Source organism: Panthera tigris, chromosome A3 (genome assembly GCF_018350195.1).
Source record: "Panthera tigris isolate Pti1 chromosome A3, P.tigris_Pti1_mat1.1, whole genome shotgun sequence".
Classification (NCBI taxonomy): domain Eukaryota; kingdom Metazoa; phylum Chordata; class Mammalia; order Carnivora; family Felidae; genus Panthera; species Panthera tigris.
In genome coordinates, this window is record NC_056662.1 from 131729267 (window position 1) to 131869859 (window position 140593).

At 55.4% G+C, this 140593-nt stretch overlaps 2 protein-coding genes and 1 non-coding gene across 8 annotated transcripts; 2 read left to right on the top strand and 1 right to left on the bottom strand.

Moving 5' to 3' along the window:
- The first annotated feature begins 6142 nt into the window (after positions 1-6142).
- Positions 6143-22721, top strand: ODC1 (ornithine decarboxylase 1). 5 transcript variants are annotated; one of them, XM_042982506.1, is made up of 14 exons: positions 6144-6352; positions 8744-8889; positions 8978-9111; positions 9396-9569; positions 9748-9920; positions 10184-10318; positions 10436-10517; positions 10702-10785; positions 11579-11741; positions 11824-11936; positions 12232-12446; positions 12942-13082; positions 22181-22281; positions 22618-22721. In XM_042982506.1, exons 3-13 carry the CDS (start codon positions 9010-9012, stop codon positions 22230-22232), a joined length of 1434 nt encoding a protein of 477 aa, XP_042838440.1. In that variant the 5' UTR covers positions 6144-6352; positions 8744-8889; positions 8978-9009; the 3' UTR covers positions 22233-22281; positions 22618-22721. The 5 variants fall into 5 exon arrangements, with proteins under 5 accessions (XP_042838442.1, XP_042838440.1, XP_042838441.1 ...); XM_042982507.1 differs by having other exon boundaries at positions 8748-8889; positions 22618-22715; XM_042982508.1 differs by lacking the exon at positions 8744-8889 and having other exon boundaries at positions 6143-6352; positions 22618-22715.
- Positions 7666-7800, top strand: LOC122237526. Its single transcript, XR_006216128.1, has one exon. It is a non-coding gene; the product is annotated as a small nucleolar RNA SNORA42/SNORA80 family (small nucleolar RNA).
- A 78-nt stretch (positions 22722-22799) lies between the features above and the next one.
- Positions 22800-120695, bottom strand: HPCAL1 (hippocalcin like 1). Of its 2 annotated transcripts, XM_042982511.1 has the most exons (5): positions 120450-120695; positions 46975-47060; positions 28928-29323; positions 26397-26502; positions 22800-23712 (listed from the first exon to the last, which is right to left on the bottom strand). In XM_042982511.1, exons 3-5 carry the CDS (start codon positions 29303-29305, stop codon positions 23615-23617), a joined length of 582 nt encoding a protein of 193 aa, XP_042838445.1. In that variant the 5' UTR covers positions 29306-29323; positions 46975-47060; positions 120450-120695; the 3' UTR covers positions 22800-23614. The 2 variants fall into 2 exon arrangements, with proteins under 2 accessions (XP_042838445.1, XP_042838446.1); XM_042982512.1 differs by lacking the exons at positions 46975-47060; positions 120450-120695 and adding an exon at positions 39970-40045.
- Between the last annotated feature and the right edge of the window lie 19898 nt (positions 120696-140593).

Sequence of the window (140593 nt, forward strand, 5' to 3'; positions counted from 1 at the left end):
GGTCTTCAGTGCTGTTCGTGAGTTTCTGAGGGAATGAGACTGCAGCCTCCTTTCCTGGAGAATTCTTGGTAAGTGAGACAATTAGTTTTCTCTGTTGCTCAGGCCAATAGGAAACGTAACCCTGTGCTTTACTGGAACTCTTCTTAGGAAACGTCCTCCGGCCCAGCAGGAGGAAGATTTTGACAGGCGTTTGGAGAGGGAGGTGTGCCTGTCATCAGCCTGCTTGATCTCACACCCTCTCACCTGGCAGGGGCCTGGCTCCGTTTTGCAGGTGGATAGGGATGTGGGCTGAGCCCTGAAAAATCACCTGCCAGCTCCAGTTGGGAGGCCCCAGTGAGAGAGTGGAGGGCGGAAGAAGCTGGATCCTTCTCCTCTCATCTCTCTGCTTCGAGCAATGTGTCCAGCACTGGCTGCTTCCCCTCTGGTCATGCCCCTCTGGGGTTCCATTTCCCACTGGACCGCCCCCAGGTGGCCACAGCTCCGCTGGGGGCCCTTCCTCCCTTTGATGCCCAGCCCTACGGGTGCTGCTGTTTCTACAGCTAGTAGATATTCTGTCGTCTCTGTAACTAGCTCCCGTGTTAAATTCACCCCACTGAACTGCCTGTTGGGACCCCGAAAGACACAGGGCCTGGTGTGCCAAAGGGGAAGGCTTAATGCCTGCGCGTGGGCGGCTAGCCTGCCCTCCTGCCCTCCTCCCTCCTAGATCACTGGGTCCTGATGTCAGCAAGGGTTTGGTTGGGCTGAAGGGAACTGCAGATTGAGGCCGGTGCTGAACTATCTGCACAACAAAGGAGTGAGGAGTGGCCCTGGGTGGGGGGAGGTGGTGGGGGTCAGAGGCTGTCCCCAGAGTGAGCCTTATCATAGCCCGTGGTTCTCTCCCCAAGTGAAGCTGGGCACATGGAACATGGACGGCTGCCTCTCTACACGCTCTTACCCAGGGTGCCCTTGGCCCCTCCCCGGCTCAGTCCAGCCCTGGACGAGCCTTTCCGAGCCCAGGCTCCTCTGTCTCTAATACCCAGAGCCAGCTCACTCCTTTGTCCTTGGGTGCCCATGGTGGTGCCTCGTGTGGCTACTAGCCTGGTGACCAGAGATGCACAGCACCAGCCTGGGATGTGACCTTCCCTCTGGACTGCGAACTCCTTGGCTCATCTCCTCCTTGGCAGCAGGAGGGGGCCTGGCCTCGAATGAGGGCTCCCAGGTTGCTTGAAGGGGGAAAACACACAGCCCCTTCAGGTGCTCCTGCGGCCTTTCCTGATGGGCCCAGACACGGGCTGCCTTACGCCCGGGGCCCCCGGGGCTCGGTCCAGCACGATATTGTTGGCCCTTCAGTCTGGGGCCTGACTTGGCAGGGATGTGGAGCTCACACCGCCTCCAGGCAGAGCGCACACTTTCCGGAAGGCCTACCTCGGGCAAGGGCCCCCCACATGCTGTTCCCTGCCACAAGAGGGAGAACTCCTGCGGGCTCTGGGGCGTCGCAGAGGTGGGGCAGTGGCAAAACCCAGCAGACGTGCCGTGACAGGTGGGGTCAGAGGCAGTCAGCAGGAGCCCAGGAGAAAATCAGACAGAAGAGGCGGTGGGTGGAACAGGCTCTTGGTAGTTCCCCACTGGTCCCCAAGACCCCAGTCAGCCCAGAGCTGCAGCCAGAGGCTTCTGCCTCACCCAGTACATCAACTGTATGTGGGAGACACTCGATGTAAACACGCACTGAATGAATGAATGAATGACCAAAGGAAGAATATTCAGAATCTTTTCTCCCTCTGACCTTAGAGAGCACACGGGGAGAATTTCCCATGAGCTTATCAGTCACATGGCCACAAGTCACAGATTTCTCAGGGCACCCCTCCTTCCAACCTAACAATACGGAGTGACTTTTGTGTGCCGGGTACTTGGCTAGAAACCGGACGTATGAAGAGAATTGTGGCCCTGACTTCAAAGGGAGTAGGAAGAGACGGGGGGACAAGACCAAGGTGCCCATACTGTGGGATGCGTGTTGTGATGACAGGCAGGCAGGGTCCGTGGCAGGGTTAGGAGGGCTGGAGTGCAGGAGATGGGACTGGGAAGGTGAGCAGGGCAGACCCCAGAGGGTCCCCGGAGCCAGGCTAAGGCGGTCGGACTTTACCCACTGGGCCAAAGGCCACCAGCAAAGAATTTTAGATAAACGAAGGGAAGCTTTTAGATAAAGCTTCTGTTCTGCTGTCAGTCCCCGTGTTAGGGAGGCGGCACATCTGAACGCTGGCTCAGGGCACAGACACTGGGGCTCTGTCAGGCTGTGGGAAGCAAAGCATTGCTAAAATCACTCGGCCAGTTTCAGTCGGTTAAGTGTCCGACTCTTGATCTCAGGGTCATGAATTCAAGCCCCATGCTGCGCATGGAGCCTACTTAAAAAACTTTTTTAAAATAAACATTTCTAAAATCAATTTGCCAGTCGAGTGAACGCCTGCTCTTAACATCTGGACGGAGGCCACCTTTTCTCTGCGATGTACCGTGTGGTTACCGACTTACCTTCTGGGCTCCAGAAGGCCCTGGCCCAGTTCCTGCCAGATGGCCTCTGTCCTGGCAACTTCCCAAGGGAGCCACACCAGGGCGGGGGCAAGGTGGGGCCGTGATGCAACACTTATAAAACAGACGTCCTGGGACTGCCACATGGGTGTCTTTGGCTCCTGACAGATACCTTTGGAGATGCCCCCCTTCTCTGATGAGAAGCTCTGATGAGCCTGTTGCTCACAGCGAGGAGGGCCATCCGGAAGCTCTCTGCGCCTGAGGCACATCATTTGGATATTGGCAAAGGCAGCGCGCTTTCCACCTCGGAGGGCGGACTGGGATTTTGGAAACACCTAAAATAATTCCAGGGCACGGCCAGAGTGTCGGTGAGTGCCTGAGCTTCAGAAAATTATTTTTGGTCAAACAACCCACATGGGAAGAGTGCCCCATGACCGGTTCCCAGGTGTCCTGAGTTATGGCACCCTAGCAGGACAGGTCCTAACCTCTCAAAGTCCACATGTCCTCATGGATGTCCTGGGCCTCCCTCCATGGTCAAGTCTGACTGTGCTTCTGGGAGAAATTTGGTGCAATGGCATATACCACCTTGGACATGGGGACAGAACACAAACCCATTTTCCAGGAAGTTTTCACTGTCTAATATTCCAGTATCGACCACATGGATACATAAATTTTTGCGGAGTGTTGTCTTTCAATGTCACTTAATTATTTCCAGCGAAGGTTACTGTTTCCATTTGTAATCACTATATGACTGTATAAGCCCTTTCGTGTAAATAATTAAGGAAAAAATACCTCCTCCTTCGGACGCGTCCTCATTTTTGGTTCAAAAAATTGTGTACAGTGTACTTATACATAGGCCTCATCGTAAGAGAAGTCAGAAATTCTTAGAACATCAGGGTGCAAGAGTTTGCATGTCTATTTCAGTCCAGCCACAGAGTGTTTTACAGAAAGAGCCTGAGATCGCTTCTCGGCCTTTTGGCTAAGATCAAGTGTAGAAAGAGCCTGAGACCCGGAGGGAAGGGAAGCCCAGGGCTCCAGAATGAGCTCAGTGGCGAGGGTAGCTACAAAATTGGAATGGATCCTGGAACTCAGGTGGGTGGGATGACTAAAGACACAGATCTTACTGGCGCGTCCAACGTGGTTTTTGCTGTCTGTTTGCTTCCATTACCGCTTTTGCACCAAACACAAAAACCTCACCTTCACGTTAGTGTAACTTTTAGTAGTTGGCCATCACATAGTTTACAAGGATCTTTGGCTTTTTGTCTAAGGAAAGAAATGGCGGGAGGGGGGGCAGGGGGAGAGGACAGTCTACTGAAAATATGCAAAGACATTAATGCCACGCATATGAATAAGGCCAGGTTTAGTCACCATCGATTTATCTTCTCAAATCCAGGTTAGTAGCCGGGTTTCATGACTCAGTCCCTGCTGACTCCCAGACCCAGGGCCAAGGCCCTCTCCAAGAGTTTGCCTGCAGCCAGCTGGGCCAGCCCTCAAGGAAGCAGCACGGCCTCCTTCCCTTGCTTCTGTTTCCCTATCTGGGTCAGATGGATCATCTGGGAAAGACGTGGCCTCCCCAGAGGAAAGTACAGCACGTTGGCAGGAGTTTGCATGTTTGGAGAGGGCTAGCCCACACGATGGGCGACCTGGGTGTGAGTGGCACATATGAACAGCAGAGGGACAGGCTACCCTCTTTCCTCAGTCAAGAACTTGCCTCTATGTTTCAGTGAATACCTCGAAATCTAGCTGAAACGGGACCCTAGATCTGGCCCCAAGCTGGAGAATCAGAAGCTCAGAGCGGCAGGGAAGTGGCAAGACGTGGGCGGAATGTCCTTCCCTCCAGGCTGTTACCAGGATCCCAGGTGTGGAGACATCCCGTGCCCTCAGCCTGGAGGAGGCGAGAGAGCCAGCACAATGTTCGCCTGGCAACGACTGGCTGACTGACGGGCCAAGGAAAGCTGGGAGTGTGGACGCTGTTCCCCTCTTGGCCTTGGCGACTTGTGGAATGTGAGGAGAACTCTGGCATTGGGAGAAAATGTTTCTTCACAGAGGGGGGACAAATGTTCATCATGATTCTAAAGTGTCTGGGCTGGAATGTTCTCTGAAGGGGGAGTAATCTCATCCCTCCATAGGAATTAAGCTTGTCAAGGTGGAGATAAACCCCCTCCTCCCTTCTCTAGTCCAATTTGCCAGGCACCCTCCCAGTGGCTGCTCAAGGACCATACGGAAATAAAGTTGAGCGAGGTGGGTCCCAGGCCTAGGGGACAGGACAAAGGTTTTCAAAATGCCTCAGGGTTTTGCAGCTATAAATATCTTTGGGTCATCTAGTCAAACCTCGTGCCGAGAAAAGAGACGGAATTTACCCAAGATCACACAGCAAGTTGGGGCCAGGAGCAGGCTAGAGCACTGAGCTCCTCCAGGGTCCCTCTGCACCAACTGTGACCTGGGCTATTTTCAATGTTTTTTAAATCCTCACTGGCAACCCTCTGGTACCCCCAATTCCTTCCTCTCCCTGGGGCCAGCGGTGTGGGGTGTCCCACAATCGAGAGGCACAGTCCTCCACCAGAGGCCACGTGCGCTCTAAAGGACAACCAATTTCCTAAGGCTTTTGCCTTTACGTATTCACGGTGTAGACTTTAATGCGAGGCAATCGCAGCCGCCCTCGGAGATGTCTAGTCATTGACGAGTGCCATCCAATACGGTAAAGGGCAGCGGGGGGAGGGGGGGGCTCGGTGACTTCCGGACCCTCTACCTCCTCCCCCTTCCCCTTCGGCCCTTAGACAAGCCTCTAGCTGAACACTGAACAAGGGTCTTGGCGTGGCCATTGCTCCCCGCCACCTAGTCGAACACACCTGGATAGGTCAGGCACGGTTTATTGGCTCAGGAAGGGCCTGAAGCGGCGCCACCAACTTGCCAGGTGACCCTCGGCATGCACCTTGCCCCTGTCTGCGTCTGTGTCCCGTTCTTGGAGCGGAGCCAGGATCGTTACAGGTCCCGTCCCTAGAACTGGAGGGGCCCCGGCAGAAGGGGCCAGAGTCCGCCCGGCGGGGTCCACGTGGCCCGCTCGCGCCCGCGAGCTCCTTTCTCTGCTCTAGGGCGCACGGCATTTATAAAGGGCCAAGTGGAAGAACAGTTCTGCCCGGCGCAGATGCTGAAAGTCGGCGTCGGTCACCAGCAGGTCCTGCAATTGCGCGGGGCAGGCTCCCACCCCCCAGGTTGAGACCCAGGCGGACGGCGGGCGCCAGGAGAGATCCTGGGACCTGCGGCGTGGTGCGCGTGCGCGGTCCCGCCGCAGGGCCGGGGAGGGCGCGAGGCCGCCGGGGGCGCCCCGCGGCGTCGTGCGCGTGCGCGTGCGCGTGCCTCCCTCAGGGCCGGGAGCGGTGCGAGGCCGCTGGAGTCTTCCTGCGGCGTAATGCGCGTGCGCAAGTCCGCCGCAGGGCCGGGAGGGGCGCGAGGCCGGGGGCGGGCCGGGTGGCGCTCGGCGCTGCTGACGTACAACTGCCCGCGCCCCCCGCCCCTCCGTCCGGCCGCGGGTTGGCCGCAGCCACCGCGCTCCGCCCCCTTCCTCGGGGGACGCCCGGACGGAACCGATCGCGGCTGGTTTGAGCTGGTGCGTCTCCATGACGACACGCGCGGCGCTATAAATAGCGGAGCGGCGGCCCGTCGGCTTTGTCAGTCCCCTCAGCCTCCGCCGCCGCCGCCCCTCTGCCAGAGCTCCGGCGCCACCTCGGGCCGGCGGTCCTCCGCGGGAGGGAGCGAGGCGGCGGGCGGGCGGCTGACGGGGGCGGCCGGCGGTCCTGCGCGCTCGGCGGCGGCATCTCCATGGGGCTGGCCCGCGGCGCCGGTGCGCTCTAAGGTGAGAGGGGCGCGTCTGGGCGGTTGGGAGGCAGGAGGGGGGACGGCCACGTGTCCCTGCGCGCCGGGCCGGCGGCCGGGGGACCGACCCTGCGCCTGAATCCGTGAGGGACACGTGGTCGCGGAGCCGGCTGCGGGTCCCTGAGCCTGGTGGTCGCTGCCCTCCGGGGCCTGGTTTCCCCCGTGGAGGGGGGCGCCGACCCCCTGGCCCTGTGCGGCCGCCCTCGCCGCGGCCCGTCCTGCCCGCGATGGCCCCGGCTTAGGGCAGCCCGGGCTGGAGGGGGTTGCGTTTCACCTCTTCCGAACCACGTCAGTGAGTGTTCAGAGCCGGAAGCTGATAGGAAGGCCCGGGGTTCCTTCAACCGCTATTCTTTTTTAAGACGCGCGTGGCAAGCCCGGCAGCAGGTGCAAGAGAGAGATGAGCGAGCCCGTGCAGGTCTCGGGCTCCCATCGCTCCTCTCACTTTTATTAGGATGAGGCACACCGTTTTGCCTCGTTGTCCTGGAATTTTGTGTCCCTTAGTTTTCGCGTGCAGAGGAAATGACCCGGTCTCGAAATTGGCCGGAGTTGCTGGAGCTAAGAGAGCCTGGTAGTAACTGTGGCAATAAAGTCTCCGTTCGCTGTGAGTTGCGATTGTCCGTTTAAGGAGTCTTGGACTTCGCGATTGAAGAAAAGCCTAGAATGTATAAGATCGCAGGTCAGGCGAGCAGACCCGCAGTTGGGAGGCAGCCCTCCGGTTTTCAAAAGAAAGCTGACGGTGGTTGTTTGAGGATCCCAAGTGATTGGGGAACGTATGGAGAGCACAGCCTCTTGAAACGTCTGGGGAGGACAAAGAATGTGTTGACTTCACGTAAACCTGAAACTGGGCATAATTTAGTTGACTTGTGAAACGTTTTCCGTTCCCTTAAATCAGTCTCTTGTAATACTTCCCAGTTGGCAGCAAAGAATTTCGTAGCAGAAAAGTGCGATCTTGTGCTAATTGACTCATCATTTTAAGGAGCTTAGCTCTACAAACACCGGAAGGTGGGATTTCTTTCTGTTGCAAGTTATTAAAGTAAACCTTTAGAAGGTACTTAGTGCAAAGTAATGAAAACTTCCCAGGTGTAAGCTTGAACATTGCCTAAAAGATAGGCCCTAACAATGACCCTGTCTGCCCCTGAGTGGCCTACGCTGTGTGTTATTCACACGGCCGAAAAGGGTTTGCTGTCCCCTTAGTCCCCTGCCTGCCTCTAGGGGTGCTTTGGGCGACGTAGGAGGCTGCTAGTGCCAGAAAGTCACGTTACATTAGGTCAAGTCTTAAAACAAGTCCTACCTGCATGGGTTTGGATTTATGGCAGGCTCGTCCCCCTGGGCCTCTCATAGTGCCCCATGCCAGAGCCAACCGTGGCCCCGAACCATTGCCTGGCCTCCCTGCCGTAGGCTGCAGGCACTGAAGCGGGTCGCACAGTGAAAACAAAGTCCCCTGCCTAGCAGCAATTAAGTAGGTTAAAATCGGTAATTTTAAGATCACTCCTTTACCAGTGTCCCATTTCGTGAAGGCCAAGGACAGTGGCTCAGATTGTGACGAGCTTTACTTCTGCTTGTTCATAATCCACGTACGCTTCTCTATTTTTGTTATTCGTAAAGTTAGCCAAAAATTAACTTCCATGTGATTACTGTCAGTAGCTAAGCAAGTGTTAGGGTGCCTGTGAGGACAGAAGAGGTTGCCAGAGTTGTGCTCACTGGACACGAGCCAACCCTGACTCCAGAATGCTGATTTCTGATCAGATACAGCAGCCATGGTGCATTTTCTTGATAGGAAGATTGTACTTTTTTAAAAAAAAACACATGCCCGGTATGAAAATAAAATAGCATAAAAATTCATAACATTTTTAGGAAACTTAAGAGCACTCAGTAAGTTGAGCCTTAGACACTTCCACGATGCCTTTTAGTCACTAAGTTACTCTGTGCAAGACTTAGTGAAAATAGGAAATACAAGATGTTTCTATGGTGCCTTTCTGTAATTAGCGTAATGCTGTTTTAAGCTTCTAAAAAGCTAAAGCATCTCTGAAATCAAGTAAACTGACCACTCTAAAATTTTGTCCACGTTTGTGAACTAAGTGAAGATTCTGAAACCGGCTTTCTGTAGGTTTTTTAGCAAAAATATTTGCAATGCTTATTTTGGGATGTGCAGGGCTGCATATGGAATTTTAGCGTGGGGCTTGAAAAAGGCTAGTGTTGAATCTGGTGTCCACTTGGATGGTGTAGAGGTTTGTGGGGTCATGTGACTTCCACCTGGAATAATGCGATTCCCGAATCCAGGGAGCGAGCTGTCTGCGGGGGTGCTGGAGTAGCCCGGCTTCCTGTGTGTGTGCAGTCCGTGTCTGATGTTTCAATTTGATGTGTTCCCAAGGGAGACGGCGACTTCTGTGTTCATCAGAACTTTTCCACTGCTGCACCGAGGGCACGCCCTTCCTCAGGGGGGCTTGGGATCCCGGAAAATTGCCTTTGTGAAAAGCTGGCAATAATTTCTTTAAATTCCGTCTCTTAGTTTTCCACGTAAGTATCCGTGGTTGCTACAGGTTATTGTTAAGAATTATTAAGTGTCGCAGTGAATTCTGAGTGAATTTCTCCACCCCTTTTGCAGTTTGTTACGTTTCAGAGGAACATCAAGAAACCATGAACAGCTTTAGTAATGCAGAGTTTGACTGCCATTTCCTCGATGAAGGCTTTACTGCCAAGGACATTCTGGACCAAAAAATCAATGAAGTCTCCTCTTCTGTAAGTATATCAAGTCCATGCTGGCAGTGCAGCTTTGAAAATGCTGGGCAGATGAGTGGGGAACTTGAGTGGGAACCTTAAGGAAATCTAATGGAGCTCAAAGGTCTTGTTAGGGAGTTTGGGATTTATTAGCTGTGGATCACCCAGTGGTAATAGTGATATTCGTGTCAGTGACGGGAGTAAAAAGATGAGGGTTCACTGAGAACGATGGGAGAGAAGAGGGGCCGCATGTGGGATGTATTATTAGGCTGCTGCTGAGTCCCCTGCAAACACTCTTTCTGCAGGATGATAAGGATGCCTTCTATGTCGCGGATCTGGGAGACATTCTAAAGAAACATCTGAGATGGTTAAAAGCTCTTCCTCGGGTCACCCCCTTTTATGCAGTTAAATGCAACGATAGCAGAACCATAGTGAAGACCCTAGCTGCCATTGGGACAGGATTCGACTGTGCCAGCAAGGTAAGCAAAAGCGGCAGGGCTCCAAAGTCCTTCTATAAAATGGCGCTGGTGTTCCCAGCAGGACAGATCAAAGTTGTGCGTTTCTTGGGCAGCAGATCGTAGTGCGCAAGCTGCCCTGTTTTTCTGTTCTTTCGTCGATTAGCCGTGTGTATATAATGCGTGATCTATTCTTTTTCAGACTGAAATCCAACTGGTGCAGAGTCTCGGGGTGCCTCCGGAGAGGATCATCTATGCAAATCCTTGTAAACAAGTGTCTCAGATTAAGTATGCTGCCAATAACGGAGTCCAGATGATGACTTTCGACAGTGAAGTGGAGTTGATGAAAGTTGCCAGAGCTCACCCAAAGGCAAAGTGAGTTACTCCGTTTTGAGGGCAGGGTCAGGTATGGGGTCTGCGGGTTGTCAAACTCAGATTTCCGGTTTTGAGATTTCTGTACCTTAGTAAAGTATAAAAGTGTGCTGCGTCGGGCAGAGTCGAAAATCGGAAAACTTCTTGAGTGAAACCGTGTGAAGCCCAAACCGCAGGATATCCGAGCCACAGAGCCTTGTTGTTTTAACCGTGGCTGTAAGCGGTCTTCCGTCATGGGAAATTTCATACGATCTTCCTGCTTCTAGGTTGGTTTTGCGGATTGCCACCGATGATTCCAAGGCAGTCTGTCGCCTCAGTGTTAAATTTGGTGCCACACTCAAAACCAGCAGGCTTCTTTTGGAACGGGCGAGGGAGCTAAATATTGATGTCATCGGAGTCAGGTGAGCTCTTGGTGGTGGCATAGACGCTAAGATCTTAGTGCACCTTTCATAGGTCTTCTGTAAATGGTTCTTTTCAGAAACAGCAAGAAATCATATATTCTCCTTTCTTTGCCCCAGCTTCCACGTGGGAAGTGGCTGTACCGATCCCGAGACCTTCGTGCAGGCCATCTCCGACGCCCGCTGTGTCTTTGACATGGGGGTGAGTATATGTAAACCCAAATGTGGGGGTGGGAGGAGGGGGCAGGGCTGACAGTGACTAGACTTCATTCTAGAATTAACCTGGGGAGGTACCCCATATTCCAGAGGCTTAAATCCATCTGCATAGAATTTCAAGACTGGGTATCAATCTGACTACTCGATTGACCGAATGTTCTTGACTCCAGGCTGAGGTTGGTTTCAACATGTGTCTGCTCGATATCGGTGGCGGCTTTCCTGGGTCTGAGGATGTAAAGCTTAAATTTGAAGAGGTAATTATAATAAAGCTAATATTCATAGCTATTTTCACAAGTTCCATTTTGGAGTGTTTTGAAACTTCTTTAAGTGTTTTAACTAATATCAAAAGAAATTGTACAAAGATAAAAACAATGTTTTGGTGGTAGTATTTTCAGTAAGTTCTGTGCTATTTAAAATTGTATGTAATATCCTTTGGTTTTGTAAGCCAAAATGAGTCCGTTTCCCCCAAAATCTTGGAAAACAGTTGATTATGTTAGGAAATGTTGCTGTGGAAAGTGAGCACGCAGACTTTGGTACATCATTACCCCAAGTGTGCTTTTTCTCGGTTTTGTATTTCTCTTTAGACATTCTAATTGTTTAGTCACTTAGGAAGTTAAAGTGGACATACTGTTAATTGGACCATTACAGGGTGGTTGAGTTTGTGAAATAGGCTCACCTTGTAAAAATTTTATGAGACAGGCAGGATGGTTTCATCCTATTGGCATGTATTGGACAGATTAAAGTATTCAGGCCCCTTGAAACCTTAGTAAGCAGTAATAAATTTATACTATCACTCGATCGACTCACAACCCATAACATCTTCTAAAGGACAGGGGAGTGTCCGGAGGGGAATCCAGATGAAACCACGGGACACGCAGGCTGGTTTTTAGGGAGATGTCTGTTCTCTTGCCGTTGTTGCTCGATCCTCAACCTCCCTGCTGGTGGCTGCGTTCACCTTTTTTTATTCTGTTACTTCCCAGAGCACTGGGTTTTGCTCTTCCGTGCGAGTTCCCCTTGATGATGACCGTTCTTGTCTCTCTCTCCTAGATCACCAGTGTAATCAACCCCGCCCTGGACAAGTACTTCCCGGCAGACTCGGGGGTGCGAGTCATAGCTGAGCCCGGCAGATACTACGTCGCGTCGGCTTTCACGCTTGCAGTTAATATCATTGCGAAAAAGCTCGTCGTAAAGGAACAGACGGGCTCTGATGGTGCGTATAAAGGATGAATCCTTGCATGCGTAACTGTGCGTTGGTACAAAACATGGTAATTGAGACCAGTCTTCCTTTCCAGATGAAGATGAATCGAGTGAACAAACCTTTATGTATTACGTGAATGACGGAGTGTACGGATCATTCAATTGCATCCTTTATGATCATGCACACGTGAAGCCCCTTTTGCAGAAGGTACCTTTTTTTTTCTAAGTTTCTTTTACTCGTTTTGAGAGAGGGCGTGTGGGGAAGGGGCAGGGAGGGAGGGAGAGAATCCCAAGCGGTCTCTGCGGTGTCTTTGCAGAGCCCAGCGTGGGGCTTGAGCCCACGGACCCGCGAGATCGTGACCTGAGCCAGAATCAAGAGTCGGACGCTTAACCGACTGAGCCACCCAGGCGCCCCTGTACCTTTTGAATATAACACATACACCAGTTAAAGATGTTTGGTCCTAACAGGTGTAACTAGGCATATTTTTCTGTCTTAAACGCAGAGACCCAAACCAGATGAGAAATATTACTCAACCAGCATATGGGGACCAACGTGTGACGGCCTTGATCGCATCGTCGAGCGCTGTGACTTGCCCGAGATGCACGTGGGCGATTGGATGCTCTTTGAAAACATGGGTGCTTACACTGTTGCTGCTGCTTCTACTTTCAACGGGTTCCAGAGGCCAACCATCTACTACGTGATGTCGGGGCCGACATGGTTAGTGACCAGAGTCTCCGTGCACGTATGTGGGTCTCGTAAGAATAGATTTCTTCTTGGGTTTTTACTGGTTCTTGTCTGGTTGAGTAAGACATCGTTCTGTTTAGATTTAAATACAGTGTTTCTAAAAAGTTTATTTTCTGCCTGTATTAAGAATATGTGCTTTCCAGAGTTTGGAAAATACAAACGGAAAGAAAATCCTCCTGATACCGATCTGTATTTCCTTTCAGATTTTTGCAAAGGTGTAACTATTTCAAAAAAGAGCAGTTAGGGTATTTCTGTATGACTAGAATATTTTGACAGGTGTGTACGGCCTGTGGTTTCCCCGTTACCAAAAGAATGGTTGTGAAGAAATGCTTGCCTTAGAAACGCGTTGAATTGCCTCCTGATGACATAGTAACCGAGGAAGTAAACGGGCTCGTAAAGAAGTTATTCTCGTGGCGAGGCTGCCCGGGTCGGTGATCGGGGTTTCTGACTGTGCCACTTCTGTCTCAGGCAACGGATGCAGCAGATCCAGAACCACGACTTCCCGCCCGAAGCGGAGGAGCAGGACGCGAGCGCGCTGCCCGTGTCCTGCGCCCGGGAGAGTGGGATGAAGCGCCCCCCGGCCGCCTGCACCTCGGCCAGCATTAACGTGTAGGTGCCGCTCCTGGAGCCGCTCACTCGGGAGTTTAGCTTGAATTCTGGGATTGGGGGGGACCGTCTAACTTAATTACCGCTAGTTTCGAAATGTCTTTGCAAGTAGGGTTGGCACGGATGCAACAATACGGAAGACTAGGAGTTGGGGTCACTTATCTGTGTTCCTATGGAAACTATTTGAATATTTGTTTTATACGGATTTTTATTCACTTTTCAAACATGCTACTAAAGAGTGCCCCTCAACTGCCGAGCAAGCGTTTGTAGCTTGTGCGTCGGCAGAACGGGCCGAAAGCTTAGTGCTGTGACCGGTTTTAAAAATAAAGTATCTTGAAATAATCGGGCATTGGGGAATTTTTACACCGTGTCCATTCCAAACGGCTCATCCCGAGTGTGTGTTGTGAGGGGGGGACCGATGTTTTGCCCCACTGCCGAGAAGGTTGTCGCCGAGGACTTGGGAACCGAACCCGTGGTTTTCGGTATTTTGAAAAGCCATCAAAATTCCCTTCGTCCTGTTGAGCGTTTTTCTTTCGAGTACGTGAGTTTTGTAGAAAGCTGGCCGCGCATTTGCATAAAGAACAGTGGACCCGGCCCACGTGCAGGCGGAAGGAGAAGCGTGGACGAGACAGGCCGTGCCCTCTGCTGCTGGCCCGGGTCAGACCCCCGAGTGTCCACAGAAGTGGCTGGTGGAGGAGGGCCCAGAGCCCCTGGTTGACTGATTGTCGCGTCAGGGCTTGTGCCCAGGGAAGGAGGGCCCGTGAAACCCCTTGCGTGCTGCCTTTGGGCCCCACCTTTCCTTCCCGCCCGTCTTCTCTCCCAGGACAAGCTGTGTAGCTACGCGATAGGAAAGCGGTACAACGTTTGGCGGTCAACTTACTTTAATAAATTCGACGACGATTATCCCGCGTTGTAGAGTTCTACCTTCTTTGACCTCGTCCGCTGGCTTTTACGTTCTCTTCCTCAACTCCAACCCCTCCTGCCCAAAAAAGGACAGCAGGTGACCCCCAAGACGGGAACGTCGAATCCCTGCAGTAGCTGTACGTGGGGAGGGGAGGCCTGGCTCTGGTAAGCCGCCGGCCCCCACCGGTCCCCGAGCGGCGCCGCGTGTCTGGAGGCGCACAGGAAGTCCAGATGGGAAGGCTGCGGCTCCTCTCGGGGAGAAAAGGAAGCCGAGCCCGCCAGCTCCTGCTGTGTGAGTACATCTGCCGAAGGATTTGCGGGGAATGGCTTCTGTTTCCTAAAAAGCCACCTTCCCCCAAGACCCGAGTTGCACATGGACACTGCGTCGCTGTGATGGCCGTTGCCTCTTCCTCGGCTGCTCGGCCAGACTTGGGCTGGGCTCGTCCCCAGCTCTGATCTCCCTTCTTAGGCCCGCGAACATATTTTAGTTGTCAGATGTGAGTGATACCTCTCAGGAGCTGCGTACGAGATACAGGTCTGGCTGGAGTTGGGGCCGAGGGGAGGGAGAAGCCTCTTCCGCCGACACTTTGTCCCGCTTCTGTGAGCACATCCTCTTGTGATTCTTCAGGGTGTTCGTGGCAGAGGGGTTGGCGTTGAGAAGCGGGACTAGTCACCAAGCGTGGGAGCTCGGGACATCAGGTCTTTCCACTTCAACAGGAAGGAAGGATGACCTTGTAGTGGTAGCGGTGAACTTGGGACGGAAGAGAGAAAGAGGGAGAGCGTACTTCCTCACTCAAAGTGTGCCAGGGACTTGGAAACTGCTCTTAGCAGCGAGGTAAAATGCATTCCAGACAGCTGGCTGGTGGGGACAGAAGCGGGCGCGGGTCACCCGTTCTGCCCACACAGCAGCCTCAGCCCGACTCCTGGCACCCTGCTGAAGCTGCTCGTGACCCCCCGAGTTCCTGGGCTCTGCCAGGGCCGCACTCGGGTCTGGAGGGTGACGGGGCCTGGCCCCGGGCCCAACGGTCTTCACTCCTCCTTACACCCGGGAGGAGGCAAGTGAGTTCAGTCAGGACGGAACTCTCAGGTGCCGGGTGTGTGTGAACACTCCTCCAGAGACCCTCTCGGGTCCCGGTTCGCCGTGCAGGGCTTAAAGGTGGCACTAGCTAGTCATTCACAGAAACTGGATGTTTTCTAGACTTGCAGCGTGAGGTCAGTGAGGACAGTGGCTCTGGGCCTCCACCAGGGCAACAGGTGAATTTTCCCTCCTGAAGGTGCTGGAGACCAGACAGGCCTTCCGTGGGGAGGGACCCAGGGGTTTCCAGCTGTTGGTCTAAAGTCCAAGGTCCAAGGCAATGGTCTCTGGCTCTGCATTCTGTTCATTGAGGGAGCATCTGAGAAATACGGATCGCCGGGCCCGCCGCACACTCCGGAAACGGGGCACCCACCTGAAAAAAGCAAGAGTCTCCCCGACTCAGTCCTTCCACGGCACATCCTAGGTGACCGTCGTAGCGGGTTAGACCGCCAAGCGAGAAGACATTTGAAGTCAAAGAGGTACAGGACCGACGGGAACCACAGGAACGGGGCTACCTTTCTTCGTACCGGAAGAGCTGCGGTAAATAAAGGGACGAGACGACAGGACGTAGGCAAGACACGAACCTGGGTCCACAGAAAAGAAAAGCCTTTGGGCAGGAGGTCCCCAAGCATGAGAGAGGACGTTAATGTGCCAGATGAGCCTGGGTCGCCGGCTTAGGTGCACTGACATGCTAGACGGAAGGGGGATCGTGAGGAGGCAATTTGGCAATGTGAAAAACAAGCCACGCTCTCTCACCCGGCAATTCTAAGAATTTTCCGACAAACCCTCTTACAGGCTTTTCACTGTGCGTCGTAACAGCACATGTGGGACACGACCCGCGTGCCCAGGAGGGCGCCGAAGATCAGTGGAACGGGCCGGTGGCTGCCGGAAGGACGCAGGCCTACAGGGGCCCATCTCCCAGCTAGAGAGGGAGTGGGGTGGGGGGCAGCGGGCAGTGTGCCGCTGTTGAAAGCCATCCCAAAGCACACCCCCACCCAATTCTGTGTGTGGCCACACACGCGCGGATGGGCACAGAGGCTTTCCAGAAGAGCCCACAAACTGGTGGTAGGAGAATCGGGGCCTGAGGAGCGGGGTGGAGACTGCATAGGTGCTTTCACACGTGTCTGCGCTGATCTTAAATCACAAGTCTCCCAGGTGAGGAAAGGGGCTCAGAAATGAGTGGCTCCAGTCCCACGGCTGTGGACAGAGGCAGGACATGTGACTCCCGCATCCGCTTGGGGCGCTTTTCCTAGCCTACACATACGTTGCTGAATTTGAAGCCCAGAGAGGCCAAGTGACTCGTCCAAGGGAAGCCAGCGAGTCCAGAGGATCTAAGAGTAAATAGGTCTCTGCTTCCCTGGCCAGTCTGGCTCCTGGCCACTTATTGAAAAGAGCCATGGCGGGAACGATCCTCTCTCCCTGCAGCGGTGGGGACACCGCTGTCCCTGTCGCCCGCTGCCTCGGTCTCCTTCCCCGCCTAGGGCAGCAGCGCCTCTGGCTCCAGAGCCCTGCTCAGGTGGGCACCCGTTGCTGCACGGACGCGGCCCCACCGTGGCCTGTCCCCGTGAAAGGGAGGCTTTCGGGTCCCTCACGGGCCCTTATTACAAAGCTCAGAATTTAGTGCACGGACGGAAAACCTCTGAGAAATCCTTGCTGCTGTTTCTGGGGGAGGATTTTTTTTTCCACCCTCATTGCTAACCCTAGAATGGGGAGGGTCACGACCAGAGGTGGCCTGTGAGGTGGCCGGGCCCCCAAAGCTTCCGACCTGCCCCCCGGGGACTGTGCACACTCTGCTCCTTGGCTGGACAAGTAGCGTCGCCGGACTCAGCAAATAAACATGGAAGCTGATGCGTGGGGCGTGTATCTGTTTATCTGAAATTCAAATTTAACTGGGCTTCCCGAGTCCTGGGTATCAGGAGCCCGGCCTCAGCCTCTGTACGCTGTGTGGCCCACGCAGAAAGGTGCTCCTCTGAGCCTGTGTCCCCTTATCTGTCCAGTGGAACGGGGACAGAAAGCGGTATAAAGCAGGCCCAAGCGGCTCTGAAACCAGGCTGGGAGGCCTTGGGGATCGGCACGCCCGAGCCTGAGACAGCCCTCCCGGCCGCAGCCACCAGGGGGCAGCAGCGCCTTGTGTTGGAGGTTCCTCGGCCCACTTGGGCACTGAGACCAAGCCGTCAGGTCATTCAGTCACTCAACAAACGCTGGGGAAAGGGGCTCCAGCCAGCCTTGTCCACAGCCACTGCCCCAGTAGGTGAAGCCGTCTCCCGGCCCAGCCACTGCCCCTCCTGTCTCGGTTACGCCAGCCCAGTGAACAGCCCACGGGGCCCTGCAGCCTGTCCTTGCTGCCCCAGCCTGTCCGGGGTGGGTTACACCCCCAGCCACCTACCGAGGTGCCCTGGTGATGCCGCCCCCTGCCCCTCCTGCCCTAGCCCTGCGGGCCATACAGGTGGGTGTGGGAAGAGGTGGGGCAATGTTCTCTGGGGCCCCCACCCACTGAGCTGTCCTCGAAGCCAGGATCCAGGTCCCGTGGGTCTCCATGCATCAGTGTCACCCCCTCCGCGTCTTCGCACGGTCCCAGGTCCGTGTCCTTCCCACGCCAGAACTGCCCCCTTGGGGGTGTCTTGTCCTAACCTCGGCCCTGGCCTCACGGCCCCACATCTGCGGGATCAAGGGGACACTGGCGGCCACTGCTCTGAGCTGGGGAGTCTGAAGAGTAGATAGCTGCCCCCTGCCCCAGGGCCCCTCCTCCTGCCGACGCGCAGGGTCCAGGTCACCCTGTGTTACAGGAGAGGACAGGGAGGACCTTGTCTAGCGTCACATGGCTCATTGGTGGCCACGCTGGGACTTGAACCTCGGCCTCTGTGTCCAGGGCCCTCGTGGTGCAGCTGCAGGGGGTCAGAGGGGCCACGGGCTGATTCCCGTTGGTCTCCTCCTGGGCAGCTAATCCTGTGCTGGGCATCCAGGGGCAAAGGTGACCGGAAGGAAATGAAGTGACAATATAAGGGGAACGGCACTGTGAGGGGAGTATGGGGGGCTGTAGGGACTATCTGGGGAGAGGTGGGGTGGCTTTCCGGAGGAAGGGACATTTGCATGTAGTCAGAGGAAGGGCCTGGTGTGTGGGTGAGTGTGAAATTCCAGGAGGAGGAGGCAGGAAGGCCACTGTCACCCCACCTGGGGACAGGAGCAGCGGCAGAGCTGGGCCAGGCTGAGGGCCACGGACAAGGTGGATCGCCCCTCCCCCACCCCCCGCCGAGTGAGCTGCCGGGGCTTCCACACGGCCTCCCCCACCTCTTCAGGAGCCACCCGCTTGCCAACACAGTCCCAGGCCAGACGGACCGGACTCTGGATGCCACATCTCTGCCCGGGACGTGCCTGGATGTGTGTCCACGACCCCTCCACAGAGGACAGACACTCCAAACTGGACCTCGCCAAATCCCCGTGGGCACTCAGGCACAGGCCATGTCACTGGTCCTTCCCCAGGCACGCACACAGTGCAAGGGGCACCGTCGGGGGTCGGGATCTGGCTAGTTCTGATTCTGCTACTGACGTCCTGGGACCCCACGGGCTGAGGGGCCTGACTGTTGCTGCTAGTAGAGTCTTGGGAGCCCGTGGGGGGTCTGTGGGGCCTGTCCATTCCCTTCCCGGGGTCTCGTCTCGCGGGCAGGTGGCGCAGGAGCGCGAGAGAGGCCCTTGTAAACAGAACGGCGCTGTGAGAGCAGGACAGCGGTGCGGGGACCTGGGCATGCGCGCAGTGTGTGTGTGTGTGTGTGTGTGTGTGTGCGCGCGCGCGCGCGCTCGAGCTGTGAGCTGTGGGGACACCCAGCCCAGAGGCCAGGATGGGCCCTAGTGTGCCCTTTCGTGAACTGCAGGGGTCGGGTGGCCTGGCCATCCTCAGAGTCTGAGCCCAGGGAGCCCCCCAGCCCCCAAGGCAGTCTTAGAAGCTGCTAGAAAGAGCCCAGAGGCGACGGAGGGGGAGAGCCCTACTCTTTACCCTCCAGGGGCGGCGGACTTTCCTTCCCAGGACCCTGCGCTAGTCAGACTGCACTCACCCCGGCCCCGCGCGGCTCCTCTGGCCCCTGGCCCTGGCGGTGTCTTGCCGGGCCGTGTCCCCAGCTCACCCTTGGGCGTGTCTGCTCCTTACACACACCTCCCTCCAGGCCCAGCTCGCAGTGTTCCTGCACCACTGTGTCTCCAACGTCTACTCTGCCCTCACCCCTTCTCCTCTGAGAGGTCTTCTGGGTGTCCCCCAGGCCCAGGAGAGGGCTGCACCAAGGCACCAGGACTCCATGAAGATGCCCCAGCGCATGTGGCCTGAGGGCTCTCCTCTCGGATGCCTGAGTCTCCCCTCTGGCCAGCGGGCTCCTCCGGGCAGACTGGGCTTTGTTCACTGCTGGCCCTCAGCCCAGGGCAGGGGGGCTCTGGGGAAGGTCAGGGACAGGAAGAACTCACACACAAACTCCCCTTCCCCCAGAATACCTTCCGTGGGCCTGCGGTCTCCCTGTCAGAAGGCTGATGGCTTCTGTCCCCTCCTCAGGGAGCTGCGATCAGACCGGAAGCCAGTGTCGGCCGTCCAGCGTGGGCCCGCCAAGTGTGGGGAACGAAGCTGATGGCCCCCGGCGGTGCCCAGTACAGGGCCAGGCCCTGAGAACAGGCCCGCTGGGAGGACACAGGCCGTGGCGGGGATCGGCCACAAATGTGGCCCCCTTAGGGACCCAGGGACTTTTCCCCAGATGCTTGGGGCCCTGAAGGTGGCTGCAGAGGGCTGACAAGGAAGCATGGACCAGTCAGCTACCTGACGGCCATTCTCTAATTGGGAGGAGATACACACAACTTGGGCCCTCGGGAGCTTCACCTGGGTTCTGGTCCCAAATCCGCCACCCCCTTTCTGGACCAAGTCACTTCTCTAAACCCCAGGTGGCCCGTTTGTACCATGTGGGCGGTAATGCTACGTTGCATGTCGATGGGAGGTTGAAATCAATACACTGAGCAGTCTCCGTCCTAGGAAGCCCTCGGCAAACGGGGCTCATGGTTTGGCGACTTATGCCGGTTCCCACAGAGGAGGCCAGCCTACCCAAAGAGATAAAGTCTGAGGCTGCCTTCATAAAAACCCAGGGTTCGGAGTGAGGGGGTGATAGTACCACCCTCATGGGGGTTGATCACGACCTGCCCAGATGAGCAGCCTCGGACACGGCTCCCCCCACCCCGCCCCACCCTCCCCTCCACATCCCAGGGCTTGCTTCCTTAGATTCTAAACATTCTCCTGTATCAGGAGTTGTTCCTATCGCTGTATTTAATCCGTGAGCACAGGACACTGAGCCGGGGTGTCAGAACAACTGGAAAAGTTCCACGGAGATACCACCCTGGGCCGGGGGTGCTCGGTCCACACGAAGGATGGAGGGCTGAGCCACAGCCTTCACGCAGCCTCTGGGGCACATTGGGATCCTGTGTTTTCTGGGCGGGACCACAGGGGTCCCACAGAGTCATGGAAAACGCAGACTAGCCCGGGGCCATTTTCTCGAAGGCCTGCTTTAGACACATAACGTTATTAGCTCTGCAGTCTAGAGTCTAAGGGATACAGAAGAAACTCCCGAGGAGCTTTAACCAACGTGAGGTGCCCATGCAGGAGGGCAGAGGGTCTGGGCTCCCCCGGGGCAAAGAGAAGGCAGGACGAGACCCTTGTAGGAGGGTGGGGTGCAGGGAAGAAGGGGGCAGGCCCAGGCCTATAATTTGCAATGTAGGGAGGGGCAGGAGGAGGAACCTTCTAGCAAGCAGCTCTGGAAGAGCTTGCTCCAAGCCAGAGGATTCCTGCTGGGGAGGTGGCTCGGACCAGACAGCTTTGAATTCAGTTCTGGGTTCTTCCCCCCTCCGATGAGCTGAGCTCCCTGGCATCTGACCATCTCTGGGGCGACTCCCTTGCCCACAGAACTGCCCCCCTGGCTTCTGCGAGCTCCTGCTGGAGCAGGGTCCACTAGGACCCCCAGAACCACATCGTCCACATTTGGACAGAAGCCCTTGGGATGGTTAATTTTCTGTGCCAGTGGGACCGGGTCATGGGTACCCAGATATTTGCTTAAACATTATTCTGGCCGTGTCTACGTGGGCCTTTCTGGATGAGATAAACATTTCAGGTAGGAGACCGAAGAAAGCGGATGGCCCTTCCCAACGTGGGTGGGCCTTGCCCAGTTCGTTGAAGGGCTGACTGACGCAAAAGACTCGGTGAGGGAAATTTCGCTCTGAAAGTCTCGAGCTGGGATGTTGACCTCTGGCCGTCAGGCCCATCAGCTCTCCGGGGTGGGGCTCCAGCTTACGCCTCCCGGGGCTCTTCTGTGAGCCAATTCCTTATCGTAAATCCGTGCGTGTGCGTGTGCGTGTGCGTGCGCAGCTCTCCTGTGGGTTCTACTCCTCTGGACGATCCCGCTACGGCAATCCTTCCCATTATGTCACCTCTCCCCAACAAGCAGTTACCGACTTAACCTTTTTTGTAAAATCCAAGCCCCTCACTGGGAGGGGAGATGCCTCTGGGCCCGGCAGAGTCATCAAGGCACCACCTTGCCCTTGGGCAGCAAGCTGGACCCATCCCAAGTCACCTGGCCTCCCTCCCTCCGCCCCCACCCCTGGAGAGTGCCGCCCACCAAGGTCCAGAGCTGTGGGCACATAGGGAGATTCACCACGAACTGGGATCTGGTAATGCCACCGGCCCAGAATTCACCTTACAGGCAGCTCATGGTTTGTACACGGAGGCACGTACCTTAAAAGATGACTAAAGCCAACAAAACAGCCCCGGTCCCCGACAGCCTGTGAGGCAGGCTCCGAGCTACTACCCCCTTCTCCATTTCGCCCCTTCCACAGGGGGAGACGCTGAGGCTCTGAGAGGCCCCGCAGCCCACGGGCAGGTGTGACGGACACTGTGGGTGCCCATCTTGGAAACAGAACTCCGGTCCTGTTCCTGAAGGACACGGTGGGCCCTCCTCTGAGAGCCAAGGGTATATCCTGCCTGGCCGGTCACGGTCACTTCATGCCCCCTGCCAAGGCACGGACCTGGGTTTCAGCCAATGAGAGGCGGAGCTGGTGAGAAGGGGAGGGGTGGTGGGGAGGATTCTGGAAAGTTCTCCCCCCTCTCCAGGAAGAAGAGAAGACAGGCCTGCTTCTCTTCCTGCCTGTGGGATGCCTTGTGAGCCGTACCGTGGGGACCCCAAAGAGACAAGCGCGAGGACAAACGCGAGTGTGAGACTGGGGGGCGGGGTGGTGGGTAAGGTGGAGGGAACGTGGGGGGCCCAGGCTGCTGAAATTAGACAAGCCTACAGCCTTTGGACTTCTCGACCTGTGAGTCGGGTGGAATCACCTACGGCTTGGTTTTCTCCTGCTGGGACCACATGTGTCCCTCTGGTCATAGGCTGAGAAGGCAGGTCTCCCTCACGGCCGGTGCCGATGCCCCTGGTCCCCTCTCTGCCCTCGCCGGGCCTGTGTTGATGAAATGGGGGTGGGAGACGCTGGGGGGGGGGGGGCGGGGAGGGGAAGGCGGTCAACCCCGCCGGGACCAGTCCTCTTGTATTTCCACGGATATTTCTTGGCATTGGGCAGATATCGAACAGGCTGCACAGGATTTACAGACACAGTGACAGCTACGGGGACACCAGCGGGGCCCAGTTTACCAACGGCAGCTGCACCCGCTGAATCTACCTGGAGCCGAGTGCGGAGCGCCGCGGGCAGCCACGGGGGGCTCTCAGGGGCCAACAGACAACTCCAAGGATTCCGTTTATTTGATCATTTTAATACAGGAAATGCCAGACCAATCAACGGGAGGACAGCCCTTGCACAGACGCCTGTGTTCACTACGTGGACGGGAGGGTCTCCACAGCACGGGGGCACGCATGCATTTCCTCTGACACGGGCGGATGGAGAGCGCATAAATACCACAAGATAACCAGGTTCGGGGCCGGGCGCGGGGGGCGGGAGGGGGGGAGACCACAGGCCACGAGGGAACCACGCTTCACAGGCAACGGAGGCATGAAATACGGGACCTACACGGGACATTGCCCCTCACCACGGGCATAATTTATATATCAAAAGAAAGGAGGCCATAGTATGCGTACGTGCGAGCAGCTCTGATCGGAGGCCACGGACGAGCGAGGTGGAGCCATGCACGGGGGAGGGCTTGCCCGTCTCCTCTCCCTCCGTTCTTGTCCCCGGCTTTCCCACGGTCACCCGCGATCGCGAGATGGATGAGCCCGCCTTGTCTCCATCTTGGGAAGTCCCATCAGTGTCCTCAGCCGCGTGCCCTGGGCTCCCTGGGGCGGGGAGGCACCCCGGAATCGAGAACTATGAGCCCCGCGTGTAAACACCTGCCCGGGCGGCGCCCTGGGGGCCGGGCCGGGGCAGGAGGAGGCCGGGGGGAGGGGGGAGGCGCAGCCGCCAGGCCGGGCAGGTGCCGCGTGTCGCCCGGGGCCCCGGCCGGGGGAGCAGGAGTGGTGGAGGAGAGGCATCCACTTTTGCAAGCAAAGCTGAAACGGCGAGGCAGAGCCTGTGTTTCTCTGCAACCTTCCGGACGCCGGGTCCCTCAGAACTGACTGGCGCTGCTGGGGTCACACTGTAACAAGCGGACGATGGAGGGGTCGCTCTTGGCACCTTTAATGAACTCTTCCAGGGACAGTTTGCCTGTGGGACGGCAGAGAGGAGATACGGGGAGGGGGTGAGCCAGTGCCCAGTGCCCCTCGCGCTTCCAGAGGTCACGGAGACGGCTCCCGGGTCCGGGACGCCCCCTCTGGTCTAAGTCTCGCACCTTCTCGAAGCGGGGCCCAAGGGAGGCTCCGCTCCCTTCGCAGGCGCTCCTGGAAACTCCCGTTTTGCTGTCACCGCTCGCTGCAAAGCACGGGGCAGCTTAAGGGGCATATCCAGTAAGACGGGAGCTGTGGCTTGTGGGGCAATTTAAATCCTTTTAGCAGTCACCCCAGGCTTTACGTAAGCAAGCCGTGAGCTGTGCAGAAAGAACACGGTCTCCGCCTCTCACCCATAACTACTTCAGAGCCGAGGGGAGCGCGGCTGGGTGGGTGGGTGGGTGGAGGGCAGCCGGGCGTCCCCGGGCACTGCCCGGCCTCCGCTTGGCTGGCAGACCGGCTGGTTGCTGCTGTACTGTCACCCTTTGGGCTGGGGGACTCGAGGAGACCCGCCTTGCCGAGCGTCCAGCCGGCCCTCCCCCACCCTCTGTCCCTCCCGCACCGCCGAACCTGCCACTGTTGGGACGAAGAGATAGGAAGGTGGGTTTGACAACCTCAGTGAGTTCTGGAGAAACCGTGACCCACACGGTCACTGCCCCCCTCTCCCAGGACGCACACGGGCAAGGACGTCGGGGGGAAGCTGGCTGTGCTCTGCCGGCTGATGCTTGGGCAGTCTGCGGCTGTGAGGCCGTGATATGTACCCCGCAGGACAGCAGTAAAGGGAGTAAGGAGCTCGTGGCCCGTGCCATGCCACCACGGGCAGGGATCTCCAGCCCCGACCTGACCCAGAGGACACACTCCGCGAGCAGCTTCCAGGAAGCCAAGTGAGGGGTCCGGAGGCGAGGATCCAGCCTCCCAGGCCGAGACCACCTGCCAGCCCCCTGCCGGAGAGGAACGCCCCCTCTTGCGGGTCCCCAGTAGGGGGCAGGCAGACAGGCCCCTTGGGGAGACTAACCAGCCTCTAGGCTCCAGGCTGGGCTGGGAAGCACCCCCTTCAGAGGAGGAGAAACCGTCCAGGACCCTCTGCTTGCACGGAGGACGACTGTGTTTTCTTACTCTCCTGATGGCTGGTGGGGACTTTTACCGGCCACTCCCCCACCATCTGATGGCTCCGGGGTGGGGGTGGGGGGACGGGGAAGCTTCTAAAAGCACAGCCCCTTCCTCCTGGCAGACAGCAGGGCGGGTGAGGGGCTGAGGGGAGCCCTCGGGGGCTCTGGGGGTTCCTGAGCATGATCTGCGTCTCTGGGTCCGTCCGGCAGTGGTCGGGGTGCTCCTGGCACGCGGCCAGTCTCCGTTCACACGTATGGCTGGGCGGGGGGTGTGGACAAGACAGGGTGGTGCTGGAGAAAACCCATGGGCACCACTGACCCCTGGGGTGGCCAGAAAATAAGACAGAGTGCAGGGCCCCCCAGCTCAAGGGCTGGGCACCCCTGCTTTCGCCCTGATCCCTCCAACACCCACTCTTCCTTCCCTCCCCAGGCCCCAGGGACAGACGGACAGGGGCTCACAGAGGTGCCCGGCCCCACGGTGCAGGGACTCAGGTTCACCAACAAGCAGGGAAGGCGCACGGTGCGGGCCCAGCTGGGCCCGGAACGGGTGCGTGGGTCCCGGCAGGGGAGAGGGGCCCAAGGGCGACACTAAGAGCTTCCTGGGCATCGTCCCATTGAATTCTCACCGCCGCCCGAGCCTGAATTTATCAACCCCATTTCCCAGAGGAGAAAACCAAGGCTCGGGCGAGCCAAGACTCCGTGCAGGTCTGTGGGCATCTGGAGCCTGTGCCTTGCTACCCTGGAGGGTGAAAGACGGGTTTTAAGGGAGCCCAAGGGCAATGCCAGACACAAGGCGGTCTTGTTTGACATGTGGACGCGTTTGGGAAACTTCCCTTGCTGTCCGATGTGTCCAGGGTGCTCTCTGCCGCCTGCGTTCACACCGTAAACGTCATGCCTGGGCTGGCTCAGTCCTCGGACTCATGTGCCAAAAGCGCTTGAGAGTTTACCGAGCACTTCTTCACGCATTCACTGAATTCACTTCACGCATTTAACCTCCAGGATGACAGGGCCGGCAAGAGGCACGGACCCGCCCTTGCAGGGCTACCTCCCCCTGCATGGATCCTACCGAGCCTCAGTGCTGAGGCAGAGGACGACACACGGAGCATGTCCTCCGCGTACGGCCACCACCACTGCCCATCTGTCCCCACCAGTCCTGCTGCAGTATGGCCCCAGGGACCCTGCCACGGCTGTTGCAGGCCACGGGGCACCGGGGAGCCTGGCAGCGCAGGATGACAGCAAAGCAAAGGTTTCCCACCATCCGGGCCCCTTGATGCACCTGCCCCCCGGGTGCCTCCCCCTCCCTGGGACACGCCGATGGGGCTGACGGTCTCCCTCATTTTAGAAGTGAGGGCGCTATGGCTCAGGGGCGGGGGATAGGACATGCCTTGAGGACAGAGCCAGGATGCAGGACCGGGTCTCTCTGACTCTGAATCCTGCCTCTTCCCTCAGTACAGCTGCACGAGGCCAGGGGTGGGCTGGGAGAGGCCCGGGAAGCCGCAGAAGGGGCCAACCACATCTTTGCCCTCAGCTGCCCTGCACAGACACATGCGCACACACACACACACCCACTCCTTACCGTCATTGTTGGTGTCCATCTGCCGGAAGATCTTGTCCGTTCGTTTCTCCGGGGTGGACTCGTCCTCGGGCATTTTCATCACAGAGGACACCATCTTGTATATAGCCTGCAAAGAGATACGGGGAAGATGTGCTCGGAGATTCTGGAATGTTTCTGGGCAGATGGGGCCGGCGTGAGCTTCCACGCAGCTCACGGCAAGGCGCGAAGAGGTCGGGATGTAGCAGCTTTCGGGACCCTTCCTCAGCTTTCCAGAGGAACGTTTCTAGAATGTTCCACGGTGACTATCGCAGAAGGCATGCTGAGCAAAGGAAGCCAGACCCATTTATGTGAAGTTCAAGGGCAGGCAAAACAACTCCACAGTGACAGGGGGCTGAGACTGGGGGGCTGTCTAGGGTGGGAGGTGGGACAGTGCCCGGGGAGGCCCTTGAGGGAGCCTTCCGGGGGGCTGGGAACTCACCTCTGTAACTCACCGAGGGTGGTGGGCACACAGACATATATGTACACGATCCACATGCTGCACAGAAAGCTGTGAGCATCCTACTGTGTGTCATACCTCAGTCTAGAACAGGAAAGATTTAGTCCCTGAAACTCATAGGGAGAAAACCAGCCCCAGAAAGGGGCAGCAGTGAGGTGACACGGGTCTCTCCAGAAGGATAGAAGACCTTCTCTTTAGAGCACTGCCATCCGCGGGCTCACCACCACCACGGGCCATCCCTGTGTGTCTCTGTCCCGGGGGCCCAGCCTGGACACGCGTCCCCGTGCCGTGGTGGGCACAGGCGTGCGTGTGGAGGGGCCACGAGGAGGCCAGCGACCATCAGAGTAACATGCAAGGAGGAAGGGGCTTCCGTGCAAGTGGCCTGACTGATACCCCCATTCCTGAAACAACAGACCAAGAACAGCAAAAGTCTGAGACTTATTATAACTTAAAAGCAGGGCATTAAAAACACAAAAACAAAACCCAAAAAAGAATGGTCCTGAGTGAGTTTTCCCATATGTATTATGTTCCCCTGCTCCTTGCTGCCTCTCTGTTTTCAGGGCAGGGGTAGGCCTGGCCTGGTCCCGTCTCCCACCAGCCTCACGGCCCAGGTGAGCTGTGCCACACGGGTGTGCATCTTCCTGAGACGGGACACCCTCCTGGGCCCGGGCCACCCCTCCTGCCCAAGTGCAGAGCCAAAGGCAGTACCAAGCCCCTCCAAGGACTTCTTAGGTAGGCTTCTGAAGGACTTAAAACAACAGTCCATTCTGGGGCAGCTGGGAGGCTCACCCGGTTAAGCATCCGACTTCAGCTCAGGTCAGGATCTCGAAGCTCATGGGTTCCAGCCCCTCGTCGGGCCCTGTTCTGACAGCTCAGAGCCTGGAGCCTGCTTCAGATTCTGCGTCTCCCTCGCTCTCTGCCCCTCCCCTGCTCACACTCTGTCTCCCTCTCTCTCTCTCTCAAAAATAAATAAACATGAAAAAAAATTTTTTTTTCTTAAATTCAAAACACCAGTCCGTTCTGCGAAAGATGGAGGGATGGGTATCCCACCTGGCAAGCTGAGGAGCTATGCGAGGGGACAGGGGAAGGGCAAGCCTGGTTGCAAAAGGGCTGACGGGTAGGGCGGGATGAAGACATTCCGGGGAGACAGATTTCTTACTTCTCCCACCCCTTATAGCTACGGACCGGAAACGACGAATGGACCACAGAGTTCCCCAAACCTGTGTCGATTTATTCTTTGTGAAGACCACCTATTTGAGAAATGGGTGAAGACCACCTATTGAGAAACAGGCCACCCGTGGCCGGTTTGATGCTCTTTGCTCAAGACTTCGTTCCTGAGCTAAGAAGCTGCTTCCTTCCATGTAGAGAACGCCTCTTCTGGGGAATTCTAGAACCGGCTCCCCCAGGCTCCAGGAGAGGGGACACAGGGGGGGCACCAGGAAGGAGCAGCTCTGGGGTCCCTCTGGCGAAGTGAACAAAACTTGGTTTCTTTCTGGAAAACAGCCTCACCTGCCAGAGCTCCTGACAGGCGCGAAGGTGAGGCGAGAAGGTCTCATGAAGAGGTGTTCCTCCTGCGTCTGACTTATTCCGGGGCCACTAACGCTTCCGTTCAGCTTTACAACTGCGCGTTCCCGGGGACATTACAAGCTGCCGGCTGCATTCTCGAATACAGGGATTCGAAAAGGTCTCCTAGCAGGTGCCTTCCGCAAGTATCAAGGGACCCCTCAATTGTAATTTTCAGCTCTGTTCTTTCTTAGGGCATCACCTCTCCGAGCCTCAGATTTTGTGAAATGCAGAGAAGGGCGCTGGCGCACAGGGTCGTGAAGAAACAGATCAGAGCCCTTAGGCCCCGGGCCTGACGCATACAAGCAACTGATCGAGAAACCCGGGCTCTTATCATTCCTATTGCAAGGCCCCGCCGGGTTAGGTGACAGCCGGGCACCTTCAAAAGCGCACGGTACGGGGTGGGGGAGGGGGCGCCCCGGCCGAGAATGACCCGACGCCGCGGCGACCGCCACACGCGTGGGGGCGGGCCCGGCGTGGCGCGGAGCCGTACCTGCACGATCTCCAGCATCTCGCTGCGGCTGATGTAGCCGTTGCCGTCCAGGTCGTACATGCTGAAGGCCCACTTGAGCTTCTGCTCCAGCTTGCCCCGCGAGGTGACGCTCAGCGCGATGATGAACTCCCGGAAGTCGATGGTGCCGTCCCCGTTGGTGTCGAAGGTGCGGAAGACGTGCTCGGCGAACTTGGAGGCGTCGCCGTAGGGGAAGAAGTTGGCGTAGATCTTCTTGAACTCGTCCACGGTCAGGTGGCCGGTGGGGCAGTCCTTGAGGAAGCCCTTGTACCACTCCTGCAGCTCGTGGTCGGTGAACTCCGTGTTCTCACGCAGGTCCTGCAGCACCTCGGGCCGCAGCTTGCTGTTCTGTTTGCCCATGGTGGCCGGCGGCTACACCTGCAAGACAGGGCCATCAGCCGGGGGCACCCGGGGCCCGTCCCCCCCCTCCCCCGCCCCTGCCCGCCGCCTGCAGCCACCGTGGGGCGGCCGAGAAACTCCCCCTGCGTGTCGCGCACGGAGGGCTGGAGAGGCCACCGCCGTGCGAGGGAGGTCTCGGCCCGTCTAGGACACCCTGCAGGAAGGTGGACCCTGAGTCCCGCACCCCTGGCAAAGCCGAGCTGCCCCATGCTTGCAGCGAAAGACACATTCTGACTTCCGGAATGTGGAAATGACTCTGTGTGTGTGTGTGTGTGTGTGTAGGGGGGGATCGCAACTTAAAATCAGCGGAATGAGGTGCCTATCAGGTGTCCACTGGGTCTGTACAAGAGTTGAGGATTCAGTCCTCACCCTCCTGACGAAGGTCCTGCCATGTGGAGCGCACCCCCGGACCCCGGGGTCTGAATAGTTCTTTCTTTCCTCTCTCAGGCACCACCTTCCGGCTTTCCCCTCAGAACAGGTGTCCAGAAACTTTTCAGGAGTCCCCTCTCTGTTTTGCCTCTGAGAAACTCCCGGGGACGGGGGGCGGGCGGCGGGGTGGAACTAGAAGGGGCCCGGGACAGTCCTCGATTCTCAAATGTCACCCGTAAGCGACCAGGCACCCGTGGGAGCACAGAACCTGCTCCCCCCAGCGGTTTCCCACCCAGCCTGCACAGAAGACCGGTCCTGGGGTGGTGTCACTATTAGACACGGACACAGCTGTCACCTCACGGCCTCATTTTATTTGCTGCCTCTGGCAGTAACACACGAACATGGGTTCATCATTTTTCGAGCACGAAGGAAAACACAGTGAGAGGAAGATGTCTCCTGCCCCAGTCCCAGAGGGGACCACTCTGAACGGCTTGTGTGTTTGTAAGCTCTGAACAGTATGCACCGAATCCCCATCAGGAAGGGGAACAGATGTGGTTCATCTCGTCTCCCCGGCATTTCCTCCTTCGTCCCCTCCTGGGCTTTATTGGTTTTATGACACATATCCCTGTTTTTACTTGTTATCTTTATAACTCTAAATTATACACTTCAAGTTCCCTTCCTAATTCCTATGGAGGGCGGTTTGGCAATGTCTTTCAAAATTGCAAACGCCCAGCTATCCCATTTTGAGGAACGTCGCTAAAGACACTTCGACCTGTGCGAACAGCCCGTGCACGCTGCTGCTTCCTGAGCCGCTGTCTGTAATAATAACGCAGGCCTCCGTCATCACGTACCGAGAAGCAGCGATCAAGATGCATTAAAAAACAATTTTTTTTAATGTTTATTTATTTTTGAAACAGAGAGAGACAGGGAGTGAGCGGGGCAAGGGGCAGAGAGAGAGGGAGACACAGAATCCAAAGCAGGCTCCAGGCTCCGAGCTGTCAGCCCAGAGCCCGACGTGGGCTCAAATTCACAAACCATGAGATCGTGACCTGAGCCGAAGTCGGACGCTTAACTGACTGAGCTGCCCAGGAGCCCCTCAAGATGCATTTTTAAGTGAAAGGAGAAAGTTCAGAGCAGCTACGTAGTTTGCTACCATTTGTGAAAAAAGAAAACACTATTTGTGTGCATATTTCTGTGTCTGGGAGGACCTATTTAGGACATAACACTGGCCAGAGAGAGACGGCTGACGGCCAAGAGCCGGACGGGGAGTTTTTACCGTAAATCCTTTTGCAGAAATTTTAAAATGCCAAACTCTGTGTATGTATTTTCTATCCGAAAGCTAAATATACAAAAATAAAAATAACCAAACCTCTATTTCTTGGTCAAGCACCTTGACTCTTGGTTCTCTCTCCATAAGATCAAGCTATCAGTCCCGCCGCTCCTTCCGTCCTTATCAGCTTCTGTCGTGGGCACTGGTATTTTGACAGAGTCAGGGTTTACAGTCTCTTTCTGTTTTCTTACCTATAGGTTGGCCCTAAACAGTGGACACCAGCAAGTGCCTGAGTAAGTTGGCTGTCAGCTTCCTGGTTAGGAGAGGCGATGTCAAGGGCAGGACCAAGGCAGGGGGATCTGCTTCTGCCCCACCCGAGTCCACCATGAGGTCACCTCGCCAACTGCAGTGTGTTCTAGAACGAGGCCACAGGGTCCAGATGGGGGATCTCCCGTGCCTCCACTGGCCAGCTCTCTGACCCACCCCAGGGATTGGGGTGGCGTGGGCCTCCTAGCACGCTCTGGGAGGCCCCCCAAAAGTTCGGGTGCTAACATATAGCTGATTCAACTTCCGGTCCTTTTGGAAATTCAGATGTTTTCCACGACCACTGTGGTTGCTACGTTAAAAAAAAAACAAAAAAGTGAAAATCGAAACATCAGACACCAAAATGTCTGGCAGAAGAAGACAGACAATCAAGACACCCGTTAACATCTCTGTCCTGTTGGAAAAAGCTCTAAGCCAGCTTTGGAGATGTGGGCTCCCTCTGGATTCTGCGTTTTTTACGATCGCTCTCGGGGCCCCAGCCAGACGAGCTCCCGGGTCCTTCCAGGTGTCACCCTGGAGGGCCTGATGACGGCACACCAGGATGGCTCTGTGCCCAGAGAGCCCTGCCGGGCGGGCAGGGCCCCGTGCCCCAGAACTGTGAGCGCAGGATGCCCAGGACGGCTCAGCGTGGCAGGTCTGTCTCCTCAGGCGCCCTCACGTTATGGTTGACTCCCCCAACAAAACAAACAAACCAAAAAAGATGTTGAGGTTTTAAGCCCTAGGACCTGTGACTATAACATTATTTGGAAACGGGGATGTAGGAAGTTAGGATGAGGTTATTGGGGTGTCCTTAGAAAAAGGTGACAGTTGGGTACAGACAGTACAGAAGGAAGCCACGTGGAGAAGACAGAGCCATCCACAAGCCCAGGAACACCGGAGGTTTCCAGAAGCCAGAACAGATGCTTCCCTACAGCCTTCAGAGGCCCCTGCCCACACCTTGACTCCCAGCCTCCAGGGCTGTGAGGGAATACGTTCCTGCTGTTTAAGCTGCCTGGTCTGTGGGACCTTGTTAGGGCAGCCTGAGCTGACAGACACCGGGGGGGGGGTGCGCATGTGCATGGCTCTGCTGGGTCAGGCGCCCCTCAGCCCCACAGATGAAGCCCCTTGCCCACCAGACCCAAGGATGGGAGCTGAGGGCACAGGAGAAGCCGCCTGGGCCTCGGGCCAGGTGCCCATCCTTCTCTGCCCGTCCATCTGTCCATCCACGGGCTCGCCTGGCACTCCAAGGCGGGGACCAGATCCAGGCAGCCCCGGGTGTGACCCCGACACCCGTCCCCTGAGGCTGGCCCCCTCACTGAGGCGCCTCTTGCCCAAGCCAGCCTCCTGGGTGCCGTGTTCTCGCACACGCACGTGCACACACACGGGGGGAACTCGAGTCCGGGAGGCCCCTGGTGCCGCGTGGGGGCCCCCGAGGGTGACTCTGATGAAGCTACACCAGCCACCGAGCGGGCAAACCAGGCAGCAGGCAGGGCCCTCTGGAGCTCAGAGCCGTGGACGCCCTCTGTGCTGTCCCCAGCGAATTCTCCCTGCTCCCGTCAGGATCCCTTTAGTAACCTGCTCACCGCACGCCTGCCTCTGTCCATTCTGTTTGTTTTTTTAATTAAAAAAAATTTTTTTTAACGTTTATTTATTTTTGAGACAGAGAGAGACAGGGCATGAAGGGGGGAGGGTCAGAGAGAGAGAGGGAGACCCAGAATCCGAAGCAGGCTCCGGGCTCCGAGCTGTCAGCACAGAGCCCGACGCGGGGCTCGAACCCACAGACCGCGAGATCGTGACCTGAGCCAAAGTCGGCCGCTTAACCGACTGAGCCGCCCAGGCGCCCCTGTCCATTCTGTTTAAACAGCCTCCCGGCCTCCTCCATATCCTGTCACTCAGGACTTCTGAACGGCAAACTCTGGACTGCAGAACTTTTAGGCCGGTGGCCCGGCAGGTCGCCTGCGACTCCCAGGGTGGGGTGACTCACTGTGTGGCTTCTCCAAGGCAGCCCCACCTCTCTGTGTCTGCAGAGCAAGGAGGTGGGTGACGGGCCTCGGAGCAGCACCCGACCCAGGGCTCCCAGCCGTGACCTATTCCCCACCCCACCCCACCCCCCGCCCCGGCCAAGACTTCACACACTTCCGGCCCGGTGTTACCTGTGCTTGAAAAAGGGCTCATCTTCCATTTCCCTCATCAGTTCAGCTGCTGTTAAACCCCTCATCTTTTTCATGCTCCTCGTAAACTGGGGAGGTCTCCCGGCCAGCGTCCGGAGGGTAGAGAACACGGGCCTCCCCCCCAACGCGCACAGCGGGCGGCACCTCGGGTGGCTTCGTCTGCACCTGCTTCCCTCGCTTCCCCCGCCCCTGACATCCTCACGGGGGACGGCGTAATGCGGTGTGTGGCCAGGGAGGACCAGCGCGAGCAGGACGGGACAGCCGCTGCTCTAGACCCGCGTGACCCGAATTCACCTGGGAATGTGACTGTATTCCGAGACCGGGCCTTTAAGAGATAATTAAGGTAAAATGAGGTCACTGGGGTGCGTCCTAATCCAATCTGCCCGGTGTCCTTAGAAGAGGGGCTTGGGACACAGACGGAGGGAAGGCCGCGTGAGGTCACAGCAAGACAGCCGTCTCCAAGCCAAGGGGAGGCCTCGGAAGGAACCGAACCTGCTGACGCCTTGATCTCAGACCTCTGGCCTCTGGGGCCGTGAGAAAATCAATTCCTGCTCTGGAAGCTGCCGGTCCTTGTTACTTTGTTGCAAAAGCCCTGGGACACTAAGACAGCTGTCCCTGGGCACTGACCTGAGCGACAACAGTGGGGCAGAACCCCGTGCCGGGCACCGTGCGGTTCCCCCAACCTCACTCCTGAGCACCAGCAGCAGGGACAACCAGAAGGTCCATGGACTGTGGGACAATTGGCTTACTGTCAGGCCCTTCGCGTAGATCAGTCCCACCTTACCAGCGGGGAACCAGCCCTAGAGGCCCGGGAGGCGAAGGCAGCACTCGGCCCAGGCCCCACATCTTGCTGAGGGCAGCCCGGGGGAGGTGGGTCCACGTGGCCCCGCAGGGCAACACGGTCACAAACAGCCACCTTGGGTCGTTAATGGCACATCCTTTGCCCTGATTAGCAACCCTGCCCTTTTCACCAGGGAAACAAGCGGGCTTCTGTGAAGTGCTAGGCTCTGAGGGCTCAGGATTGGTCCCTTTAGGACCCACTCACCTCCCTGAACACCAAATCGCCCCTCCGAACAATGCTATCAGTTTGCCTCAGAACGCGTGTGTGATGTATACACTCACAGACCCCACAGAAATGCCAAATTCCTCGCACCTCCTCTGCCCGAGGTAACAGGTGTTTATGGAGAGGAAGGTACCAGATCCGGGAGAGGGACGAGGCCGGTCAACCCAAAGCTAGAAGGTCACAGGCAGAGGGCACGGTAATGTGCCTGGGGAGCAACTTCGTGCTTGGCCAGACCCTTCCCCAGTGTGTCACCTTCGGGTGACACACAAGACTGAGAATCCGGACTCCCAGCCCCTCCCTCTCCATGGGCTTCCTGAGTATCACGACAGTGTGGTGTGAGGGGGCCTCCTTCCCAGGACTAGGGCTCCTTCCCGCTCTGATAGTCTAAGACCCCTGGGTCTAGAGGTCCAGGCCGAAGATTCCTATGCCTGGAGCTGAGGTAGGGAAGGCTCTCCTCCCAAGAGGTGACCCTCTCTGAAGAAAGGCATTGAGTCCGGGAAGGTGGTACAGGATTCCCTGGAAGAATCTGGAAACGTGTGGTCTACAGATCTGTGTGCCTCACCACACCCCACACCGTGTCCTGAGCCATTTAATTGTGGGGATGCTTGCCCACACGTGTCCACCAGCCGGTGCTCTGCTCCCCCAAATCCCAAGCCCAGGAGTGCAGGCCGCCCCGGCTCTCAGCCTGTTCTCGGGGCCTGGTGCCAGGCTGGGTGCACGGGGGGGGGGGGGGGTGTGTGTGCGTGCGGTCTGTTCCAGCCCATCCGGCCCTCTGAATGTGCACCCTGGTTCTCAGCGCTCTGGGCTGCTTATGGCACAGGCACCTATGGATGGGGCACAAGATGTAACGTGACGGGGTGGGGGGATGCTCCAGGGAGGAATCACTCCTTTTCCATGGAGGGGACAAGACAGTTTGCCTAGGAAGACAGCACGTAGAATCAAAACTTAGGCCACCTCGGGGCACCTGCGTGGCTCAGTCAGTTAAGCGGCCGACTCTTGATTTCGGCTCAGGTCATGACCTGACGGTTCGTGAGTTCAAGCCCCGTATCGGGCTCTGCACTCACAGCGAGGAACCCGCTTTGGATCCTCTGTCTCCTTCTCTCTGCCCTTCCCCTGCTTGCATTCTCCTCTCTCTCTCTCTCTCAAAAATAAATAAATGTAAACAAACTCAGGCCACCTCTAGGGAGCACACACCAGACACTAGGGCACTGGGAAGGTGGGGGTCATGCTTGGCCAGGCCGGGAGAAGGCAACGTCATCTCCGGTCTTAGAGACAAAGAAGTGAGGCTTCCACGGGGCACGTGCTTGTCTGTGACCTTCCCCTTTCATTGCCCAGGTCTATGGGCGGTGATGGAGGCCGCCACGGTGCCCCCAGCTGGCATCCACTCCGCCATGAAGTAAGCCCATGAATACGAAATAAATCTCCCCGTGCACTGCCAGTCCCTCACTGGACCGGATCACATGTGCTTACCAAAGACTCGGACGAAACGGTTAATACCAAGAGCCTCGTTTTAGCTCTCTCCTGGAGGCTCTCAGCCCAAAGCAAGCGGCCTCGCAGGGACGAGGGACAGCGGAACCCTGCATGCACGGTGACCTCTCTCTTACTAATTAAGCCAAGGCACCAACCTTATTGACGACTGGCCGGCTGGAAAGACAGATGACAAAAAGCCAGCGTTTCTGCAAAGACAAAGCCATCACCCCCATTTCCCAGCAGCAACGTCCCCTCCCTCCCCCGGCCCCGGTGGCCAGGCAAACAAACACCCAACCCTCATCGGTAGACCAGAAAATCTCACTCTCCTCTCCACTGACGGATGGGGTGAAGAACGGACGTGCCAGGAAGGGTGATCAATTTGGGATCAGAGCCACCTCTCACTTGGCTTGAAAAGCCTCGTGGCCACGCAGGGCTTGGATCAGACAGGCAACGGCCTTTCGAGCATGTCAAAGATGACATTTTAATTCACAGTAATGAAGGAACGGGGAGGGGGTTAATGTAGTGCTTACGCCCATCTCTCTGGCTCTCGGTGACTCTGTTATTGTTTTTAATGTGCTAAATTAAAAAAAAAAAAAAAGCACGCATGTAGCTGGGCAACCCTAGGAAAATATTTAACCCCAAGTAGGTCCTGCCAGCAAATTAAAGCCTTTTTAATGGCAGAGTTCTACCAACCGCCTGGTGAGGCTCTTGGGAACCAAGGGCTCGAATGTGCCATTAATCACAGCTCCACGCTGGCTGGTGGCGTGGGTCACATTTCATCCATTGCTTTAAAATGCTTTCAAGTGAGATCTCCAGAGCTCACTGGGCCACGCAGATTTACAAACACTTGGAGAGAGACAGACGGGGAAAGGCTGGAGGAACCAAGTCCTTACAAAAGGCCAACGCTCCGGGTGAGGCTGGGAGGGCGTCTGCTGTGAATCTGAACTTCAAGGGACCAGAGGGCTTTTGGGGATGACTGCTTCCTCTGTCTGGGGTAGAGCAGGAAAGCAGGGGCTGGAGGGACAAGCAGAAAACAGGCGATTTGTGCCGTTTCCCATGCAGCATAAGACCTGGTTCTTTCTCCTGGTGACCCATTAACAAACGGACTAATGCCGAGAATCCGTCCTTCTTGTCTCCAAGTAAGCGGGTCAGAGGCAAGCCGCATGCAGCCTTGGTTTCTAGCGCAGCTGCTCTGGGGAGGGGCCAGTCCTGTCCCAAGGGGTCTGTGACCGCTGTCAGAACCAAAGCAAGGGAGCGGCGCGCTTTGGGGCGGCTCAGGCTGCAACGCGGCTGGGCGGACGCTAGAGGGCGCAGGCAGGCAGGATCCTCGGACCGAAATGGAGACCCCGCCTTCCCGACCCCGCCCCCCACACCACCAAGCCACCTCCACGTCGCGGAGGGGTCTCAGTCTCTCTGTCTATAAGCTAGACACGTCCAACAAAGTAACCACCAGCCACGTGTGCCTATTGAGCACGTCAGATGTGGCCCGTCTGAATTCGTATATGTGCCCTAAGAGTATCAAATACACACTGGGTTCTGACAATACATAAAAAATAATGTAAACTATCTCAGAGTCATTTTTCTATCCCGATTACATGTGGAATGATAAACGATACCGTCTGAGATATCGTGAGTCAAATGAGTCATGTTGGTAACGTGAATCTCATCTGTTCCTTTTTACCTTTTTAACGTGGCCTACCAGGAAAGTTAACATTACATATGAATGCGGCCGATTCTGTATTTCTAGTGGCTGCCAGCACTCGGTAGCTCCTTGGGACAGTAGATCTGGGGCCACCAAACAAGAACCCTTGAAGCCCGTTAGCACCCTGTTTACAGGCCCGTTGCAAACTGCCACCCAGCTGGGAGGGGTCTGTTTGTTTCACTCCTAGGTGCCCACAAAAGAAAGGGTGCCCACGGCATTCACATCTCATTCACAAGGACACAAGTGAGTCCCACAAGTTTCAAGACCTCTGCTAGAGGCCAGCTGCAATGACGGCCTACCTAGGTCCTTAAGGTGACGGAGCGGCAGAAAGGGGGTGGTCCTCCTCCACTTCTGGGAGAACAGAAGCCCCTGGGCGACATCTGGGGGAAGAGGCGGTCAGTGACAGACACCCTTGGGAGCGGACAGTTAACAGGGCGTGCCCAGATCCAGATTGAGCTCACTGACTTCCAGGAGCTCATTTTCAGAGGGACTTCCTGAAAACCTGCTGCATCCAGTTTTACCGGCTGGATGGGCTCCAGACCCGTGACCTTGATTGAGAACTGAACTTGATTGAGAACCAAAAACCCTCCTGACTTCTGTACCCATCGCCAGCAGCTTAACTCCCCAGGACTTCCTAAAGCTTTAAAATAAAAGGAGGGAAGGAGGGAGCTGGCCAAGGCAGAGAACTCCCCTTCCGGTCCCGAACCTTCCTTTCCACTTAGCCGAGATTGGAATGCCCTAAGTGAGGGCTGGGAGACGGCGCAGGGTGGGGGGGGGGGGGGGGGGGGGGGAGAAATGGGGGAAAGGAGAGAAAAATCCCCAAGAGAATGTTCTGTCCCTCGAAGAAGCTGCTAATGCCAACAAGAAGAGGAACTGTGTGTGTCCCTCCCTATATACCGTGTGCCTCCGAAAACACTGCTTCATGGCCTCGGCTGCCCAGCAAACTCCTACTCAACCAGCAAAGCCCAACTCAGACGCTCCTTATTCAGGGATGTATGTCCTGGGCCCCGAAAATTGCTCTTCCCTCTGACCCCCTTCCCATTTTTTAACCCGTTTCTAATATGACCTCAGCTTGTGTAACACCGTTTCCTTGTGTCCTTCCTTCATTAGATTGTGAGCTTATTGAGGAAAGAGAATAAATACTTCGTTCATGCCAAACCATGTTCTGGCCCCAAGGCCTTTGCCTTTGCTGTTCCCTACACCTGGTCTCAAGGCGCACCCCCTCAACGTCCACGTCTTTGCATCTTCTTGGGGGTGCCTCCTCCAAGGAACCCATCTCAAATACATTGGCCCCCCCCCCACCCCCTGTTCTGTTGCCCAGAACAGGGCCTGGCACACGACTGGTGCTCAATAAATAGATTTGAAATAATGGTTATGTGTCGTTCCAAGGGCCTGGCACGATGCCCGAGTGAATGAGCCGACGAGTGAGTGAATGGGCTTCTTCTAGGACCCTCTTGCTCTAACATTTTGTGACTTCGCCAGCATCCGGGACTCGGGAAGGAACGTATCGTGGAACAGGATGGCAAAGGGCTCTCTCGCGTAGGCCTCAAGCTCCAAGAAGGGGCATTCCATAATTCAGACTTGGTATCTTGGAAAGTTCCATTTACTGGCACAGGCACAGCCACAGCACAGTAGAGGGCCCGCCTTGGCTGTGTCCGGCCAGGGGCTCCCTTCACCAACCCGGTGCCCATCTCCTCCCTCCCCCGTGAACATGCCCCCAGCTCGGTAGGTGGCCCAAGAGAACAATCCTCCCCCTTGTAGAATCTGCTAACAACAGGAAAAGAACTCTAGGCAGGATCCAAAACAAGACTGAAAGCCAAAACTGCCACGTATGACCATCCCTGTGTGAGCTTTGAGGCTTATGGGGACAGACCGCTCACCGCCGGGCTGGCGTGGGCGGTGAAATTTCTGGATTGGTTCCCTCACCCCGGCAAACGTTTCCGTTTCCCCTCTGTGCCAGGTGTCGGAACACCAGGGCGGACAACACCCCCCAGGAGGGAAACGGATCCTAGGGGGCAGTGTCCGCACACCCGGGTCAGCGGCACAGCTCTTGGGAGGCAGAGGGCGCCCTGGGCCAGGCCCAGTCTCCGCGCGCTCCTCTGTCCACGGGACCAGAATGCCCGGTGGGAGGTGGCCGCGCACAAAAGGGCCACGCCGGGCAGCAGGTGCGCAGAAAACAGCCAGCCTGGGCTCCTGCCGGGCTCCCCTGCCTCCCTTACGGCCTCCGCTGTTCCCATAACTTCTCGGGGCCTCAGTTTCCTGAGGAACAGTCCGTACCTGCTGCTGTGGTAGCCGTGAAGATAACGGGAAACTGAAGGGTGTAAAAGGACCGACAACTGGAAAGCATCCGACAAATACCGGGAGGTAACGTCACAGCTTGGAGGAGAAAAGAAACGGGTGACGCACTTAATGAGCTTAATGGCAGTATCGAACAGAACCGGGCTGGAGGCCGAGGCCAAGGCCGGCCGGGGCTCGTGGGCGGCCTGCACTTCTTACGGCCACTTCTCGCCCGCGGGCCCAGCACCGAGCATGAAAACCCGGGATCCCAGCGGCCCAGACACAACCGGTGCGGGTCCGGGTCAGTGAAATTCCACCTCCTGTTCTTCAGAGAAAATGAGAAGAAAAGGACAGAAGAAAAGGACAGGCCTATGATGGCAGGGCAGAGCCCCAGTGGGGGCTGCTCCTTCCCTGCCGGCCGTGGGACACTGTGAGCCCCCCGGGGGGAGGGGGAGCCCCTGAGGGAGAGGCTGGGCTCTTCTCTACGGGCCAGATGTCTCCCGGGGACTCAGTTGTGACTTCTGCCTGGTTCGGGCCCGTGGTGCATGGAGGAGACGGTTTCTGCACAGGACGCGCCCCTCAAGGACGGGGAAGCAGCAGGTGCGGAAGGAGAGTTCTGGAATTCGCCCAGAGCAAGCCCCAGTGTTCCGAGGAGGCTGGGCGGCTCAGATCTGCACAGGACAGGTGTGCACTCACAACACATCCCCACACCGCACCCCTCCACACCCCACGGCGCATACATTATGTATATACCACGCCCCACGCCCATACTGGTGTGCCCCCCCCCCCCCCCCCCCACTGATTGTGCAAAGCCTCAGTCTGTTCGCCGGCTCCCAGTGGAGGAGAACACAGGCCTGGTGGGGCAGGGGTGGGGGGTGCTGACGACGGCCTTTCCAGCACATCAGTGTTTGGGACCACGAGGGCTTCCCTCCTGGGCTCGTTCTTATCTTAGAGAAAAGAGCATGGGCTGCGTTTACCATTCACTCACTCACTCCCTCCACCACGTCTGGACCCTCACCCGGTTTAGACTGCACACCGGGACCTCACTGCACACGGGAACCTGAGGACATCAACAGGGAGCCGCCGTGAGCCTCCCGGGAAGAACATGCCGGAGCCGTGCTCTGCCAGGGCAGGCTGGGGACAGGCCTGTAGAGCCGTGAGGCCCCTTCTTGAGCAGTGACATAATAACCATATAACATATGGCACCAATAACATCACAGTACTGAACAGTGCAGAACAATATGGAACCAATGGATAGATTAACAAAGGTAGGGTGTGGGGAGGTGGGGCAGCTCGGGGGCAGAAGCAAAAAAATGCCATCAAATCCTAGGAATTCAGACTAATGACTCGAAGGGCAGTTCAAATTTGTCAAGTCCGGGTCAAAAAATGTCTGAAAAGGTGCCTCTGAATTCGTTTTCAGGAAAAGGGTAAGGCCCGACCCAGCGCTGTGAGGGAGGCAAGCCGGCATGTGTATGAGCAGAGAAGTTAATTGTTATTAGCACAGCGCTCACTCCCAGCCTCGGAGTGGAGTCAGAGGCCCGGAAGGTCATGTGTCTCACAGCCTTGCTTTCCTGTCTGGGAATCAGGACTTTGGGCTGTGTGGACCCCGAGGCATGTTTGAGCCCCAGTGGACGCGTTTGCAGCAGCTGGGAAGTCCGCTCGCTTCGCTGGGATGTAGGTCCCTCCCCACGGCAGAGCTCCTGGGGACACGGCTGCCACCAAATGCTGGTTTGGTACCACTCGGGGCTCAGCTCACTAAACCAAAAATTTTTTTCTTTTTCTTTCTTCTTTCTTTTTTTTTTTTTTGTTTTTAAACTTGGAAGGAATCTGCCAGTGAATCATCATCTCATATGCTATTTGATCCGTGTTTAATGTCTTTGGGAAGAAATAAAAACAGTAAGTCATTCTCAACATCAATGGCATCAGCCCGGCTCACACACGAGGCTCACAAATGGTGACGGGCCGGCTGCCCCTCGGTGGCCACGGTGGCTGCAGCCTTTGGTTGTCATTGGAGAGCGTGTGTATAATCAGGAGTGCAGACAGCTCACAGAAGCTGCCCTTTGCCATTTTTACTCTTTAAAAGAAAAGTTTTTTTTTTTTAGATTTATTCACTTTTGAGAGAGAGAGAGAGAGGGAGACAGAGCATAAGCAGGGGAGGGGCGGAGAGAGAGAGGGAGACACAGAATCCGAAGCAGGCTCCAGGCTCCGAGCTGTCAGCACCGAGCCTGACGCAGGGCTTGAACTCAGGGACTATGAGATCACGACCTGAGCTGAAGTCAGATGCTCAACCGACAGCCACCCAGGCGCCCCTGCCGGTTTTACTCCTTAAATCACAGCACCAGAAGCCATAGATTCGGCAGGGAGAGTTGAGACCAAGGTACAAACTCACACACAGCCAGTGTCGATCAGCCTGCATTCACAGGGCACGTAGCAGGTGAAAAACACAGCGCTACGTGCTGGGGATACGCAGAAGGAGAAGATGCTTTCGTGCTGCTTATTGTCTGGTTGGGAAGGCAAGGCACGAATGCCTTCCCTCTTTTCTAGGCCGAGTCAGCTCCTACACTAGCCGGACACCGAGCTCCCGTGCCGGCCGGATAAGGGGGCGCAGAAGAAGGCAGCGTTCGGGGAGGAATCGACAGACTTGAGCGTTCGGGCTGCGGCCCGCGTCCTTTCCTGCCCTCGACCCCCGGGGACACAGCGTTGAATTCCATTCACCCAGGGCACGGCTGGGAATAAGCCCACAACCGATTAGCACGGTGCGTAAAACACAGGAAGGACACGGTGCTCGGCACTTGGGGAGAAGAAGCAAGTCAGGGAGGGAGGTCAGAAGGTCCGGCTGACACCGCGCCCCCGCCCCCCCCAGGTCCTCCCCAGGCCCAGCCCTTCCACAGTGATCTGCGGCCCACGGAGCCCATCATCCTGGCATTCCAGGCTTCCAAATTTCCCGTCCGTGACTTTCCGACCCAGATAGTCTCTAACTTCAGAGAAAGAGCCAGTCTCCTGGACACGCTATGAGGCCCCAGGCACAGCCACCAGAGCAAACCTTTGTTAGTATGTTCCCAGGGTGTCCTTCTCAGCTAGAAACCTGCACATACGGCCTGTCAGGTCCAGGAATGTCAAGGGGGCCACAGGACAGAACACGTGCAGTCTGGGCTGATCCGGAAATCCGGGCCTTGGGAAGAGAGGATCGGTGCGGGCCGCCCTGAGATGCCTGTGTCGCAGAGAAGGGAGGCCCTGTGTGGGCTCGGACCGGGCTCAGGGGGCCCCAGCCCAGGTGCCAGCAAGCAGCGAGATCGTGGGGACATGGCTCGATCACCCATCCATTCATTCACTGCGGAGGCTCCCTCTGTGTCCCGCCCTTTGGGCGCTGAGCACAGACTCACTGGCAGGGACGGCCCCCTTCCCACTTGTCTCTGCCTTTCATCTCCACGACACAACGAGAGACCTACCCGCGGCAGAGGCTCAGAGATGCCGACGGGCAGTGAGTTCCTGCCCGGTGCTGGCAGTGCTGATTCGGGCCAGGACAACAGCCGCCCCCATCACACCCCCCGCCCCCGCCGCCCCCATCAGAATGCCAAGCCAAGTCTGCAGGCTCACGGTGTGTGTGTGTGTGTGTGTGTGTGTGTGTGTGCAGGTGCATGCCCACATGCACATTTGCCTGGCATTTGCCCACAACGCTTGTCATGCAGGGTCTGCCTCTGTGGTTGAGGGGTGAAGGGGACGCCCACGGGAAGTGATATTGCAAAGTCATCCCAAATCCCTGCAAAAATAACCCTCAACTGGCAACACAGGAAGGATTTCCCCTTTCCTAGCGTCCTGCCTCCAAACTGCAGCGGCCGCTACCTCAGAAAGGCCTGGAGAACGGCTCTCCGTGGGACCCAGCTGGAACCCGCAGACTAGGCAACACTTTAGGGGGGCGACAAGCCCAACACCCAGAGGGGAGGTTAGCCCGGGATCACGCTCTCCCGTCCTCTTCTGCAAAATCCCAAATCTCCATGCCCCAGGTAACCTAACATCTTCCAGAAGAACTGTGGTGAACCAAATCTCTGTGAGCAGCAACCATGAAATTTTCGCGGGGGCGGGGAGGGGGGGGCCGTATCACTACACTACTTAAAGGACAAACTGCTTCCTTATTATGATATTTGTTACGGTGATCTGTGATCACTGATTACAACTCCCTGAAAGCTTAGAGGATGATTAGCATTTTTTTAGCAATATTTTCTTGTTTTTTTTTTTTGTTTTGTTTTGTTTTGGTTTTTTTTAGAGAGGTAGAGAGAGCATCTCCAGCAGGCTCTGTGCTGATAGCAGAGCTCACGCAGGGCTCAATCTCACGACCCGTGAGATCATGACCTGAGCTGAAATCAAGAGTCGGATACTTAACCGACTGAGTCACCCAGGGGCTCCAGTAATGAAGTATTCTTTTAATTTTTTTGAACGTTTATTTATTTCTGAAAGAGAAAGAGAGCAAATGGCGGAGGGTCAGAGAGAGAGCGAGACACAGAATCCGAAGCAGGCCCCAGGCTCTGAGCTGTCAGCACAGAGCCCGATGCGGGGCTCGAACTCACAGACCTCGAGATCATGACCTGAGCCGAAGTCGGACGCTTCACCGACTGAGCCACCCAGGTGCCCCGGTATTTTTAAATTAAGGTATATACACTGGTGGGTTTTTTTAGACCTGATGCTATTTCACACTCAGTAGACTACAGTATTGTATAAACATAACTTTTATATGCACTGGGAAACCACAACATTCATTGACTCGCTTTATTGGGATATTTGCCTTACTGCGGTGCTCTGGAACCAAATCTGCAGGGTCTCCGAGGCGTGCCTGCACACAGAGCCAGATTTTCCCCCTCCCATCTTGCAGCTCCCATAGAGCTGAGGAAGGAAGGAGGAGAAGCTGGTGAAGGCAGCACCTTCCACACTAATCTATCCCCCGAGGCAGAGGCCCCACCTGGGGCTCCGGTCCCAACCCCGGAAGCACGGTCCCAATCCCTGGGAACACGGTCCCAACCCCCAGGAGCATGGTCCCAACCCTGGGAGCACGTTCACAAGGGGGAACAGGACGGATGAGAGAAGGAAGGGCAGGGTGGTGGGAGAAACACTCCTCCCTCAGGAAGACCAAGGCAGGGGGCACACCCCCAACATCCACACAAGAGAGGCGGAGCACCCCCCACCCGGGGGATGCGGGCTTCCTCGGGGGACAGTCAGCAAGGAGAAGTGCGGGGGTGTCTGGGCCTGGTCTGAAAGCGACAACGTTTGGGGGGTGCTGGGAGTCTGCCGGTCTGACCTGCTAACGCTCACGTCCGCTCAAAGGGAAGCAGCAGCCTGGCACCTGCCTCCCGGCCTTGCTGCCCCCTCGGGCACGCCGGCTCTCGTGCTGGGCACCCAGCAACCTTAAGGGGCTTTATTAGGGTGGAAATACGCACACTTCAATAGGTCTGGGGTCCAAATCTTAGCCTCACGGCTGAGCGTTAAAGGGGATTCCTTCTGGGTGGGAAGGTGAGAATTACATGCTTCTAGGATCTAGAAGGTGGGCTCTCCCGGGCCGGGCCTGGCCCCTCCCCCGTGCTGCCTCCTTCTGTCTTTGGCAACAGACCCCACACCCCTGGCCTCAACTGGTGCTCACAGCACTGGGGTGGGCAGGGCAGGGCAGGGCCGATGACTAATGACAGTCACTGTCATAATTACCAGAAGCCGGGGAGGAGGAAGAGGAAGAAGGGCTGTGAGGCAGCTGAGGCTCCCCGCCAACCCCCACCCCCGCCGGCCTCCACTCTTACAACCACCCCAAGAGGGAGGTGTGAGTAATCCTCTTACAGAGGAGACTTGGACTTGGGGAGGCTGTTAAGTGCACCCAGTAGGATCTGGAGGACACAAACCCAAAGCCAGAGGCCTTTCTCCCACTCACCACCTACTTCCTCACTTGGGAACAGAGCCGAACACGGAGCCCGGCAAGAGCGACAGACGCCACAGCAGAGGCAGCGGGGTCCTGGGCCCTCAGGAGGGCTTGTTCAGTGCCCAGCCAGCACCTCCTGGCAGGGGAGCCAACAGGTGGCACAGGAGCCCTCCAGAGTGCCTCTAGAGGACAGAGGACAGGTAACAGGTGCAGCCCTGGGGTCAGAACGGCATTCGAACATTACAGGCATTTTGCTTCCCCGGGATCCTGCCTAGAACCCAAAGCAGGCGGTGGCCTGAGATGGGGCCAGGAGGGTGGTGGATTCAAAGAGACCAAGAGTTGGCAGGTCATGCTAATTACTGTGGACTTGACCCCTTGACTGAGGGGAGAGCAGCTGGGCTCCGGGTCTGGGGGGCCGGGCCTGGTCAGGGCTTTGCCGTGCTGGCGGACAAGAGGATCACGGGGCTGTGAGCGAGAAAGGGGTTCCCGTGGTCAGTCTTTTGGGGAGGCGGGAAGGGCGGCAGAGTGGAGGGGCTGGGGGAAGTCCACGAGAGGGCAGAGAAAAGCCTGGAAGGACGCAGGTGGGGCCAGAGAAGGGGGCAGCGTTTGCACCAAGCTTTCAGAGGCCCCAGTGAGACCATGGGGAGGGCTGGGGGCGAAGGGAGGTGGGGGTGGGGAGGCTCGGCCCCGGGGCCCTGGGAAGGCAGCTCTTTCCCCTCTGTGGGAGGGGGAGGTGGGCAGGACCTAGGAGGTGGGAGCTTTCGGGAACGCCCTATTCCCATCACTGGATACATTCCCAAATCAAAGCACCCGAGGTCAAAGGACCTACGAGAAAGACGGGCCAGCTTAGGGCGAGAGCCGAGCTGATCACGGGACCTGGGTGGGTTCTTTCCATCTCAGAGCCTCAGGTTCCTGACCACCTCAGGTGTCCTGGGCAGGCTGTCCCCTGCTCCCCGACTTCTGGTCTTCCCTGCCCTTCCCACTGAGCTGGGTGAAATCCCCGTCGGCCAGCCGCAGGCAGGACCCCACAGAGTGGTAGAACCCCCCCCCTCCCCGCCCGCCAGTCCTCACCTGCTTCCAGACCCACGTGGCCTCCCAAAGTGACTTACCCAAGGCCAAGCGGAGGCGGAGACAGCCGGGACCAGAAACTCCGGGGGCTGGTTCCACGTCCTTGTCCGGGCCGCTAGACCATGCCCTGGAAGGGAGGAACAACAGGTCACTTAGGGTGCAGACACCCCTGGCCCAGAGCCCACTGCCTTTCCAGTTGCTTCGGTGCACTTACCGGGGGGAACTATAGCCTTTGCAAGCCCCACACTAAGCACAGGAAAGCCCTGGGTTCCTGGGAGCCACTGAGGCCAGGGGCCATGAGCACTGGGAGGGAGGAAAGTCCCCACGATACTGATGGGACGAGTCTCCCAGTGGGATCCCGGCCACCCCTTGGGTGAGGTCACCGGCTATCACAAGCTGGTGCAAATGTGGGGTGTGGCCCTTGGCCACGGCCTCTGTGGTCTGCACACCCGGGGCTCGGGCTCTGGCTGCATCACTGAGTCACTGCGGCCCGTCACCACGCCGCCTGCGGCCCGACCCGACGCTCTGGCCCACAGGGTCACCGTAAGGGCCCTGAGGGCTGTGCACGGGGTGGGCTCACGGGGGCTCCACCAGCCAAGCTCCCGTCCTGCACGCAAGAAAGGTCAGATGGCATCGCCAACCTCTAGCCAACGGTTCCCGGAGTCACAGGGTCACGACGGGACGACATGCCCACGCACCACGGGCATCCTGGGTGCCCCGACCCATCCCCGCCTTCAACCACCACCACCACCAGTTTCCGGCACATTCCAAACACCCTGCACGCGTGGCTAACTGACGGCCGACCTCCTCCTTCAGCCCTTTCGGCTGCACCCTGTACAGGAAGATGAAGTGTAATTATAACATCCTCACGGCTACAATCTGCCCGCTGCCAGGTGCCGTACGAAAAGCTTTCTGTGCATCCTCTGTTTGCGCTAACCGATTTAATCCTCCCATCAACCTCTGAGGTGGGCATCTTAGTAACCCTGCGGTACAGATGGGGAAACTGTGGCAGAGCGAGAACGGAGCCCAGGCAGTCCTGGGCTCTCACACCCGGGGCCACACGGCCTCCCCCCCCCCCCCGGCTGGCTCCTTCTCGATCTCCAGTGCCCTCTCCCGCCGTCTCCGCACCTGCCAGCCCATTTGTCTTCCCGATCCAAACACACTTCTCGGCTATTTTCTCAGAACACACGGTCATCTCCTACAATGGTCACCGTTTATACGCCCTCACTGGAGTGGTCCCGAGGACCGGAGCCAAGTAGCTCCTTCACCCCCAGAAAACAGGGCCCCCGGGCCGTGCGGGTACCCGGGGGCGTCCCCTCGCTCCTTTGCTCCTGCGAAATAAAGGGCAGGATCTGCTCCCAATGGACCGTGAGCTCCAGGAGGGCGGGAAGGCACTGTCTTCACTTCTGTGCTGCCAGTACGCAACAGGCGCCCAATAAATAATCGGTGTTTGACCAGTGAGTGCCCCCAAACTCATCACGTGGACATTATTGAAAGCAGAGTGCACTTCGCTCCGTTAAAATTCTACCCTGTCGCAGCACTACAGAACGTACGTGCCGATTACATTATTTAAGTTCAGGGCTGGGATTTAAGACATGGAAGAGAAAAGCCATACAGCGTCTTCCCATCAGAAATTCTCACTGGAAGGTCACTGTGCTTTTAGAGAGCACCACACACACACACACACACACACTCACGGTACTTTGTGTATATACTTTATTTCATTATATAATGTAAATTTGTTAAAAGAGACTTTATTTTTATTTTTTTTATTTTTAAAAACATTTTTTAATGTTTTTTATTTATTTTTGAGACAGAGAGAGACAGAGCATGAAGGGGGGGAGGGGCAGAGAGAGGGAGACACAGAATCTGAAACAGGCTCCAGGCTCTGAGCCATCAGCCCAGAGCCCGACGCGGGGCTCGAACTCACGGACCGCGAGATCGTAACCTGAGCTGAAGTCGGACGCTTAACCAACTGAGCCAGCCAGGCACCCCAAAAGAGACTTTATTTTTAGAGCAGTCTCATGTTCACAGCAAATTGGAGCAGAAAGCACAGAGTTCCGGCACCCCTGTGCCCCCCACGCACAGCCTTCCCCGTGATCAACACGCCCCACTACAGACGGGGGCATGTTTATTACAGATGGTGAACGCACACAAACACACGTTATCACTCCCAATCCATAGTTTGCATTAGGGTTCACTCTTGGTGGTGGACGCTCTGGGGGTCTCGACAAGGATATAATGATGTATATCCACCATTACAGCATCATACAGAGATGTTTTACTGCCCTAAAAGTCCTCTGAGCTTGCCTCGCCCCATATTTTTAAATTCTTTATTTATTTTTGAGATTGAGACAGCGTGTGAGCAGGGAAGGGGCAGAGAAAGAGGGAGACAGAATCCGAAGCAGGCTCCAGGCTCTGAGCTGTCAGCACAGAGCCCGCCGCGGGGCTCGAACCCACGAACCGTGAGATCGTGACCGGAGACGAAGTTGGACGCTCAACCGACTGAGCCACCGAGGCGCCCCACGTCCCATAGTTTTAAAAGACACTTTCAAATCGACGATCTTAGCGAAGTTATCTTGCACTCGGTAAGCCGGCTTTGACACTCAAGGAGGTCAAGCCCCAGATAGGGTCAAAGGTCCTCCCCAAGGTCACCTTTGTGAAACGGCTGGCAGCAGGATGTGCTAGAAGCTTTGTGTCCAGTCATCATTTTATGATCCTGCCCTTTTAACGGTCCTAGCAGGGAAAGCCCATTCGAACCCTCAGTTGACAAGAGGAGCAAACACACTCAGGGACCCTTGGCCACGGTTCCACGAGCCGAAGCAGGATGGCTGCCCAAAACGCCAATCCCTAAACCCATGCTCTGTGCTTTCCAGACGCCCTCATGAATTACAGGGGCTTATAGGAGACTGTGGGAATGCAGTGAGCGAGCGCCCGCCGGTCGGGGGGGGCTCTGGAGCCCGAGTAGGCGCTCCCCCAGCCCACACCCCTCTCCGCGGGACCCTGCCCTCCAGGACACACACCACGGCCACACCGCGTGATCAATGCCACCACACCTCGCCTGGGTGCAGGTCAGCTCACTGTGGGCTACAAAGGCCCCGCCATTTCCAGCCTCCCAGGGTCAGTCCTGAACAGCCAACGCGCTCGGTGACCAGCCCCGTGCCCCGAATGCCAGACGAGAACATCTCCAGTCCACACAGACGCCTTCTACCACAGTTCCTCCTGTCTCACTGGGACACGCGCCAGCTCTCCTGGGGAAAGTACTGGGTGGCAGGAGAGCAGGGAAGAAGTCTGGTCCCGGCGGGCCTCTGCCGCTGAGCGGCCCTGTGACTTGGCCACGCCCTGTCATCTCTGCCATTCCGTTTCCCCAAGCCGTGACAAAGCCTGTGGCCTGCATGCCCTCAGAGGCTGGGCCAGCTCCGACAGCAGGCTTCCCAGCAGAAGGAGGGTCCATGAGTCCAGAGGCCTTGAGGGCTCTCTGGCTCCCCAGCTGCTTGGGAACACTCCCCGAACTCAAATGGCAAATTTCCTCCTGGCTCTATCGCTAAGCCACAGGGGCTCCCCGGCCGCCAGCTTTCCCGTGACAGATAAAGATTACAGTCGTCGCCCAAGACTGAATCAAGTAGCAGAAGTCATTATGCAGAAATAATTATGTGGAGTGATGTCTGGTCGCTCCTGATTTCTGCCTAGCGATTGCGCTCTAAGCGGTCTGCCTCTTCCTCTCCGGGAGAGCTAACTGCAGAGGCCTGGGGGATCCAGACGTACTGGGCACGATCCCCCGGCACCAAACTCGTGCCGGGTGGGGCACCAGCATCCTGGGTTAAGGTTCTCTGGGAGGCCCTTCTGCTGAGCACTTGGGAGAGAGGAGACATAGAACTTCCCCAGCCCCTTCCTCACGTCAGACATAAGATACCTCCTTCTCGTAGGTTGGGGTCTCTGGGCGGTGACTTGGGCAATGACCAGGCCTGACCTATTCTTGTCCTCCCGGCTTCTAGCACACAGAAGGGCCTCGGGAGAGCAGGGAGAGGGACAGCATAGACGGCTGTGTGGCCAGACCACCCGGGCTCCAATCCTTTTTTTTTTAATGTTTATTTATTTTTGAGACAGAGAGAGACAGAGCATGAATGGGGGAGGGTCAGAGAGAGAGGGAGACACAGAATCGGAAGCAGGCTCCAGGCTCTGAGCTGTCAGCACAGAGCCCGACGTGCGGCTCGAACCCAAGGACCGCGAGATCATGACCTGAGCCGAAGTCGGACGCTTAACCGACTGAGCCACGCAGGCGCCCCCACCCGGGCTCCAATCCTAGCTCTACTGTTCCCTCTACTGCCTGGCTGTGTGACCCTGACCCACTAGTGAACTTCTCTCTGCCTCAGTTTCTAGGTATGTGGAGTGGAGATGGCAATAACGCTACCTAGTTGATCAACGGTTTATAAAAACTGCATGAGCCAATGCACAGAAAGATGCCTGGCACATAGGGAGAACTCAATGTCAACAAGGACTGAAAGGCCACAAAGAACATGATCATCAGGATCTAAGCCCCTAGAGAGACATACGCTACCAAAACCTACTCCAGAAAAATCTGGAAGATCTGAAAGAAAGAGACAATCCGAAATGCCTATAAGCAGGCAAGAGCTTGAATTCATAATCAAAATATTACTCACGCACAGGAAAGCCCAGACCCAGATGGCTTCACTTCCCACTTCTATAAACATTTCAAGAATCAACACCAATTCTCACAAACTCATCCAAAAAAACAGAAGAAGAGGGAACACTTCCCAACTTGTCCTATAAAGCAGGTACTGGCCCGGACATCAAAAGCAGACAAATTTCACGAGAGAAGAAAGATAGAGATCAGCGGCCCTAATGCAACCCCCACCCCCCTAAAAATCAACAAGATACTAGCATACCGAATCCAGCAACATAAAGAATAAAAAGAATTATACGTCATGACCAAGTGGGATTTATCTCAGGAATGCAAGGTCGGTTTACCATCTGAAAATCAACTCCTGTAGTGCATCATATCAATAAAATAAAAAGCACAAATCACAGGCTTTTCTCAAGTGACACAGAAAAAGTACTTGACAAAATCCAACACGGTTTCATAATAAAAACACTAAATAATCCAGGAGTAGAAGGGAACTAAAGTTATCTGTTAAAAAAAAAAAAAAAAAGAAAAGAAACCTCACAGCTAGGGTGCCTGGGTGGCTCAGTGGTTAGGCACCTGACTTTTGATCTCGGCTCAGGTCATGATCTCATGGTTCATGGGTTCGAGCCCCATGTGGGGCTCTGTACTGACCGTGCAGAGTCTGCTTGGAATTGTGTCTCTCTCCCTGTCCCTCTCTCTGCCCCTTCCCTGCTCTCTCTCTCTCAAAAATAAAACAAAGTAAACATTAAAAAAAAAAAAACCTCACAGCTAACATCATAGTCAATGGTAAAGGACTGGATGCTGTCTCCCTACGATCAGGAGTGAGACAACGATGCCCACCGTGACCATTGCTATTCAGCAGTATATTAGAGGCTCTAAACAGGACAATAAAGCAAGAGAAAGAAGTGTGAGATGAGAAAAGAAGACAGAAAACTATCTCTATTTGCAGATGTCATTACCTTATATATAGAAGATCCTAAAGGTTCCACTAAAAAAAATGAACAGTTCAGCAAGATTGCTGATTTTTGCTTTTCATTTTATTGATATGATGTACTACATTAATAAGATAAGATCAACATACAAAACTCAGCTGTATTTCTATACATTTGCAATGAAAAATCCAAAAATGAAATTAAGAAAACAATTCCACGGGCGCCTGGGTGGCTCAGTCGTTTAAGCGTCCGACTTCGGCATAGGTCATGATCTCACGGTCTGTGAGTTCGAGCCCCGCGTTGGGCTCTGTGCTGACAGCTCAGGGCCTGGAGCCTGGTTTGGATTCTGTGTCTCCCTCTCTCTGCCCCTCCCCTGCTTGCTCTCTCTCTTTATCTCACTCAAAAATAAATAAACATTTAAATTTTTTTAAAAAGGAAAACAATTCCATTAGCAAGAGCATCAAAAAAGAATAGAACAGGAATGAATTTAACAAAAGAAGTACAGAACTTATACTTGGAAAGCTACAAAATATTGTTGAAAAAAAAAGGAAAATCTAAATAATTGGGGAAATATCCCATGTTCATGGGTCAGAAGACTTAACATCATTAAAATGGCAACACTCCCCAAACTTATCTAGAGATTCAGTACATCCCCCCACCAGAATCCCAGCTTACTTCTTTGCAGAAATTGACAAGCTGATTCTAAATTTCACATGGGTGGGGGGGTGCCTGGGTGGCTCTGTTGGTTAAGTGCCCAACTCTTGGGTTTCAGATCAGGTCACGATCTCACGGTTAGTGGGTTTGAGCCCCACATCGGGCTCCACACTGACAGCATGGGGCCTGCTTGGAATTCTCTCTTTCTACCTGCTGGTCCCCATTTGTGCACCTGTCTCTCTCTAAATAAAAATTCAAAAAAAATAAATAAATTTCATATGGAATTGCAAAGGACCCAGGATAGCCAGAACAATCCTGAAGGAGGACAACATAAGGACTCACATCTCAATTTCAAAACTTACTACAAATCAATAATAACCAAGACGGTCTGGTACTGGCCCAAGGACAGACATATAGATCAATGAAACAGAACCAGGAATCCATAAATAAACTCACACATCTTTGGTCAACTGATGTTGAATAATTGTGCCAAGATAGGGAAAGAATATCTTCTCGACAAATGGTGCTGGGACAAAACTGAATAAGCCACACGCAAAAGAATGAAGCTGGGCCCTCACCTCACATCGTATACAAAAATTAACTCAAAATGGGTCAGAGAACTAAATGTAAAAGCTAAATCTATAAAACTCTTCGAAAAAAAAAAACACATAGGGCTAAATCTTCATTAATTTTGGATTTGGCAAAGGATTCTTAGCTAGGACACCAAAAGCCCAAACAACCAGATAAGATAAATTGGACGACTTGTCCTTCGGGGAGACAGACAAGAAAACGAAAAGACAGCCCACAAAATGGGTGAAAATATTTGCAAATAAGTTTACTGATAAAGCATTTGTATCTAGAATATATAAAGAACTCTTCCAATTCAATAGAAAGACGTATAACCCAACTAAAGTATGGGCAAAGGATGCGAATACACATTTATCTGAAGAAGATATATAAAGGACCAATAAAACACACGAAAAGATGCTCAACATCGTTAGTTATTGGCGAAATACAAATGAAAAGCACAATAAGATACCGCTTGGTACCCGCTAAGATTTCTGGAATCAAAGAGTCAGACCGATACAAGTGCTGAGAAGGATTTGGAGAATCGAAACCCACATTGCTGTTGGGAATTCAGTGCTTTGGAAAGCAGTCTGGCCGTTTCTCAAATGATCAAACATACGGTTATCATATGTTTATCACATGGTTTATCATATGTTCCGGTACCCCGGAAACTCAGTTCCTGAGTATATGCACGCCCAAGAGCTATGAAAACATACGGCCACACACAGACTCTTACGCAACGTTCTCAGCAGCACCGTTCGTGATAACCAAAAGGTGGGAACAACACAAATGTCCGTCAACACATGCATGAGAACAAAATGTGGTTATATTGCTACGGTAGAATATTATTCAGCCATGAAAAGAAACAAAGTATTTTAAACGTTTATTCATTTTTGAGGGACAGAGTACGAGGGGGGAGGGGCAGAGAGACAGAGAGACAGAGAGAGAGAGACAGAGAGAGAGAATCTGAAGCAGGCTCCAGGCTCGGAGCTGCCCAGCACAGAGCCCGATGCGGGGCTCGAACCCACAAATGATGAGGCTATGACCGGAGCTGAAGTCGGACGCTTAACTGACTGAGCCACCCAGGGGCCCCTGCATTGCATACTCTAAATGGGTGAATTACATGGCATGCGAGTTACATCTCAATAAAGCTGTTGACATTTAAATTTTTTTTTAAACATTTATTTATTTTTGAGAGACAGAGCGCGAGCGGGGGAGGGGCAGGGAGAGAGGGAGACGCAGAATCCGAAGCGGGCTCCAGGCTCCGAGCCGGCAGCACAGAGCCCCACGCGGGGCTCGAACCCACGAACCAAGAGATCAAGCCCTGAGCCGCAGCCCGACGCTTCACCACCTGAGCCGAGCCGCCCAGGGGCCCCTCCCTAGCTGTTAACATTTTTAAAAAAGGACCCTAAGTCAGTGTCCCGGTACTTCCGTACCCCCGAGAGCAGCAGGGCAAAGAGCAGACCCACGGGAGCCCACTTCCCACTGCTGGTGCCTCAGCTCCCCTCACCCCCCCCACACCAGAACCCTGTGGCCTCAAATCTGGGGACACGGCCCCCAGGAATACGCTGCACAACGGCCTCGGAGGCCCCCACCCCCGACACAGCATGCACTCGACTCGCATGCTGAGTGCCCCACACGAGGGTCAGGTGCAGGGACGACAGTCCCACTTCTGAGGAGCCCACGGCCCCGTGGGGGACGCTCAGGTGTATGCCAGATTGCGGGGGGGGGGGGGGACGCGTGGACACGAGCTCTCTGGATCTCTCTGGAGTCAGGGGGGAGATCCAACCCACTGCAGGGAGCGGGGGGCAGCCCCCCAGGATGTGCACGCAGTCCAGTCTGGAGGAGGCTCCGCTGAACACTCAGTGAGGGACCGGTCACTTGCGGAACAACGGGAAGAGAGCAGGCCACTTCAGGCCCTGACCTCCGCCAGGCTGGCCAACCTCTCGGCACCTCACCTTCCCCACCCGAGCACGTCCGCGGAGGCCCCCGGGGACGTGGATTTTCACAGGATAAGGACCCTGCGTCCCCAGCGCCCAGCCTGCGCGCCCCACGATTCCAGCCACTCAGCAACGAGACTGAACGTCACAAGGGGCGACTCTGTGCCGGGCACTGGGGACACCCGACTGTTGTCAAGCACCCTGCCTTCCAAGGGCTTACTTTCCGGTCACAAAACACAAGTGGCGGGGTGGGGTGGGTGGGGGGGGGGCCGGGAGAATGGATGAAGGGGGTCAGGGTTAAAAAAGGAATTCACACGCACAGATCGAAGTTGCGTGCCACGACTGTCGTGGGTGGGGAGAATTGGAGGCACTGGGACGACCACCTCGGACTATGTGCCACCTCTCAGCCGGCACCAGAAATAAGGAGCATCTTAGGACCAAGCCACAGAGGCCAGGGGTCGTGTGATCATGTGTAGACACAGAGATTCTCAGAGAGCTGGAAGGAGAAGAAGGAGGGCTGGGGTCGCCCTCAGGGTGTTCCCACTCATGCCAACGACCAAGGCCACATTCCAACCTAGGGGGGTTCAGCAGCCAGACATACTCTTTCTTCTAAGAGCCTCTGCCTTCCTGTCTGCCCGCCAACGATGGGTCTCTCTCTGATTTGTCCGGTGCAGTAGGGGAACCCGGCCAACACCCCCCCACTCCTCCTGTCTGCCTCTCTCAGGGTCAGCGTTCAGATCTTGAGCGCATGTTCTAAGAGTTGGTTCCCCACCCCTGACTCCCAGCACCCCCAGCACAAAGGAAAGACCAGGGAAACGCCCTAGAGATCGTTCTGGCATTTTGGTTGTGTGTCCCCGCCCCCCAGCATCCATTCTGTCTTCTAACAGCAACATTCCTCAGTTCCTCTTAAGGGTCCACGCTGCCCCCAATCCCAACTCGCTGGAGCCAAAGCGGGGCCCCCTCATCTTTCCACCACAGAGGGAGCTCTCTCCCTCTCTCCCACGGCCATCTGTCCCGACGACAGGAATGGCTGGAGATTCCCACTGCCATCAGCTGCCCTGCTCCAGGGGATGGGCTTCCAGACAGCACACGGGGCCCCCCGAGAACAGGGGGCAGCATGGGGGTGCAGGTACCTTGGCAGTGTCCTAACCCAGTCCACCCCGGACTCCTCGGTGTTGTGAAATATTAAATTCCCTTCTTTGCTTTTGGGGCGCCTGGGTGGCTCAGTCGGTTAAGCGTCCGACTTCGGCTCAGGTCATGTTCGCACAATTCATGGGTTCGAGCCCCTCGCACAATTCATGGGTTCGAGCCCCACATCGGGCTCTGTGCAGACAGCTCAGAGCTTGGAGCCTGCTTCGGATTCTGTCTCCCTTCTCTCGGCCCCTCCCCCGTTCGCTCTCTCTCTCTCTCTCTCCCTCTCTCTCTAGCTCTCTCTCAAAAATAAACATCAAAAAATTGTAAACTCCCTTCTTTGCTTTAACCCACTTTGCAACAGTTTTTCTAGCCCTTTCGACAGAGTCTCAACTGATGGCAGATGCTTGCTCTTCTTCAGAAAGTAAGTACGACGGAATCTCATCTTCCTCCAGGTTTCACTGTTCTGCTGAAGGACCTTTAAATGTCCTCATCTTCCTTCTTTCATCAGAGACAGTCTTCCCAAAACTGTCTTCCAAGGAAAATTCGTCTGGGGTGCTGTGCCTTACAAAATGTAACAGGTAAGAGATGCCCCGCGGTCATGTAAATGTGCAAATGACTTCCTTTCACAAAGTTAAATTGGTTTCCTGACTGCAGGATTCCTTTAACAGACGACTGATTTATTTAACTGCAATATTTGTGACTAAGATTTCTGTGCTAAATCTTTAAGGGAGGATAACAATATGCCTGACTCCCCCCCCCCCCCCACCGGTGTGTGCAGCTGGGGAAATCTTATTTTCACTGCGTAACCGTGGGGCGAGATTACACGAAATACATTTCAGAAAATGGATCCAGCTGGAATTTCAGACTTTTTCCTATTCCAAACTGCCTAGCATTTAGGGGTCTTTTGATTTTCCTACCTGAGCCTTTTGGTAAAAAAAAAAGAAAAAAGAAAAAGAAAAAGAAAAAAAGAAAGAAAGAAAGAAAGAAAGAAAGAAAGAAAGAAAGAAAGAAAGAAAGAAAGAAAAAAAATTGCATTTCATTTTAAGCACAGTTGTTGCAGAAGAATTTTGAAAACCAGAGAGTGCTACTAAAATCAGGCACGGGGGAAAAGGAGGTGATAAGAACCTTGGACTAAGAGGCAGCAGAGAAGTGAGGTCTCTGAGATTCTCCAGCCCTCGAATGGGCTGCATTGTCTTAAGACCTAAAATTCAGGTTTGTTTGCTCTTGACTCTCCCGGAAAGAAAATAAAATGGCTCATGGCCCATTCACAAAATGCTTGGAACCTCCTGAGTCCTGGCCGCTGCCACCTGCCTCCCCCATGCCCCCCCCCCTCGCCCCCCTCCGATGCCACCGACCCCTGGACCAGAGGCCATAGAAACGCTGCACTGGTATTCCTCTCAGCGTCTGAGGCGCATCCTGTTCCGGACAGAGAAGGAAGCAAAAGCAAGCCTTTGCCAACATCACAACAATGAGGCAGCCACAGGGGAAACACAGGAGAAACACAAGTGGGCCCCAGGGAGGTGGAGAGCAGAAACCCAAACTTGATCCACAGTTTCTATCTGGGGGCACATTGTGCCCACAGACACACCCACTGTCCGCTGTCTCAGCCCGGGAACAAGCCTTGCATTTCTGCAGCAGAGGGGCCCCTAGAAAGCCTGGGCCCCAGCAGCCAGGCCTCCTTCCACCCTGCAGGGCCACCTCGGCTGCCCCGTACATCGACCTCCGCCCACGATTTCACTCGGGAGGGAAAAGGTTCAGCTGCAGAGAAGAATAACAAAGAAAAAGGAGAGGGAAACCCATGCATCTTGTCGATTCTGCCGTTGGGCAAGTAGGGCCTCGCCCAAGAGCAAGGCACCGGGGAGGAGCCAGCCCAACCTCCCGGGGGACTCAGGTTCCAGGTGCTCAGGCTGCGTGTCCCCTTGCTGGTCACCCGTCCCCTGAGCTGGGCCACAGGACTCTCTCCCTTAAATGTTCTGAGTGCTCCGTTAATAATGATGTTGGTAGGGGGCGCCTGGGTGGCTCAGTCAGTTGGATTTCGGCTCTTGATTTCGGCTCAGGTCATGATCTCGCGGTTCACGGGTTCGAGCCCCACGTTGGGTTCTGTGTTGACAGTGCAGAGCCTGCTTGGGATCTTCTCTCTCTCTCTCTCTCTCAAAATAAATATGTAAAACTTAAAAAAAAAAAAAAGAATGATGTTGGAGGAAATAGAAAAGGTTTGGGACAAGCTGTCAATATCGCCCTTGTCCTCGAAAGCCGGTGGGGCAGGAGAGCATAGGAATTCCACAGTGGGTGAACGGCAAACGGCGGCCAAGGGCTCAGGCTTTCCCCACTTCATGCATGAGGACACCGAGACCCAGAGAAGTTGAGGGTCTTGCCTGGAGCCACAGGGCCAGGAAGAGGAGGAGAGCATGGGCTGCCGACCCCAACTCGGGACAGTAACTGTCCCACTTGCTGTCCGACCAGTGCTGCCCACTCGAGGCAGCCGTTCCTTCCAGGAAGGAGCCTGGTCCTCGACTGGAGGGGGGAGCAGCCTCTGTCCAGGCCACCTGCCTCTCTGCCATGCGTCCCTCCGTCCACTCACCCAGTGGCCCCGGAGCCGACGGCCACCCAGGTGCAGAGAGCTCACAGACCCAGAGCCCTGCCCTCGTGCGTGGATCATGCCACGTACTGTAAGTGAGGTAGGGCGAGGGGAAGGGGGCGTGTCATTGTAAGCAGGATCCAAGGAAGGTGTCACCAGGGGACACATGGGCTGTGCCTTGTCGCACAGGTGCACCTTGGCTCAGGTGGGGCGGGGGGCGTGAGGGGCACCCTTATTGCACCTGCCACCCTAAAGTCCCCCCTTCTCTCAACCACTGTGGCCACAGCTGGGCGGCAGAGGACAGGAGACCTCCTCCCTGACAGGGTGTCCCTGGGCCCGCCTGGAGGCCTCCAGGACAGCAGATTCTCAGAGCACCAGGGGCAGTGGAGTGGAGGGGTACTGAGCACCCCTTCACGGGCAAGTGGCCCAAAGCATGTCACATTCGGACTCTGATGTGTCGCTGTGTGGCCCTGGGCACGTCATCTCCTTCTGGGGCTGCTTCCTGCTCTTGAGCCCCCGGAAGTAGCGTCGAGAACCACAGAAAGCAATGAATCACGTGGGCGCTCTTCAAGGCCGTACGCGTGAACTTGGAGTTTAAACGCAGCATGCAAGGCTCTGCCTCAGGACCTCTGGGCACATCCACACCTCGTCCCACTCTTGGGGGACGACAGATGGGGAAACTGAGGCTCAGAAACCAACAGCAGGCCACGTTCCCAAGGTCCCACAGCCAGGCAGCGCGGGCACCCACTGAGGCCACCTGGCCTGCAGGCTCTGCTTCCCCATCCCCCACATGGAGCCCAGAGACCAAACTTTGCCCTCGGGGATCGATAAAGGAGCAAGGAAAGCCGCACAATCAAGTATCTAAGTGCAATTAAGCAATGAAACTGGAAGGCAGTGCAAAGGGCGGGGCCCGAGGTGGGGTCGGTGCCGAGGCAGGAAGGGTGGGTGGACAGAGGGGCTCCGGGCCAGGCTGCCTGCCTGCAGAGGGGTCTCCTCAGGCCGGGCTCCGGATGCCGGCTTCTCCCCCCTCAACTGAAGCCCCCGGTGATCCCACACCCCCCAGACCCTCGTGGTCTGGCATTCGAGGCCTGACAGTCGGGCCCCAGTCCCGCCAGGTGCGGCAGGTTAAAGATGCCAGAAATTCTGAGACTCCCTCCCACAAAGCCTCCCTGCTCCCCACCGCTCCTGGGGCCCCGGAGGTCTGTGTGGCCTGCCTGTAACCCACCTGCTGGGGCTCCTGGCCCCTCTAGACGCAAGGCCCAGCCATGCTCCGTCTCCCAGCAATCTACCTGCACAACGCCAGGAGTGCTGTGGGCTCTCAGTCAACGTTTACTGAAGCATCTGGGGGCTGGCAGCTCAGAGGAGGGAGAGGTGTGAGGTGTGGCTGCAGAGGAATGCCAGAGCCGGGCCACGGAGGGCTTTGAACATGGGGCTTCCCCTTGCTTTGGGCAGTAGGGAGCCATGGTGGGCTCTCTGGCAATGGATTGGAGGAAGAACAGCTTGGACAGGCTGGGCAGGAAGGAAGGCAGTGTGAAGGCTGCGGTCCGGGAGACACCTCCGGGGGCAGCGGGGGTGAACGACCCGGGCCCAGGCACTTGTGACAACCGGACCTTTTCCAGGGGGGTTGTGACCACACACAGCTTGCAGCCGGCCACACCGGGAAACCGGAAACGAAGCCCCACCGAGACAGAACTCCACTGCCCTGTGGGTATTAGTGTCCTAGTTTCCGGTGGACCCTAGACCCCAAGGCCAGGAGAGAGTGTCATTTCCCCACGGACAGAAAAGAAAGTGTCCAGAGAGGGGGAAGGTGTGGCTCTCCTGAAACGCAGTCTGCAACCAACAGCCTGGAAACAGGTGCCCAGGGCCGCGGGGACTAAGGCAAGTTCTCCCGCTAAAGCCGCTCACTCAGGAGCCCACGGAGCATGACGAGCTTGGCTGCCGTATCTGCGGTGAAGGGATGAGTCCTCCGAAAACGCAAATTAATTATTCATTCCCCACAAACGAGCAGCCCCCGGGGTCCTGCAACAGCCACCGCACGGCGAGCACCCCAAAGGCTCAGTGAACCCTATTAGGGACACTGCTCTGCGGACCAGACACCGGATTCTGCCGTCACCCCCTGCAGACAGCTCTCGCCCGAGACCAGCCCACGTTGCTGCTTTCCATTCTGCAGCCACGAGTGACATCAGCCCAGCATCAGATGGAAAATCACAGCCCGGCCCGGCCCGGCCCGGGCGACGCAGGGCTGCTGTGCAGAGCGCGTCTGCGCCCAAGGACTGGCCTTTTACCCACAGCCTCCTGACTGCTCCCCTCCGGGGTCTGAGTCACCGTCCCCGGCAGGGACACAAGCCTAGAGTTGGCCTGCTTGCTAGCATGCAGATTCTCGGGTCCACACGGTCTCCAGGGCTCAGCCTGGGACACTGCATTTCTGAGCCGAGGCCACCGGAAGGAGTCACTGGGATCAATCACAACTCGGTTAGCTTCTAGCTTCTAGCTTCTAGCTTCGCGCGGCTGGGCAGCCCCAGGTCAGGTTCTCGCCTCTGGGGCCCCAGGTGCTCTGCTGGGTTTTTGGGGGATGGCAACAAAGAACATTTGCAAAGCACTTTCACGCACTGGTGCTCGGCAGAGGCCGCTCACAGCTGGGTCTTTGCATACCTCTTGCCTCCAATTTTATACCTTTGATTCCAGTCCGCTCAGCTCGCGTCACATTTGGGAAGGAGAGCCTGTGAGGTTTGTCTGAGTCCCAGGCTGTGGCCCACCGACAGGCGATTTGCTTGCCGTTCTAGAACGCCCCCTGGGTGCCCAGAGAACCCCCCTCCCTTGGCAGGGGGGAACCCCAGCCTGGTCTCTCCCTCAGGGAGGCCCCGAACTCCAGGCGGTGCTGGCTTTTACAGCCCTCCAAGTTGCTGGGATCTGCTGATCTGCGTCTGGGGCCCACAAGGGAAGGGACAGTAGAGGGACTGAGATCTTCCTCCCCACCGCCCCCACCCGGCGACCTGGGGCCCAGCCTGGCCCAGAGCCTCAAGGTCTGCGTGAGGTATGAAAGCTTTCTCTTTGCAGAGTTAGTTGGCCCGTGTGATATGAGCAGGCGGCCTTCGTCCCTCTGTCCCTGTCCTTCCATAACCGGTCTGTACAAGGTTTCCAGCTCTTTGCGGGGAACGAAGTGGGGACCCCCTCCTCTCCTCTCCTCTGCCCTCTGAGAGTAGAGGTCAGTGGTCGCCCATCTGGCTGTTTATGGAAGGGAAATTTGCTTTTAGGTGTGTGGGCAAGTAACAGGAAGCTGATACTGGCCATCGAGCAGGCTTGCTCATCCAGAACAACTCACAACAAGGCATGCACGTGTGTGTGTGTGTGTGCGCGCGTGCACACGTACACACATAATTCAGGGGTTCTCAACTGGCGGGGATTTTGCTCCCCTGGGACATCCAGAAGGGTCGGCGGATTTTTTATTACAGCGGGGGCGCGGGGGGTCGTCCCCTGGCACCCAGGACGTTGCAAACCCTCAAGACTGAGCCCTCCCCACCTCAACAAAGAATTACGCAGCCAGACTGTCAACAGTACCGAGGGCAGAGCCCCTGACACAAATGCATCCCCCTGTTGGTCACATCTTTCTTTGCCTCACAACTGGTGACACAGCCCTGCCCCAAGCGAGCGAGCAAGAAGCTCCCTGAAGGCAGCACCCGCCCTTCCTTCCCAAATAAGGGACCAGAGGTCCGGCAGGGCTCAGAGCCACCCCGCGCGCCCACCGCTCCCGAACGTCTTGCACAGGCCAGCCCACACCCCCCTCGTTTCTCTTCCAACAGGGAGGGGCTCTAGGAAACCCGAGTTTCGGTTGTTCAGGACGAGCCTCGAGTGTCAAGGGGCCTGCTGTGTGGCCGGGGAAGAAGCAGCAAGATGTACAGCCTTCGCGGCTGGCTGGTGGAGACCGCCCTCGGCAGGGACAGCAGGCACCCACAGGCTACACTCAACCCTCGCGGGGCAAGGAATGCCACCCGGGGCCTCTGCTCTAGCTGACCCTTGGCTTGGGGCCCGTTTAGTTCTGGGAACCGCCCCCTCCCCCTTTTTTTTAAGATCCCACAAGATGGGGTCTTATCTGCAGACGAAAGTCACATATGTTCTATCAGAGAGCTCTGCTGACCTTAGGTTTCGTTGGCACAGGGAACCTCGAAGTGTCAGCCCACCCCCCCCACCCCCCCGCCAAGTTCCGCGGAGCAGGGGCAGGCTGACGAATGCAGTCCCTTAGTCCTGCCCGGCAGGATGAGTCTACACCGGGTGCCAAACCATGAGGGGGACGGAACAATCCACTCCCTACAGTGCGCGTTACGGTCTGGAGAGAGTGTCACATCCGCGGTGTCACTTTACCCTCCCTACCCGGAAACCTGGGCCGGGGAAGGTGGGAGGCTGGTGTGAGTGAGAAGGGAGATTCGAGAACCCTGGGGGAGACTTCTCCCGGGGCTCAGCCGACTCAGGCCTGCGTTGCTGTTCAAAGGGCAACATTCAACCTTCAAGGAATCTTTTAAGGAGCCACAAGGGGCCGTTTGCTTGGGTCGGGGGTCTACCTGGTGTTTCATAGTTAGAGGCACCTCCCAGGTAGGGCCTAGCTCAGGGGCCCCACACACCTCAGACAGACGCAGCAGACCCCCCGCCTGGCCTTCCCATTTGGCCCGTTAGCCCCCACGCGGACGGGGGCTGCCTCTGTCTTGCACATACAGTGACGCAGGTGACCTGGGCCAAGCAAGACGCCGAGTGGCTCCCACATTTGACCTGCTTGTCAGGGTGATGGTCTCTGAGCTGGAACCGAAGTGCTACTTGGGCATTCGTTCACTTACTCGGAACACATTTAACTGAACTCTTAGCAGACGGCAGGCACTGTCTTATGTGTTCCGGAACAATTGCTGCCTTCGAGGAGGTCACATAAGTGGCCCAGGAGGTTACAGGGCAATGCGACACACGCCATGAGAAAAGCGAGTGCAGGATGCTGGCAGGCATGCGCGCTGAGAGGCCTACAGCCCTACCTAAGGATCCGGGAAGACTTCTCGGAGGAGGTGACATTTAAACAGAGACAGATGCAAATGAGTTAGACACGCAGAGGGAGACAGAGACAGAGGAAATGCAGAGGGGTGGGCTGTGGGGAGCAGCCTTGCCGGGGACTTTCCGAGAAGCTCCCTCACCCAGGCAGTGGGGGCCTCAGGCCCTAGGCCCCAGGCACTCCCCTGACACAACACAGTCAGTGGGCAGCTGCGGGCAGAGCCCCCAGCTCCCGTGTGAAAGGCGCGCAGGTAGATCACGGTCAGAGAGGCCTCCAGCCAGGTGCCCACGGGCTTGTCCCAGCAGGGCTGGCGCGGTTGGAAAAAGCCTGGGGGCTGGTCGTACCGAGGACGCAAACAGCAAACACCCATCCACCCCCGCCCTGCCCACGGCAGCGCCCCCGCATAGACACTCCGGTGACACCTTCTTCCGGGACTTTGCCCTGGGCAAGGCAGGTGCGGCGCTCACACTGGAATCTGCCGGGGAATTCAGACCACTGCATCCACCCGCAGGATCCCGCCAGGCCACAAACCATCACGGAGAGCCCTGGGCCCAAACAAGTTACCCCCAAAAGAGCCAGTGTCATCCTGGCCCCCAACAGCCCAGCTGACACGAGGCCACAGGCCAGGAAATGACCACCTGGCTCAGCGAAGGCCTTGGGCCCAAAGCGAGGAGGCCTGCTGGGCCTGTGTCTCCTCTCCAGTGGCCCCCTCCTCCCCTGCAAGCTGCTCAGACACTCTCTCCCCTGCACGCTGCCCTCCAGAAGGGACTTGGGATGCTCTCTGCATGATCTGGTTATCTTCCACAACTGGGCTGACAGCTCTCCAGAGCAGAGCTTCCGCAGAATCCCTTTGGTACCTCGGTGCCCAACCCGGCGCTTGGGCTGAATGGGAGAAGGGAGAGAGGTGGGTGTCTGCCCGATACCGTCCAAGCACCACGTCCTGGGAGGCTGGAGGGATGATGCGAGCCGAGCCGGAGGGAAGCTTCCAGCAGGTGGGCTGGGATGTGGGCCAGGAGGACTGCAGAGCTTTCAGAGTGGCACGCGACAGGACCGGAAGGGGACGTGCCCGCCGAGGGGGAGGGGGATCCGGCGTGGCGGGCACTCGGGCGCCAGAATCCTCGGTGTCGGGAAACACACCCCCCTGGGAGCAGGACGGCAGTGACAGTCTCAAGTGCTATCCATACACCTGCCTGGGGGAAGTGCAAAGGCAGCGGGAAAGACAGAATAAATCCCAAGTGCCCAGCACGTCTGGACCCACGGGCACCATGCTTTTAGCTGTGGCTCAGCTCGGCCGCGTCTCGCTGGCCATGCAGGGTGGGTGGGTACAGCCTATGCTGTCCAGCTCACCCCACCTCTCCACAGTGCCTTCTAGAAGGACCCAGCGGTGAACAGCAGGGTGTCAGTTCAATGAGTAGTGCACCATTGGCCAAGAATGAAACAAGGGCCAAAGCCCGCAAAATCGGGCCACAAAGGATGATTTTAATAACGTGGGGGGATGTATTCAGTAAGTTACATTACACAGGTTACGACGGCACATATAAAAAAAATACAGTCTCGTTATAGCAAACCGGAACGAGACAGGCATTTTCTGGCAGTCACGAGACTAGAAACCGTAAGAAGGTGGGATCCGGGGCTGCCTGCCCAGCGAGGAGGGTTTGTTTCCAAAATTGGTCTCCAAGCCCCTCCTCGCGCCTGCCAGGCCCACTCCTATCTTGGGTCTTGCGTTGGCTCTGGCCAGACCACCCTCCCTGACAGCTGTCCCCACACTGGCTCAAATGTCACCTTTTTTTTCCTTTTTGAACATTTATTTATTTTTGAGAGAGAGAGAGAGAGACAGAGAGACAGAGACAGAGATAGAGTGTGAGTGAGGGAGGGGCAGAGAGAGGGAGACCCAGAATCTGAAGCAGGTTCCAGGCTCCGAGCTGTCGGCACAGAGCCCGACGCGGGGCTCGAACTCACAGACGGAGAGATCCTGGCCTGAGCCGAAGCCGCCGCTTAACCGACTGAGCCACCCAGGCGCCCCTCAAATGTCACCTTAATGAGGTCTGCCACCACTGACTTATCTCAGATTGAAAGCCCCTCCCTCCAACACCGCCACTCCCCCATTACCCTGCTCAACTCCTTCCCAACGTGAAGGAATTTGCTTGATTATCATGTTTATTATGTCTCCCACTAAAGGCCTTCTCCTTGAAGGAGGAGGGTCTTTTTTTCCCCCCCTGGGAGCCTAAAACAATGCCTGGCACCGTAGTAGGCATTCATGAGACGCCTGCTGAATTCACATGTATATCTTTTGCAATAAGGAGAAAACTACCAATAGCAAAATATTTAAATATCGGGTTTTTTTTCTTCATCTACATCGGGCACATTTCCCCTTAATGCTAGGCCTGGGTATTTTCATACGCTTTATCAGCATTAAGAATGGGATCTTTTCTTGTAAAGGCAAGTTCTTTAAGGTGCAATTTACATATGCTAAAATTAATCCTTTTTATGTATACAGTTCAGTGCATTTGGACAAAGGTATATCGTTGTGAAACGACCAATGTGACGTTTCCAGCAGAAGAAGGGGACCTTTGAAAATTATATATTACTAAGCAGTCGTGGCTAATATGAATATTTATCTTCTCTCTAACTACTCTCTTGATTATTTTACTAAATGACAGTTTTGCCACGGATTCTTCTGTTTTTCCCCCAGATACAAAAGAAGGGCAGAAAGGAAGCCAACGTTTGCTGACCGTAAGGTGTTACACAGAGATGGTTTCCTGGGTCTCATTTTCTCCTCAAACCCTCCAAGGGAGGTGCTGTGTCCGGGGCACGAGTGAGGAAATTATAGTCTGAAAGTTATCTCACGTGCCCCAGGTCACATAGCTGGGGAGAGGACAATCTGGGGCTTCCGTCCCGGCAGATTCTGACTCCAAATTCATGTTCGTCCCAGCAAACAACGATGGAGTTACTGGGTTGTATTTTTTTTTTTAAGTTTATTTCTTTTGAGATAGAGCACACATGCGCAGAAGAGGCAGACAGAGAGAGAGAGAGAGAGAGAGAGAGAGAGAGAGAGGGAATCCCAAGAGGGTTCCACGCTGTCAGCACAGAGCCCAACATGGGGCTCAAACTCACAAACCATGAGATCATGACTTGAGCCAAAGTCAAGAGTCAGACGCTTAACCGACGGAGCCACCCAGGCGCCCCGATGGAGTTATTCCAGCCGTGAAAGACGAGGGGGTGCTTGTAATCTGTGTTCTTTCTGCATCTTGTGTGACAGCCTTGCCTTGAGTGTCCTGCACGCTATGAAACACGGTGGCTGTCATTGCCATTCCCACTGCCCAGCTTGCTTCTATACTTCCTTCTTCACCCGGACGGCTCTGACACACAGTTTCCGGGCACGAGAGAAGCCCCCGAGACCCCCAGCCCTAGGACGAGCAACAGAACGTCCAGGCAGGAGAAGCTCCTTATTGATTGCATCCAGCCTGGTGAATTCTACAGAGGACAGAGTGCTGCTGCGTGAACAGAACGGGCCCCCGAACAGGAGATCAGGAAGGACCTCACGTGTGAAATGACATCTCTAGGAATATGTACCTGCAGGGCGTCCCATGCCAGGGTTATGGAAAGGAATTCTTCTCTACCCACAGCCTCCACCTCTTCGTTCTGGTCGGATTTTCTTCCCTAAAGACAGCCAACGAGGGAAGAGATCCCTGATTTCCCGCGGGGCCCAGATCTCCCCGAAAGGCCACCCTTGCGCAGTTAGCCCATGAATCTCTTCTGTTACACAGACACCTGCCTGTGCGCACATCCTCCCATTCAACACTTCAAGGCAACTTATTCTGTGTGGGGAACGGACCAACAAAGCCCCCGTCCCACGGAGCTTCCGCTCCCGTGGAGGACACACGGTCAGGACGCCAGCTCTGTGCCATCGGGCAGGAAAGGTCTGCCCGCCTCCTCGCTGCCCAAATCCTCCTGCAACGGACGCTCGGTTCCCAGCCCCTTCCAAGAGGCTGTTCCAAGAAGCCTTCTCAGAACCATCCAGTCAAAAGCGTTCTTTCCCTTTCCGCCCAACACCCACGTGCCTCAACGCTCTGCTCCCGCCTCTACTTGAACTCCTGTCCTACGTTTCGTCTTTGAATTAAACACCCGTGTCCCTCTCCGCGCACGCCCCTTCAGGGCAGGTCTGCTTCACAGCCACACTTCACCCACACCCAGCACAGACCCGCCTGCCGGCCGCACCAGAAGCTGTGCTCAATGCCAAGTGTGCCCGCGGTCTGGGTGGTCAGCCCCCCGAGGGCAGCGCAGGTTTCCACTTCTGCATCCTGCACTCCGTAAAAATGTGAGTGAGCTCCCGGATGTAATCGGAAAGACTGAAAGAACAGTCGGCAGGCACCCCCGAAGCCAGGGGCCACCCTTTGTGACAAAGACCAAAAGACCCGAAGGGAACACGCAGAGGTGAGCGCCTGTAATGGAAGGCCACGATCAGGGTTGTTTTTGTTTGGGTTTTTTTTGTCCTATATCTCGCCAACTTTCTGATAGATTGTTACATAACTTTTCTAATTAAAGTAAGGGTTTTATGCCGTCCAGTGTCCCCTGGGCTCCGGTGTTCTGCCCCACTGACCTCAAAGTCATGGCCCAGTGAGCCAGGGGGGAGATCTAGGACACCCTGAAAGAGGGAAGGACGGGAAGGAAGGAGGGAGGGAAGGTGGGAAGGAAGAGAAGAAGGAAGGGAAAGAAGGGAGGGAGGCCTGGAATCCTGGGGAACAGGCAGGTTTGCTAGGCCAACCTGGCTGCCCCAAGCTCCTGTAATAGCCAGTTAGGAGACTTGGGGACTTGAGGACCCGTCCAAGCTGGATTCTGCTAGAGGCCCGAGGGGAAAACACAGACCTTGAGGCTAAAATGGACACAGAGTCAATTCCGAAAGAGCCCAGGATAGCTGGGTCTGGACTATGAAGTCCCAAGGTTTGACTCAGATAAGCAACTTGGGGACAAAACAGAGCGACCCCGAGTGCAGTTGGCCGGGTCTCCCAGAGTAAGGGCATCCCAGATCTCTGTGGTGGTGCCGACAGGCCAGGCCAGGGCTCCCGGCTTGCCCGAGGACGCAGACACACCGGCCTAGGAGGCCCTTCTGGTTCCAGAAGGCCAAGGGCCAGGCGGGGAGGAGAGCCAGTTTCCCAAGGCGGCCTGAAATGTTCTGAAACATTCAAAACCCACCAGCTCCGGGGGATTTTGTGATGATCCTCATCTACACCGAGATCCGCTCCTACCCACACCCAATCTCCGGTTTCTAGGAACACTCCCGTCACCCGTCACTTTAGATCACTTTAAACTTTAATTTTTCTATTATCAGTCAGATGATGACGACGATGCTTCCAGGCCTCTGCCCACCACAATGTCTTATACATGGAGACGCCGCCCGGTGTTGCTGTGAACAGAGAACTTGCTCGGGGGCCCCGTTCTGCCCCTTCCTGGACAAGCCCCTCCATCCTGGGCCTCAGTTTCCTCATCTGCTTCCCCTTCCAGGCAGGAAATCTTGCTTTCCAGCCCCCCTCCACCCCCAGGGCCTGCTACCCCACTGGCCCACAGGCGATTCTCCTTCCCGGGGCATCCTTGGCCACTCAGGCCTGGCTCGTGGCTGCTGCTCTGGGGTGTCCAATGTCACACCTGTTCAAGACCTTCTTCCTGGAGGGTTAAGCACTCCTGTTCTGGGGGAGCCCCTGTAGCACTGTTTTCTGCTCACTGAGGAGGGCACCGAAGAGTTGTAGGGCAGGGAGGGGGGCACCCAGGGGACCTCCAGAGGCAGGGCAGGGAACCCTGGAGTTGGCCGCCTTCTCCAGGACCGGCCTTGGCTTCTGGGCCAGGGAGGGACGGGGCCCCTGCTGTCCCAGCCACCTGTCTTTCCGCCTCCAAACTGGAGGCTCCCCGGGCATCAGGCCTTACCCGTCACGTATGCCCCACGGTGGACACGGTGCCTGGAACACAACAGGTGCTTAATAGTGGATGAAGGACGTGGAATGGGCTCTCGGCACCCTCAAGTGGCATCCGACTGCACCCCGATGACGTGCCTCTCACGAGCTTCCTCCTCCCCCCTCGGCCAGCAGCACGCACGGCGTCACCCCGCTCTCCTGTGTGGCTCACACGGAGGAGATGTGGTTTCGCTGATCTTTGGTGAATGACCAGAAACAGACATAAAGCAGAAGTAAACTCAGAACCGCTGGTGGCACTAGACTGAGGCCATCCACCGTCCCCCCGACATGTCAGCAGCTTTCGTGTAAGAGAAGAAGACGGCCACGGTGCAGTCCTTCGCCTTGAAAGCTCATCAGGCAGAGGAAACCAAGAAGATGAGGCAGGAAGAGAGAAAGGTCCAAAGCGCCCGCAGACCCAGTCTCGGCCCGAGGAGGGGGCGGCCGGCCCGTGCACCGAGGTCTCCAGGGGGGACCAGGAACAAACCCGGGCACGGGGCCACAGGGGCAGTAAAGCGGCACCGTGGGAAGCCAGGCCCCTGCCCTACAGGGCACGGCGCCCCCTTGGGAGTGAGACGCCCCCTCCAGGCCTGGCGGAGGGGACTTCCCGGGCACCTCACCTGGCCGCCCAGGTGGTCTCTGGATGAATAGAGAGACCCTACAGGGGAGCATGGGGTGGAAGCCTGTCCGGAAACGAAGGCTAATACCCAGCGACCATAGGAAGACAAACGTGGCCTCTCCACGGTTCCCTCTCCCTGCTGAGCCCTGGGCTGGGGCTGAGGGCAGTGGCGTGGGTGGACGGGGGGGGTTCAGCACCCCAGAACTGCCTTCCCCAGCGAGGCCATCCAGCCCGAAACCACCCCCGCCTGCACCAAAACCAGTGAGCTACACGGGGCCTCAAGGCCCAAGGGAAACTGCATTCAGAGGTCACAGAGCCACAAAGTGAACAAGGTGAATGGTTTGCTAAGAAAAGCTTGACCCCGAGGAGAACCTCGGGGTTCGGGGTCAGACGTGGACAACAGCTCTGCCTGTCTGCCCAGCTCCAGGGGCTGATAGGTACTCAAGACTGGTTTTCCTGCCCCACCCGGGAGCCCGCCATACCCACAACTCCCTCGAATGCAAACAGCGGGGCCACACGCGCCTCATGCAATCGCCTAACCCTGCCTTACCAGTTCCAGGCCGCCAGTGGGGCCATCCAGGGCCCCAGGTAACACCCCTTCCCCTGATCCTCTCGTTGGCTCACTACCGGGTCCCTAGAGGTACCAGCTGGAGTCCCCACCGGCAAAGGGGTCAGCCCCATAATGCAGCCTCAGATGGGCCCCTTCGCCTTACGGGTGGGGAAACCGAGGACCACAGGGACGAAGACCGAAGCTAGCGGCAAGGTCAGAACTGGAACCCAATCCTCCCTCGACGTGGCCGCCACCTGTGAGCCCGCCCTTCCAGCCCCCCGGGAGCAGGGTGCCCCCTGACAGAGGAATGCACCCTTGGGATCCTTCGGCAGCCGAGGGGGCATCGGCGGGCCTTTTCGGGTGCCCCTGGATCACATCCCCAGGCAGACCCCTGTGCCCGGCTCAAGGCCAGCGCCAGTGGTCACCTCATGTCCCGACCTCAGCGTCCAGGCATCACAGGCTGCCTGTCGAAGCGCCACTCACAGTCAACCCCTCCGTCCTACGTGTGGGACCCTGCTTGGACCCGCCCCGAGGCCAGCGCCTCCCACGCTCCTTGGAGACCCTACCTGTCAGCATCAGACTAACTTCCTCCCGAGACAGTCCAGCTCTGCCCGCGGGCCTAGAGCTTCCACAGATGGGGAACAATATACAAGACGGGCCAGAAACACGCCAGGCCGAAATCCTAACCCCAAGGACCGCCCCCGCCAAGCATCTGTGGGCACTCGGGACGCACGCATGCTGGCCCTCTATCCTCCACTGGGCTCTACGGAGTCACCTGTGGCGTTGTTTGGAAAGGGAAAGCGGTCACGTCTAAGGGGAAGGAGAAATTCGGGAATGGAAGTGGGAGAGGGTTCCCAGCGATCTCCACCAAGGGCCCAAAGCCCAGTGTTTAGCTCCACGTGGGCAGAATGCCAAAGCCAATGCCTGAGTCCCCACCACCCCCGGGGCCCAATCCAGCAGTTTGCTGAAGACAAGGGGACCGGTCTGTGCCTGCACCTCCAGATAAGGGCTATATATAGCAGGAGAAAGTTGTTTTTTTCCAAAAGGTTAAGAAGCACATTTCAAGGAGCGAAAAGGTTTCAAGGACACGCTGGGGGTGGCCTGATGAGGGCCAGAGGCTTTTCTTCCTTCAAAACCATAAACTGAACTTCTTACGGGAGAAGTCATCCTGGCCTGGTTGAATTCACGTTTCCTTTTAGTTCGCTTTCAACTTTCCCTGGTGGATCCAAACACAGCATATTCATTATTACTTGATTTTAATAAGGAACAGTTTCCAATGACAAAATTCCTCCCACAAGGCCTCAGGGACCTCTCCAAGGGTTCCCGCCACACCAGAGCCCTACTGCCCTGCCCTGTGAGCTCCTCCCGGGGGGCTGGGGGGGGGGGGGGCGCCTGCAGTTCTGGAACCATCTCCAACACCAGGCAGTGCTCGAGAATTTGAATTCAAGTCAAGCGGAGCTGAACTATAAGGCAACCAGAGGCCCAAGGGCACACGCCTCTAGAACTACTTGTCAAAACAACCACACACCGAAGCACCTTTTCAGCAACTATCTGACTTCTGTGTTTGGCCTGATTCCCATTTCCTGGGGAAGAAGGCTGGTTGTCCCCAGGCAGCTCCATGCCCAACACGGAGGCCGGAGCCCTAGCGGGAGATGAAATCCGGAGACCCGGCCATCGGCCTGGGCGGACGGAGCGGGCGGAGAGAGAAGGACCGGCCTAGAGCAGGGGTGGGCGGGGTGGACAGGAAGAGCCGGAGGGGGCTGACAGCTGGCTTCCTGGAGCAGCCGTTCCTTAGGAAAATTCACTTGTTTCTGCAAGCAGCAGGGGAAGGAAGCACACTGGGGTTGGAACCCACTCCCTGCCCCTTGCTGGATGGGGACCCACGGTCCCCACCTCTCTGCAGTCTCCATTCACGCCACAAAGAACCCAAATGGGAGCACAGGGCAAGTGGCCGCCCTCACCCAGCCCCCAGCCTCCTGGCCCTGCAACCACTAAGCACTCGGCCGGCAGGAAGGCAGACGCCCAGCAGGAAGGGCATCCGGAGATTTCTAGAAGATTCTCCCGATACCGTGAGACTGGGAAAGCCAGAGAGAATTTCCGGACGGGTCGAGGGAAGAGTAGCTAGCCACGGCTGCTGACGCCTGGGCAAAGAGTGAGCCCCTCGGAGGAGACACACCCCTCAAAGGCCAGAGGGGGGCATGGAAATGAGGCACGGGCATTACATGACTTTCCCAGGCAGACGAGACGGCTCCCTCCCCCGACCCCACAGGGCTGGAGAAAGCTCTCCCAGCAGCCGCCGCCCGGCAGTGGCATCTTCAGCAGGCCGCGGGGACAGGCAGGACACCCGCGCACCGAGTGGCAGTGCCGCTCTGGGTCCCGCCCGGACGCGGCCTCCAGTGCCAGCCTCCCCCAGCCGGGGGGGGAAAGCGCGGGCCGCCGCCAGCTCGGGAGGGAGACGTGCTTGTGGGAAAATCCAGTTCGTGATGGCATTCCTCTGCCACCGCTCCCCACTCGGGAGAGATGTTGGCTAAGAAAATGAAGCCGGTTGCGGCCATGACTTCCAAGAGACACAATCAAATGATCTATTCCTGGATTCTGCAAGAACCGAAATGTAATTCAATTCCTGAAATGTCATTCGGAGCCGCTGGGGCAGGCGGTGGCGAAGCTCAGTAAACACATCGCCGTTCAAGCCCAGACGCGCAGCCACTGACCCCGAGCCCTGGAGCCGGGCGTTGCGGGGGAGGCCGTGGCCGGCGGGAGGCAGCCCACGGCCACAAGTAACCACCGACAATACCACGGGAGGCGGGCTACGCGAGAAATGCTAACAAACCGCACCGGGCTCGAGGAAGGAGGGCTCGCTGCATCTGGGGGGCGTCAGGAGGCTCCCAAGCGAGGCCGCCAGTGTCGCCGAAGCTCACCGACCCCTTGAGAGGAGGAGGACCAGAGAACCCGCCCCCCACTCGGGTCAACGTGGATGCCCGTCTGTCATCACACCCACGTGCACACGCTGCCACGCATGTGTGCACACACACGCACGCGTGCACACTTACGCGAGCACGCACACAGATATATGCATGCCCCGCACGGGCACTTACACACACACACGCACTGATACGCATGCGTGCACACGCATACACACGCACCTGCACGCACAGACGCCCGCATGCACACACGTGCACATGCCACGCGTGTGCACACACAGTCCCACGGTAGAGAGGGTAAAGGCCATCCGAGGCTTGAGGATCCCACGCAGCACGTGGTCCCGGGTGAGAGGCGGAGGGCTGCTCCAGCTCACGGAAGGCCGTGCAGACACCCCCCACCCAACACAGGGCTCACTGGGACGACAGCGCCACGGTTTTCTGAGGGGGCTTCAGCTGGGGGACTGCGGTATGGGACAGGGGCTTTTCTGGCGCTTTGACTCATTTGCGCCAGGAAGCCTAACTTTTATACCAGAGCTGACGCGTGGGATCATGGGGGATTATTATGGTTGCCTTACTGGTTTCTTTCTAAAGTTTGTGAATTTTCCATAAGGGATACTAAAATTTTAGCTTACACTATTTTTTTTTTTTAACGTTTCTTTATTTTTGAGAGGGAGAGAGCCAGCGCGTGAGTAGGGGAGGGGCAGAGAGAGAGGGAGACACAGAATCCAAAGCAGGTTCCAGCCTCCGAGCTGTCTGTCAGCACAGAGCCCGACGCGGGGCTGGAACTCGTGAATCAGGAGATCACGACCTGAGCCGAAGTCGGACGCTCAACCGACCGAGTCACCCAGGCACCCTCTAAAATTTTAGTTTACATTGTGACACCAAAGCGCCCCCTGAGAATGACACTCCTATCTGCCCGCCCCCCGTGGATTAAATATCTCCTATAACGAATGAGTGCAGCACAGGCAGGGACAAATTCCCCTCAAGGCCCCAGCAGATGACAGGAAAACCAGAGAAACAACTGGAAAGAGCCAGGCAGAATCGTCTCCTTCGGACTCCCCATTGCGACTCGGGGGCCCCAGAGCCAGAAACGCTCTGCGTGGCCCCGGGCACCCCTCGCCTGGCTGAACACCCCATCCTCCCACACTGAGGGACCCGGCGTCTGCCCTGCAGCTGCCTGCCCCCCCCCCGAAAGTCCCAGGCCGATGCATCCCCCTTCAAACAAGGGCACCGTGTGAGATATATACTCGGGGCTCCCGCGGCCTCCAACGTCCTCTGTCTCACAGTCAAACCACGGTGTTCGCACCAAGGCCAAGGATGCTCAGAGGTGCACACGGTGGTATCCACGCCAGGAAGCGAAAACTAGGCCAGCGGCCAGTGAGGGGAGCCCGAGGCAGGCGGGGCGGGCATCGGAGGCTTCCAGAGGCGACCCCTGAGCCCCGAGGTGAGAGAACGCGGCTGCAGATGGGCCGGGGAGGAGGGCACCAGGAGGGGCCCTCTCCGCCAGCCTGGCATGGCCAGTTCTCGTGGTGCCGGACAGTCCCTGCCCGGTCCACGTTCCAGTCTGGCTTGGGCTCCGTGGCCGGGCTGCAGGACACAGAGGGTGGGGACTGGCATCCAGCAGGCGAGCCACTTCTACAGGGAGACTTCTTCCAGAAAGCAGAAGACTCGGGGGGCTGGTCCAGACGGACCGTTCCGTATTCTCCTCCCACTCCACCTTCCGGGGGCTTGTTTGTGAGGCGGGGACAAGAGGCCACTCAGATGAGCGGGAGCCTGATGAGGCTTGGGGGGGTGTGACCCGCACAGCGCGGCAGGGGCAGCAGGGGAGGGAGGTGAAGACTGGGGGGCGGGGTGGGGCACACCGTGAGATGCAGGAGGGGTGAAGAACCATCCAGATCAGGTGGGAAGAGAAGCAGTGGCTCCTGGTTGCAACCCCCAGAAACAGCCGTCCCTGAGGAACCTGCCTGTCCCTCCCCAGGCCCTCATCAGCTCTGCCCCGCCCCCCTGCGTGGACCACAGGCTGTCTGTTCATATGGCAGACACCCCCCACCCCACCCCAGGCATCTTGGCACTGGAGGGTGCATTTATTTCCAAGCACATGCCCAGAGATGGGCTCAGTCGCTCATAAGTACCCCCGCCCACACACACACACACACACACACACACACACACGGTCCCGGAGCAGGTGCACAGGAGGTAGGGTAGCCCACTGAGATAGCCAGGATCCTGCTGTCCTGGAACAGCATCTGAGAGGAGCCAGCGCAGGGCTCGGGGACGTGAGTTCTAGTTCTGAGACCTCGGTTTCCTCGCCTGTAAACCACGTGGATGACCAAGTCCTGGAGGATGGGGGCAGCTCTGTCCATGACTGCCTCTGGGGGCTGGGTCTGTGAGTGTGTGTGTGTGTGTGTGTGTGTGTGTGTGCACGCGCTGTGGGGGAAGGGGGCACAAATCCCTCACATCCAGCTCCCGGGGAGTCGGGGTCATTTTCAGGCCGCTGGTCGGAGGAGAACCAGCATGCACGCGCCCAGTGACAGCCGGGTGGCCTCACATAGAGCGTCTGGCTCAGGATATGGCTGGCTTTCCTGTGTCCAGGCCCCAGCTACAAAGAGACAAGCACTGGGAACACGTGAGGGGGCAGGAAGGGCCCTGCGTCCCTCAAACGGCTCCTCCTTTCAAGGGGGTGCTGCACCTGCTGGGGGGCGGGGCAGACGGCAGCAAGGGGAGGCAGAACCGGCCTGGTAGGAAGAGACCCCTCTGCAAGAAGTCAGGGGAGGGAAAGGAAGTTCCTTAAAAACCAGTCAACAGGAAAGGGGATCAGCGGATGGCCCCGCGGGTGCCTCCCACGGGACTTATCTGAGCCGTCTCCCCAGCGTCCCCCCAGCCCCTGCACACACACACTCCCAGCCTCTGTCTCCCTGGCGACCCCCCCTTCCAGGTCACCGGTCCCTCCTCCCCTGTGCTTAGAGTGCTGGGCCACCGTCACCGCTCGGGAAAACGGCAACAGTCTTCTAGGGGAGCCCGGGCTCAAAGGCAAGCACGTGGGCCTGGGCCCAGCTTGGACACCCGTCCTGGGCACCCTCTGGAGCCTGTGCATCTGGGCCAAAGGCAAAGAAGGCGCCATTTCTAAGTCTCACCACAGGCTCTTCCCCAAACTGCAGCCTTGAGGCCCTAAGCGCAGTCTCCTCCTCACTCCCAGAGGCCCACGCTCCTGCAGGAGGCCCCTGCCAATCCTGGCCGGACACCGGCACCCGCTCGGGGCCCCGAATCACCCCCTGCCCTGCCCGCTGCTTGGCAGACCCAGTAAAGGCCACCACTTGCTGGGCACTAACACTGTCTCCATGTCGGGCGACTGTGACCTAAAACGGCAGGGGTGTCATATCCACCTTTCAGGCCAGAAACCCGAGGCTCAGCGGAGGGGGGAGGAAACAGCTCACTGGAGGTCAGGCCGCCCAGGGAGGCTGGCTCGAGATCTGAACCACATCCTGGCTCTGGGCCGGGGGCGGGGGGTGCAGGGGGTCAGCGCATAATGCGGCTGACCTCAGAGCCTGTTTAAAATGCAGATTCCAGGGCGCCTGGGTGGCTCAGGGGGTTAAGCGTCCAGCTTCGGCTCAGGTCATGATCTCGCAGGCTGTGGGTTCGAGCCCCGCGTCGGGCTCTGGGCTGACGGCTCAGAGCCTGGAGCCTCCTTTGGATCCTGTGTCTCCCTCTCTCTCTGCCCCTCCCCCGCTCATGCTCTGTCTCTCTCTGTCTCAGAAATAAACATTAAAAAAAAATTTTTTTTAATGCAGATTCCCGGTCCCGCCCTGGAGATTCTGATCAGTAGGCCTGGGAGAACCCAGAATGTGCATCACAGCCTGCCAGCTGCTTCGTGGTTCCGATGGCAGGTGGGCCATACCTTCCAGAAACATCAGGACGCCCCTGCACGTGTCACACAACTGGAATGCCCCACGTAGGGGTCATGCATAGGGCTGCACCTCCTCAAAGTCCCTCCCACACTCCCCTGCAAACTTCTAAGCTCCTAAGCACAGCCAAAAAAGTCCCAAGTCTCTCTAGCACCACCCAAATTTGTGGGGCAGCAGGAAAGGGGCTGCTGGGGTGCAAACCTCCAGCCGCCCACACTTGCTTGCTTGCTTCACACTGCAGGTCTCCGGGGTCAGAAATACTCCTCGCCACGGTGTCACAGTGACCTCAGGAGAACAGCCGTAGAAGAAACCTATTCCTCTGCCGCTCCGCTAGCCGCTGCTTTTATAAAAAATAAACACCTTCTCGTCTTCAAGTCTATTTCAGCAAAAACAATTAGGCACAGCACAGGATAGAACGAGCCTGGGGCTGTGTGACTCTGGGAAAACCGCTTGCCCTCTCTGAGCCTGAGATTCCCCGGCCATACTGTCCTTAAAGATTCTTCTCTGCTCAGCAATCGTCTGGCCGTATCTTCTCTAATACAGGCCACGGCTGTGCAAAAGCCACGGCTCAAACCAGTCCCATTATTGGGCACTTCCTTCTGACGCAGGACCAACTTCAGAGTCCAGGCCGGGGAAAGGAACATGCCAGTCCCTCTGCACGCAGCGTGCAGTCTGCGCGGCCTCAGGGCCTGCCCTCCCTCCTCTCCCACGGGGGCAGGAATGGGATCCCGTGTCTGCAGATACGTCCCTCGTCAGGCTGCCAGCTGGCAGAACGTCACGACAGGACATGGTGAAGGCCTCGGCCTCCCTCCATCCCCACGGCTCACCTTTCTTTCCTGCAGGGACGAAGACTCGTCTAGATAAGGAGACAGAGGGACAAGCAGAAACGGTCCTTCCCTGTCCTCTCCACGACTCGGTGCTCCGACCGTCACACTCAGCCCACAATGCAGACCTAAGCCCCCGCGGATGCCATCCTCCCTCCCGCCACCCAAGCACTCCCTGCTCCTGCCTATCCCGCCCCTGCACCTGCTCTCCTCCAGAAGGCCAGCACACAGCAAACACTCCAGAAAGACTCCTTGGTTGAGCAACTCAAATTCGGGGAAAACAGGTCACACCAGCACTAGGACCCCGCTCTACCACTTACTAGCTGTGTGACCTTGAACACATCCCCTAACCTCTCCGAGCCTCGGTTTCCTCATTATAAGAGAGACGTCGTAACCCCAGTTCATAGGACTCTCATGAGAATCGAGTTAGCTAAAGTATACGAAGGCACTCGGCAAGCTTTCGAGAGCTTATCAATGTCAACCAATGTTATTGATAACGTTTCAATTGTTATCAATGTTATTGCAAAAAGGCAACAGTCACCGTCAGAGAAATCCTACCCTTCCAATGCGCCAGAGTGAGCGTTACAGAATGGGAAGGGCTTTAGTCACAGTGTCAGCGCTGTGTATACAGCTTAGGGAATTCGTTTAAAATAATCGGGGAATCGGCCACCCCAGGTCCCCGAACGTGACGGCTTCGCTGCACCAATGAGGACACAAGACAAACCCCCAGACAGCTGGGGCCGGTCAAGGACTTTGGTTAGAGATTCCCTCTTCCGATAAGTTGAAGGCAATTAGTTAGGGTAACTGATTCAAATTTCAGGGAGATGTGACAGGGCCCTGGGGTGGCCAGACCGGGTTTTCCAGGGGGAGTCCCACAGATAGTATTCTAGAAATAGAGTCCCGGTTCGCACATATCCCCAGCACTTAGCAAACGCACAGCACGTTACAGGCTCCCGGACATCTCTACTGTGGGGATGCTGGTGGACAGGGGAATTAATTACATGCTGATGAAAAGTACAATTAAGAAAGTTCAAAGGCAAGGGCGCGTGGGTGGCTCAGCCGGTTAAGCATCCGACAAGTGATTTCAGCTCAGGTCATGATCTCACAGTTTGCACGTTTGAGCCCCGCATTGGACTCCCTGCTGGCCTCTTAGAGCCTGCTTGAGATCCTCTGTCTCCCTCTCTCTCTGCCCCTTTCCCTGCTCTCTCTCTCAAAATAAACATTAAAGAAAAAGAAATCTCAAAGGTAGAAAGAGAGAGAAAAGAAGGGAGGAAGGGGGGAAGAGGAGAGGAGAGGAAAAGGAAGAGAGAGGAGGTGGGGGGAGGAGGGGAAAGGATCCCAAAGAACTCTTCTGGAATGTGCTCGGGCCTCAGCTCTGGTACTAGGAAGACGGCTGGTCTCCTGTCACATAATATTTGTTTTCCAAAGGCAAGTTCAGTGAAAGGATAGTGTTTTATTTTTGGTTTTGCTTTCCATTGTTTAGTCTTCCATAGCTGGCCACTCAGTAGCTTTGTGAAAAAGTCTCTCATGAAACAGGGCAGTCAGGTCAACTCCAAAGCCCTTGGCTCACGGGTCCGGCTCCCCGATCCTGGGTGTGTGGGGAACTCAACCCCCTGGATGAGGCTGCCTAAGCCCGAAGCCCCTTCCGGCCCACACACTCCTCCCTGGTGGCTCCCAGGGTTCCTTCCAGGGACGCCTCCCCAACACTGTCCCCCCGCCCCCCCCAGGTGGGGAATTAGGGCCTCTCCCCTCGCCCCACGCCTCCTCCATCAGTGCACCCACCCTTTAGGGGTCTGACCGCCCTCTGGAGACCGGGAGCCCTTGCTGGTGTCCCACACCCCCCAGCACGAGACCGGGTGGGATGTCAGATAAAGAAGGAACAATGAGTAAGTGAAAGGTGGGGCCACTCAGCCCACAGTGCAAACTCACGGGCAGTGAGGAAGCGGGTAAAAGGCAAATTCAGGGTCTCCCAAGCTGGGTGAAGACGCCAGTCAACCCAGTCTTCTTGGAAGAGAGGAGCATTCCCGTGTGTGTTGATGCATCGATACACATGGAGACAAAATCGCCCACCGCTGCTGGGGGTGCTGGACTCCGGGAAAGGGGGCACCTTACTCAGAGCAGAGAGGAGCCGGCTTGACCACATCAGGCAGTGATGTGAAAGTCACGGGAGGCAGGGAACGAGAGCTGTGGTTTGTCTGGGTTTGGAGGCCGAAGCCCCAGCCAGCCAGCGGGCCTGGAAGATGGGGTCGTGGTTCACGGTCTAGAACCATCCTCCCACGCCCCAGGGCTAGAGGTGAGAGGCTCCACCAGAGAAGAGAGCCAGGGAGACACGGCCCCGCTTGCCAAGGCTCAGTGGCTCCCCGAGAGGCAGAGGACAGGAGAAAAGTCCCCCGTGCCAGCTCTCTGACCTCGCCACTGCCATGCCGGCCATCGGGACGGGGACAGGAGACACTGGGACAATGGTTTCAGCTTCTCAGCCACTGCTCTGCAGTATCTCGCCCGCAGGGGCTACAAAGGAAAACAGACGTGGGAGAAGCCAGGTAAGAAGCAGCCCAGTGACTCTGTGCAGGCAGGAGGCCAGGGGCGCCAGATCGCCTTGGACGCTGGACTCCATGCTGAGGGCCGCCTGGAGCCCCTTGTCAGCCAGTCTGCACCTCTGCCGCTATCTGGCCTCTCTCCGGGTCCCCCGGAATTTCCAAAGACCATAGGAGAAGGCTCTTGCGATGGCTACCGTACTGATTTATTCCTGTTTCTCTCCTCATACTTTCTACTTAAAAAAAAAAAAAAAAAAAAAAATAGGGCTCAACCCAGCGATCCCGACAGCCTGGCATCACATCTGTCCCCCGTTTCCGAAGTGGGACCAGGGTCATCGCTATCGGGGCCACACTGAGCCAGAAACTGGAGCCAAACACGCTTCTATTCTTGCTGCAAATCCCTGTGGCCCCGGAGAGAGGTTCCTTCCACCAGAGCTGCACACAGCAAGCCGCTGACAGGTAGCCTGCGCCTGAAGCGTGAAAGGAGGACAGCTCTGTCGCTTGTCCTGCTGGCGCTGGGCCTGCGCGGAGGAGAAAAACACGGTTGCTTGACTTTCCTCTCAACACCGCAGGTGGGGGAAACAACGGGAGTAAATGCAATTGCTCTGCAGACACCGCGTGGGGAGGGAAGGTCGCGACGCCGAAGAGAGCATCCTGGTTCTGGGGGTGATCTCGTAAAGACGCCAAGAGGCATCTCTGCTCTTCCTAAAACACTCCCCTTGGAGGAAACGCAGCGCGAGCCGAGCGGCGGTGTGAAACCGATCGGGCCAGAACCGTGGGAGGCGCTGAGCCTCCCTCCCCCACCCGTCTGGGGTCATTTATTGGCACAGACGCGGCCTCCCGGCCACAGCAGCATCACAGAAGGGCTGAGACTCGGGCCTCGCGGCACACGGCTCCTGCCGCAGAGGAAGAAAGAAGGAAGAGAAGGAAACGCTGCGACGTCATAAGGAGGATGCCTGTATGTACGAGAAGGAGGCGAGCCGAAGACCGGGCGCGACTGCGGGCTACGCTGGGAGCTGTGAATTTCACCACGTGGCCATCGGCGGCCGAGGCGCTCCCCTCCCCCCTCCCCTCCCCCCTCCCCCCAGCTGCCTGGGCTCGTGTGTTCCCGGCACACCTCCTCCCGTCCCGATCCACCACCCTTGACCTTCGGACGCGGCTCCCGGGATGGATGGCACGGGCACCTCGAGGGAGCACGGGGTGCCCAGCCCACAAGTCAAGAGACCACTGTTTTAAACTGCTTTGCGGATGAGGATGCCCAGCTAGGGTCCGTCGGATGGTAGCCAGCACCGGTGTGAAGCCGTGACCGTGCTCAGGCTGGAGGGGTGTGCAGGGAGAGGCCCACACGAGTGCAGGGCAGGAGCCGCAGCGGGGGGAAGGCGGGGGGTGGGGGGGCCCAGAACCCCGTGGGAGATGCTGAAAGAACAATGGTGAGGGTTTTCCGGTACAGCAGCCACTGCCCGCTTTGTGCCACCGACCCCGGGGTGCCCCCGCCCGCTGGCCAAGCCCCAGGGGGGTGTAGCGTTGAGGGCACGCACGTGCTGTGGAGCCACACAGAGCTGGGTCCCCGTCCTACCTTCACACCTTGGACCGGTTACTTGGCCTTCCCGACGGGCTGCGGGACAAAAGAGACGGTACGCGATGCGGCTTCTGGGTGCCGGGCACAGGGCAGCCCTTCCCGCTGCCCTCCACTGTCCTGGCGTGCCCCTCCCTCCCTCAAGCTTCTCCTCGGCTGTCCTTCCAGGCCCTAATTCAAGCCGTCCCCCCCAGACCCCTCAGGCTAGAAGGGGCATCCCACCATGAACTTAGGAGCTGTGTGTCTCTAGGGAAGTTACCGAACCTTGCTGGGCGTCAATTTACGTACAAAACAAAGACAACAACAATACCTGTCTCACGGGGCTGTTGCTGGAATCAGCAGGGCAAGTGAGTGCATGAATAAACAAAGAAAAGGGCTTGGTGCAGACTGAGCATGTCAAAGGTGTGAGCAACGTCAGGACTGACCCCCCCCCCACCCCCCCCATCCCACCAGCCGGGGGCACGCTGATGCACGCGCACACCGATGTGCGTTTTCTTCCGCAGCACCTGTCACAGGGTTTGGGGCCGGATGAATGCTCGCTAACGCTGGGTGGCGCGGAGGGAGGGCAGGAGGGAGCCCTCCACTCACGCACACGATTTAACCAAGTCCGCCAGGGAGGGGGGAGCGGGCTTCCAAACCCTGCAGGAGCCTCCGTCATCAGAGCTGGAACTCTGGCCGGGGAGCCCCACGCGGGAGAGAGAGGGCTGAGCCCCTGCACCTGCGAGACCCCGTGTCCCTTCACAGATGCGAGGCAGGGGTCCTCGGGATCCCAGGCCAGGGGGCCGGACCCCCAAGGATGCTTCCCAAGGAGAGAAAAAGGCCAGGTACGCACCGGCCCGTCTCCCTCCCTCCCCTGTTCCCTCACCACCTTCTTTCTCTCTGTCTCTCTCTCTCTATGTATCTCCCGCATCCCCCCCCCCCCCAGCCCATAGCCCTCTCCCCAGCTCTCCTCCCCCCCCCATTCGGAGAGCAGGGCAGGACCTCATCTGGGACCACACGGTCACGCTTCGCCCAGAACGTCTTCAGGCTGCTTCTCTGGCCAGTTGTGAACGAGTACGTTTTGCCAAAAGGCCCACAAATCAATATCATCCCACTCTGTGCGATTCCTGCGGTAAATTACTGTTTCGTGACTAATGCTCTGCGGGGAAGAGAACTCTCCAAGTCGGCTCAGCACCTCAGCCAGAGGCTCCTGTCCAAATAAGAGAAAACAGACGCCGATTTCTGAGACCCTGCTAGCAATGGGCTGTGGGCCCCCGACGCAGAGCCAAAAGAAACCTTAATAAGGTCATTATTTATCTACTTAGCAAAAATGTGTACGTCTAACGTGGAATTAAATCTTCCCGTGCCTTTGCAACACTAGCTTCTCGATCTCCTTGAGCCCCGGGCAGGAAGCAGATAACAAAGGGAGTCGAAGAGAGTTATTGATTTTTCGCAGCCAATCCTGCAGTGTTTCTGCACATACTAACAAAGTCACAGTCTCCAGGAAAAGTTGTCATGACTGAACCCCCATTATTGCTCCTTACTTAATTTTTTTTTAAGTTTTTTTTGTTTTTTTTTTTTTTTTGAGAGAGAGAGGAAGAGAGCATGAGCAGGAGAAAGGGAGAGAGAATCCCAAGCAGGCTCCACACTGCCAGCACAGAGCCCGATGCGGGGCTCGAACCCACCATCAACTGTGAGATCATGACCTGAGCCAAAATCAAGAGTCAGATGCTTAACCGACTGAGCCACCCAGGCGCCCCCACTCCTCACTTACTTTTTAGTGATCAGTTCATTGTGTGGCTGCCCTGCGAACTCTTATGCACCCTTCAAAGCCCAATCCAAATGCCCTCTCCCTTTGTCGCCACCACCCAGGCCAGGAAGGTCCCACCGCTTGCTGCCCCGGGCTTCCAGAAGGCTGGGTGCACATGCCCATCTGCCTCCTGACCTTCTACTAGTCTGTGAGCTCCTGGGGCACAAGGTCACTGTCTTCCTCATCATGTTCTCCGGAGCAATTAACACCGTGCCTGGTACATGGGGGAGACTCAGCGGGCTCGTCGGCTGAAGGAGCTACAAGGAGGTGACAAGAGTTCGCAAAACACACACCGCATCACAAGTTCCCATACCAGGGCTGGGCGTGAAGCTGCACATTTAGGATCAGAAGCTCTTGGAAAACCTAGGGCTCCTGGACGCCAAGCCCCCGTCCACATTCTCCAGCCCCTGGAACCATGCAAGAACCCAGAGAGAGGCACAAGGGGGTTCTGGGTAGTGAGAAGCCCGTCCCCGCCTTGACAGTGCGAGGCCACGGAAACAGCCAGAGGCTCGCAGCCAAGACCTGGCGTGGAGCCGCGGTGCCTTGGCCTCCGGCCGCGCAGGGAGCCGGCGAGCCTCAGTTTCCTCCTCCGCACAAGGAGGACAGTGATGCCTCCAGGACACCGTGGCAAGGGAACCCGTAAGGCGGCCCGACCCTGGCCCGGCCTTAACTTGGCAAGCTCGTCCTCAGAATCTCCGAGAAGGTCGGAGAGTGGAGTAGTGGAGTGGTGGCTTCCAGTGAAGGGGAGGACGAAGGCACTGGGAGGTTCGGGGAGGTTCCCAAGAGGGCTTTCACTGCCTGGCAGTGGGAGGCCCACAGAAAACATCTGTGGACCGATGGAGGGAAGCGATGAGAACCAGACTGAGTGCAGGGCTGAAGGGCTAGGAGAAGGAGCAGAAGCCCGCTGAGCCTGAGGGGGTGCACACAAAGATCTGTGAGCTGAAGCCCGGGGACAGAAGGCCGCAGAACAATAAGGAAAAGAACTGCGTGACGTTGGAATGCGCGGCTGCTGGGGGAGGGGGTGAGCACCCCGTCGCTGGAAGAATGCAAGCCGAGAGCAGATGAAAGAAAGATCGCTTCACAAAACCACAGTAAAAGGAATCCAAGCATTGGGTGGGTGCTTAGACTAAAAATTCTCGGGGCGCCTGGGTGGCTCAGTCGGTTGAGCGTCCGACTTCGGCTCAGGTCCTGATCTCGCGGTCCGTGGGTTCGAGCCCCGCGTCAGGCCCTGTGCTGACAGCTCGGAGCCTGGAGCCTGCTTCGGATTCTGTGTCTCCTTCTCGCTCTCTGCCCCTCCCCCACTTGCACTCTCTCTCTCAAAAATAAACATTTAAAAAAATTTTTAAACGTCCCTTCTATCATCAAATAATAATAATGGAGACGAGAAGGTTTTATGTCCTTATTTGACAAAAGTTAAAGGTAGCAACCTTATATTGGCCCTGATTTCTTTTTAAGCCAGTTCACAGAATCCTACAGTCCGGGAGCTCCTACCCTTCTTTGGGTCCGAAAAACTGACTTTCCTTCAGGCTTCTCTTCACCTCCCCCCGCTGCCTCACCCCTCTAAGCCTCTGCCTCCCACGTGAAGCACCAGGGTGACACCCCCAGGTCCTCGGCTACCCCTGAGGGTGACACGGAGGTGGCTGCAGCCCCAGGACACCCATGGTGAAGGCAAGGGAATGCGGGGCACCTGACGGGCCATGGGAGGTGACCCTGACCTCACGGTCTCACGCCCGACACACGTGCACGGGCCTCTGTTGGTTCTCAAACAAACCTTTGAGGCTGGCGGGGCAGAAAAAGTCCCCATTTGACGGATGAGGAAACTGAGGTTGAAGAAAGGCGAAGTGACCTTTCCACCGTCTCTCAGCAAACCAACTGCAAGGCAGAGGAGGGTGTCCTCACTCACTTCCTCCCGGCCCAGGGTAGTGGGCTCACGATCTCTGGTCAACCACACATGCAACCACCCCTCTGTCTGCAGACATGACGAAACGGAATCTTCCTGACGTCTTTGTTTTCAGGGACCAGTTCAGATCAGAAAGGGTTAAGCGTCTAACCTGCTCACAATTTTTTTTTTTTTTTTTTTTTTTAAGGTCAAGAATGGCACCTGCCTTTCAAGAACGTCCTAGCTGGTCAGACAGACTAGCAGATTCTTTTCATTCTGCGCCAGAGAGTGCAGAAAGCTGGAACGTTCCATATCTGGGCAGAAGGCCCGGCAGAGCGGGGAGACTCCCAACGGTGTTCCCGCGGGGAACGCCAGGCCTCGAGCTCCTTCCCCACCTCTCCGTGGAGGCCTGAGCTCTCATGACCCCTGGATACTGAAACCAGATCCCGGACGTCCCCAGAGGACCAGAGAGGAAGGGGCCCAGGTCTTGCCCCAGCATGCATGAACCGTGCCAATGGAACCAGCTGATGGGGGATGAAGTCAATTGCTTCCAGGATAATTAATTTAGAATCAGACACAAACCTAGTGGGAAATCAGCCCATTAAGAAAGAGAAAGAGATTTGGGGCGCCTGGGTGGCTCAGTCGGTTGAGCGTCCGACCTCGGCTCAGGTCATGATCTCACGGCTCGTGAGTTCGAGCCCCGCATCGGGCTCTGCGCGGACAGCTCGGAACCTGAAGCCTGCTTCTGCTTCCGTGTCTCCCTCTCTCTCTGCCCCTAACCCACTCCCATTCTGTCTCTGTCTCTCTCAAAAATAAATAAACTTTAAAAAAATTAAAAAAAAAAAAAAAGAAAATAACAGCTTTATTGAGCTAGAATTCACACGCAACTCACAGATCTCAAGTATTCAACGCCGTAGTTGCACAAAGTTGTGCAATCACCACCATTAATTTTAGAACACTTCCATCGCCCCCAAGAGAAGCCCCACACCTACTAACAGTCACTCCCCATCTCCCTCCCCCAAGCCCCCAGCCCCAGCCCCAGCAAGCCCCGGGCAACCACGAATCCACTTTCTGACTGCACAGATTTGCCATTCTGGACCCTTCATATAAATGAAATCCCACAATCCGTGGTCTTTCGTGGCTCACTTCATCCACTCAGCATATTGTTTTCAAGCTGCTTCTGTATCGTAGCGTGTGGCAGTCTTCCCTGTTCATCGCCAAATAATATTCCATTGTACGGATTCATCACATTGTGTCTCCTCGGTCACCAGTTGATGGACATTTGGGTTCTTTCCACATTTACGTACAAGTTTCACATGGATGTAAGTTTTCTTCTTCTTGGGGTACATATACCCAGGAGCAGAATTACTGTGTCATATCGTAGCTTTCTGTTTAAGCTTGTGAGAAACTGCCCGACTATTTTCCAAAGGAGCCGCACCATTGACATTCCTACCAGCTGTGTTCAAGGGTTCCAATTTCTCTGATTCCTCACCAACACTTTCATTTATCTGACTTGTTGATTCTAGAAATCGTAGTGGGTGTGAAGTTCTATCTTGTGGTTTTGATTTGCATCTCCCTGATGACTGGTGATGTTGAGCATCTTTTCATGTGCTTACTGGCCCCTTGGAGATCTTCTTTTTAAATTTACATCCAAGTTAGTTGGCATGTAGTGTGATAATGATTTCAGAAGTAGATTCCAGGAGTAGATTTATCCCCTATGTGTAACACCCAGTGCTCATCCCAACAAGTGTCTTCCTTAATGCCCCTGACCCATTCGGCCCATCCCCCCTCCCACAACCCCTCCAGTAACCCTCAGTTTGTTCTCCATATTTATGAGTCTCTTCTGTCTTGTCCCCCTCCCTGTTTTTATATTATTTTTGTTTCCCTTTCCTTGTGTTCATCTGTTCTGTGCCTTAAAGTCCTCATATGAGTGAAGTCATACAATATTTGTCTTTCTCTGACTAATTTCGCTTAGCATGATACCCTCTAGTTCCATCCACGTGGTTGTAAATGGCAAGATTTCATTCTTTTTGATTGCTGAGTAATACTCCATTGTATATATAGACCACATCTTCTTTATCCATTCGTCCACTGATGGACATCTGGGCTCTTTCCATACCTTGGTTATTGTCGATCATGCTGCTATAAACATTGGGGTGCATGTGTCCCTTCGAAACAGCACACCTGTATCCTTTGGATAAATATCTAGTAGTACAGTTGCTGGGTCATAGGGTAGTTCTATTTTTAATTTTTTGAAGATACTCCACACTGTTTTCCAGAGTGGCTGCCAGACCAGTTTGCATTCCCACCAGCAAAAGAGATCCTCTCTCTCCGCATCCTCGCCAACATCTGTTGTTGCCTGAGTTGTTCATGTGAGCCATTCTGACAGGTGTGAGGTGGTATCTCATTGTGGTTTTGATTTGTATTTCCCTAATGATGAGTGATGTGAAGCATTTTTTCATGTGTCGGTTGGCCATCTGGATGTCTTCCTTGGAGAAGTGTCTATTCAAGTCTTTGCCCATTTCTTCACCGGATTATTTGTTTTTTGGGTGTTGAGCTGGGTAAGTTCTTTATAGATTTTGGATACTAACCCTTTATCTGATGCGTCATTTGCACATCATCTTCCCTCATTCCGTAGGTTGCCTTTTAGTTTTGCTGATTGTTTCCTTCGCTGTGCAGAAGCTTTTTATCTTGATTGAGGTCCCAACAGTTCATTTTTGTTTTTGTTTCCCTTGCCTCTGGAGACATGTTGAGTAAGAAGTTGCTGCAGCCGAGGTCGAAGAGGTTTTTGCCTGCTTTCTCCTCTAGGATTTTGATGGCTTCCTGTCTTACATTGAGGTCTTTCATCCATTTTGAGTTTATCTTTGGGTATGGTGTAAGAAAGTGGTCCAGGTTCGTTCTTCTGCACGTCGCCGTCCAGTTTTCCCAGCACCATTTGCTGAAGGGATTGTCTTTATTCCGTTAGATATTCTTTCCTGCTTTGTCAAAGATTAGTTGGTCATACGTTTGTGGGTCCATTTCTGGGTTCTCTATTCTGTTCCACTGATCTGAGTGTCTGTTTTTGTGCCAATACCATACTGCCCTGATGATTACAACCTTGTAATACATCTGGGATTGTGATGCCTCGAGCTTTGGTTTTCTTTTTCAGGATTGCTTTGGCTATTTGGGGTCTTTTAGGATTGTTTGTTCTAACTCTGTGAAGGATGCTGGTGTTATTTCGATAGGGATTGCACTGAATGTGTAGATTGCCCCGGGTAGTATCGACATTTTAACAATATTTCTTCTTCCTATCCAGGAGCATGGAATCTTTTTCCATTTTTTTGTGTGTCTTCTTCAATTCCTTTCATAAGCTTTCTATAGTTTTCAGTGACCTCTTGGATATCTTCTTTGGAGAATGTCTATTCAAGGCTTTTGTCCATCTTTTAATTGGTTGTTTTTTAATACTGAGTTCTAAGAGTTCTTTATTCTAGATACAAGCATAGAATACATATGACTTACAAATATTGTGTTCCATTTTGTGGGCCGTCTTTCACTTTCTTGATGGTGTCCTAGGAAGCACAAAATTTTCTGATTTTGATGAAGTCCAATTTACTTATTTTTTCCTTTGGTCATTTATGCTTTTGGTATCACGTTCAAGAAACAATTGCCCAATTCAAGGAAAAGATTTACACCTATTTTTCTTCTAAGAGCTTTATAGCTTTAGCTCTTACATTTAGGTTTTTGATCTACTTTGAGTTAATGTTTATAAATGGTGTGAGGTAGGGGTCCAACTTCATTCCTTCACATGGGACTATTCGGTTGTACCAGTACCATTTGTTGAAAAGACTATTCTTTCTCTACTGAATTATTTGCTACTTTTGCAAATCAATTGACTGGAAATGTGAGGGCTTATTTCTGGACTTTGAATTCTATTCCACTGATCTGTATGACTATCTTTGTGCCAGTACCACACTGCATTGACTACTATTGCTTTGTAATAAGTTCTGAAATCAGGAAGCATAAGCCCTGCTACTTGGTGTCTCTTTTTCAAGACTGTTTTGGCTGTTCCAGGTTCCTTGAGGTTCCATATGAGTTTTAGAATCAGCTTGTCAATTTCTGCAAAGAATTCAGCTGGAATTTTCAAAGGGAGTTGTGTGGAATCTGTAAATTAATTTGGGAGAAAAGCCATCTTAACAATATTAAGCCTTCTGATACATGAACATGGGATGTCTTTCCATCTACTTAGGTTGTTAATTTCTTTCAAGTACGTTGTCATTTTCAGAGGATAAGTCTTGCACTTTGTTAAATTCATTCCTAAGCATTCTATTCTTTCTTGATGCTACTGCAAATGGATTTCTTTTCTTAATTTAATTTTCACTGCAAGTATATAGAAATGCAGAAGTATACAGAAATGTAATTCATTTTTCTATCGGTCTTGTATCCCACAACCTTACTGAAATCGTTCATAAGCTCTGCTATTCCTTCGCATGGTCTCTATGTAAGATCATCTCATCTGCAAACAGTTTTAATTCTTACTTCCCAATCTCGATGTCCTTTATTTACTCGTGGGTGTTTGTGGGTTTTGTTTGAGATTTGTCCGTTTGCATTGTTTGCCTTACTGCCGGCTGTGGCTAGGATCTCCACTGCAATGTTGACTCAAAGTGGCAATGACGGCCAACCTAGTCTCATTCCTGATCTTAGAGAGAAAGCGTTGAGCATTTCACCCTTAAGTCGAACATTAGCTGTTGTGCGTTTAAGTTCAAACTGTTCAGTCTGGAGTTGGTAACATTACGAGACTTCTCTAAGTAGTGAAGAATCACACAAACTGTTCTAGATGCAAAACGAGCACAGGTGCCCTCCCTGAAGGGCCCCCGGACTATGGGACAGGCTCAGCCTTCCCTGTGAGAAACAAGCTTTCCCCAACCGTTGGATGGGCTGCTCTGTGAGTTCACGAAGATTCAGCTGTGCTTGTCCTCAAACCTGCCTACACAGGTTGTACTCACATAATTACACAACTTACTTAAAGTTTATGTAAACCACTGGAAGAGAAGTCAAAAAGGAATTGTTTTTATGAAACAAGTGTTGGACGTTTAGGGAAGATCACTGTTAAACTAGGCGTGGACAAAAACCACCGTATGATATGAGGGGTATATGAAAATCTGCAAAGTAATGGGTTCTCAGTCCCTGTTTCACTCGATAGAAACAGAAACTGAGAATCGGGGGGGGGGGGGGGTTGCATTAAAGGGTCATACAAAAAAGATAATGTGGACATCATCCAGTAGATCCGTAAACCAAGAAAGGCCGTGGCTTTAAACCAGGAGACGGGGCGGGGGGAATGACTGTATGTTTTAGGTTAAAATGTTCAAGGTATGTCCGCATCACTTTCACGATCTCCTCTTTACTAATCTTTTTTTCAGCCAAGCAAGTCACGGCCAGGGCTGATGGCACCAGAAGGAGGCTTCTTCTGGTACACAGGTACAATGGTGGTTACCTGGGCAGGTGTGATGAGGTGTCATTTTTTTTTTTTCTTATCTCCTTTTTACCACGTAGTTTTTTCAAGACGCCCTAACGAGAATGTATTGCTTTTACAGCAGAGAAAATGTGTACTAAAATGTCCTTTTTAAGATTCAGATTCTACTACTCCCTGCTGACAAAGGGAAAGGATCCAGAAATGCCACACGGCCCCGGCCGGCAGGCTGTCTCTGGGGCCAACGAAGTGCCCCAAGGCTACGAAGGTAAACAAGAAATAGGGAAAAGGAACGATACAGGACGCCAGACTAATCAGAACTCCCTGGCTCGAGTGTATTGCCATTTTCTTTGAGAGTTACTAAACGCCGATATCGACTCCTTAATTTGGCCGAAGCTGAGACAGGCCCCTCCACGGAGCTCTTTGGTTCACCTGCTGAAAAGGCTGGCTTGCTTTTGGAAGAAGGTTCAAGCAACCCTACACCAGGCAAATCTCGGTTTCCTGGGAGAAGGCCAGTGTTCAGAGCAGTTGTAAAGAAACGCAGTGTTTCTGCTTTGCTACACACAGGAGAAGAGGGCTACGAGGTGCGACTCTAGACCTAAATTCCTCCACCACCACCCTGGCTTTTCCATCCCAGCAGTGCACCAGGTTGACAGTAGGCATCTAATAATGGAATGAATGGTGCCCTTAAGAGCAGTTTATCAGGACGCTGGTCCTTCTCTTATAGCCCAGGGCTTCCGGAAGGGCAGAGGCTGCTGAAATGGGCAACCCCCCCCCCCAAGGCCCACACCCCCACATTCTCATGATTACTTACTCGTATGTTTGAAATACAGTTTGCTAAGCTGGACCCCGTCTGCATCCACGGGGACACAGACATGAAGGGATTGGGAGCTGAAAGCAAGTGGATGTGGCCAGTGCTCTGGGTTTCAGGCACACAGTGGATCCCAGGGGTCCTGAGGCAAGGGTTCAAGAAACTTCTGAAAATGAATTCCAGCAATGCAATACTCGGGCTTCTCTGTGAGGGCTCTGTTTCTCTCAGGATGAAAAAAGTTTGCACCACTTTACAGACAAATATAAATCCCTTTAGAAAATGGCCTGGGTGGGGCGCCTGGGTGGCTCAGTCGGTTGAGCGTCCGACTTCGGCTCAGGTCATGATCTCACAGTTCGTGGGTTCGAGCCCCGCATCAGGCTCTGTGCTGAATGCTTGCTCAGAGCCTGGAGCCTGCTTCAGATTCTGTGTCTCCTCTCTCTGCCCCTCCCCTGCTCACGCTTTGTCTCACTCTGTTTCTCAAAAATAAATAAATGTAAAAAAAAATTAAAAAAAAAAAAAGAAAATGGTCTGGGTGGGTGGGTGGGGGTCGTGGAGAGGGGGAGAGAAACAAAGGTTTAAAGTCAAATGTCATCGGAGTGGCCCTGTCTCCAATGAGGAGAGAAAAAGGGAGGGGGGCAGGGACGGTGCCTGTGGATGTATTGGGTTGGGGTGGAGGGACTTAATAAGATTGCCGTGTTCTCATTTTTACATGATCCTGCTGGAAATACAGGACAGATGTCCCCTGAAAAACGCAGGGGTTAGCAGTGCTGACCCCCACCTCCCAAGAGTCAAAAATCTATGTAAAACTTTTGACGCCCCCAAAACGCAACTACAAATTGCCTACTGGAAAACCTACTATACCATAAACAGTCAATTAACACATATCTTGTATGCTGTATGTATCATATACTATATTATTTTAAGCTTATTTATTTTGGAGGGGGAGAGAGAGAGGGAGAGCGTGCGTGTGCATGCATGAGTGGGGGAGAAGCAGAGAGAGAGAGAGAGAGAGAGAGAGAGAGAGAGAGAGAATCCTTAACAGGCTCCACGCCGTCAGCACAGTGTCAAAGCCTGACGGGGAGGGGGGCTTGGGCTCGAACTCACGACCCGCGAGATCGTGACCTGAGCCACAATCAAGATCAGACACCTAACCAACCGAGCCACCCAGGTGCCTGCCCCTTACGTACTGGATTCTTACAGTCAAGTAAGCTAGAGAAAAAGCAAACGTTATGAAGAAAATCACAAGAGAACATACATTTGACATTGATGTCCTGTATTTATGAAGAAAACCCGCCCACAAGCGTACCCGCTCGTGAGCAGTCCAAACCCGTTTTGTTCAAGGCTCAACCACACACACACACACACACACACACACACACACACACACTTGTGCTTGAGACGCTCAACACTCTCCCCACACCTAATCGATGCAAATAAACGCCCATCTGGGGGGCTGTGGTTCTCAGCTCGGTTGCCCCGTTACCCCAACGCGTTTCTACCTTATTTTCTAAATAGCCTACGGCAGACATGCGTATAACCGCATTTATATTCCGGCAAAGTTCAAGTACGCAACTTTTTAAAAGTCTAACGCAAGCAGCGGGTACAGCCTCGTGGTAGGACACACGTATCAGTGTCACTTCGAGTCGCCTAACAGCCCTGAGCACAAGTGCCTCCATGTTACAAAGGGACAGACCAAGGTCGCCCGGCCAGTACACGGCCCAAGCTGAGCCCGTGGGCGTCCTCACACCCGGGAAAAGGCTTCTCTAGCGTTTGCCAAAGACAGCAGGGAACGCGGCCTGGGAGGAGAGGGAAGGGGGGAGGCGGGCCGCAGACGCATGGCAAGCGAGATGCTTGTCCGTCTTACTCATTTGATTATAAAATATTTCTGAGCCGCCAGATGGTAGAATAGCGGCTGCGGGTGCCCTGATACTTTTCTTAATGTCTTTGCGCACGGCTCCGTTTCAGGGCCCTGAAGAGTGATATCCAGGAAGCTATTCTGGGGTTCCGTAAAGACAGTAACGGTAGAATTGAAGAAACGCCGTGCAGTGCACCCGCTGAACAGATGTGCGTTTGTTCGCGCTTCCCAGATAAACGGGCCTTAGGCTAATCCCAAGGCACCTGGGGGCACCCGGGCAGAGCCTTCCAGGCCCCCTTCCTGGCGCGGGGATCTGAGCTCTGTTACATAATTAATCCCCCGGCTCGGAGGCGCAGCGCGGGGACGGCTGGCACAGCGACGGCCCTGGAGGGAGCGAACATCAAAGATCATGTCTTCCTCATCCTCCAAGATCAAAGCAGCGGGGTCGATGAGTTCACCGCAACGCTCAGTCTTCTGCTTGACTTGTTCTGCCTTTTTTGTCTCTTGTTTACTTTTTAATAAGAGACCCTTCATCCCTGGTCCTTCAACAGCTCAGTAATAACCTAGTTAAAAAAAAAAAAACCCGGTAGGTCAGGGCGCTCTGCAGTTGCTGGGTTTGCACTTCAAAGGGCTGGCTGGCCGATGTTCTCGATAACCCAGAGCGGAGGAGCCCGGGGCTTCCTGAGCCGAGGCTTGCTCTCAAATTACTCGCTCAGGAAGAGTGCGGCCCACGGCCGTTTGTCCAGCCCGCACTGGTGACACAGACAGGCTGCAGACTGACCCTTTTCCTCTCTTCTCTGGTCCCTCCCCTCTCCATCGACCCCTTCCCCGCCTCCCAACAAGAGAAGAGCCACCCGGGGCCAATCCGAACACCCCTCGGCAAGGATGTTTAGCTGGATCTCTCTGAGCCAGCAGTGGCCTCGCTCAGTCCAGGCTCTACGGCCAAAGGCAATTGCAGCTTGCGAGCCCATTCATCAGATCCCCCTACCCAAAGCCACCGCTCACCCTGAAAATGCTACAGACTTCAAGAAACCTCCAAATCCGGAAGCAAAAGAGAGAACAACCTTGGGGACAGCAGGAATAGCTTACGCGGAAGTCAGCGGGCAGACGCTAGGAGGGCTCGCCCACCACCCAGGAGTCCTCGGGGGAGATATGGTGCCATCAGTCCTTCGCACGCTAGTGAGAATTGCCAGCGGGTTGCATTCATCTTGCTCCAGAAGAGAGCCGCTACTCTGAGGATGGGCCTTCTCAGTGGAGGGGCGAGGGAAGGGGGTGTTGAGTAATGAGCGTAGCATGTTTTAGGGAGTCAGACAGACCTCTGTGGTTACTGGAGTGGGTTCCTCCACTCCAGGGAGAACAGTCTTTGGCAGGATGGACACACTAGGGGAGAGGGTGCAAAGAGGAATTAAAAAAATTTTTTTTAATTTGTCCTAAAACTCTGCCATCCTCAACCCTGACCTTAGGAGGGAGAAGGAAACAGTTCCCTGATCGGGAACCCTGATCGGGAGCTGGCCGTCACCAATGCCTGTGTTTCTGCTGCGTGGCTCAGCCACGCCCTGGCTCGAGCACCGGCCCACCCATAAGGGGGTTGGAGGACATCGAGAGGAGAAATGACATGGCCACTTACACTCCACAGCCTTGGATTCAGGCCACAGGACAGACAGACAGAATCGTCAGAGGCGGGCCAGAACGTTCTGGCCCAGCCTCTGGAGGGCAGCCGGCCCAGCCCAGGAACAGATTGTGCCTCTCCTTGACCGGTGACAAAACAAAGCTCAACTAGAAAAAGAAGGAGAGCCACAGAAAGGAGCTTATCGAGTGGCTTAAACATATCCGGCTCTTTGCAGCCCAGACGCCTTAGCACATGCTGTTCCTTATGCCTGGAATGTACTCACCCCGATTTCTTCCCATGCCAAAAGTCTAGCATCCTTAAAAGCCCAGGCAAGCATACCTCCCTGTGAGGCCTCCTGTAACCGCCCCTCAGGCCAGGTTAATTAGTCCCTTCTGGAACTCTCTGGGTACTTATCCCTGCGGACAGGGTGATTTATGGACAGGCTCCAGGATCCCAGGCTAGAGGCCAGGGACTGCGTTCTTTACCGCCTTATCCGGTGACCCAGAGCTCTGGGTCTGGCCTTGCACACGGGATGTAGGACCCTAGCATTCCAGGGAGCCAGGAGAGAATCCCTGGGGCAACGCAGCACAGACCTGCCCGCCCACGCCTCCCCCCCCCCATACTCATTCAATGTGAATTTAGGGACTCCTCACCAGCAATGAAATCCCATCTTTTTTTGTTTAATTTTTAAAATTTATTTATCTATTTTGAGACAGTGAGAGAGAGAGAGCGCGCGCACATGGGTGGGGCAGGGGCAAAGGGAGAGGGAGAGAGAATTCCAAGCAGGCACTGACACAGAGGAGAGCATGACGCGGGGCTCGAACTCACAAACCGCGAGACCATGTCCCGAGCTGAAATCAAGAGTCAGACGCTTAACCGGCGGAGCCACCCAGGCGTCCCTGAAATCCCATCTTCGATCTTCTGAGCTGCCATCTGAATGAACCAGCACCACTTTGAAATGAAGGACCCCTCCCTTAAACTCCAAGCTTCCGGCTCTTTTCAAAATATCTGGATTTTCTCCAGGGTAATTGGGAAGGTGCAGCCTCTAAGACAGTGGCATCTATCAGGAAGCGCTGGGCCCCCACCAGCCCCTGCTGTCCCGCTGCCTGGCCCCACCCTCCCTCAGAAGTTGTAACACCCCGAGGCAGCCGCAGAATCACTTCCCGATTTTAACAAAGCCAACGGCTCCCGTTTAGGTTTCTGGAGCCTTTGGGCAACTGCCAGTGTATCTAGGCGAGTCCCTGTTGAAAGACCCCGGACCGCACAAGCCCTCACCCCGCAATCACAACCAGGCCCAAAAGAGAGGGCCTGACAGCATGCTTATGGTTCAATGTCTGCCATAATTTCCATTATGAACCCGGACCCCCGGGTCGTCAACCCAGGCCATAAGAAAAATGGCCCAGGACATTCCATTTAAAGCATAACTCTGCTGAAAACCTGCCTCTAGATGCATTATAGTTTAGTGGGCCATCACATGTAATTGATTTGAGGTTTACTACATACCCAATATAGCATCTAGAATTTCTAACAGATGTTTGGGGTGGGTGGGGGGGGCGGGGAGATGATTTAGCCCAGAGAACAGAAGTCTGAAGGTTAATGTAGTACAATCATCATGATTATAAAAGCTCTTTCTTGCCCAGAGGACAGTAAATAGGACAGGCACACAGGTACAGAGGAGGAAAAGGGCCGGTAGGGTGGAATCAGGGTCAGGTGTAATCTTGCAGGGCCCTGCAGGCCTCAGAAGTTTCTTCTCAAACAGACCAAGTCCCAAAGGAGCCTCCCCGGGCATCTGGAGCGAGAGCGTAAAAGCAAAGCCTTGGGAGCAGCAGCATGGGCCCAGCGAACTCAGTCCTCTCTGAGCGAGCGCCTCTGCGGGACACACGGGGTGTCGTCCCTGCTGGGGCGTCCCGTGCCCACCTACGGCTGGTCTCTCAAATTGGCCTCCCTTACGTTGCAAGCGATATTCTGAGTTATCCAGTATTAAAGACACCCTGACGACCAGAACGTTTCTCTGCCAGCCCCTGGAAAACATTATCCTTTACAGAGATTGTGCAGTTTTTAGCGACAGGCCCTACAACATAACAGCTACTCTTTTTTTTTTTTTTTAACATTTATTTATTTTTGAGAGAGAGAGAGAGAGAGAGAGAGACAGAGCACAAGTGGGGGAGGGGCAGAGAGAGAAGGAGACACGGAATCATAAGCAGGCTCCAGGCTCCGAGCTGTCAGCCCAGAGCCCGACGCGGGGCTCGAACTCACGGACCGCGAGATCGTGACCTGAGCCGAAGTCGGACGCTTCACCGACTGAGCCACCCAGGCGCCCCTCTCACCTTTTGCTTATAAAGAATTCCCAGTACATACACAACAGAGAGACCAGCACGGTGAATGGCAGGTAGCCGTCACCCAGCTTCGGACGGCCCGCGAGTGGCACATCTTGTTCCCGCCACGCTCCCTGCTCACACCCAGTGTTTCCTGGGACACACCCCCTCGGTCCGGCCCTAGCCGTTTGGGCAGGCCGCGGGGCTGCCGTGAGAATTAAAGCGAGGGCATCTCAGACACCAGCGGCTGGCGCGTAGTAAGTGCTCAATAAACAGCAGCTTTTGTCTTCCTCGCTATTCTCAGATGAACGAGCAAACACGGGCGCTTCACTGCGGCGGCCACACTTCAGGCCGCCTCTGCTACTACCCCTGCGCATCGCTGTTTTCTCCGTCCGGCGGCGACACCGTTCCCTGCCCCGGCCACCTCGTGGGTACGCTGCGCGGCTGGAATACAGACGGTCCCCGACTTCCCACGACACAGCTAACAACCTCTGACTTCTCAGTGGGGCGAGAGCGAGAAGCGTTCCGTAGACACCGTACCTCGGATCTTGAATTTGGATCTTTTCCGGGGCTGGCGACGGGCAGGATGTGACTCTCGTGATGCTGGGCCGCGGCCGCAGCTCCCGGGGCGGCCCCGCGGTCGCGAGGGTAGACGGTCGATACCCCGACAACCGTTCTGCGCCCATACAGCCGTTCTGTTTCTCACTCTCAGGACAGCATTCCATAAACTACGTGAGAGGGCCAACCCCTGATTACACAAGAGGCTTTGTGCTAGATGATTTTACCAACTAGAAGCTGATGGAAGCGTTCTGAGCACCTTCAAGGCAGGCGAGGCTAAGCCAGGATGTTTGGTAGGTTAGGCGGGTTAAATGCATTTTCGACTCTCAATATTTTCAGCTTGCGACGGGTTTATTGGAGACACAACCGTATCGTAAGTAGAGGGAGATCGGTATGGGGGGGCTCTCCGAACGGAGAGGACCCAGTGCCTGGCTCTGCCCTGCGGTCGACCGTCGTCATACGCCCGCACAGAGCTGGGCATAGAGAGGGTGAGCGAACAACCACAGATATCGCTGCGTGAACACCTGCGAGTGCCGAGTGATCCAAACAAACATCGCCGAGCCGAGCCGGTCCTCCGCCCCAAAGGGGGAGCTCCCCTGCTTCACAAATGGGCAGACCGAGGCTCAAAAGGAGGAAAGTCACAGGGGCGCCGGGGTGGTGGCTCAGTCACTGAAGTCTCCCACTCTTGACGCTGGCTCAGCTCACGATCTCACAGTTTCGTGAGTTCAAGCCCCGCGCCGGGCTCTGTGCTGACAGCTCGGAGCCTGCTTGGGATTCTTCCCTCTCTTTCTGCCCCTCCCCTGCTGGCCATCTGTGTCCTTCTCATGTTTCATTCCAAAGTTCACATCCTGTGTCCCCGTGTTGCCCCTAACAACTCATCAAAACACTGTCCGTGATCATGTCCTTTGTTTTGTTTTCAAAGTACACAATCCTGTGGTTCCTAGCAGCTTCCCAAGGTTGTGCAAACGTCACCACTGTCTGATTCAGTGCATTTTCACCACTGCCAAAAAAAACACCCCACGCCTTGTGCCCACCTCTCCTATCCCTCCTCACCTCCGGCCCTGGCGACCACTAACCCATTTTCTGCCACTTTATTTTTTTATTTTTTTTTTTAACATTTATTTATTTTTGAGACAGAGAGAGACAGAGCATGAACGGGGGAGGGGCAGAGAGAGAGGGAGACACAGAATCGGAAGCAGGCTCCAGGTTCCGAGCCGTCAGCCCAGAGCCCGACGCGGGGCTCGAACTCACGGACCGCGAGATCGTGACCTGAGCCGAAGTCGGACGCTCAACCGACTGAGCCACCCAGGCGCCCCTATTTTCTGCCACTTTAGACTTGCCTCCTTGGCCATTTCATATACACGAAAGCACACAACATGTCGCCTTTTGCACCTGGCATCTTTCACGCAGCATGATACTTTCAAGGCTCATCCGGGTGAAGCGTGAATCCGCACCTCATCCCTTTTTCACGGCTGAATAATATTCCATCGCACGGGTAGACCACGCTCTTTTGGTCCGTTCACCCACCAGACACGTGGGTTGTTTCCGCTCTCGGCTATTATGAATACTGCCGCCGCGGACGTTTGCGGACGCGTTTTGTGGGCACACGCGTTTTCTATTCTGTCGGGCACATACCTGAGAAGGCAGGTCGTGCGGTGACTCTGTGTTTAATTGTTTGAGGAGCGCAGCCAGATTGTTCTTCCAAAGCGGCTGCACCACTCCCCATACATTCCCACCACCGAGAGTTCGGATTTCTCCCCACCTTCCCCAACACTTGTTACCGTCCGTCTTTTGGGCTCCAGCCATCGCCATCCCAGCAGGATGTATCCATTTATAGTCTAGGCATCTACGAACCACACTGCACTTCTGCGAAATCTCACGGGCTCCCACAGCGAGCGCGGAAAGCAGGCGGGGAAGAATTTTCCATTTTACAGATGAGCAAACTACAGGCCCAGGGACGACGGATAACCCGACTCAAAGATGACAGCCTGACGCCTCAATCTCCGCGAAATCAAGAGCACGAGGCACTGTTCCTGGTCCCGCTTCTCCTCTGGCCCAGAGGCGGAGTGGACACTGGCAGAGGGACCGAGGAAGGAATCCCGTCATGCAGTTTGGCCCCACTGTGACGTTTACCTAGATTTCAGCACTTAACCATCACGCAGACTGATCCATCTGGTCTCAAATCGACGGCTCCTAAGGAAGAGTCACCGTCCTCCAGAAATACACACACCTCTTCAGTTCTACCAACTAACAGGATTTAAAACGCTCCCTTACATTTCTCTAAAAATAGTAAATCCCCTCCCCAAGTCCAAAGATGGTCAGCGATACCTTAATGCAGATTAAGCACTGCAGCCGAGGCCGGCTCGTCCTCAGAGGGCAGGCTCTTATGGGCCTCTCCAGCGTTGGGCCTGCTGCTTCTCTGAGAACCACACAAACAGCCACGCGGCTTATCTGGAAAGGGAGCACAGGAGCAGGGGGCTGGGGGGAGCAGAGAACAAAGGGCCTGGGGAGATTTTAGTCACAGGCTCTGAAGGCCAGAGTGGCAGAGAGAGAGTCCAGGCCCGGGCAGGCATCAGCCAGGGTCTCTCCTCACCACCGGCTGTGCAATCCTAGGCAAATTCCTCAACTTCTCCGAGCCTCAAGCTACCCACTTATAAAACAGTGATAAAACGCCTCCTCCATCGGGGTGCCTGGGTGGCTCGGTGGGTTAAGAGTCCAACTTTGTCTCAGGTCATGATCTCACGGTTCGTGTGTTCGAGCCCCACGTCGGGCTCCGTGCTGGCAGCTCAGAGCCTGGAACCTGCTTCGGATTCTGTGTCTCCCCCTCTCTCCAGCCCTCCCCTGCTCATGCTCTGTCTCTCTTTCTCTCTCTGTCTCAAAAATAAATAAACATTAAAAAAATTAAAAAAAAAAAAAACAACAACCTGCCCCACCAAACCTCACAAAGCAACTTATAAGAAGAAGTAAATAAAATTGTTACAGTCATGGGGGGGCGCGGGGTGCGGAGGAGTATTTCCATATAACAGTATTTTTTCCCTTTAAAAATCAGTCAAGACTAATAATTATTTACCATTTCACAGCAGAAATGCAGTCACAGCAAAAACCTAACATAAGAAATTGCAAAATCTTACAAACGTGCGTATTCCTAAGCCAGCAATTCCACTTCTAAGAATTAATCCGGGGGGCGCCGGGGTGGCTCAGTCGGTTGAGCGTCCAACTTCAGCTCAGGTCATGATCTCACTGCTCGTGGGTTCGAGCCCCGCGTCGGGCTCTGTGCTGATGGCTCGGAACCTGGAGTCTGCCTCGTACTCTGCTTCTCCCTCTCTCTCTGCCCCTCCCCTGATCACGCGCGGTCTCTCTCTGGGCAAAATAAACATTTAAAAGGAAGACGAGACGCGGGCCCAGGGAAGCTCACCCTCGGTGGTGCCCTGCCCCAAGGGGGGTGGGGGCGGGGGGGGGGGGGGGGTGGCCGGTGAAGTTGCACCTGATGGCAGGGTCCCAGGGAGCTGTGCGGCCAGCGCCCGTCCCCGGAGGGAAGGGCTTCCTGCTGCCAGTGCTGGAGGCCAGAGGCTGCTGAGGCCAACGTGAGGCTCCCAGGCCCTCAGCACAGCCGAATGCCCCCCACACCCTGAGGCTTCGCAGATTAGCGGAGGTCAAGAGGAGAACGGCCAAAGCAATTCCCCTGAGTACAGACTCGAGCGGCTGCAATTGGTTTTGACCCCCTGATTTACGCCTCTCTCCACCTCCTGCGACGACAGTGAAAACACACTGCTTTTATCAGAGGGGAACAAAGAACTTTGAAAAAGAGACATATCTCTGTCTCCATCCACAAGGCCCAAGAGGCTCATTTGAGCCCAAGCCCAGCGTGACCCGGCTCGTGCAGGGGCCCCGCACCCCACGTGCCTGTCACTGGCCAGCCTCCGGTGACAGGTTAGGGAGAGCCCCCCGCCCCCAACCTCGACGTCTAGACCCGCGGTCCCTGGCCACCTTCCCCTTTTCCGACCTTTGACGTATCAGTCCTTGACCTGCCTTGAGCAACAACCTCAGTGAGGATCCCCCCGCCCTTGAGGTGCCGATGAGTAACTTTCCACCACCCCCCCCCCATCCCCCAGCTCCTTGGCTGTAGTCCCCACTCGTCCTTGCTGTGTTCTCCGTCCTGCTGCGACAGAGGTCAGCCCCGTGCACTAGTCCTGAATCAAGTCCCCCCACCGCTTGGGACCTGTCGAGATGGTTTCTTCCTCAGCCCACAGCCTGGCCTGGTGAGCACAGGGAGTCATTCACTGTACACGACCCCCCCTCCCGCCCCCACCCCGCCACCTGCCCAAAGTGGGGTGGGGGTGGGGTCAAGAGGGAGTTCCCGAGAGCACTGGGTGGAGGCAGGGAGGGGGCAGGAAGAAAGAAAGAGAAGCAAAGAGGCAGTCAGCTGGAGGAGGAGAGTGGGGAGAAGCAGTGACGGGACAGGGGACAGGGATCTGGTCCCCGTGCTGCCTCAACTCTGGGTGACCTCCGGCACGTCACTTCCCTCCCCCCATCCCCCGAATCGCCCTTTGTCATCCTCCACGCAAGGAAGAAGGGAGAGGACACGAGATAAGGAACCACGGTCTCCGCAAAACAAGCAGTTCTGCCCTCCCATCCGTCTGTCCGTCCATCCATCCGTCTGCTCTGGGAGGAGGGACGTACTCAGGATGCTCGCCCCACGACACGGGAAGTCCATGTACGGCAGCCTGTCTCCTCCACGCACTGCTGGGCAAATCCACGCCCAAAGCTGAACTGTGAGCTCAACAGGCGTTAGGAGACATAGGACGCTTTTAGCCACAGCTCGCTGGCGGGCTGCGACGTGTCTCTCGGGTTCGGTGGGCAGGATGACGGCGGTGCCTTCTCTCCTACCGGGTGCCCTTTCCGACCCACCACAGGAGCCCAGGGCGCTCAGCCTCTAGCACCTGCCAGGAGTGGACCCCCAAACGTCACACTGCTCCCCAGAGCTGTGCTCATGCCCCTCGGGCTTAGTCTACACTCGCCAGGCCACGGCCCAAGGCTCAGTCGTCTGGCCTGGAAGTGACCAGCAGGGGAACCCGGGGCATGCCCAAGAGGAGGACAAACGCCGGGCCCCCCACAACCTCAGGGAGGCCCCCCCACACCCCACGACACCTCACCTGCCCTTTCCTGGCGGCGATGACAGCTCGTAGGGACAGCCAGGACAGGCCTACCTGACCTTAGTGACCTCTAGGGAATACACCTGCAGTCACAAAGGGACTTGTTCCAAAGCCCAAGAAGGTTAGCCCTGGAAGGGCCTTAGAGGTCAGACACTTTGGCTAAGGATTTTAAAGTGAAACGTCACCCAGAACCTCAATAAAATGCAGACGTGGGGTGGCGGTGGGGGGTGGGGTAGATAGTAGGTAAAGCCCCTCACCTTCCCCCCGTCACCCCCCTCCCTCTCGCCTCCGCAGAAGCAGTTACCTATGGTTCCACCGGACCTCACACCCACCCGGAGCAGGACTCACACTAAGGCCCCAGCTGGGAGCCCAGGTGTGCAGCGGGTGACAGAACAGCCAGAGGCCTGAGGGCGCGAAATGACAACAGGTGTCACAGGGCTCCCTCCTGAAATGGCAACAGATACGCGGGGCTCCCTGGTAAAATGGCAACAGGTGACACGGGGCTCCCTCGTGAGTTGACAACAGGTGACACACGGCCCCCAAGCCAAGCCCTGCCAAGGGCACTTCACCACCACGGCAGCAAGCTCCGCCAGGGCCACCAGCGTGTGGCCAGTGTGGCCGAGCAGCTGACGGAAGGGCTTGCTTCCAAGCCCACAGAAGCAACAGCAACACATCGGACGGGGAGGAAGAGGCAGCCGGAGGGAAGGCAGGGCCCTGGACAAAGAAGGAGACAGAAATGGCACAAGGTATGTGAACTCACAAAGGTCCGGGGACATTCAGTGAGAGGCAAGCACAGCCCGGCCTGAAGAACACCCCTAAGAAGGGAGGACGCCCGTCTCAGCCTGGCCGCTGGCCGTGAGGCGGCCTCGAAAGAGTCGCCGGGAGTTCGTCTCCTGCCCTGGAAAACCCTGGAAAATCACTTCTTACATCCGCTCGGCCAACACACGCTTCCGGAGTGTCTCCGGGTTCGGAAATGGTGCTCCGTGCCAACAAGGACAAGAAGGAGCAGGAGGAAATGCCCAGCCCGGCCCACAGGAGTCGGCTGAGGATGAGCGAAGATAAGGACAAGACGGCAGGCGAGAGGGCCGTGGACGGGAGCATACGATCGAGGCAGAAGCGACAAGGCTTGGCGTAGCGGTTCTGCCACGGTACCTGGGGTGCTTGGAGTACTTACTTAGGGTGCAAATTCCCAGGCCCTGACCCAACAGCTTGGGACTCCAAACGCCTGGCCTGGGGCCCAGGGATCTACGGTCTCCACGAGACGACCAGGGTCCACAGTTTGGGAGAAGCACGACGCAGACAGCGACACATGAAAGCAAGTTAACATCTAGCAAGAACCCAGACTGTCATGTGCCAGGCACTCAAGAAAAATTCCTCCACATGTTCCCCGGTTAGTGCTGGCTGCCACCTCCTGAGTGTGCTAAGCACGTAAATACACCATCATTTAAATTAATCCCTTACCAGCCTTATTAGGGGAGCCCTCTAAATCCCACGTGAATGGGAACTCAACTGCGGACTGACTGGTACGGCCCCCAAATCCATATGCAGACGCCCTAACCCCAGGACCTCAGAATGTGACCGTACGTGGAGACAGGTTCTTCACAGAAGTGATTAAAATGAGGTCATACGGGTAGACCGAAACCAGTCTGACTGGTGTCCTTATAAGAGGAGGAAATCAGGGCACCGACACACACACAGAGGGACAGCCATGCGAGGCCACAGCAAGACAGCCGTCTACGAGCCAAGGAGAGAGGCTTCAGAAGAAACGAACGTGGCTGTGACACCCTCATCTCAGACTTCAGCCCCCAGGACCGCGAGAAGACATGTTTCTGTGGCTTAAGACCCCCCAGTCAGAGACTGGCATGATTAAATAACCCACCAGTAAGAGGCCAGGAGGGACAGCATGGGGCCCAAGTCCCCCAGGCCCCTCCAAAGCTAATGCTCTCAACCACTGTCCTTAAAGGACTAAGGACATTCTGGTGAGAGCATTCAAGTTCAAGAGTGATCACCTTTCCTCCTCATCGGCCATGTCTATGCTGGGACCGCCAAGCGGGCCTCACCGACTCCCGTTACAAGGCCCTCGTCCCACATTCGGAGATTACTGGGCCACTCAGAAAAATAAAATATGTCTAGCTCACCACAAAACGCGTACAAAGTCAAGTCTTGGGTTTAAAAGGAAAAAAATCAAAAGGACCAAGATGTAAATAACAGGAAATGTTCTGAGGGCTGCAGACCGTGTGTGTGCAGGCAGAAGGAGACGGCGAGCGAGAGGGAAGGAGCCAGACTCTCAGAACCCTGCGCTGCTCGGCATAGCCGCGGCCTGCACCCCCGCGTGGACAGACCCCTTCATTTAGAAAAAGTGCGACACGTCAAGTCTAAGGCCGAGAGGGTGGGACCAGCCCCGCTTCCCATGCACTTTGTTAGCCGGATCTTTCACACCCAGTTCCTGCAGCCGGGAACCACGCCGGCCCAAGGCCCACCTGAAGCCCGGGAATCTGGGGCCTGGGCAGGGCTGGGACCAAGGGGCCGGGGCGGTGGGAAGGGGGGACGTGCCGGAGAGAAAGTACGAAGCAACGAGGAAGAGACCGGTCTCACTGGGACGGAGGAGCCACAGGGCTGCGTCTGTTCTGGAGGCTCCAAGGGAGAATCCGTTGCCTTGCCTTTCCCAGCTTACACGGGCCGCCCACATCTCTTGGCCGGTGGCCCTGTCCTCCTCTGCAAAGCCAGCCGCAGCGTTTGGCTGCATCTCTCTGCTGGTTCTTAGTCATATCGCCATCAGACTGCAGCTGGGGGAGGCTCCTCCCCCAGGACTCACGTGACGACTCTGGGTCCAGCTGGATAATCGGGGATACTGTCCGGGAGTCATGATCCCCAATCTTCATCACGTTCAAGGCCCTTTACCATGTAACGTAGCACAGTCACAGGCTCAGGATGCGGACCCCTTTCTTGGGGGGGTTGAGGGGTAGGCCACTATCCTTTCTGCCACGAGACTGCTTAAGGGGCTGGATTCCACAAAGCTGGAGCAGGGGGTTTCTGACTTCTGGGTGCATAGAAACCCCCAGCGCAGCTCAAAAGCATTGTGGGGCCCGCCCCTATTTGTCCCTGATGCTGGAGAGGTGGGCTGAGACCAGGAGGTTGCATTTTAATAATCTTCCCCAACAACCCCTCCCCGCTAGAGGCCCTAACATCTGGGGTAGGGAGTGTTCAGGTGGGCGAGTAAACCAGATCCGGGACGATACATTTAGCTGCGCGCCCGCTCTATGCTAGGCACTGTTCCAGGCTGGAGTCAGACCCACCTGAGTCCCAAGGCCTGTTGTCACTTCGGAGCTATGAACCCTCGGAGAAGGCACTTAACCTCTCTGGGCCTGAGTGTCCTCGTTATGAGATGGGATCCTCGCCATGGCCTGCCCACTGCGGAGATGCACACACAACGAGCCCCCCCACACACACAGCCGAGCGCACGGGGCGGCCCCTCGGCCATGCCCCGTGGGGCCAGGCAGCTCCAGAAGCACACGAACAGCTCGCAGACAGAAACGGGCCTCAACTTCGGTTTTTTTTACGCTTCTTGCATCTTACAGGCCACTACAAATGACGCTTCTGATACATCGGCATCCGTCAGGAAATGAAAAGTTTACGGGTCTGGTGTTAACCATAAATCACCCACTTGTGAATACATATATAGTAAGTCATTAGTGTTCACACCACCTGCAGAGAGAGAATGCTACCCAGAGAATTAAGTCCCGTATCCTTTGGCTCTGAATAGCACCATTCTCTAGGCAGAACGAGACGAGGCTCTTGGCCAAAATTAGGCCCTGGCTGAAGGTGAGAGTGCCTCCACCCACCGATGATGAGCAAACTCGTTCCTGTTCGGTCTTCAAAGCACTTCAGAAAAAAAAAAAAAAAGAAAAGAGAAACCCATGGAGCCCTGATGTTGATAAGCTAAAAACGAATGCCACGCTGGCACGTCACCTAGCTCACAGGATCCTCACGACGGTACAATTTCCACGTGAGGAAACGGGAGGCTCCGAGCAGTTAAGGGATTTGTGTGGGGCTCACAGGGCCGAGAAACAGAGCCAGGGTCTAACCCCACCACCAGCCATCGCGAGGCAACCAGCGTGGTCTCTCCCGGAGCAGGCCCATGATAGGTACAGCTGCTTTGTATATCCTGGGCTTACAGAACCAACGAGATGCACGTCTTTAAAAGCCTGACCTAACCTAGAGCAGTGGCCAGTATCCCTCCAACCCTGAGCCGTGGTTGCAAATCACAGGAGTAATGGGAAGGCGAGGCTGGGTTCCAGGTAGACTCGGGTGACAGGAGAGCCCTTCTACCTGCTGGACGGGGCGCCGGGGCCGCAGGGGGAACGAGTCCCATCCGTGCCCCGGCAGCGCGTCTCCTTGGGGACGCTGCCGCGGAGAGGCCCTGGCACGACGTCCCTCTACGATACGGGGTCCACGGGCCAAAGTAGGGCTCAGCCCCATGTGCTGCGGCCAGCGGGACCAAAGGCTCGCTCTAGCTGGGCGAGGGAGGGACACGGCAAAGACAAAGAGCCGGAGGCCAGAAGGGCACGCCGATGTGTTTGTGGGATGGCAACTGTCCAGGCCGGCTGGACACAGGGTGGGCACGGGGGTGGACGCGGTGGCCAGCGGCCCGGGCTGAGAGCGGCGAGCCCCCGGCAGCAGGCACCGGCCGACGTCAAAGGGCACGGGAGGGGGAGGGGGGGGCGAGCGTTCTCTAAGGGACAGAATGTGTCCCAAGTGACACTGCCCCAATTGTCCCCAAAGGGAGAAACGCCGTGTCTCCTATTTATCAGCGTGGCCGCTGAGAAGGAAAGAGAATCCCTTCACACGGGGCACCGCGGGCTGCAAGGCAACATCACACTCTCCCTTTGAGTCACAGCCTAACCCAGAAAGCTGGCAGGGCCGGTGGCCTCGCCTAACTCCCGGGTGGGGACACAGGCTCGGGGCGGGGGGAGGGGGGCTGCAAAGGGTGACAGGCCAGTGCACCCCGAAGCTGCTAATTCCCGGCCCAGGTGTCCGGCCAGCACTGGCGGGTCGCTGGTCAAGGCTTTGGAGGTCAAGGGAAAGAGTTTCAAAGGTCACAGTCTGCAAAACAGGACCAGCCACAGGGTCCCCACCGTCTGCTTTAAGAGCCTAAGGATGAGAAAGATGACACGCCAGCCTCCTTCAACACGCACTAAAGGGACCTCCCACCTTCCCGGTGACGGGCTCGTGGCCCCACGGCCAGCGGCCCCATGAGGCTGGGAGAGACCCCTCTGACCTTGGAGACGCAACTCCAAGAAAATATGGCTGAGTTAATTAAACGGTATTCCCCCCAGGGTGGCTCCATGGGTTAAGCGTCCAACTTCCGCTCAGGTCACCGTCTCGTGCTTCGTGGGTTCGAGCCCCGCGTCGGGCTCTGTGCTGACAGCTCGGAGCCTGGAGCCTGCTTCGGATTCTGTGTCTCCCTCTCTTTCTCCGCCTCTCCCCCACTCATGCTCTGTCTCTCTCTCTCTCTCTCTGTGTCTCTCTCTCTCTCTCAGAAATAATCATAAAAAAAAAATACTTCTAGGGGCGACTGGGTGGCTCAGTTTGTTAAGCACTTGACTTCAGCTCGGGTCAGGATCTCAAGGTTCAGTTCGTGAGTTCAAGCCCCACATCAGGCTCTGTGCCAACAGGTCAGAGGCTGGCGCCTGCTTTGGATTCCGTGTCTCCCTCTCCCTGCCCCCCCCTTTCAAAAATAAACATTACGAAAAAAATACTTTTAAAAACTTTACTCCCCCGGGGCAAGGCTGGAAACACACCTGTCCTCTGGAGCAAACTTCTGCCTCCTGGGTCTCTCCCGGCCCAATGCAGTCGGCGAGCACCCAAGGGGCAGTCACACCAGGAGGGAGTCTGGCCACTGCAGAGGGGGGACACGGGGCGGCCCACGGCACCCATTCAACCCTCGATCTCACGGCCCTTGGCATCCTCCAGGGCCTCACGTTCAGCTAAACAGTCAGGCTGCCCTGCGGAGGGTTAAATAATGTCGGTGCCACGACCTATTTCCCACTGAGTTGAAAACTCCCCAATTGCTGTATCATTTCCCAGCAACCAACCTCCAGTGACCCACCGCCCCGTCAAGCGGAAAAAGGTCGGCCCGGTCTCATTGAATGAGGGCAGGCACCGCAGCCCTGCAGAGGCACTAATTAGCCCCAATTTAGCCAGCAAAGCAGGAGCGCGGGGCAGGATGGGGCGTCAGCCAGGTGGCACATAGCAGGTATTTCCCGGGCCCTCATCCCAGCTAAGAGAGCAGAGGCCTCCTGTATGCCTCTGGATCTCAACGTCCTAAAAGCACGTATCGCCTAGGAGGCTTCTTGGCAGGGACACCCCAAAAGAGACATCACGGCGGCGCTGAGCCCAGTGCTAGGAACTGAGAGGCCTGGTCAGCTGGAATCTGGAGGAGGGTGCTGGGGCCAGCTCCGAGCAAGGCCTCGGCAGAAGCGTGGGCTCCGGGGCCTCCCTGGGGCACAGCTCCGTCTCTGCCCCGCACTCAGGAGCCCACGGCGATCCTGGCCTGGCTGCCTTAGGGCCCTGAGACCTCGGACAAGTCGCTGGCAAATCCCAACGTCTGTAAATGCCCCGCCTGTAAAATAATTGTGGCCCCGGAGGCTGGGGCTCCGGACTAAGCCAGCTTACTGAAATGATGGCCGGAGAGCACATCTGCGAACTGAAAGCCCCGAGGAGATGTGATCCTGGCAGCCGGTGGCTTAAATCCCAACCCCCTCCCCCGAAACAAAGCAGGCAGGTCCCAGCTGGCCATTAGCCAAGAGGACAGAGAACTGCACTGTCACCTAAGGCCAAGTAAGACAGGTAAAGCGGGACCTGGGGCAGTCCCTTCCCCTTCCCTCGGCCCTGTCATCCTGGTTTCCCCAAAAGGCAGCCTGAAAGCCCGCGGGCCCGTCAGAAATCTCCAAATTACTGCGGTGATTTCCGAGAAGTGCTGCGTGGCTGTGCCACACTCACAGCCGTGGAGTGGCGGTCCCCAAAGGGAGGAAACCGAGGCAGACGGGAAGCGGCTTTCTTCCCAAGGTCACGAAACAGGTGGCCTGGCGGGACTGGGACCTCGCTCCGGAGGACCCCACCCCTTGCCCAGAGAGAAATGCAGTCGCCACGAAAGCCTGGCCGGGAAGAATTCCCAGGTAACAGACTACTCACCGCGGAGCACGGTTGTCATGGCAACCAAAGTCTTAACAACTTTGGCATTTCCACAACCTCCATTGATCCAGTTCTCAAAATTTACAGCACAATGACACAGTAGTTGCATTTAATTTATTTTAATTGGCTTTTACATAACTCCACATCTTGGGTTCAGCCTTCGGAACAACAGGGCGAGTGCGTTTTGAATACGGGGACCCTTACAACAGCACGAAGAAAGCTAGCAAGTTAGCATTTGCATGGTTGGAAAACTTCTTCACTGACTTTCTGGAAGTACGTTTTGCTTAGCTTTCCTGTTTCGTTTTGTTTTTTTTTCTTTTCTTCCCTCTGAGAAGACACGAGGACCTTTTGCACGTTGAAGTCCATCCGTTGGACTCTCCTCGCGTCACATTTAAAAATGGATCTGATTAGAACGCTCTGTGCATGAGTTCAAGGTGTGTGGGGTAGTAACACTGGGTGACTTCCAAGAGGAGCTCCAAGAGACTCTTCTTCCCCACTGACACATCTCTTGTGCCTAGAATCCCGGGCATAGAGTAGGCGCTGGCTAACTGTTGAGTGAACGAACGAATGAAGGAATGAATGAGTGGGGGCTAATTCTCACGACCTGAGATAAGGTGCCATTTAGGACAGTGTCAGTTAGCTGTGCTTTTCCCATCTTCATTCTAAGTGACGTGTGGGGCAAGCCCGGAGAAGGTGGTGTACTTCTGGGGCTGTAAGGATAAGGGGTCCACGTGTGGGGCCTCACGTGGGGACCCTCACCTGGAGCTGCCTCGGCCACTCGCCACCAAGTCCACCGGACCTCCATCCTTGCAAGGGCAAGGGCTAGGCCCAATGCAAAGCTCAACAGGGACTAGAAAGATGAATGGGAACGTGTTCGGTCTCCACCCTCCAGAGGATCTTGTCTGCCGGAAAGAAAGACTTATTATTTTTTTTAACGCCATTTCGTCGAAAGGACACCCTAACAATGAGGGCGGGGAACAGGTGCCGAGGGCACAGGCAGGGAAAAGGTATCGACCAGCATAAGAGGCCCGCTTGCTTCTTGAAGGATGTGTGGGTGCTCACTAGGCTGGGGCGGGGGAGAGTTCCTCTCCTCAAAGGATGGCAAACAATGAGAGTGGAGGGGAGTGTTCTCTTTCCCCATAACCCAAGGCCCAACACCCAAGAGTTTCCCCAGGGGGAGCCGTAAAGACCCAGCAAGGAAACCTGCTGTTTAGACGCTCATGTGTCAGGGGCTGCAGGATGTGAATATAAAAACATCCGTGATGGTGGTGGTGGTGGTCCTTCCACTAATGCAGCACTTTGGAGTTTACAAGAGGTCCAACGGCTGGGGCGTCTGGGTGACTCGGTCGGTTAAGTGTCCAACTTCGGCTCAGGTCATGATCTCGCGGTTGGTGGGTTCGAGCCCCGCATCGGGCCCTCTGCTATCAGCATGGAGCCCGCTTCGGATCCTCTGTCCCCCTCTGTCTCTGCCCCTCTCCCCTGTTTATGCTCTCTCTCTCTGTCTCTCTCAAAAATAAATAAAACAAAAACAAAAACAAGAGGCCCAGTGGCTATTTCTCACAACAGTCCTGGGAGGGGGGTTTTACAATTCCCATTTCGGACGAAGACACAAATGCTCCAGGGCAGCGCTCCCAGCAGACCCTAGGGACCCGCATGGGGACGGCCACGGCGGGTGCTGTTTACAGCGCAGGAAGGGGAGTGAGAGAGGGGCCACGCAGGTGTCTTTTCTCCTTTTAAACAGAACAGCCGGTCCACTACGTGTTCGAACAGAAGTCGGTCCAGCGTCAAGAAGAGACATCTCTAGTCTGGGGTCACCCTCTGCAGCTCAACGAGGCAGGAAGCCTCTAAGCCCGGGACATCGGGGGCCCGGAGGCTGTTTTCTTGTTGAGATGACAGCATCCTCTGCGGCTGAAGAGACCAAGCTCGCCGGTCACATCACCGCGTACACGGAGGCTGGGGTCGGCCACTTCCTCAACATCGCCGACGTCCAGTCTGCTCCCCGCCCGTGCAACCTCTTCAGGCTGTGACAAGCCCACACCGGTCCCTGCCAGTTAACAAGCTTGTGCCAAAAGGGCCATCCGGTGGCAAGGCTGCAGTGCGTTACAGAAGGGAGGCCAAAGAGCGGACGTGCCTGTCACTTCACCCGTGAAGTGACCACAAAGAAGCATCTGGCAGGGGTGCCCACCATGGGCCTCTGGCCGCTCATGCCGTAGGAGGCTCTTTCTGGCTCTGGGGCTGCCCGAGTGAGCCAGGAGCAGAGGGGTCCAGGGCCCCCCCTTGGCTTCACGCCGTCATGTTATGGGTCACAACCATGACATGTGCTCGGCGAGGGCAGGGCCCCCCCCACATCCTGTTCCCTGTCGTCCCCCAGGGCCCAGGGCCCAGAGCCCAGCTTGGCACGCAAAATATAAGCATCGGACTAATCTGCCGAATCGTACAGAGCAATCATCGTTCCCACTAGAGACAGGACCCCTAGCTTTATTAGAAGATTTTGTTCCAGCTGTTTATGGGTAGGTGCTCCCGGGGTGCATTGAAGTGTTTCGTGTTTCCGGCAGGAAAGGCAGGGGTACACAGCATTAATAATCAGGCAGCCAGAAAGGAGGGCAAAATTATGTCCGAAATGTCACGAGTGTCGAGTCAATAAAGCGTATGACCTTTGTTTAGAAAAATTTAACTCACACGCACAATTTCAGAAATAGAAGTCAGGCTTATGTATCCTTTTCCGGGACAACTGGGATACCCAGGAAACCCCAGGGACACGCCCAGTCTCCATGGTTACCTACCTGCTTCCAGTGACTGGAGGGCTTCCTTCCTGCCTCTTTGTGGAATCCTTCAATAAACTGAGGACCCAGCTTTCAAAAATAATAATTTCCAAATACCGTAGCCATCCTAATTTTTAAATATGGTTTCCTTATGGTTAAGATCCTGAAATCGTTTACCAGATGTGTGTGGAATTTTGCTGACAATTGTTTTCTTTCTCAAGATCACAAATATGGACAGCAGACTATAAAGATGTGATTTTTTAAAATTTCTAACCCGAGAAACTGTGAGCGGACCCCGAGCTTGTAGCGAAGGCAACAGCTGACAGCAACATTATTTGCCTGGAGAGACAGCCCAGCCGTCAACGTCTCTCCTTCATTCACCCTGAAATTAATCCTTGATATTGGCCAATTTCTCTGACGATTGGCCTCGACTTCATAACTTTCCACTGCTGACTCAATATCCTGGACTCAGACAGATTAAACCTCTGAAAGATGATGGGAACGACAGCCTAAGAAGCTCTGGAAGGATGCCACCGAAAGTCGGCATGGCCCTAACAAGGGCTGAGAGGGTCCTGCTTCCCAGCCAGTAAATACAGTCAACCCAATGTCAACCCAACACCAACCCAACGTCAACCCAAGTCAACCCAAGGTCCAAGGCAGGAGCAGCACAGGGAGTGGGGAAGGATCACCCCCACGAGTCCTCCAACTGGACGGAGATAAAGACCAGCAGGTTTACTCTTGGGCTGTCATGGGGGGAAGGGCAGGGGTGGGGAACTGAAAAAGCTATCCAGTCCACAGCAGCCGTGGACTGAAGCAGTGGACTGAGCAGCCTGACCCACGAACAGCAAGGAGATTATCTCTGGAAGAGGTTCCACTGTGCTGAACGCCCGTGACGAGAAAAGCAAAGAAACAGCAATGGAAGCTGGGACGAGGCGCAATGGTACAAAGACACCAAACCACCTCATCAAACTACCCCGGGTAAACCCAGCAGGAGCCACACAGGCTCCTTCTCAGTCAAGAAACAAAGTGAACGCCCAAATTCGAGCAAGTGAAAAAGAAGAAACGAATTCTAGGCCACAGACTCCACCCTCCGCCATGTTGAAATGGTGGATTTCTAGGAAGACTCAGAACATTTTTCTTCATATTCCAGTTAATAGAGTTACTTAGTATTGAATTTAGATGGCATTAGCAAACTCTAATGATGTATTATGCTAAATTTCCATTAATCCAAATCATCCCAAGTATGGAACTTGTGGGTTCCAGCCAGTCTGACTATAAAAAGAAAGTTTGCTAAGCAAATTAATAGGGTAAACAAGGTTATCAGAGGAATGTGCTCTTGGTGTTCCTTTCAAAACCTTTTTTTCCCCCTAACTGCAAGAATAATACACACCCACTGGCGAAAAGTCAGAGTGTAGATGAATGTGAAGAAGCAAGAAAGAAAAGCCACTCGTGATCCCATCAGACTCGACTGCTGTTAAAAGCCTGGTGTATTCCCTTCTCGTCTATTTTCTCAGACCTTTTTTTCCCTCCGCAACACAACTGGAATGACACCGTCCAGACAGTTCTATACCTTGCTCCCAGTCTTACATGTAGGAGAAATGTTTAAATTGCTTCTGATTTTCATAGCAAAAACCTACCGGCCTATGACCACAAATGTGCTCATCTCCAAGAATTCTTAATAGTTCATGAACTCAATGAATTCAGGAGTTTGCACACACAGGTACTTTTGTCCGAAAGTAACCCGATTACTTGTCTTCTATGATACTCCCTTAACTCTGACTTCTCTCTAATTCACGATCAGTCTCAAGGAGAAGTTCAGCCACCAGTCTCTTAGATAATCAGCGGTATGGTACGGGCCTCCCAGAAAGAACTATTACAAAAAGGAGGGCCACCCGCCTCCTCTGTACTGGTTTTCCTTGGGCGTGTCCTTCCTGAAGGGATAAGCAAACAGCTTCTCAATCAGACACGGGATGGACAGCCTCAGACCATAGCTCCACCGCCAATGGCCAACCTTCTGCGCTCCACTGAACTCACTACCTTTGTACTACGAGCTCATTCCTTCACGTAGAGCGCCGTTCCGGGAACCGGAAGTTCTAAGAAAGTGCTGCATGGACGGATGGATGGATGGATGGGACACACAAGAGTTCACCTCCCCAACTTCAGTATCCTCTGACCCTTCCCCTTCCTTCCAATCTGTGCTCCACAGATCTTTTCCTCAACATCGCCAGCGTCTTCTGAATTCTGGTGCAGGCTGTTAAGACGGCCCTTGCTAAGATGCCTGTGTATTCTAAGAGGTTCTTTTTTTAATTTTTGCAGTCAGTTGGCCTAGGAAAATTGTCTCTGGGCTTTATGTCGGATCGTAGAGCAGACAGAGACTGTAAAGGTGACCTGGTCCTGAGTCCCACTTGACAAATAACGAAACTCAGATCTGGAGAGGAAAAACCACTCCCGCCAAGGTAAAGCCAGACATCAATGATCAGATGGGGGTCATTCCGCCAGCCCAGAAAGCCTTGATGGCTTCTATACCGCTGTCTCATAATTTTAATGAATGGGTAAAACACTCGCCAATCAGTGATGAGCACAGAAAGCAGCATGAGTGTGCTGACCTGCTGATCACACATCCAGGCCTGCAAAGCAAGGCCCTTCGGCAAAGGTGTTAAGGTTTAAATACTTCAACTCCCCCCCACCATCCAACAGGGGAGGGAAGAGAGTGGTGGTCCAGCCACACACCTGGGCATCCGTTGTGTTCCAGGCTCTGTGCCAGGAAGGGGGAGGACAAGGAAGAGAAATCCACAAGGTCCTGCATGCAAAGAGGTCCGCTGCCCTGGGAGAGGCAGACACGCACAGGGCCCAACCAGCAAGGTCGGGCTCCAACCTGCACCGGTGAAGACGGTAAGTGAAGGGCAATTTATCTTCCCTGTAAGGGCGAAGGGGAGCTCAACAGAACAGGTACCACGGACTCTCTCCCGGGCCTGCAGAATGGCTGGTGTATCAGTCAAGGTTCTCCAGAAAAACAGAACCAGGAAGAGGTATTGATGTCCAAGGACAAGGACAAGGACTTCCCAGCTCAAACAAAGTAAATCCCACCTCCCTCCGCCTTTCTGTCCTATTCGGGCCCTCGATGGTTGAATGATGCCTGCACACATCGGTGAGGGGGGCTTTTTTTACTCAGTCTACTGACTCAAACGCTAATCTCTCCAAGAATCACCCTCATAGACACACCCAGAGGTCATGTTTTACCAGCTATCTGGGCATCCCTTAGCCAAGTCAAACTGACACATAAAAGTAACCATCCCAGGTGGGATTTTCCAAGGACACTCCAGACCAGGGAGTCTCACGCGGCCTCTTTTAGAGTAACATCCCATCACCCACCCATCTGGGTTCTCCAGGCCTATCATCATCTTGTGCTAACTCCCCTCACTACCCTCCTAACAGTGGGCACCCCTCCCCAACCTGCCAGCAAAGAACAGCTAACTCAACGGAAATGGGCTACGCGGGAAGCAATCGCTCAAAGGCTGGGAAGCAGTGTGGAGACTGGATGGTGATGATGGTGATGGCGGCGATGATGAGGATAATCACGTGGACGGCGTGGGAAGCCAGCAAGTGGCCCCGGGACAAAGCGCACCGGGAAGGAGCACCGGGCCACCGTGAGACCTTCCCAGTGCTTGGGGGCCCCTGGCCGAGAGAACCTGGAATCCCTTACCTGGGCGACATCTTCCCCTCCCCCCACCGGCTCGACCAATGGTGAAAATAGTTCCCAAATGCATAAGCCACCTTCCGCCTCGCTCTCAAAACAATCAGCCGGGCCATGTTGTTTTCAGGCCAGATAATAACAGCGTATCGCCAAGAACGTACGCTCATAAAAACGGCCGTTCTTCATCCCATCTTCAGAGAGAGAGAGAGAGAGAGAGAGAGAGAGAGAGAGACAGAAGAGGGACAGACGCTCCCTGCAGAATAAGAATGGACCACAGGTGCCAAAAGCACAGCCCGAGAGACAGCCAAGCCTTAGCATCTTTCTCCCTTTACTTACTGAGAAGAGAGACGCCCAAAGAAGCCAGAGCAGCCACCCCATTTTGTCTCCCGCCCTCGGAAGCTGAACCAGACCATCCAGGCTGCGTCACCCGGCATGCGGCTGGCACTGCATGACTGAGGATTTTTAATAAAGCCTTATTGCTGCCACTGCCACCCCACGCCTTGGAGAGGGCTGAGAGAGAGCGTGAGCGAGCCGTCGGTCCTGCCCACCCACAGCCCTGCCTCGGGCCCACGGCTGGGGCAGCCTTTTCTAGGCATCCCACGCTCACACCGGCAGGAGCGACTCTCCAGCCCCACATGTGAACCACATGTAAATACAGAAAATTGTACCGTGTTGGAAGTGATTTGTTTTTTAACCCCGGGTGACTGATTTTGAGCGGTGCTCATTTCCCTCCAAAAATGGATGACGGCACAGCAAAGAGAGTATGGGAGTGACGGGGCAGGGTCGGGAGCTGTCGTCAATTCTGTTGTCTGGAGATGCCTGTCAAATGCACAGGAAGGAAGCAGAGACTTGAGCATTTTGCTGCTGGAGGGGAAGAAAACAAAGGCTGTGATCCACACACACACCGCCGCACAGAATCATGACTCCGCCAGCGTCCCCGAGAGCCCCCGGGCAGCCCATTGGCCCACCGGCACGCTCGCATCCAAACTCAATAAACGCTTCCAACACTCAAGGAGGCGGGGGATCAAGAGTTCGGGGCCTCATCGGCAGGAATATCCTGCAGATCTCTTTGTGCAGCTCCCCCTCGCTCGGGGTCCCCACGAGCGGGTCAGCGACCCTCAGAGATGCTTCTGAGAAGGCGGGCCATCCGAAAGGGCAGCTCCCTAAACTTCAAATCGTGAGCCGCACCAGCTCCCCTCCAGGAGACTTGGCACACATTCACAGGCTCTCACCTCAAATGCTTTGCTACTACGGTCTGGGTCAAAGACGCCTAATAAACCTGAATTGGAAAAGAAATACTGAGCAGCAGAGGAGGCACCGCCAGCCACCCAGGAATGTTGAAATAGCAACAGCCACCGGCACTGCCGCAGACATGTGACTGGCCAAAGACTCAACGGGGTCCAATACATCCACGTTCCATGTGGTACGGTTCCATGGAACCTCTTTGTGCGCGTGAGCAAACTGGGGCTCCAAAGCGCCACCCAGCTGATGAAGGACAGAGCAGAGCCTGACTCAAACCCAGGTCTGCCAGACCCCAACATCTCCAGTCTTCAGAAAGAGACGAGACACTCTTGCTGTCTATCATGCAAGTTCTGTGCATCGGTGGGAGAGAGAGTGAGCATTTGTGACCTGGCGGTCCACACCCCAGACCCCGATCCACCTGCATGCACTGCGTATACAGCTTCCGTGACTCAGCTTGCAATCTGTAAAATGGGGTCTCCTCCTCCGCTTTTCTTGAAAGGGCAAAAATGACACAAGGAGAGAAGTTCTTCTGAAACGCACAAGCCAGGTAAGTGCACCTCCCGCACTCCCGGGGCCTCTCTCTATCCATCTCCCAGGAGACCTCTCTGCACGCACACACACACACACACACATGCACACACGCACACACACACGCACACACACGCGCTTGAGTCACTCCTACCTGGCCAGCCGTGAGCCAAGTAATGGGGCAAATGAAGATGGGCCGCGTAGGGCAAATTCATACCCTACAAGGAGTCTGTTTACATGACTTGGAGGCAATGACAAGAAAAACCGAACGGGACTCCAGGAAAAGCCACAGGAAGGGATGCCCTGATTTCCAAACAGGGGTGGGAGAGAAAGCGACCTGGCTTAATTCTTGGTTCTTCTCCTTCCTGCGGATGGCTTTGGGCGAGTTGTTTTGCTCTGGGCATCCTGGATGTTTTCATTTAAAAAATGGGTTTGACCCCGCCTGCCTCACACGTTCTTGCCCCACATCATAATTGCCTGCCCTGTATTTAGAATTCTAACCCTCTACTGAATTCTAACTCGGGAGCTGACAAAAGAAACACGAGGGAAGCGACTGCACCAAGCACGGACAATTTGCCCTGGGTGCACCCCGGGCGCCCAGTGCTGTGCTAGGGGAGGGCTGGGGGCCAGAAGGACGCAGTCACTGTGCCAAAGAGCCGGCCATCCAGCCGGGGAAACAAGCACCCGGCCACTTGATCAGCCTAGGGGAGCAATCAACTCTCCCTGGAAAACTCCAGGAAGGCCTCAAGGAAGAGGCCCTTAGGCCAAATCTATAAAACAAGAGGCAGGAAGAAAAGGCAAATCTCCAGACAGAAAGCCCATTGGCGGCTGCCTGGGGGCGGGGGCGGGAACAGAGAATGACAGTAAACGGGCACAAGGGAGCTTTCTGGGGTGATGCAAAGGTTCTAAAACTGGATTGTGGTGACGCTTGCGCAATTCTGTAGATTTACTGAAAAGTAGTGAATTGGACATGTTTGAAATGGGTACGCTTCATGGTATATAAATTCTATCTCAATAAAGCTGTTAGTTAAACAAATCTTTCTTTCAAGGATGAGTAGGAGTTTAGCAGATAAAGAAGTCTGGGTGGGAGAGAAGAAAAGCGGGTGCTGGAGCACCACGGCCACCCTCCCCCTCACAGTCCCGTCTCCCCCGCCACAGACACCTGCACCCCTCCCACTGCAGCTTAGAAGATCGGATCCCAGAACCTTGACCCCCTTCACCCTAGTTGGGGTGGGGTGGGGGGGAGTGGTGCTTCCCTGGGGCACTTGTCAAGGTCTGAGAAGCCCTCAGATGGGCTCTCAGGAGACGTGGGTGGGCTCCCCAACCCCCAGCCCAAGCCGGGCTGTGGCCGGGAGGAAGCCTGTGTCCAGCTTCCAGAGTCCTGCTCGAGCAAGGCACACGGCAGGTGTCCAGAAGAACATTGACTAAGGAAGAGCATGAACTGGGAGCGGGGGCGGGGGGGGGGGGGGGCAGAGCACAGAGTTAGATGACAAAATCTGTTTTCAACACTGACCTGATGGCAGCGATGACTGAGGAACTGGAGGCCGGGCTCCAGGATACGGGACGAGAAAGCTCTACTCTGCAGAAGAGGAACCGTGGGGACCGAGAGGAGGGACCCGGGCAACAGAGGACTGACCGATTTACGGACACAGAAAGAAAGGGAAAGAGCTCAGACACACTCAGGAGATCTCTAGCGGTCATGAACAAGCTGGCTAGAGTCCTTCATCATAACAGGTAAAAAAAGACCGGCTTGGGGGCGCCTGAGTGGCTCAGTCGGTTAAGCGTCCGACTTCAGCTCAGGTCACGATCTCGAGGTCCGTGAGTTCGAGCCCCGCGTCGGGCTCTGGGCTGATGGCTCAGAGCCTGGAGCCTGCTTCCGATTCTGCGTCTCCCTCTCTCTCTGCCCCTCCCCCATTCATGCTCTGTCTCTCTCTGTCTCAAAAATAAATAAACGTTAAAAAAAAAAGTTAAAAAAAAAAAAAAAAAAGACCAGTTTGGAGGTGGAGGGGAAGTTCGGGGCTCTGCTTTGATGGTGTAGTTGCGTGCAGCCTGCACCACGGCGTGGGGTCCGAGCAATGGGAGAACTCAGGTTTGCTCACCTGATGGGAGCCCAGGTGAAAGGAGAGCGCTTAGAAGAGGGCCTGACTCAGGGACACCTCCCTGGCTGAAAGAGACACAGAGAGAGGGACGATTTCAGCTGCGGCAACAGGGTACTGAGGCAATCATGGAAGACTTCCAGGAGGAGAACCGTGCAGCCCCCCAAAGCCTTCCTCCTGTCTTCAGAATCATAGTAGTTCTATCCATGGAGTACATTGAACTGTCTCGTAGGCAAGGGTCGCACTCCCATCACTCGCTCTTCAGAAATTTACCCAATGAGGCAGGGACGGTGGATGCCAGCACCCCACCCCGTCTCCTGGTTTCCTGCCAATCTGAGCTGTACCTCAAGAGCTGAAAAGAAACCGATATCTGGAAAACACAGCTGCTGGATTAGCAGGTGCGGGGGGGGGGGGGGGGGGCGTGCACTCGGCTTATAAAGAAAAATGAAAAGAGCCCCAAGAAGACATCTCTGCCCACCTGCTGTTGGCAGGGGAGGGTTGCAACAGGGAGAAAGCCTAAGATCTCCCCGAAGGTGTCTTTAGTTAGTCATGCCTCATAAATGCAGAGATATGAAGCTCTGCCTCTGAAATTCAATTATACTTGAAAGGACATGGCCAAGGCAGGGTTCTCTTAAAGGATTTACTGTGCTTTTCTGATGATAAAAAGAAAAAAAAAATTCTCTAGACTTGCTCATCAGCACCTAAGAAATGTTGCACCTGTCAAACTGTATCGATACCTGAAGTTACATTAAAACCCATGCCACTAGGTTCCACCCTTTTTTTTTTTTTTTCTGGTGGAAAGTGCTTTGAAAGAAACATCTTCCCCCCCCATAGAGCAAGAGTCATGGAGACAGCTCCTGAACCCCCTCTGCTATCTCCATATACAATTACCTGTCACCCCCCGGTTGGAAACTCGACCCAAAGCAAAGAGCACGAGAGCTGTATGAGATGCATCGAGGGCACAGCCTCGCATGTGGGCATGAAAACGCCAAAGAAACCCAGCGAAGACTGCGGGAGAATGGTGAGGCCCAAAGTAGACAGAACGTCATTAAAGGCTACAAGTGCCCTCCTTCCACAAGCACAGTGACATTTGGGGCTGACACACTAGCAAAATACGCTTAATCCCCCCCGTCAAGCCTGGGCTGGCGACTCACAAATTGGAAGCATTATCCCGTAACAAACAAGCTTGGTTTAGGGCTTCCTGGAATGCGAAATTCTAACACAAACCTGATCCCGATCTAGATAAAATTTCAGCTGCCAAGCAGCTTACTCTTTGGTGCCAAATACACTCTGGGGCTCCTTAGTCCTATCCAGGATTATCACCGGTTCCTCAGTGACCTGAGCACTTTACCGCTTAGGAGTGGCAATACGAGGTCTTAGAATAAGTTTGAGGGAAGGACTGTAGGCGTGACGGGGAGACAGAGTGCCTAATGCACAGATGCACACTAGGGTATTTTATGGGAAAAGGCAACCTTTGTAACCGTGCACGCGGAGCCGTGAAGGTAGCGGGTGCCAGCCGGGGAAGAGAGTACTTCTGCCTTACTAAAAGCAAACTCCGCAGCATCTCCAGGTAGAGACAGAGCTCAATAAAGACGAAGCCCACATGGGGGCTGAGCACAAAGGTGAGTCCACTCCTTGGGGTTCAAAAGCTTGCATTCCGAATTCTGCACGGCCCAGTCAGTGGCCAGAGAGCAGCGTGAGCATAAATTCTGGAAGAATGAGTCCCAGCTCCTTTATATCTCTTAAGAGTTTCCCTCTAGAGGGTTTGTTGGAAATGAATGGATACTGGCCAGAGTTTGGGCAAATCTCTGTTCTTCTGAGGTTTAGACTTGTTCCTGCACAAGTCTGAGCTTCCAGCCTTCTGATTCCCAATGCCAAGTGTCCCCCACGATTATCACACGTCGACATCTATTTTCCACCTTACAAAAAGCATCACAGCGGAACCCAAAGGGAGCAAGCAAGGCTAAAACGCACCACATCGAACCAAATCCCACCGCAAGCAAGAGGCAGAGCCCCTGAGCCTTCCCTCCGGCACATTATCCAATAAAACCTCAAGAGCTCAGTAATTACAGGCGCTCTCAAAAGTGAAACAGAAATAGATCTAGGGCCAAAACACTGGTTTGCTTGAGATAAAGGGTGGCTTAAAGCAGAAAATACAAAACAACCACCACAACAACAAACAGGCCAGCTCTTAGTCTATCTCCTGATCTGAGAAAGCCAGCCTGATTTGTTTGTTTTGTTTTGTTTTGTTTTCCAGTATTACTGAATCTGATTACGGGGAAGAGAGCAGGATTCAGATGAAAGGCCCTTTTTTCCCCTCTAGGATATAAAATCATTTTATGAAAACAGAAAAAGCAGGTTGCATTTTATGTGTGCCCCTGACACCAAATCAGATGAAAACTTAGCTTAGCCAGGTCCCCTGGCCTGCGATCACCGCTGAAGCCTCGGCGGTCAGTGCTGGCAAAAGACAGAGCAAACGAGAGGTTTTGGCTCCTGTGTCATAAAAGCCTGCAAAGGATGCCAGCTTCCCGGAGCACACCCACCGAGAGCCGATGATCCCGGGAATCGCATCCCATACCTCCGCACAGCCCATGATGGTCCCCATTCCGTGCCACTGCTCCATTTTTAGAGCCTCACGGACCATGAGGCTGGCCGCTCCCCTGGTGAAAGGTTATTTGTTTTCCTGACTGGGGAGGGTCCCGAGAGGAAGAAAGAAACCACGGCGATGGAGGGAAGGAATCACCAGCTCTGGGAGAAGGCAGCAGGGCAGCGCCTGGCCCTGCTGGGTCTGTGCTGCGGTTGGCAGGGCTCTCCCCGAGATTGCATGGTGGTTAGAGGGTGTGCACATCCCCTGCCGTTCAATGTTACATAGTAGTAGGTTTCAAACTAAATATTTTACACATTGTGGTGTGGGACTAGGAGGAAGGGTCCCACGGAGCCTCGGCCTGCTGCGGAAGGCTGAGCCAACAGAACCGCAGTTGCATGGGGGGGGGGGGGGGGGCGGGTAGGGTCGGATGGAATCCAATGCCGAGGCCCAAGGCGGGACTCGCCGTCCTGGCAAACAGCCTCCTCTAGGGGGAATGGGTGTTGGCCGAGAGTAAAGGGGTATGGCCTTCAGCTTGACGAGGCCAGGCTGGGATGCCCTGGGAGCCCGAGATTCACGTCTGCGGGGAGCTCCACTTTCACGCCCTGGCTGGCAAACTGTGTGAGATGCTATAGCCCCGGGGACTAGGCACTTGTTGAACAAAAAGGCTCCCGACTCCAGCAGCCGCCGCGTTTGGCCAGGAGAGGGACCCCCAGCTCGGGCGCTGGAGACTTCGCTGCGGGGCGCTGCGCGCTCCTGCACACCCGAGGCGGCGCCGCCCGGGGGGAGATGCGGCGAGCAGGCGGCGCACCCAGCAGCCTAAACTTTCTCGAATCTCGGTGCTTCGCGGTTAAGGTAGGGCCGTGAGAGAGGCACAAAACACGCGCGGGGGGCGGGGGATGTAATAGCCCCACCCACGATGAAGGGGAAAAAAGGATTAAAAAAGAGACCGAGACGCTAATTCAATTAACTTAGCACCTACTATGTGCCAAGCACCCGGCCAAGACCTATCTTTAGCGCGTTCTCATTTTAAATGTCATGACATACCCCAAGGGAGGAACTGTCCCCATTTGATACAGAACCAAATCTCAACCAGAGAAGGTGGCGTGTCTGGCCCAGGTCGCAGTGCGGGTCACGGCGATACCGGGGCTCCCAACTCAGGAGCAGGGCTCTCTGTCCGTCGCCCCTCCGCCCGTAAGGAGGGAGCGGATGGCCACCGCGCCAGCCCCCTACCCTGGCCGGAGCTCACCTGCCACCCACGTGGGCCGCGCGCACCTGCCCCCCACCCCCGCGGGGCCAGCCAAGGCTGCCCCAAAGGCCCGCACTACCTCCCTCGGATCCCAGCTGTCTCCCGGGGCCCTGGAGCTCCGCACTGCGCCGGCCGGCGGGGGACAGAGGGCCCCGCACGCAAGGCTGGACGCCCACGCCCACCCCGCCACCCGCGCCCCACGCGCAGCCGCCACCCAAGCCACCCGCCCCGCACCCGTCCCCACCAGCAACTGCGCCCGGACACACAATTCCACAAACGCAGCCCAAAATGTGCACACCCACTGCACACACGGATCCCCACGAGGACACGCCATTCCAGGGACACGCCACCGTCCTCGGTCACCCACAACTCCACCACGCAGACAAACACAGGCACCCCCAACACACACACGCGAGCGCGCGCGCACGCACACACACACACACACACACACACTCACGCACGCAGAGAGCCCGATCGTAGCTCACGCCAGTGCACACGCCGGCACTCTCCGGAGCCCGCAGCCCCTCGCTACCCTACCTGCTCCGCAGCAGGACGCGGTCCGCCGGCTTCCCCAGCCCAAGTTCGGCGCCGCGGGCGCTGGGGCAGGCGCGGGCCGCTGCCCGGGACGAGCGCGCCGAGGCCGGGAGGGTGGCTAGGAGCGCGGGCCTCCGTGCGCCCGCAGCCTCCGCGCCGGCCCTGCGTTCATCGCCTCCCAGAAAAACAAAAGGAAGCCGGCAGCGAGGGAGGGAAAGAGGTGGAGGCGCCCGCCTGTCCGCCGGTCCGCCCGTCCGCCGCCTGCGGTCGCCTCGGCCCGCCTGCCAGCGCCGGGAAGGAAGGGACTCGAAGGCGGGACCCGGAGGCGGGGGCCGGGGGCGGAGCGTGCGGCCGGGGCCGGCGCTCAAGTTTCCAGCGGACCCACCCCCGTCTCGACCACGCCCCCGTCTTGCCCCCGCCCACCTACCCTGCTTGGGTCGCGCCCCCGTCCCTAGCCACGCCCCTTGCTGGCCCTTCGGCCCGGGGCCTCGGAGCTTTCCGCGCCGGCCCCTCGCGGCCCTTTAGCGCACTCTCCGCCCGGCGTAGGCCTTAACCCGGTCCCGTGTCGGCTGGATTTCGGGGCAGGACCGGGGCCGAGCACCAGTTCCGCCTCCCTAACCCTTGGCCTCTGGCCTACGGGTGTGGGAGAGGCGGGGAGGCGGCACCGGGAGGGGCCAGTTCCGCGCCCACTCCCCCGCCTCCCCAGTCCTCTGCAGGAAGTGCAGCCCTTTCTGGTGGCCCAGAAAGGGAAGAGGCTGGAGTCGCCCCAGGCCATCTCCCGGGGCCCTCTGGCATCCTCCCCGCCAGTCCCCCGGGCAGATAACACCAGCCTTCCCGCGCCTCTTTCAGGGAAGAACCGAGGACACCTGAGTTCCAGTTCTGGTTGCCTTTGGCAATTCCGGGCGGGCGGTTTGGGCAAGTCCCTTAGACTCCCGGCCTTGGTTTCCCCACCTAGGAAATGGACGGGAGGAGGAGCGGGCTTTTTTCGGGCCCTTCCCTCCCAGACGTGCTCTGGGCCTTCAGTCTCTGCGGAGGAAGGGACTTGGGGGAAATCTCCTTTTTCAGGCACCGGTGGCCTGGATGTCAGGGAGAGACAACCCCATGCGTCCTGCAGACTTCCTCAGTCCCCCTCCGAAGGCACCTGCCTGGGAGAGAGGGAGTGAGGGACCGTGCTTCCCAGAGCCTCTCCTCCCAGTAGCTCCTGAAGATCTGGGCCCTGGAAAAGCAAATATATACACCCACCCACCACCACCCACCCCAAACATCCCCGAAGAAAAGGTAACCACAGAAACAGCCATGAATGCGGAGCTGGGCGTTAGTGTTAGGCTGAGACAGTCTGTCTCTCTCGCGTCTCTAGGGGAAAACGCAAATCCTCCTCAAATACTCCCCCACAAAAGTGGTGAGTGAACTCCCATTACACAGGAGGCTGCAGAGAGGAATGCTGGTGGGTGGCTTCGGGGTGGGGGGGGGGGAACAGGGTGGGCCGGCAGGCAAGGTGGTCGAAGCCCAGACCCCTCTCTCTCTTGGCAAGCAAATGGCAAAACCACCCCAGAGGCATTTAGTCTCCTAGGCAGCCCTGCTGTGGGGATTAAATGCGATCATTACTGAGCTGTCAGCAGCAGGGGGCCGGGGTGATGTCACAGGGAGCCACTCTGGTACCTGGGGCACCCTCTTTCCTTCTCAGCAGACCAGCAGCCACGGTGATGGAGTAGGCTTCCTGCAGTATATCCACGCAGAGGGTAGGGTTACAGGTGAGACGCCTGCGGTCACATGTCAAACCCAGGCCCATCCACCAGGTGGATACTGGGTTCGACGGGGTAAGTCACGTTCTGCTGGGGTCACACGTGAGGCTCACTTCTCACTCAGGTTGCAGTTGGAGGGCTCGGGGAAGGCTGGTCACGAGCATTCGGGAACTCCAGCCCCTTCCAGCTGGAGATTCCAGCAGAATCTCTTCCAACTGGAGATTCTTCCTTCAGGACTTCTGAGGACTCCGCCGACCCCTTGACTTCCAGCCAGCAACAAGAGAGGAGACAGTGCTAGCTGGGGGTCGGGGGCTGGGGCGGGGGGGAGGCAGTCACTAGGATCCAGGCCTGAAGGAGGCATACGTCACATTGGCCCGCATTCACTGACCAGAGTTAGTCACGAGGCGCTACCTGGATGCAAGGGGTCCTGGAATTACAGTCTTCCTCTGTGCCCAGGAGAACACGGCCGTTTTGGTGGGCACATCGTGACGTCTCCTGCCACAGAATCAGAGCGCAGTTTTCCCAAGCTCAGTCACAGGACAACAGACACGCACATAAAGCATGAGAGTCGTTGAGATCTGAGCCACAGCTAGCTACGATCACCTGCAAAATCAGCTCGGGGGGGAGAGGGTCAGGGGCCTTGAAAGACAAGGAGGCGGGGAAAGCTTCACCCAGGGGGAAGCAGGGTGGAGGGGGAGGAAGCTCGGGGAGAGTGAAAAAGCAGATTTGCTATCAGTGGACCTCCGGGCCTTTGCCTGGGCTGTGTTCTGTCCCACCCATCTGGAACCTCCCTATCCCCAGGATCCAGTTCAGATTTCGCCCTCTGACCTCTCAGCTCCTGTGCACTTCTCCCTTCCCTGAACTTCTAGAGGAGTGTCTCGCTTCAGATGAGCTACAGCCTGGTCCTTTCCTTTTGCTCTTTCAGTAACGCCTTATCAAGCTTCATGGAGGGAGGGCATGCAGTAGTTACTTCATAAGTACTTCTGAATTTGATAAACTGGCGTAAAACGAAAAGCAATTTCAGGGTATGGTGCTCTGTCACTTTCCCGAGGCTGCCATCCCAAAGTAACACAGACTGGCTGGCTCAAACCAAAGACATTCCGTCTCAGAGCTCTGGATGCTGGAAGGCCAAGGTCAACATGTCAGCCAAGCTGCGTCCTCCTGAGGGGTCTGAGGGGGAATCTGTTCCGGGCCTCTCCCCTGGCTTCCGTAGCCTCCAGTGTTTTCTTTGCTTACAGACGGCTGTCTTCTCCCTCTGTCTTCATATCGTCTTTCCTCTGTGTGTGTCTGCCTCTATGTCCACATTTCCCCTTTTTTATAAGAACACCAGTCATATTGGATTAGAGCCCATTCTCATGACCTTCATTTGATCATATGCAAAAGACCCCGTTTCCGAATAGAGTTCTAGTCACAGGTACCAGAGATTAGGGCTTCAGCATCTTTATGGGGGAACAATTCAGCACATAACAGGTGCATGCTGTATATAATTTGTCTTCCATACCATGGCCGTAAACACTTAAAGTCGGGACTGATTCTGATTATTCTTAGTAATATCTGACATAATCGTGGCGCCTGGGTGGCTCAGTCGGTTAAGCGTCAGACTTCAGCTCCGGTCGTGATATTGCGGTTCATGAGTTCGAGCCTCGCGTCGGGCTCTGTGCTGACGGCTCGGAGCCTGGAGCCTGCTTCGGATTCTGTGTCTCCTCCTCTCTCTGCCCCTGCCATGCTCATGCTCTGTCTCTCTCTGTCTCTTAATAATAAATAAACGTTTAAAAAAATAAATAAAATAACAATGATATCTGACATAGTTTTATGACATTACTGTTTAGAAGCACTTTTACATATGCCATTTCCAACATTCTTAAGATTATTCCCACATTTTATAGATGAAGACACTTATACTTGGAGAAAGGAAATGTCCAAGGTCACATGTTAGTAACCGTGGCAGCGGGGTCTAAAAGCCAGATTCAGCATCACTGTGCTGGGCCCACACAGGCTTTGGACAGGGAATGTGACTCAGAGGCACATTCCGATGGATCCCCCTTTCCCCTTCGCCCTTGCAAGCTCCAGAGGGTTCCGATGAATGAGAGGGTCCCTCTCCTCGAGCGACTACCCACCATGGACTGAATCGTGTCCCTCCAAAATTCATACATTGAAGCCCTAACACCCCCCGTGTGCCTGGATTTGGAGATCGGACTTTATAGGAAGTAATTAAGGTTAACAAGGTCATGAGGCATCTGGGTGGCTCAGTGGGTTAAGCCTCCGACTTCAACCCAGGTCCTGATCGCACGGTTCGTGGGTTCGGGCTCCGCGTCGGGCTCTGTGCTGACACCTCGGAGCCTGGAGCCTGCTTCGGATTCTGTGTCTCCCTCTCTGCCCCTTCCCTGCTTGCACTCTATGTCTCTCTCCCTCTCTCTCAAAAATAAATATTAAAAAAAAAAAGTTAAAAAAAAATAAAAACAAATAACTAGCTGACTAAATAAAAAGAACATACTCTTCAGCAATCACGACTGAGCCCTAACCCAGGGTTCTGATTTCCTAATTTGTAACATGTGGATGTTAATGTCTCCCTTGGATTAAAAGAGGCACTGTATGCAAAGGGCCTATGGCTTGATAGATACGCCATAAATGATCAGGACGTTACCTTCATTGTCGTTGTCAGCAGCACTGCGCTGACGGACTCAGTATAAATGCATAAAGGAAAGCATCCTAACGAATCTCCGGAGACCTGGGTTCCAGTCTCAGTTCTGGCACATTCTAGATGCGTCACCTGAACACGACACCTAAGCTCTGGGAGTCTGTTTCCTCGGGAGTGAGTCGGGCTGCCCTCAGGCGACCGGGGCAGGGAAAGGTCAGACGCACCAGGGATTGGCAAACGGCCTGGAACGCTGTGGAAGTGCCTGCCGGGGACTTGAGTGCTGACCTCGAAGTGGTCGCTCCCCAGGCAGTGGTCAGGGTGCACCGGAAGCAGCCAAGAATCTGTTTGGCGGGGCAGCGCTCCTGCTAAACCAAAAGCCAAGCGCAAACAGTGGCTTTGACCAAGGTTTCCAACCAATCTGAACCGGAAAAGGCTGCTTGCCTTTCCAGCTCGGTTCCGGATGGCTTCTCTTCTGGGAAACAGAGCTCCTGGTGCCTGAGAAATGGGGACGCGCCAGCCCACACGGACGGTAGGTGAGTGTCTGCCCGAAACAGTGGGGCGGCTAACGAGCAGCGGAAGGAACACCCCTCAGCCCTGCGTGTCTCCGTTTCGCCTTCTAGCCGGCGGTCCAGACCCCAACAGAAAGAAAAGGTGACCCACGTACGCGGGCACATTTTTCAGTGTAAAAAGACACAGGCAAAATTAATGTTAATGGCACATGTTTCTTTTTCTTTATTTTTTTAATTTTTTTAAACGTGCATTTATTTTTGAGAGAGAGACAGAGACAGAGTGCGAGTGGGGGAGGGCCAGAGAGAGACAGAGAGAGAGACAGAATCCGAAGCAGGCTCCAGGCTCCGAGCTGTCAGCACAGAGCCCGACGCGGGGCTCGAACTCACGAACTGCGAGATCATCACCTGAGCTGAAGTCGGACGCTTAACTGACTGAGCCACCCAGGCGCTCCAATGGCACATTTGTAAATTCAATATAGAGGAAATATTTTTACTTCAACGCGCGGTCACTCTACAAGTTATGAATGAGATGTTTTGCATTCTTTTCTTCATACTAAGTCTTTGACGTTCGATGTGCGTTCTGTATTGATAGCGCATCTCGATTGGGACCGGCACAATTCAGGTGCTTAGTAGCCATATGTGGCCAGTGGCTGTCACCCGGACGGTACAGATATAGAGCAATGGATCCTCAACCTCAGTGTACAACTGAATCCCCTGGGGGCGCCTGGGTGGCTCGGTTGGTTAAGCATCAGACTTCGGCTCAGGTCATGATCTCACGGTTCGTGAGTTCGAGCCCCGCGTCGGGCTCTGGGCTGACGGCTCAGAGCCTGGAGCCTGCTTCGGATTCTGTGTCTCCCTCTCTCTCTGCTCCTCCCCCCGCTCATGCTCTGTCTGTCTCTCTCTCAAAAATAAATAAATGTTGATAAAATACAATCTTGGAAGAAAACAAAAGAATAAATCTCTGGGACCTTGGATCAGGCGATGGTTTCTTAAGCATGACACCAAATGCACAGGCAATCAGAGAAAAAGTTGACAAGATGGACTTCATCAAAATTTAAAACTTTTGTGCTTCAACGGGCACCATCAAGAAAGTGAAAAGACAACCCATAGAATGGGAGAAAATATTGGCAAACCATATATCTAATCAGGAACTTCTATTGCATGTATATAATGAACTCTTACAACTCAACAACAAAAAGACAAATAACCCAATTTAAAAATGGAAAGGGAAAGGGGCACCTCGGTGGCTCAGTCAATTAAACGTCTGACTTCAGCTCAGGTCATGATCTTGTGGTTCATGAGCTCAAGCCCTGCGCTGGGCTCTGTGCTGACAGCTCAGAGCCTAGAGCCCGCTTTAGATTCTGTGTCTCCCTCTCTCTCTCTCTCTGCCCCTCTTCTGCTCATGTTCTGTCTCTCTCTCTCTCAAAAGTAAATAAACATTTTTTTAAAATTTTTCAATTTTTCTTTTAACGTTTATTTATTTTTGAGACAGAGAGAGATAGAGCATGAACGGGGTGGGTCAGAGAGAGAGGGAGACACAGAATCTGAAACAGGCTCCAGGCTCTGAGCTGTCAGCCCAGAGCCTGACGCGGGGCCTGAACTCACAAACTGCGAGATCGTGCCCTGAGCCGGAGTCGGAGGCTTAGCCGACTGAGCCACCCAGGCGCCCTAAAAAATTTTTACATAAAAAATAAAAATGGAAAGGGACTGGGGTAGACATCTAAGGAAGATATACACAGGGCCAACAAGGGCATGAAAAGATGACCCACATCATTCGTTGTCAGGGAGATACAAAGCAAAACCTCTGTGAGATTACTTCACACGCTCTGGGGCTGTTGTCATCAAAAAGACGGACAATAACAAGTGTGGGTGGGGATTTGGAGGATCTGGAACCCACCCACATTCATGGCTGGTGGTAATAGAAAATGGTGCATTGGCTTTGGAGTGCATCTTGGCAGCTCTCCTAAAAGTCAAACATAGACTTACCACCTGGCGTTTCTACTCCCAGGTACATAGCCGAGAGAATGGAAAACATATACCCACCCCAAGACTTGGCCTGACTGTGCATAGCAGCCCTGTTCATAAGAGCTACAGAGTAATGAGGAAGACGTGGGGAAAGGGGGTCTCACGTCGCCTTGAACAATTTGCCGACATCTGGTAAAGTTGGAGAGACAGACACCCTTCAGCCCAGCAACTGCCCCTGCAGCTACCCACCCCAAGAAAACGTCTGTGCACAAGCCAAAAAGCCATACGCATGAACACATCACAACATAGGAGGAGAGAAAAGCATCCTCAAGGTCCTGCGTGAGGGGGAGGGGTGAACAAAGCGCTTTATACCCTTACAATGAGTTCCTATAAATGGCAGGAAAATCAACCAACTGGATACATCTGAATCCAGGCGGATAGACCACAAAAACAGCATTGAATTTTTAAAAAGGCAAGGAATGAAAACGAAACGGTATGTTCCTGTTCATGTTCACTTAAGATAGGCACATTTGTGAAAATATACGCAACTATAGCGAAAGTATCAAAATGGACTGCAGGAGAGCCCACGGATTCACGTTAGTGATTGCTTCTGGGACAGGGCAGGATGCGAAAAAGATCGTAGCGCTACGAGGGGCTTCCCCTGTGCCTGACATGCACTATTTCTAAAAATATAAAGCCAATGCGCCCTGGTGGCAACTCTGTTACGGATGCATGTGTGTCTCGTGTATTCCTTTTCTCTGTATTTATCTGCATTTCGCAATATTTCTCATAAAAAGGGGACATGAATCCTATCCCTTGTCCCTCATTTGGTCTGTTGGGAAGCGTCTGGATTCTAATTTACGGGAAGGCCCAGCTAATTTAAAAGTCAAAGTGCCAGGAACGTCAACCTTTTGGAACCCAGCAGGGGGAAAAGCTCTTGCTCCCCCCACCCCCACCCCCGAAGGTTGTTGTGAAGCCCAGGTACTTACGGAATTCTCTAGGAGCCTCAGGCTTTGTTGGTAAAGTAAGGCAGGATCATGGAAACGGAGAGCTGTTCCCAGAGTGGAGAAAGGTTAAGTGGCTCAGAAGGATGTTAACTTTCATGTCTTTTGAGCAGGTCAGGGAAGTCCCCGTAAAGTTCAAAGTAAGCCAGGACACGGAGAGGCATTGCCGAAGTCACTGTGTGCAAAGACAGCCGGGCAAGGGTCAGCCTGGGAGACAGGCAGAGAACGCGTCTGACACCACAGTGTCCCAGGTGTGAGGAGGCCATGTGCGGAGGGAATCTGGGGGGGACAGAGCTATAGGACCCACCGAGCCGGGCGTCTGCCCCATCAGGGGCATGAGGCCTTCCAGGCAGGTGCGGGCGGCTCCCACGCAGCTAAGGAACCCTCGAGGACAACCCAGGAATTCACGGTCTCGTGGCCGCTGTGACTCTCCTTCCAGATTCCCCATCGGAGCCCAGACAGACGTCCCTCAGCTGCAAGGAGCGTTGGCCGATCCCTCCCTGGGAACTGCCCTTGAGCGAAAGGAGCTGCCTAGTGGCCTAAGGTTCACAGCTCCCCAGGCCCAGCTCCCATCCGGTAACTGGTAACTTGGGGATCAGGCCCAGGACATCTCTGAAGGTCTATGCAGCCTCAGAGCTCCTTGCGGGGATGGCTGAGGCTCTGGCCCAGCTATCTCCCCCCTGTGCCCCTTATTCACCACAGAGCTGTGTCCCCAAGGGCACTCCCTAATAAACCTCTGGCTCGAAAAATCTCATCTCCAGATCTGTTTCCTAGGGAACAATCTAAGGCGTGGATATCTAACGGTGGTCAAGACAATGTTACAATGTATTTAGGGGCCTCTCTTTGAGGCTGCGTGTAATATATCTCTATTCACTTCTGCATTAGAATCGGCTGCGCATAATAAAGGCCCCCCAAATATTGGCTGCAGCAAGACAGAACATTCAGTTCTTGCTCATTTAAAAGTAGCCCAGGGTAAAACTATTCTTACAGGACAAAAAGCAGGTAGGTGGAACCTGGGGCAGGTGTATGGAGGGTGGGGGGGATCCGAGATTGACTGTAAAGGGATAAAAACTTTGGGGAGTGATAAAAATATTCTGCATTTGGTTGGAATATGTGGTTGCACGGGCGTATACGTTCGTCAAACCTCAATGAACTGTGCGCTTAAAATGGGTGCGTTTTAAGTAAATTGTAGCTCAATAAAGTTGATTTAAAAAATTTGTTTTTAAGTAGTCCAGAGACAGGAAGTCCGGGATTAAAATAGTCCCAGATGACAGGAACCCAGTCTGTTTTGTGTTTCTCCTCCTTCCATGATCTTTGGTCTCCAAGTCACCTCATGGCTCAGAATGGCTGCAAAAGCTCCAGCATTTATATCCTTTGTCCAGGCAGAAGGAAGAAGAAAAGGGAAAAGGGCCATCCCTTCCTTTCTAAAGAGGAGGTAAGTGCCACACAACACCTCTGGTCACATCTCATTGGCCAGAACTTAGTCATACGGCTACACCTTTCCATAAGGAAGCTGGAAAATGTGTAGTCTTTAAATGGGGTCTTTGCAGTTCCAAATAAATTTAGGATCCTACTGTTAAGGAACAGGAGGAGAATCACTGTTGGGCCAATGTTCACAATATCTTAGAAAGATGTCCATGAAAAAGTGGTTGAAATAAACAAAAAAAAATTTGTTTGCTTAAAAAAGGAAGCGTCAAGCTAGAAAACCGACCACGCGAAGGTCTCAGGGCTCTCCCAGTGAAGGCGCGAGGTCAGAATGTCAGCGCAGATCTGTGTCTGCACTGCCGAGACAGGTTTAGGATCTGGAAGAGTCAAACATCCAAAGTAAAAATTATGTTGTTTTCTTAGTCAACTCATGGTGTCCTAGGGCCAGAGGCAGTGATCGGAGTGAAATAGGGGGAGGGGGGAGCAGGGGGGGTGTCTCTGCTAAAGGGGACAGGTTTCTTTTTGGTGTGATGAACATGTTCTAAAATTGATCATGGTGATGTTTGCACAGCTCTGTGAACAGACAGAAACCATTGAATTGTGCACTAACATGGGAGAATTGCATACTATGTGAATTATATCTCAGTAAAGTTGTTACCAAAAAAAAAAAAAGAAAGAAAGAAAAGAAAGAGAAGAGAAAGAGAAGAGAAGAAGAGAAGAGAAGAGAAGAGAAGAGAAAAGAAAAGAAAAGAAAAGAAAAGAAAAGAAAAGAAAAGAAAAGAAAAGAAAAGAAAAGAAAAGAAAAAAAGATTTTAGTTTCCTGTATCTTTTTGGCAGGTCAAGTGAATAGCATTCTTGCCTCCGGGCCTTTGCACAGGCTGAGCCCTCTGCCGAGGCCCTGTCTGCCTGTCCTCCACCTTGAAACACGTTTAGCCTTTGGAAGCTACTCAGACATCCTGAGTCACACCGCAGCCCTGGGCCAAAGGGAAAGTGTGGGCCCCTCCAGACACGTATCAAAATTCCTCCCATTTTTTTAAAATATTTTTTTTAATGTTTATTTATTTTTGAGAGAGAGACAGAGCTCGAGAGGGGAAGGGCCAGAGAGAGAGGGAGACACAGAATGGGAAGCAGGCTCCAGGCTCCAAGCTGTCAGCCCAGACCCCAACACGGGGCTCGAACCCACAAACGGCGAGATCATGACCTGAGCCGAAGTTGGACGCTTAGCTGACTGAACCACCCAAATCCTCCCATTTCTGAAACCACAGGTGAAGAAGAGCCCTACACCCGAAAGCCCTGGGTCGCCTAATCTGTTCATAGTTAGACATACTTGTTCCCATTGCTCAACAATGCAGTTTCGGGGCGTCTGAGTGGCTCAGTCAGTTAAGCTCCTGACTCTTGATTTTAACCCTGGTCCTGATCTCACGGTTCATGAGTTCGAGCCCCACGTCGGGCTCTGTGCTGACAGCTCAGAGCCTGGAGCCTGCTTGGGACTCTCTCTCCCTCCCTCTCTCTCTCTCTCTCTCTCTCTCTCTGCCCCTTCCCTACCCGTGCTCTCCCTCTCCAAATAAATAACTATTTTAAAAAATAATTCCTACAAGAAACAATAGCCTGTCTCTGTTTAAATTTTTGATACTTTGTTCATCATGGATTTTTTACATTAATTTTGAGTTTGAAAAACGTTACATTAAAATGAAGTTGTCGATGCCTGAGTTTTCGGTGCCTGTTTACATTCTGTACGTGAGGTCAGTGCCGGGCTCTCCTCACCCTAGTTCCTGTTCTGTGGAAGCCTTCCCTCTGCACTCGTCCTGCTTCTGTGGGAGTCTGTCCCACAGCTTTGTGATAAGCTCGGTATTTGCCTGTCTCCACCACCAAGCTGGGAGCTCCCTGGGGGCGGGACTTGTCTTATGTATTCATTTCTAAATTGTTTTAATGTTTATTTATTTTTGAGCGGGGTGGGGGGGGGGAAGGGCAGAGAGAGAGAGAGAGAGCAAGAGGGAAACAGGATCTGAGGCAGGCTCCACGCTGACAGCAGAGAGCCTGATGCAGGGCTCGAACTCACGAACCGTGAGATCATGACCTGAGTTGAAGTGGGACGCTTAACTGACTGAGCCACCCAGGCGCCCCTATTTCCATTTCTATACCCAGAGTCAAGACAGGCTGTGCCAGAGACGGGCTGTCCCAAACACTCACTGGCTGAATTAATGGACTAGGAACTGAATTAATGAAGTATTGGTAGCTCGCTCTTCCTTTTACGCTAAAAGAACAGAGCCCAAGGCGCCTGGGTGGCTCAGCCTGTTAAGCGTCCAACTTTGGCCCAGGCCGCGTGTCACAGTTCATGAGTTTCAGCCCCGCATCGGGCGCTCTCCTGTCAGCACCGAGCCCGCTTCAGATCCTCTGTCCCCCTCTCCCTCTGCCCCTGCTCTCTCTCTCTCTCTCAAAAATAAATAAACATTAAAAAATTTAAAAAGAAAGGAACAGAGCCAACGAACCCAGTCACCTGCCTGCCCTCCCCACCTCCTGGAAAGTAAAACAGAGAAGTAACCTAAGTTCATTTTCTCTCCCGGGGAAACCTGCTTGAAGCCGGAGAGGCTTGACCTAACCTGGGCTGGCTGAGCGGCATTGCGTGTCGGCTCGGGGCGAAGATGGTCCTTTCTAGGCCCACTGTCCCTGGATTCAGGCCGGCCGTCAGCAGGACCCCCGGGCCTGAGATATTATCGTGAACATCTCGGGCAACATGGTCTCCAGGCTCGCAGGAGGCGGCCCCGGGAGCCTGGGTCTGGAACATCCCACCCGAGTCGGTTGTGGGGAAGGACCAAAAGGAACTCGAAAGTTGTGCAGGCGGGAAAGTACCTCGCTTTGTTTCTCTTTTCGGGGCTGCAGCCTGCAAGCGTGCCGGGTCAGCTGGAAGGTTGCCGGGCTCTGCTCTGGGTGAGGGGTGATTTGCTGGTTGGGATTCAGGGGCTGTGCCTCCTTCTAGTGCCTTCCAAGGAGGCCCCGACTGTCCTGGTTTGTCAGAGACTGCACCAGCTCAGAATGAACAGAGCACTGGGCCCACGGACCCTTCAAGCCAAGGGCCTGGCCGCCCCAGCTGAAAGCAGAGACAAGTGGAGGCCGGGCCTGCCCACGGGGAGTCAGGTAACGCCCCATCAGACTACCCATCAGGGTATAGGAACCTTCCCGTGGGATTTGCACCCAAGACCTTCTGTCTCCTTATCTCAGTAAAGATACTGAGACGCTGCAGACCTTTCCAGCTCTGGCTCCCTCCCTGAGCCCCACCGGCCTTCCTGGCCCAAGAACCCACCCAGAACCTGATCAGGGTGGAGTCTGCGGAGAATTCTGGGTCCACCACAAGCCAGAAGGTCCTGGCAGCCAGAAGACGGGCCTCCTCTCTCCCTCGCTCCCCTGCAGGCCCGTCTGCAGAGGCCGACCCTGGAATTCCTTCCGCTTCGGCACATGCCGGCCTTACCCACCCCTCCCTGCTGGGAAAGCGTACCTTGCGTTCTGCACTTAGCAGGCACCCGTCCCCCTTCCGAACCGGTCTCAAAGCTCGATGTCACCTCCCTAAGCACCTCTCCGGCAGCCAGCACCAGCGCCCCTCCAGACCCTCCGGCCTGTGCCCCCGGTTTCTGTGTTCCTCTCTCACAGCATTGCGATAACTGGTTACCCGCCCGCACCCCCACCCTGGTCCCGAGAGCACACTCAGGGGGGCTCCCTCATGGCCACACAGCAGCCCTCACCCAGTAAGGCAGTTGAGGCAGGGTGAGTGGGTTGATTTTACACAGCCGGACAGACCCACGGGGCTGCTGGACGGCCACCTTCCTGCCGCCCCATCCCAGCCAGGGGGCCGGGGTGACTCAGCACCGGGACGGGCTTCCTGCTGCGAGCCTTGCCACTTCCTCCAGCCGGCCAGCCGGCCAGCGGGGAGCTTTGTGTGCTTTCTAGGGCCTGCGGCCTGTGTTTCTGAGATGCCAGCCCCGGACCGGGCGTCAGGCTTCACGCTTGAGCTTTCAATAGACCACTTGCAGCTGGGTGGACTTGGGCAGGTTGCACAACCTCCCTGAGTCTGGGTTTGCTTGTTTCTGAGAAGTAAGGATTGGGCCTCGCGTTCCTTCTAAAGCTGGCTCAAGAATTAAATAACCATGACCTCTGCCCTGAACGTCCCGTCCCTTATCTGGAGGCACCATGCGGTCTCTTACCTCTGCAGGGTGGCTCCCGCCCTGGGTCTCCAGGCAGCCCTTCCGGCTGTGGCCCCTGAGACGCCTCCTCCCCAGGGCCCGTGCCCCACGGGAGGGGATGTGGCCCTCTATACCCCCTCATTATAGCCCTGGGACACCCCACGGCGCCTCTCTGCGTGTCTGTTCCGCCCCTGCCCTTCGAGGCCCTGTCGTGTCCCCGCGGAGGGCCCTGGAGAGGCGCCCCCGAGTTTTTCTTCTCCCAAGAGGGAAGGCAAGGTGGTGACAAAGGAAACACAGGACTCCGGGTCACTGACTGAAGTTCAAGTACAAATACAAATTCCTGCTTTTGCCCCGAGCCCTGAGGCCGAGCACTCACTCCTGACTGTCTCCAGCTTCCGAAGGCGGCTTTCCTCCCCTGGGGGTGGTGGGGGACGAAGGTGTCCACCGTCAGGAAGCGCTCCGTGGGACGGAAGCTCTCGAAGGTTCATGGGATGGGACACGTCATTCATGGAGGTCGTAGGTGATCGGCTTCCCTGCTGAGGTCTTGGGGCACAAGCCGG

Coding starts and splice junctions, on each gene's coding strand:
- ODC1 (XM_042982508.1), top strand. CDS start 9,010: ATGAACAGCTTTAGTAATGCAGAGTTTGACTGCCATTTCCTCGATGAA. Junction 10,518..10,701: donor GCTGTGTCTTTGACATGGGG/GTGAGTATATGT, acceptor TCTTGACTCCAG/GCTGAGGTTGGTTTCAACAT. Junction 11,937..12,231: donor TGAAGCCCCTTTTGCAGAAG/GTACCTTTTTTT, acceptor TCTTAAACGCAG/AGACCCAAACCAGATGAGAA.
- HPCAL1 (XM_042982511.1), bottom strand. CDS start 29,305: ATGGGCAAACAGAACAGCAAGCTGCGGCCCGAGGTGCTGCAGGACCTG. Junction 26,503..28,927: donor AGATGCTGGAGATCGTGCAG/GTACGGCTCCGC, acceptor ATCTCTTTGCAG/GCTATATACAAGATGGTGTC. Junction 23,713..26,396: donor GATGGACACCAACAATGACG/GTAAGGAGTGGG, acceptor GCCGTCCCACAG/GCAAACTGTCCCTGGAAGAG.